This window comes from Xenopus laevis, chromosome 3S (genome assembly GCF_017654675.1).
Source record: "Xenopus laevis strain J_2021 chromosome 3S, Xenopus_laevis_v10.1, whole genome shotgun sequence".
In the NCBI taxonomy this organism is placed as follows: domain Eukaryota; kingdom Metazoa; phylum Chordata; class Amphibia; order Anura; family Pipidae; genus Xenopus; species Xenopus laevis.
This window is the reverse complement of record NC_054376.1, coordinates 52,192,400-52,328,202: the sequence shown is the minus strand read 5'-3', so window position 1 is coordinate 52,328,202 and position 135,803 is coordinate 52,192,400. Positions and strand designations below refer to the sequence as shown.

Genomic DNA, 135,803 nt, shown 5'->3' with positions numbered 1-135,803 from the left:
CTGGTGCATGCCAGAACATGGAAATCAATAGTACACTTGGGTCATTCTTGTAAACTATGGTCGCTATGACAATCAATAGGATAGATGCAGAGACTTGGCATCATGGCATGTCCTCTAAATATGGAATATCATTCCTTATATGTTCCTATCCACATTATTAGCATGCATCTTACTCCTGTATTTGATATGTTCAGTTTAACAACTGGTCCCATCTTTATGCACTTTGAAGCTACTGTGAAATGATGTAGTAATTACTAATGCTGCTAGACTCTAGAGCATACCTCCCAACTGTCCTGTTTTTTCACGGGACAGCCCCGATTTTGACAGCTCAGCCCTCAGTCCCAGGTTTGTTACTGAAATGTCCAGACTTTCTTTTTGATCTCCTGCTCTGAATAGCCTGAAATAGATACAATGTTTCTAACTTAATTGGCTTTTGGCAGAGAGCCCAGGACAGCACTTAGATACTTTTGTAACAATTTAAAATAAGCAAAGAAGCAAGAGTAGCAATTTAAGATAAGCAGGACTCCTGGGGAAACTGTGACTTGCAGCTTAAAGGGGTTGTTTACCTTCAATGTCCAAATCTTATGAAACCACTAAAAATGCTCTCATTGTGTTAGAAACCCCATTTTCCATCAAAAAAGTAAAAAGGTCATTGTAAAAGCTAGTTTATATACCATTTAAATCTGTCCTTCTCCTGTCTCTCTGATCAGTTTTCTGAAGGATGGGAGTGGCCTGTTTCTGCACTTCCTATATGATTACATCATCACTCCCAGGCTTTGCCCTTACTTGGTTCTTATTGGACATTGATACTGCCCTCCCCTTGTAATTCATTGGTTGCTTGTGCACTTGTAAGCAGTCACATAAATTCAAAGGCCATTGGTTAATTTCTCCTAAACAAACTACCCAGTTGGTTAATTTCTCCCTTGCGTTGGCTGCTATCTTGTGTGCATTACTTGAGAGTCTCACATAAGTAAAAAAGACCCAGCATATCCCAGATCTAACACATTTTTACAATGCAAATAAGCAAATACATTAATGGATATGTAAACTCTATAAACCCTTACCATGTCATTAAATTGGGCACATATTCCCCACACACAATGCATCATTGTCTGTATTTGTCCCCTCCGTTAGTCTGCACTGTAGTGTTTTCCTGAATGCAAGAACTGCTTCAACCAGGCGGACATTTTCTATCAGCTACATCATCATTTATTTTTGTATATCCAGCCACGCCTGATGACCTTGCTCCGAAATTTTGTTTTGTAATGTAACTTTATTAAGTATATGCATAATCCCACTCACTCATATGCATAATCTCACTCATATACATAATCTCACTCATATGCATAATCCCACACATACATGTATTCCCACTCACTCATATATGTAATCCCACTCACTCATATGCATACTCCCACTCATACATATGCATAATCCAACTCATTTATATGCATAATCCCACTCATGCATGGATTCCCACTCACTCATACATGTATTCCCACTCACTCATACATGTATTCCCACTGTCACGGTCGGCACTCAACACCAGAACAAATGCCAAGCACCCTGGTCTCGGCTCGTGCTTCATCTGTAGTGTGACCGCCGATGGCCTCGGGAGGAGCCCTCAGCTACTTGAATGCCACCAGCACCTTAAACGAGAGGTGCAAGGCTAGAGGTTCTGGATAGACAAAGGGGCACGACTGTTAGCTAGAATCTTTAGACCGAGGGTCACGGTACAAAACAGGAAACCGGGACGAGAACAGGCCGGGTCACGGTAGGCAGATGTAAAGCATAATCAGGCAGGCAAGGGTCAAAACCAGGAACAAGATCCTATCACGGGCAAGGTCCTGTGGCTATAATAAGCCTTTTATAGTTTCAAATATCGAGGAGGAGGCACGCGCACGCCCTTAGGGTTCAAAGATGGCACTTGACAAGTTACATTGAGAAGGAAAAACAGCAGCCTACCAAAAAGCATTTCTCTCCTAAAGTGCAGGCACAAGTCACATGACCAAGTCACAGCTGGGAAATTGAAAAAATGTCCAGCCCCATGTCAGATTTCAAAATTGAATATAAAAAAAATCTGTTTGCTCTTTTGAGAAATGGATTTCAGTGCAGAATTCTGCTGGAGTAGCACTATTAACTGTTGTGTTTTGAAAAAAACATGTTTTCCGATGACAGGATCCCTTTAAGGGAAATGAGACTGGACCTGAAAGACTGAGCTAAGGCTGGAAGGTCAATGTCATGTGTATCCCAAACTAAGACAGTGGGGGAAGAAGCAGGTGGGCACGGAGAATGAGAGATGGAAAATGTAACCAAATTGTGATCAGGAATGGTTCACTTTTAAAACCAGAGAGAGACTAGATCCAGAATAGGGAAAATCATATCATACTTACCGAGATTTTCCTTTCCTGGACTGTAACACGGCAGTGGGCAACAACGGGTTAATCCCCTCCAGCCTCGCGATGGGACAGGAAATACTAAATAAAAACAGCTCCCGCCCCCTGGCCGCCATCTTTGATTCTGGAGTCTCCCCCATGAGGGTGGGAAGCCATGCCCACTGCCGTGTTACAGTCCAGGAAAGGAAAATCTCGGTAAGTATGATATGATTTTCCCTATTCCTGTTCCTTAACACGGCAGTGGGCAACAACGGGATGTACCAAAGAATACACAACAATAAAGAGGGAGGGCGATTTCTAAATATTTAATGCTGAATTCAGTACTGAAGTTGCAAAAGAGGAAGGTTTTTTTGCAAACACATCAAATTTATAGTGATTAACAAATGTCTGGAAAGATGACCAGACGGCTGCTCTGCAGATTTCTTCTGAAGTGGTCCCTGCATGGAAGGCCCATGATGCCGCCATGCCTCTGGTTGAATGTGCCTTAATGGAAGAGGGTACTGAGTTGGAGTTTAAAGTATAGGCCATCTGGATACACTCCTTGATCCATCCTGCTATCGTGGATTTAGAAGGCTGAGCTCCTGCCTTTTTTCCCTGCGGGATCACCAAGAGGGAGTCTGAAGTTCTTATATTCTGTACTCTTTCTAGGTAAGTCTTCAGGCATCTCACCACATCCAGATTGTGCCATGTTTGTTCCGCCTCCGATTCAGGTTTAGGAAAGAAGGTAGGTAGTACAATGTCCTGGGAGGTATGGAATGGAGAGACCACCTTGGGGATAAATTTATCTGCAGTTTTTAGTACTACCTTATCCTGCAGAAAGGTAAGTTTTCCTTCCTTTATTGATAAGGCTTGCAGTTCTCCGACCCTCCTAGCGGAGGTGATTGCCAATAGAAAACATATTTTTAAGTTGAGCAACTTTAGCGATATATTCTGTAATGGTTCGAAGGGCTCAGAGGTAAGTGTCTTCAGAACCAGACTTAAATCCCAGGGAGGAACTTGAGGTCTAGTGACTGGTACCAGTCTTTTTACTCCCTGGAAGAATTTCTTAATCAGGGTATGCTGAGACCAGTTGATTTTCGAAAAGTGAGATATTGCAGTGACCTGGCCTCTGAGAGTAGCAAGGCTGAGCTTCAGTTCCAGTCCCTTCTGTAAAAATTCAACCACCTGAACTTCCGAGATGTCACTAGGATTGATTCCTGCTTTCTTGCACCAATCAATGAACTTTTCCCAGGTGGAGAAATATTTTTGCAGGGTGTTGGGTTTTCTGGCTGCTATCAAGGTAGTTATGGAGGCTTCAGAGAGCCCTGTAGATAAGAGGTTCAGCCTTTCAAGAGCCAAGCCGTTAAGTTCCACCTGTCTGGATGTGGGTGGACTATTTCCCCCTGTGTCATTAGATCCTCCCAGGGAGGGAGACTGAGTGGGGAGTCCCTGGATAGAATCCAGATTTGAGAGAACCAAGATCTCTTTGGCCACCAAGGTGCCACCAGGACTACTTCTGCATGATCCTCCTTTATCTTCCTCAGAACCCTTGGGATCAGAGAGAAAGGAGGGAAGATGTATGCTCTGCGAAACCTCCATATCATCGAAAATGCGTTCACTTTCCACGCATTCTGCTCCATTGTCCATGACACAAACTTTGGAAGTTTCGTGTTCACACTCGATGCCATCAGATCGAGACAAAATGGGCCCCATCTTGCAGATATCATGTTGAAGGCCGATTGGTGCAGTTCCCATTCTCCGGGTGTGGAAATTGTTCTGCTCAACCTGTCTGCTTGTACATTCTGCAGCCCCGGAATGTACTCTGCCTTCAAATCCTTCAAGTTCTTCTCTGCCCATGTGAATATAATCATGGTCAAGTCTAATAAGCTTTTTGATCTTGTCCCTCCTTGCTTGTTCAAGTATCTGACCGAGGTCATGTTGTCCGATTTTATCAGTATTGACTTGTTTCGACAATGTTTTCTGAAAGTTAGTAGTCCTAGCCATATTGCCTTGAGCTCCTTCCAATTGGAAGACCTTGCAACTTCCACTGGAGCCCATTTGCCCTGAGTTTCGACTCCTTGCATGTGGGCTCCCCATCCCCATTTGCTTGCATCTGTGGTTAACACTATCCAAGTCGGTTGGCTCAAAGATACTGGGTGTTCTAGATTCGTTGTTTTTGTCCACCATTTTAATGACTGGATCGTGGATGGTGATAAATGAATCTGTTGATGGGGCCGAAGGTGATTGTGATCCCATCTGGATAGGAAGTTGTTTTGTAGGATTCTGACATGATAGGGAGCCCACTTCACGCAGTCCACTGTGGAAATGATCTTCCCCAGTAATCTCTGGCAGTTTACTGCTGAATGTACTGGCCTGGCTCTGAAGGTCCTTATGGATGCTTGGATGTCCCGAATTCTCCTTACTGGAAGGGAGAGATTGAAGTTCCTTGTGTCTATTATTACTCCCAAGAATTCCATCTGCTGGGCAGGGGAAGAGATGCTTTTCTCCCAGTTCAATATCCACCCCAGACTTTGGAGAAGATCGGACACCCTTGTTCGATGGTCCTCTAGAATCTCCTTCGAAGCTGCTTTGATGAGGATGTCGTCCAAGTAAATAAACAACTGGATCCCTTGCAATCTTAGGTGAGCTATGATGGGTGCCATGACCTTTGTAAACAGCCTTGGGGCTGTTGCCAAACCAAAGGGAATTACGTTGTATTGGAAATGATCGTTTAAGACTTTGAAACGAAGGAATTTCCTGTGAGCTTCTTTTACTGAGATATGCCAATATGCATTCTTTATGTCTAGCTTTACCAGCCAGTCGTCTGGGTCCACACACTGGGTGATAGACCTCAGGGTTTCCATCTTGAAGGATGGGACATCCAACCGTTGGTTCAGCGTTTTGAGATTGAGGATTGCTCTAAACTCTCCGTTCTGCTTTTGTCTGAGGAAAAGGTGGGAGTAATTTCCTGAAAATCTTTGCTCTTGTGGCACCTTTGATATCACTTTTTCTTTCAGTAAGTTTTGGATGATGGACTTTAAAGTGAGGGACTTCTTTGCCGACCTTGGTTTGTCTGAAGAAACAAACTGATGGGGAAGATTCCCGTGCAGATTTATTCCATACCCTTCTGCTATCACGTCCATAATCCACTTGTTCGGACAAACTCGAGCCCACATTGCACTGTATGATGTTAATCTTCCTCCCACATGCAACGGGACTCCCACACCTTCATGCTCTGGGTTTCTCGGGCTTAGTGTTGGCCCCTTTGGACTGAAAGGACTGATTTCTATAGTTAGGCCCTTGTCTCCATGGCCTAGAGAACGGTTTGCCTGGCTTGTATTGTCTGACTTCTTTGAAATTTCCTCTGATGTTTCTAACTGGATTTCTTTTTTCCCTGCGATCCTGCGGGAGAAAAGAGGATTTTCCGGCAGACGCCTTGGAAATAATCTGGTCTAGCTCTGGACCAAACAACAAGTTCCCCTTGAAGGGAAGGCTGCATAAATTATGTTTTGATTGGGCATCCGCATGCCACTGTCTTAACCATAGCCCTCTCCTGGCCACCACAGACAGACTCATGGATTTAGCTGCCAATTTTATGGATTCTAGAGAGACTTCGGCCGCAAACTCGTTGGCCAGTTTTATATCTTGTAGCAACTCGACCAACTTTCCTCTATCTGTACCACTTTTAATGGCGTCTTCAAGTTCTTGAAGCCAAATTTTGTTAGCCCTTGTTACAGAAGTTGTTGCTATGGCCGACTTACAGGCTGCCCCATTGGCGACGTAAACCCTCTTAAGGGCTCCATCCTGTCGCCTCTCCATGGTGTCTCTAAGGGAAACACCCTCATCCACTGGTAGCGTGGTCCTCCTGGCCACTCTGGTGATTGCCGCATCCACCTTAGGAGGGTTCTCCCACACCTTAGCCACATCTGTTGCAAAGGGGAGTAGTTTCTTAATTTTCCTAGGAACAACTTGCTTCCGATCAGGGTTATCCCATTCGGATTGGATGGAAGTTTTGATTACCTCGTGCACTGGGAAGAGGTGGTTCTTTTTTGAGGATGATTTAAACATTTTATCTTGCTTTACCGGAGATTCCTGATCTTCCAGATCCAAGGTTTTCCTTACTGCTTTAATCAGTGGTTCAACCATGTCAGTATTGAAGGCTGACTCATCCTCCTGTACAGAGTCTCTGTCTGAAATTTCCCCTTCCGTATCGCTAGATATCTCTGAAGTAGCCACCCCCCCTATGTTCAAGGGGGTAATTACTCCTGAACTGCTTCTGCCTGCAATGGAAGCTGCTCTTTGATCTAAACCTTTCAGTACGTTCTCAGTGACTTGTGTCATCATAGAAGCTACAGATTGATTTATAGTCTCTTTCATCCAACCCATCATATCTGACATTTGCGGTGAGTCAACTCCAGAAGCTTCACGTAGACATTTTCCACACAATCTCTTATCTGGCAAAGCATTGCTTGAGCAGGATGCACACTCTGTTCTGGCCACCTTCCTTCTACTCCCTTCTCTGCTAGGAGGACTCCTAAATAAAAATAAAAATACATATCAGTAATGTTTACTGTGATCCAAATAGTGTTTGAGGGCCCCTCCCCCGATTATTGTTGTGTTCACCTCTCAACAAACATCACTCACCCCCTTGAGCCCGAGTGAGACCTTCGGCAGCTCATTGCAAAAATAAGGATCCTCCAGTAGCACCTGTAAAATTTCACTATTTAATTCTTGTCCCAGAAGGATCCCTATGGGCTTAAGCAATGGTCAGGGGAAAGGCATACTTACAACAGTACCCTCCTGACAGCACAATTGGCACCAGACACTCCTTACCAGTTCAGCAGCCATAGGGGAGAAAAAGCGCTTCCTTTAAACTTGAGCGCCAAGCCTCAGGCGTCTTCCGCGTCTACTTCCGGGTTCGCGTGTTCGCGCATGCGCAAAAGCGCCATCTTGGAGGCTGACGTCAGCGTCTTATCGCGCACATTGCCTGGGGAGGCGTTTGCGACTTACGGCGCTGTTGGCACACATGGCCCAGGCCTGCCAAGGCTTCTCTGGAGACACACAAGAGGTAACCAACCCCGGTCCCAGGACTTCAGAAAGGGGAGAGGTACCCAGTCTGGACTATTGGGGGTGACGACAGGAGAAAAAAAGATGGCGGCCAGGGGGCGGGAGCTGTTTTTATTTAGTATTTCCTGTCCCATCGCGAGGCTGGAGGGGATTAACCCGTTGTTGCCCACTGCCGTGTTAAGGAACAGGAAAGTGGCCATCCTTATGAGTAGGGGTGTTTGTCCACTGCTGGAGCTCAAAGGAGGAGGTTAGGCGGAGAAAACGAGAGGGCCAGGGTTGTGAAGCATCATCAATGTGGAAGTTAAAATCCCCAAGAACGATTGCAGGGATGTCAGTGCAGAGGAAGAAAGAAAGCAAAGTGTCAAAGTCAGAAAGGAAGGCAGCAGAGGAGGATGCTGATGGGAGTCTGTAAATGACAGCTACACACACAGAGAGAGGGTGGAAAATGTGAATGCCACGCACCTCAAAAGAGTTAAATGAGAAGGCTGGAGGAATAGGTTTGAACCAACAGCGAGAGGAGAATTCCAACTCCCCCACCACGTCCAATGGTTCGGGGGTGTGAGAGAAAGATAGACTGCTATGAGAGAGTGCAGCCTCAATGGCGGTATCATTCTGTGAGAGCCAGGTTTTTGTTAGTGCAAGAAGACTACGTGAATTAGAGCAAAAATGATCATGGATTAATGTGGATTTGTTAGTTAAAGAGCGGGTGTTAAGAAGCACACAAGAAAAGGGAAGACAGGAAGAAGGAAGAGTCGGAATCTGAATAAGGTTAGAGAAAGTAGAGGAACGAGAAGATTTACGCAAGTTGGAAGGAAAACGAGGTTGAATATATATTGGTATGGAGTAGGGTCCAGGGTTTGGACAGATATCCCCTGCAGCTAGCAAAAGTAGATAGAAGAGGGAAAAGATGTGGGAAGAGGATTTGAAGTGACGACATATCCGGGTCTTGTTAGTAACTGGAGGACAACGGTGTTGCAAGTAGTTGTAAAGTGTATAAGAGCTGGAGTATGTGGAAGGGAGTAGAGGAGAAGATATGTACAGGGCCGGCCTTAGGCCTATTGGACCAATTGGGCCCAATTGGGCCCCGCGCCTCTGGGGGCCCCGCACCAGAGGGCAGCACAGGTAATATTTCCCCCAGAACATGATGCTGCCTGGCCTGCCCCCAACTCCTCTCACTCTCTTACCTTGTCTGCCCCTTTCCTTTCTATTTTGTGCCTGTATGCCCTTATTTTCCTAAATACTTGGTGTGTCGGGAGCCAGCAAAACTTTGTCTAGGGGCCCCGCCAACATGGTCCCAATTGGGCCCCACATTTGATAGGACCAGCCCTGGATATGTAAATAGAATACTGACAGACAATAGGACGGTTAGAGGAAGTAACTACCCTAGGGAGCACAGTGCATGCAAACAGAGCAAAAATGATTAACTTTGCCATTGCAGTTTCTAGCAGGTAGCAGTGTTATGTCCTTAACGTAGTCCTCTGTGTTTTCTCTCCATGTAGCTCTCCAGATCACTTATAAATGAATCACTTCGAAATGATGCACCCTTGCAAATGCTCACCCCAGCAAATGCTCTCCCCTAAAGAGGTCTTAATAAATAGGGAGAGTAAAAGCTGGGAGCTGCTGCACACAGTTCTGGGGAATTACAACTGATTCTAATTGATCAAACACCAAACTGATCACCCAGCTGTGACAGAGTGAGAGCAGAACAAGGCTCAGGATGAATACAGAGATAACCTGACTTACAGTTTGTTTGGAGAGGAGTTTATAGGGGGTCGTAAAATGTAAAAGTTACAAGACTACAGGGTAGGGTTGCCACCTTTTTAAAAAAAAATTTACCGGCTGCTGGGGGGCGGGGACACAAAGGGGCGGGCCGTGACATCAAAGGGGGTGGGCAGTGATGTCAGAAGGGGGCGGGGCCACACCACGGACGCTTCAAGAAGTAAAGAAAAGGTAAGTTCCAGGGGATTGGGGGCAGGCCGAGGGCTCCTTTTAACTGTATTACAAATTTACCGGCAGCTACATTGCCGGTAAATTTGTAATACCGGCCCCGGCAGGTATTTTACCGGCTAGGCCCGGTAAAATACCTGCCGGGTGGCAACCCTACTACAGGGAGAACTTATAATCAATATTATGTGACTAGTGGCAAATGAACGATGCATACAATTTAATCTTTCGCTCTCAACTGGACTGTTTCCTTGATCCCTCCAATCTTGACAACCTCCGACCTATCTCTCTGCTACCTTTTATCTCTAAACTACTTGAGCGCCTAGTCTACAACCGACTAACCTCATTCCTCTCTGACAATAACCTGCTGGACCCCCTACAATCTGGTTTTAAGCCACAACACTCCACAGAAACTGCCCTGACTCGACTAACTAATGACCTTTTAACCGCTAAAGCCAACAATCATTTCTCACTACTAATACTGCTTGATCTCTCAGCCGCATTTGACACTGTAGATCACCCTCTCCTCCTCCAGTCCCTCCATTCGCTTGGCCTTCATGACACAGCCCTGTCCTGGTTCTCTTCTTACATCACCAATCGTTCCTTCAGTGTCGCCTACAATGGAGTAGCATCTTCTCCCCTACCTCTTTCTGTTGGAGTTCCTCAAGGCTCTGTCCTGGGACCATTACTATTTTCTCTCTATACTTCCTCCCTCGGCAAATTAATCAACTCGTATGGTTTCCACTATCACCTCTATGCTGACGATACTCAGATCTATCTCTCATCTCCTGATCTAAACCCAGAACTCCTAATTCGCGTCTCCTCCTGCCTGTCCGCTATCTCTACCTGGATGTCACAATGCTACCTTAAACTAAACCTCTCTAAAACTGAAATGGTTCTCTTTCCTCCAACTAACACCAGTAACATCCCAGAAGTATCCATTATAGTTAACAATTCCACTATTACCCCCTCTCCCCAGGCCCGGTGCCTTGGGGTTATCCTAGATTCTGCCCTGTCATTCACTCCTCATATCCAGTCACTTATTAAATCATGTCACTTCCACCTAAGGAACATATCCAAAATACGATCATTTATCACCCAAGATGCTGCCAAAATTCTTATTCACTCTCTCATCATATCGCGTCTAGACTACTGTAAATCTCTTTTAATTGGCCTTCCCCTCCAGAGACTGTCACCTCTCCAGTCCATAATGAACACTGCTGCGAGGCTCATACACCTCAGCAACCGCTCCTCCTCTGCCTTGCCATTCTGTCAATCCCTGCACTGGCTTCCGTTACCTTTCAGAATCAAATTCAAATTAATGACACTGACTTTCAAAGCACTTCATAACTCTGCCCCACCCTACATCTCTGAACTCGTCTCTATATACTAACCCAATAGCTTACTACACTCCTCTACTGACCTACTACTCAACTCTTCTCTCATTACCTCCTCACATGCTCGCATTCAAGACTTTGCAAGGGCTGCACCCCTCCTCTGGAACGCTCTCCCACGGTCTGTCCGACTTTCTCCCAACCTTTCTGTTTTCAAGAAATCTCTGAAAACGCACTTCTTTCGAGCAGCCTACCCTCACTCTGCTTAACTACCAAACGCAACACCACATGCAGTATCACATTTCTCACCCACTCCCACACATTGTGTATTACTCCCTTCCCTTAAGACTGTATGCCTATGCATAGGGCCTTCCTCACCTTCTTGTACGTGTATTGATTGTGATGTATGTAACTCCATATGTTCTATGTATATAATTCATGTGATTTAGTTGTATAATCACATTTACTCTACAGTGCTACGCAATATGTTGGCGCTATATAAGGCGCTATATAAATACATGTTAATAATAACTCATTAAACAGTGGTAGGTGTAATGCAGATGAAAATGCAACAGCAGTTTTAGCAGATTTACCAATAAAGGTGCAAAAATGCAGACAATAGGGCCACAGCAGAGATGGAAGGGAATGCAGTAGCAGTTTTAGCAGATTTACTCATAGTACCAGAGTTGCCAGGTTGGCGGTTTTCCAGCCAAATTGGGCTACTAATTTAAAGCCCAGGCGGGTTTTGAAAGTACAAACTATCGTAGGTACGGATTTGAGCTATTTTTTTGGGCCTTTTGCTGGTTTGTGCTTTGGAAACCAACCAAAGTTTTGTCTTGCCCTAATGTGCTGAGCCTGCGTCTCCCAATGCATGTTGGGTAATGTAGTTTTTGTTTGTTTGCCAACTGCCAAGTTCCATGTAAGACTACAATACCCAGCATGCAATGGGACTGACTTGTGTAGAAGTCGGGAGTTACCAGATTTTGGGCTCTGTACCCCAGTGTTCCGTCCCATTCTCGCATTTTCCAGTGACTTTCCTCAATTTCAGACAAAAAAATCTTCTGGCCACCCAAATATCTAGAGGTTGATCTGTTTCACCAATATTTATTGAAATTGTATATGTATTAGGCCTGATGGAGCGCCCCTATACCTCCTGGGTCCACTCTGTAGTTACAACTCTGTATTTCTGTCCCATTTTGCTTCATGGAAAAATTTGTGAAACTCTGCATAGTACTGACTTCAGGACAGGTGGTTGGCGGAGTTGTTCTGTAGCTAACACGACAGCATTACCCGCAGACATGTTAGACGGCTAGCAAACAGACACATGCGACAACTTCCCCACAATGCTTTGCGCCGCGTCTCCCTGAGGTCAGGGCACTGCTGCTGCCTGCTCCACGCGCGACTTGAGGATTCCCTGCGCGTCGTGTGACGTAGGGTAAAGCGTGAAAGTTACGCTGCGGTCTCTCCGCCATCTTTCGGTAGGAGGAGCTTACAGGGAGATCCGGGATAGACAGAGCTGAGAGGCAACGGCGATTCCTCCGCCATGTCTAGAGATAATCAGGAGATCAAGGCCCCGGAGGAAAGCTCTGCGGAAGAACAGAAGGTGCGTGACTTTACTGTTTGTGGATAAGAGGAAGGAATATGTGAGCGACTCAGAAGTTGAAGGCAACGTGCGAGCGCGTTCTCTTTGATTCGTCGGATGAATAACATGAGCCCACCCTGAGCTCTCGCCTGTACTGCGTTCCCTTCATATGAACTCATTTGTACTGCCGAGTTCGTAGCCCTGTCCGGCTTATGTCTCACTACTTCTGTACAGTGTTACCCGGCACTGCCTCGTATTCCACGGACCCCACCCTCATTTGTGAAAGGGATCACTGGAGTGTCTATTACTTCAAGTACCATCCCTTAAACTTCACTTAGGCCAAGTCACCAGCTCAAGCCTTCACTTATGCCAACGCCATTCCCCCAGAAACCCTCTGTCCTTATGCCAAGCCTTCCCCATCTCTTGTATCCGGATTCCCGGTCACATGTGCTACAGATTCCCTTTCCCCCATCTCTTCTATCCGGATTCCCTTTTCCCCCTGTCACATGTGCTACAGATTCCCTTTCCCCCCATCTCTTGTATCCGGATTCCCTTTCCCCCTGTCACATGTGCTACAGATTCCCTTTCCCCTATCTCTTGTATCCGGATTCCCTTTCCCCCCTGTCGCATGTGCTACAGATTCCCTTTCCCCCATCTCTTGTGTCCGGATTCCCTTTCCCCCTGTCACATGTGCTACAGATTCCCTTTCCCCTATCTCTTGTATCCGGATTCCCTTTCCCCCCTGTCGCATGTGCTACAGATTCCCTTTCCCCCCATCTCTTGTGTCCGGATTCCCTTTCCCCCTGTCACATGTGTTACAGATTCCCTTTCCGCTGTCTCTTGTGCCAAGGATCCACCCTTTCTTTTGTGCTAACATCCAGCCTCCTGCCTTCATCCATTGGTTAGCTACACTTGTGTTCAGGGCCCCACTGCTGCCTCTCACTCAGGTTCATTTCATAATTCTGGCCAGTAACTCATTACTACAACAACAAAAAATGAGTGATATTTTTTTCCAGACAGCTGAAGGAAGGACAATTAATATGCATATGTGATTGGTTGCCTTGGGTTATTAATTGGACAGATCTTTCCCAATTTGAGTAAGTGAGCCCCAGTTTCTGATGCACCTGCTGCTTGCCTGCAGTGTCTCCATCTCTCCAGTGTTCACGGATCCACATCACTTCTGTCTCCTGCAGTAATGACACATGCATGTTTCTTTTTAGGGCACCAAGTGTACCCCAGGATCACATACAGTGTGTCCTATTCTAAAAGTCTATTGCGAATCTTTTGCCACGGCTTCTTCTACCGTTTCTGTTTTCATCATGTCACACCTGCTCTCTATGTGTCATTATTGACATATCTTTCTAGCTTTGTATTGCAGCTCATTCTCCTCACATTATGTATTGAGGCACTATTTAACTTTCTCTGTGCATGTTATGTTCTAGGCCTCCAGTCTATCCAACCTTCAAGCCTGCACCTGGGATCCTCAGGTTATATGTACTTTCTATGCATATGGAACCAAAGGGCTCTTGCTCAAACTTACTCTTAGCATGTTTTGCTCTTGGCCCTCCAGATCACTTTCTGTATCGCTCTGCTAGTGACTTCCAGCCCACGTACTGTTTGATCTATGCCAGGAGATTACCTTCACTTTATGTATCTCCATTGCCATGGTTCTTCGGTTCACCTGCATGCTTTACTTCTTATATATTTACATCGGGTTGAAAAAAGACAGTCCATCAAGTTCAACCCCTCCAAATGAAAACCCAGCATCCATACACACCTCTCCATACTTTCACATAAATTCTATATACCCATATCTATACTAACTATAGAATTTAGTATCATAATAGCCTTTTGTATTATGTCTGTCCAATAAATCATCCAAGCCATTCTTAAAGGCATTAACAGAATCAGCCATCACAACATCATCGGTAAGTGCATTCCACAACCTCACTGTGAAGAACATTGCTTCAAATGAAAGTTCTTTTCTTCTAGTCTGAAGGGGTGGCCTCTGGTACGGTGATCCTTTTATGGGTAAAAAAAAGTCCCCTGCCATTTGTCTATAATGTCCTCTAATGTACTTGTAAAGTGTAAGCATGACACTCTCTCAAGAATCTTTTTTTTTTTTTTTTTTTTCCCCCAGAGAAAACAACCACAAACTTGACAGTCTAACCTCATAATTAAAGTCTTCCATCCCTCTTCTGCTACTAGAGTCACCAGCTCTTACTTCCATCTACCCTTAACTGTTAAAGGACCAGTAAGGGTCAGGCACACGCTCAGATTAGGGGAGATTAGTTGCCCAACGACATCTCCTCTTTTTCGGGGCGACTAATCTCCCCGAACTGCCTCCAGACGGCTAAAATGTAAATCGATGGTAGGATGGCACTCAATCGCTTCGTTTTCTGAAGTCGCCCGAAGTTTCCTCTTGAGGCCTCGACCCGAAGAAGAGAGATTTGTCACCGGGTGACTAATCTCTCCGAATTTGAGCGTGTTCTCTGACCCTAAGGCCATAGTGTTTTGGGTTTTTTTTTTGTATTTTTAATAATTTTTTTGGTAATGCATATACTATTAGAGAAAAGTTTTAATTTCTTTACTTCTGTAGCCAGCCATGGATATCATTTGACCTCTGTTTTCCCCCATTTTAAGTAACTGTTCTTAATACAACGGTTTTTTGTTATGTAAACATCAACCCTAAAGCAAATGGGCTTATTTTAATCACCAATGCCAGTAACTGTCCTGCACCGAAACATTTGGGTCCTTCTGCTACACGCGCATCAAACAGGGTGCTTTTTATTCAATATTATTAGAAGCTGTGACAGCTGTGAAATTTTTAACACCATAATATTCCAGCAGATTAAAGTGGAGGTCAGAAACAGCATGTGTGTCATTAGGCTTATTATACAAGTAGTGCTTTATACACCAGCAGAAATGCCCAGTTACCTTACACTCCCCATTCATCAAAATGGTAATGGCCAGATCAGTTGATGGTGACATGGGTTGCTGTTTGTGTTTGTGAAATCCCACGTTTGTAGAATTATTGGTTGCATGGGTCATAATATAATGGCACTGATACAAAAATCAGAAGTGTAAACTAAATGGAAGATTTGCCATCAGACACTAAACATCTGTTGGATACAAACACTGCATGCTGCGTTTCATCCGGTGAGAGAAAATCTGATGGTGTTGACTTTCTTTTTTTTTTTTTTTATTGAAATCCATTGGATGTTGGATTTAGATGCATGAACAAGCAACACCATCTGACTTTACATTAAAGCTATGGGAATCCAATTGTGTAGGATTCAACATAATCTTGCAGTGTTGCACGGCAAGATTATATAAAATCTGATCAAAATAACCAGTGTAGTTTATTTAGCCCTTAAACTTTGGAAGATTGAATGTGTACCCTAAGGATCCAGCTGGGCATAATTACATTAAAGGGGCTTTTCACCTTTGAAACACTTTTTTTCAGTTGTTATTTTCAGATTGTTCACCATAAACGAAGACTTGTTTTCAATTGCTTTCCATTTTTTATTTTTTTTTACCATTTTCCCAAAAGTTAAGTTTAATGTTCCTGACTCTAGTATTTCAGTCTGGGAGCTTAGTGATCCAGGAGAATTCTGAACGGTTAGAATTTGATACATTTAATTGATACAAGAAGTTGATACATTTCTCGGCAGTATCTGTGGCATATTAGCAACTATTGTATCAATTCTAACAGCTGTCTTTAATGAAATTCAGGGATTCTGTTCAGCAGGGACAAAGATAACAAATGTATTAACTAAATGTATCAATTTAAAACAGTTACAGCAGGAATGCCCATACTAATGTGAGGTCTACTTTTAGTCTCTTTATGATCTACATCCATATAATCATTGTTAGCATTCCGTTCCATAAAAAATATTACTTAAATATTATATTGATTTATGAGAGAATTTATATTGCTATATTTAACAAACAACTATTTCTTATGGAACCTTAATGTAATAAATATCTGAATGAAAAGCGTGAAACAGGAGGATGATTGACAAGCTGTTTGTTGACAATGTTGAGATCTACTGATCACCAGCTAAAGGTCTACTGGTAGATCCCGATCTACCTTTTGGGTGCCCCTGAGTTAGTGTCAGTGACCCCCCCCCCGAGCTGCTTCAGCAGGTGAAAAATGAAACTTTAACACTTACATTTTTGAAAAATGGTGATACATAGAAAATAGAAAGTTAAGTAAAGAAAACGTCTTTATTACAGGTGAACTATCTGAAACCAAGTAAACTGAAAAAAGTTTTTGAAGGTGAACAACCCCTTTATATGTATGTGTGTGTGTGTGTATATATATATATATATATATATATCTATATCTATATATATCTATATATATCTATATATATATATATATATATCTATATATATATATATATATATATATATATGTATGTGTGTATAGAGAGAGAGAGAGATACACACACACACACACACAGTTCAGGCTGTGGTGCACTCCAATCCAGCAGACTTTTATATATATATATATATATATATATACATGCATAGAATGGACCAGCACACCGTTTTCTTCAATCAAACGTGTTTATTCAATACACACTGTGCATCCAACGTTTCGGCCCGCATCCGGGCCTTTATCATCCTTGATAAAGGCCCGGATGCGGGCCGAAACGTTGGATGCACAGTGTGTATTGAATAAACACGTTTGATTGAAGAAAACGGTGTGCTGGTCCATTCTATGCATGTATAAAGACTTTGACCGAGCACCCGGCCTGGAGAAAAAAGTGGACAGAGTGCAGGTGTTTGTACTATAATATATATATATATATATATATATATATATATATATTATATATATATATTCACTTGAAACCAGTAAACTGGGATTGGAATTAGGCTGCTTTATTATTAGCAAAAACACACAGAGCTCCTCAATAAGTATTTCTTGTGTGTTTTTTTGCTGACAATAAGGCAGCCTAATTCCAATCCCAGTTTACTGGTTTCAAGTGAATTGTAAGCTCTTTTAACACACTATGTACCAGATAGGCAAAAATATAGCATTTAAATGAGCTTATCTATCATGACTGTATTTAAAATTACATCTTTGTTAGCTTAGAAATGTTGATAGCCCATCCACTAAACTTTGCGCTTGGATTGCAGTATGGTAAAATATGGTAGGGGAACACTAATTAGGAACATTAGTTTATTAGTACAGCGAAGCTGTTGGTCACAATTGATGAAAAATTCATTATTGTATTGACTAGATGGTTCACTTTGAAAATGCTAACACATGATGCTCAATTGACCCTAAAATATCTCATCAGTATATAATTAGTTATGGTTCTGATTTGCTTATTATTTCTTTACATAAAATATGGAAACCCAGTTGCCAGTTTGGTTGAATGAAATTCTTGATACATGTCCCAGTGTTACATGGACTATGAATAAATCCTGTCTCCGTTCCATATGGTTTTATCACTTCTAAAACGAATACAGTCATTCCCTGAGGTCCATTGTCTCAGCATCTTAATGGTATCAATATGCGAAGGGGTGTTTCATGCACTACAGGTCTTATCGTTCCTCCATTAAAGGAGACATAAAGGATACATGAAAAACTCCCCAATCTTGTAGACCATGATGAATAAAATGCCCCCTTTAATGAATCGTCCATTAGATCTGATACGGTCCCTGTTTCAAATGAGAGGTAGGCGTGTTCTATTGTTCCCTTCCAGCAGGAAGTGGAACAGATGGGCTGGGCTAGTAGGGTTTTGGGGTAAAATTTCAATAAACCAGACTGAAATACAACTTTTTAAAGTACATTCCTTCTATATTTAAAAGAGTACAATGAGCTGGCAGATTCATATTTTTTTGAGCAATATGTTCCCTTTAAGCATAAAACAAGCTATTCTATGTCTATCTTGACTTTCCCACGCACCTGTTCCTTGTGGTTTCTGCTATAGTGTCACCCAAAAGTATTATTTCTCATTAGTGAAGACATTAGCACTTTGGGAGTATTCTTTTATTACTGACCAGTGCAAATGCATCTGTTTAATTGTACCATTGTAAAATCCTGCCTTATATATTTTTAAATTCCACCTTTCTGGATTCTCTTGCCAGCCTGTCTGTGCTTGGCACTGCCCCTATAATTCAATCTGTATTTCCAGGGCTTTCATGGTGCCAATACTGGGTACTCTGAAACAGCTAATACTGTTAGTTACTTATTCTTAGAATAACAGTATTTTTTATGTTTAAAGGAAATGGATGACAAAGTAACCAGTCCGGAGAAGGCAGAAGAGATCAAGTTAAAATCAAGATATCCTAACATTGGTCCCAAACCTGGAGGCTCTGATTTCTTGAGAAAGCGACTTCAAAAAGGTGTAAGTAAAAGATAAAATTCCATCTTGCAACTCTCTGCAACACAGAACCTTCAGCAGACCAGACAGAGCTAAGCACACACTAGAAAAGGAGTTGTCTTCCCCTATAATGAATATAAATCACTCTCTTTGTACTGTTAAATGGATTTCAATTTCTCTATTTGTAGTGACGTAACTGAGCAAAGAAAATGGCATTGGAATCCTTTATTTGCTTTCCTGTGCTACAGTTCAGCTTCTGCTCAAGATACCATTATATGGAAAAAGTGCTAGGGTGGCACAATAACTGATTTCTGGTGCACTTTTCCAAAATTGCTATTTGCAAGAGTTCTGTGAAGTAGTCATCAGGCAAATTTAAGCTCCGGCTAAATTGAGAACGGTTTATCATACTATACATTTAAAACAAACTAATTTGTTATGCAGATGACAGATCTAAATGAGCCCTGTTTGCGTCTTTGCAGTTCCATTATGACCCTAGATTAAACAACATGAAGCCAAATATTTAAATACACAAGTGACAACTTCTATTAATTGAAAAACTCTGTGTAGTTTTAAATCTAGTTTTGTTGTTGCCACTTAAAGGCACTTATTGATTTTCTGCAGTGGATGTTGCAGTATACACAGTGTCGTTTGTGTGCTCTTGATTTGCAGCAAACAAAGCAACCATTTTCCTCCTTAACAGATGAGACACAACTCCAATAAAGCAGCTTTCATAAGTACTCCTTGCTAGCTGCTTGGCCTATGCTTAATCACGTGTTGACAGTTTGTTCATTTGCAACTGACAGTTTTTTTCACATGTCAGTTTTTTTTTTGGCTACTTCGACCTTCGAATCGAACGATTTGAACTAAAATAGTTCGACTATTCGACTATTCGACCATTCGATAGTAGAAGTACTGTCTCTTTAAGAAAAAACTTCAACCCCTAGTTCGCCACCTAAAAGCTACCGAAGTCAATGTTAGCCTATGGGGAAGGTCCCCATAGGCTTTGCTATCTTTTTTTGGTCGAAACAAAAATCGTTCGAACGATTCAAAGGATTTTTCGTTCAATCGAACGTATAGCGCTAAGCGATATTCGAAGTCGAAGGATTTAACTTCGACAGTCGAATATCGAGGGTTAATTAACCCTCGATATTCGACCTTAAGTAAATTTGCCCCTTAATAATCATTTATGAGAACTTTTCTCATGTAACCTTGATATCAATATCTGAAAACATGAAACAGGAGGGTGATATAGACAAGCTGTTTGTTGACATTGTCATGAAATCTACTGATCACCAGCTACAGTTCTACTGGTAGATCCCAATCAACCTTTTGGACACACCTGTTCTAAATAGACCAGGTTTTGAGGCAGATTTGGACAGTGTTTTATTAGATCCCAAAGGAGCTATTCTCAAAGTATTTATAATACCTGACGTCCGCAATATACATCATTTTGGTCATAGCAAATATTTGATGTGAAAAGTGAATTTCTCTGCAAATTTCTCTAAAGCTTTCAGTGATCATCGGCCAAGCTTACTTGCTTCCTTCTTACTGATTTCCTACTTAGATAATCCTCTGCTTTCTCGCCCACAAAATTGATTTCTGACTTGTATGAAAGGCAGCCTAACATTTAAGAGTGTAGATGCGTTGTGTTAGTAAGAATTCCTTAAAGGGCTACTGTCATGGGAAAACATGTTTTTTTTTCAAAACGCATCAGTTAATAGTGCTGCTCCAGCATAATTCTGAACTGAAATCCATTTTTCAAAATGGCAAACAGATTTTTTTATATTCAATTTTGAAATCTGACATGGGGCTAGACACATTGTCAGTTTCCCAGCTGCCCCCAGTCATGTGACTTGTGCTCTGATAAACTTCAGTCATTCTTTACTGCTGTACTGCAAGTTAGAGTGATATCGCCTCCCCCCCAGCAGCCTAACAAAAGAACAATGGGAAGATAACCAGATAGCAGCTCCCTAACACAAGATAACAGCTGCCTGGTAGATCTAGGAACAATACTTCATAGTAAAAGCCAAGTCCCACTGCGACTGATTCAGTTAAATTAAGTAGAAGAAATAACAGCCTGCCAGAAAGTAGTTCCATCCTAAGTGCAGGCACAAGTCACATGACTGGGGGCAGCTTGGAAACTCACAATATGTCTAGCTCCATTTCAGATTTCAAAATTGAAAAATAAAAAAATCTGTTTGCTCTTTTGAGAACTGAATTTCAGTGCAGAAGTCTGCTGGAGTAGCACTATTAGTGGTGATTCACCTTTAAGGTAACTTTTATTATGTTACAGAATGGTCAATTCTAAGCAATTTTTCATTTGGTTTTCATTGTTTATTTTTTTATAGTTATTTGCCTTTTTCTTCTGACTCTGCAGCTTTCAAATTGGCGTCGCTGACTCCCTTCTAAAAAAACAAATGTTCTGCAAGACTACAAATTTATTGTTACTTTTTATTACTGATCCTTCTATTCAGGCCTTTCATATTCATATTCCAGTCTCTTATTCAAATGAATGCATGGTTGCTGGGGTAATTTGGACCCTAGTTACCAGATTGTTTAAGATGCAAATTCAAGAGCTGCAGAATAAAAAGCTAAATAACTCAAAAAACACAAATAATAAAAAATGAAAACCAATTGCAAATTGTCTCAGAATATCACTCCCTATGTCATACTAAAAGTTAATTTAAAGATGAACAACCCCTTTAACTGATGCGTTTTTCTGTCCCTTTAATTTCTCCTACCCTAGGTAGAGTAATGCTAGCTATACAGAGGGCAACTATATGATTAGCAAATTACCATTATTAAAGGGGAACCATATTCGTAAATGAAAATTTAATAGAAGCTTCATCATACTGAAATATGAAAATTTCTGAATATAATCAATTAAATATTCTGCATTGTTTCGAGTCCATCTTCACTATCCTTTTCTTGGCATCTGTTTCTCTTCATTCTGTCTTCATGCAGCAGTTGGGTGTCAGATATTCATTGACCGTTTGATCCAATATATCTCCCTTTCCTAGCAGATGTATTAAAGCTCACTCAAATAACTGATTCCAGTACAAACAAAATCTAACAAAATAACTGCATTTTGCACAAAGTCCTCATGTAGAGCGACAGGATTTCTGGTGATTTTAAAAATGAGCTCTAATACATCTTCTAGGCAAAAGGAGTCCCCCTACAACATACATTGGATCATTCGACACCCAACTCCTACATGAAGAGAGAATGAGGAGAAACAGAGAGAAATGGTGAAAATTAACTTGATTATTTCAGAAAAGATACATAATATTTAATTTATTGTATTTAGAAAGTTTCTTATTTCAGTATGCTGAAGCTTATATTACATTTTCATTTTGGTAATAGTCCCTTTTAGGTGGTATTTTTAATGGACAGTTTAGTGGTATTGTTTCCTTTCAATTTCAGCACTAATGATACTACGTAGCCAACACCAGCACACAAAACTGGATGCTTAACAAGGACTAGTTTTGTGCACTGTAAACCCCAGTTAATCTAGAGCAAACTAAAATGTATTTTTTTCATTATGCTTTTAGCAAAAATATTTTGACTCTGGAGACTACAATATGGCTAAAGCAAAGATGAAGAACAAGCAACTGCCAACGGCTGCACCTGATAAAACAGAAGTTACGGGTGATCATATTCCTACGCCACAAGACCTCCCTCAAAGGAAACCGTCTCTCGTTGCAAGCAAACTGGCTGGCTGACCAACCTACCTGTTTCCATGAAAGCGTCTCATTCCCATTACTCCTTCTTTAGTCTCTCTATTTTTCTCTACTCCTCCTCCTGTTACACCATAGTCTGACAGCTTAGCAGGCAGTTGTAGAGCAAGCGGCTGTCTTTTAGGAAGAAACTGTTTAGTGTCAGATTAGTTATAAGTGAAGCACTGATAAATTGATGTTTTGGTTTAAGCAATGTAATCTACTTGAAAACAAAAAATGTACATAATTGCCTGTTTACTCTTTTTGTAGGACAGGTTTAAGCAATGGACACTTCTGTGGGTTTTACCATTTTAATGTCTGCTTTACTTTGATTTCTTACATACCGTAGTTTTGTTTTTGTATTTAATTTTGTTTTCCTTTGACTTCTATCTATCTAGACCACACATTCTGTTCTAAAGAAAGCAAAAGCATGCTGATCTGAAGATGGGTTCTGAAGGGTTCCTCTTATTGCTCTGCCCTTTTAACTTGAATGGCCTTAAACCTTTCTCAGCTTTAACAATACAATTTGAATTGGGCAATATTTGCTCACACTGCTGTAACTTTTAGTGAACTTAGTACACAATGAAAGTGACCTGTTGAAGCTGGTATTTTCCCAATTGGTGACATAGAACCTTCTGTGGAAGCTGTGGGTGAAGTATGCATGTGCATAGACTGTTGAATTCACTTTTGTGCCATTTTGTAAATACAATAGTTTTGCACAACCTTTTTGCAAAAGTGTACTAATTTTTACAGTTTACAAGATCTATATGTAAAGCTGTAGCACATTTTAGCTTCTACAGATCGAAGAGCCTTTATTTCAGATTCATAAATGACCCCAAATATTCTCGTGAAATATGAATAGGGTGAGGGCTTTGAAAGTTCTTCCAAGAAACCCATTGGTGAGCTAGGGAACGCCAATCCATGCTGCTGCAATGTCATCATCCAAGAGTTCTAATGATCCATGTCTCTGGATCACTTGCTTGTAGAGGAGCCACTGATCGTTATCTTGTATGCCAGTGTTGAGATGATTGCATGTGATTGTCCCTACTTCCATTTATTCTAATATTTGTGGACATGCATGGAGCTTTTAGCCAAAACAAGCATACATTTGTGGCCCACATTTTACAACTCTGCAGCACTAGCTAGCCATTCAGACTATTTCCAGATATCCACAGTATATAAAGATAAATGTTCGTAACCAGCGTATGGCCAGAAGAAGAAATGCTCTATGATTATTATATAGTGTTAGGACACATTTACCAAAAACATTAGAAGAGAATTATATGGTTTACTATACTGAACCCTGGAGGTGTATAATATTGCTGTGCTTATTGGTGTCCAACAGCAGATATCTGATTTAAAATGCTGGATATACTGAACATGGATGAATACTGATAATAAAGATTACAACTGTAATGTGTGTCTGTTTATTGAGAAGACTTCATGGTTGCTCATAATTTAGGATTTTTTACATGATCTGCATTAATTATAGAAGTCATTGAGGCATTCATAATGGGTAAATGATTCTACCAAACACTATTTGCATGCTTAGCTAATTGATCTACATCTTGGGGTGACAGAGTTCTGCATCTCAGTGCCCTTTGGCTTAAAGGAGAATTCAACCTGTAATAAAAAAAAACCTCCCTGGGTAGACCCCACTCCCTCCTCCCCACAGCCTACCTGCCCCCTCACCCCCCAATTTTTTTTACTCACCCCTCCGTGCAGATTCTGGCCTCGGAGTTCGCGGCAGCCATCTTCTGTCTTTTTTTGAAGTTTCGGCTCATGCACAGTAGGAGTAAATTTTTTGGAGATTTTTGTGAATTTCGGCGCATGCGCAGTTGTTCAGGACCAGAAACTTACTCCAACTGCGCGTGCGCCGAAAACTCCGTCAAGACACGAAGATTATCGGAGAAGAAAAGGATTGCTGCCGTGCGCTCCGAGGCCAAAATCTGCACGGAGGGGTGATTAAAAAATAAGGGGCATTTGCCCGGGGGGAGGAAGGAGGGGGGGTCTACCCAGCGTGGGGGTTATTATGGGTTGAATTCTCTTTTAAACATTTTCCAATCTACACTTAATTAGCTAGCTTTTGCTAATTTACATATGTATGCTACCGAGTACCTGGGTTATTGCAGTTAACAGTTATTTCTCCAGGCTAACCGGATACACCTCAGGTATGACACACTTGTGGGGTTAGCCCCAAATGTAGCTTATGAGGACACTTAAAGGGTTCAAAAACATTGTATGCTTTAAAAAAAAAAAGTGAATTCATATATGGGATCCGTTATCCAGAAAGCTCCAAATTACGTAAGGGCTGTCTCCGATAGACTCTATTTTATCCAAATAATCAGAATTTTTAAAAACAATTTCCTTTTTCTCTGTAATAATAACACAGGAGCTTGTACTTTATCTAAACTAAGATTTAATTAATCCTTATTGGAATCAAAATCAGCCTATTGGGTTTATTTAATGTTTACATTATTTTCTAGTATACTTAAGGTACGGAGATCCAAATTACAGAAAGATCCATTATCTGGAAAACCCCAGGTCCAAATCATTCTGGGTAACCGGCCCCATACCTGTATTAACAAATGTGACCTACACATTTTTATAAAATATTACCTTAGGGAGGAAGCTACTTTTATTAAAGCTAAATCAAATTGACTATATAATTCCCCCTACAGTGAAAATGTACAAAAAATACTGAGCATGCTCACGCCCAGGGCAAGGATGTTTAAGCTGAAAACAGGAAGTCTGATACAGAAGCCCTTGTGTACACAATAGAAGGAAAGAAATGCAGTTTCTTTTGACAGAGGACTCAGAGCAGCACTAATTTGAGGGTTTACTGGTATATTTAAGTGGACCTGATAAGGCTTACTTTGTTTTAACCTTTCCTTCTCTGTTAAGTGGTATATTAAAGAATCTTACCAAACTGAAATATATATTTAAGCAAATATTGCCCTTTTACATCTCTTGCCTTGAACCACCATTTCATGATGGTCTCTGTGCTGCCTCAGAGATCACCTGACCAGAAATACTACAACACTAACTGTAACAGGAAGAAGTGTGGAAGCAAAAAACAGAACTCTGTCTTTTAATCGGCTCATGAGACCTAACAATTTTGGTTTGTTTGTGTGCACCTTGAATCATAGGATCCCAGGGGGTCGGCCATTATTTTTTTTATCTATAATACTAAAAAAGTATATTATTATGAAAATGGTTTATTTACATGAAGCAGGGTTTAACACATGAGCTGTTTTATACAATATCTTTTTATAGAGACCTACATTGTTCAAGGGGGTATAGTTTTTTTTAACTTATAAACTCACCAATGGAAGGTATTTGAGTTTTTTTCCCACAGTTATATTCAATAGTTTTTTTTATATTTGCATGTTTTTTTTTCAAGTTGTGAGTATATTTGAAGTAGAAAAAAAACTCTAAAACCTCACAAATTCAACTTTTAATAAATAAGCCCAGAAGTGTTGAACTTACAATTTAATATATTGTTCATTGATATAAACCTGCTGTGCATTTCTGACATGAAAATATTGGTACAAGAGAATGGGGCAACGGGTCGGAAACCACAATACCGGAGGTTAGGTGATGGCAAAGGCTTCAAATATTTTTGATGGATGTCAATAAGAAATGGGATTGATTTGAGGAGATGCTCTCATTTACATTCATCATGTTTTATAAAGGAGGACATACTGTAATACTTTTAATTCAGCTGTCCCTTTCTTTTTTTTTTACTATCATCGAGAGTTCTAATTACCCCCCTTCTCTGTTACTCTTTTCTTTCGGAATGTCTATTTTTGTGTCTTTTCTTCCCTCTTGTGCTCTAAGTCTGCTGATTTCTAATCTGTTCTTCATTTTCAATTAGTTTAGGCATACGTTGCAAAGTGAGTGAGGCATAGCCATACTCACTTTCTGCTAATGATTTCATTATTTGCAAGGATCCATAAGGGAAGGAGCACACAGAGTGCACCATCTGCTTTTCTCTACCTGCATTTTGTATTCAGGCAGAGGAAAGCTGATCCACGGTTATGAGCTCCTTTGTGCTGCCCCATTAGTAGGCATGGTGTCAGTCTGAATGGAGCTACAGTAAGCTTATTTTTGCATGTAAATGCAAGCTTTTGTGCAAGCTTTGATGCATTTTACAATATTAGGAAAGCTTACATTTTAGGAAAGCTTTGCAGTTTGGTAGTGTTAGGTAGAGTAGACCTTTACACATTTTAAATTCAGCAGCATACATGCTTTCTAAAATAAAAATATTAAAACAGCACTTACTTAAAGATATTTGACTACTTATAAATGCAGGCAGTGTATATTCTGCTTGTTGTATCCAATACCAGCCATAAAAATATGTATGCACTTCTTTCATTTTCTTGTCTATAGTTCTTTTTTTCCTATGGTAATTTACCTTTGCAATTGTAGATTTTTCCAAGCCTAAACTGAAGACTCAGATAGGGATGGGCGAATTTTTTCACCTTGTTTCGCCGCAAAAATGATGCCTAAAGACTTGTATGGCGTCGTGCATCAAAAAAATGTCGCCGCGTGACAACATTTTTTTGATGCCCATAGACTTTAATGGGCGTCCGCGACATTTCGCCGAAACGGGTCAAATTCGCCCATCCCATCGCCATCCCAGATGCTTTAGTCTGTCTTTACAACTTTCTTTATATGCTTCATATGATAAACCTCTTCCCACAAGCGAGCTTTTGGGAGCTGGCCAGCAAAAAATATCAGTTGCTAATGGGAGTTATATACTGTATGACCCACAGGTTGCCAAAGTGTTGTGTGTTAATCTAACAATGATGTACATTAGGGTAGGACTCCTCGAGCGATTTTGTCGCGATCCGACGTGCTGCGAGAAAACGCATGCGAATTGCCGCATGCAACAAAAATAAGGTAAGTGATAGAATAGTCGCGTGGTGTCGCAACATTGATCCGACGCGATACGACTATCGCGTGCTGCGTCTGCATCCGACAGTCATGTTGCGTCGGATCAATGCTGCGAATCGCGACAAAATCGCTCGTGGAGTCCTACCCTTATACATGTGACTTTATGCCTCAGCCCAGAGAACTACTGAAACCAGCCACCTCACTTGCAGACTTTTTGAAAGAAAGTTTAAGTGGGTTGGGATTAGCTTGTTGACTCTTTTGCATAGGAAAATCATAATCTATGCTTATTTTATTTTTAAGCAAAATCTTTACATTTTTGCAGCAGTACAGGGCAGGAATTTTATTTTTACAATGGAAAATGCAGGTATATGTTTGTATAGCATGCAGCGCACACAGTTACACTAGATGGTGAATCTCATTCTCTCATTCTCTCTGGGAGGACAATGGATGTAAGTAAAAACCATTTGCTACAGTGAAGAGACAATTTTAAAAGTAAGTGAAAGTGATCAGTAACGTAATTACACCCTCCTCCAGAAGCTCAGCGGATTTCCATGTGCACAAACCACCGGCTGGCCCTGAGGGGCTGCAGGCCCTGGTGCAATTGGATCCCCAGTAGTTCTGCAGAATGGTATTATAGTCCTACTGTATGTTCCCCCGTTTCTCCCACTTCCCACAAGTGCACCAGTCCCACTTTTTGCAAATAGGTAGGGTCAAAATATGAGTCATTTCTCCCCATTTGATTTTATATAGTTCAGTGCCTCTGATTTTTTTTCTAGAGATCCCTCTTTTTGGAGTGTTTACCATTAAGTTAACATTAGTATTTTATAGAATTTCCTATTGTTAGCAACTTTTCAAATAGTCTTTTTAGAGGGGACCTGTCACCCTATGAAGTAATTCCAAAGTCTTATCTATTGTTATAATAAACTTTTCTAGCGTTATATAAATTATTTAAATCTTTGTTGCCAACTGCCTTGAAATTCCCAACCACAGGAAGCAGACAGCAGCCATTTTGTGGACACTGTTATTAAGAGAAGCTGTGTAACCTTTAAAATCTTGTTTATGTGCCAGAATGGGAGACTTGATGCCCATGTCTACTAACTACACAATTATAGACTGTGAGCAGGGAGGGGGAATGTGGAGGGCAATGACATGTAGGAAATGCAAAATGGAAAAAGTGAAAGTAATTACTTGGCCCCGCCACTATTCCTAAGGCATGGAGGAGGGTTAGGCAATATATGATTGACAGCTGAGATTTTTAAATGCATTTATAACAGGGATGGATGTTTTCATGAAAAAAATGATTTGGGTTTCATGTTTAATTTGTAAATGTCTTTTATAATGCAGCTTTCTTTGTCTGGGTGACAGGTCCACTTTAAACATTTTTTAATACTTTATAAATTATTTCCGCTTCTGCCTCTTTAAGCATTTAGATGGGGGGTCAACTCTGCTTCATACTGCAGATTGCAGTGGTTTGTATGCATCCATGTAGTGTAGATGTGAACTAATTACTAAAGGGACTGGTATTTGTATAAAGAGCAGTTAACTAATCCATGCAAGCAAAACGAAAAAGTCATGTGAAAAATGACACCCAGAACTACAATTAAGGTGACAAGTTACAGAAAATGTACATTTGTCTTCACTAAAAGGTATTCTCACTGCACTGTTATACATTGTCCATAGGGATCAAGTGCTAGAGGGACAAAATGCATGCTCCTCAGTGCTCGTTCAAAAAGCACTTGCACCCAGGCTCTGACTGCTCTCTATAAGTAGCAGTGGATTTAAAATCTAGTATCAGGTGCAGAGTGCAGCACTGGTGTGAGACAGGGGATGGGTAGAAGGCAGGAAGGGGTCACCTATATGCCTCTCCTGTTTACCTTCATGAATGCTGAACTGCTGAACACATGCAGCAGTCTATTATTGGAGCATACACAGGTCTCTGTGCTTCATTTTAGAGTGGAGATGTTGCTGTCAATTTAGAAAAGTGCAGGGCAGGAGGCAAATGTGCATTAAAACAAAAAGGTAATTGATGTATGGCCTCAATGTTGGATTGGAACCCATAAAGCCACCTTCAGTTTGTGCCAACACACATTTTGCTTTGTTCAAAGTGAAACCCGATCAAGGATTGCATTGCGTTCCTCCATAGAGGGTGCATGGATGAGTATGTCATCCAGATAAATTGTTACCCCAGGGATTCCTGCAAAAACAGTGACCATGATATTCTGGAAACAGCTTGGAGCAGAACACAGCCCAAATGGCAAGCGTTTGAAACAGTGAAGACCTAGATATATAATGAAAGCTATCAGGTTTCTGGACTACCAAGAGAGGGGTATTTGTAAATACCCTTTATGGAGGTCCAGCTTTGTGAAAAATTTTGACCCATGGCATTGGGAAATAAGGTCATCTGTAGTGGGCAGCAAGTAACAGTCCACTATTATTGCTTTGTTTACCTGACATAGGTCCACACATTCCAAATTTGCCCATCTTTTTTTTTTAACGATTACTAGTTTGGAAACCCATGGGGAATAGTCAATGGGTTCTATAATATCCTCCTGCAACAGCTTATTCAGTTGTGTTTCTACTGTAGCACAGATCGCTTGAGGCCTACACAGAGACTGCATTACTGGAGATACCTGGCTGTTCAGCATTGTGAGAAAGTTTGCATATACCACCCAGTCCATGAGGATATTTGTCTTTCCAGTTAGTGTCTATTATGTGTATTTCTGGATTTGCCTGGTTAAAAACTTTAAATCCCAGTGCATATCCTTACTTTTATGCCCCCACAGAGGGGCACAGGGGGTACAGTTGTACCGGGCCTAAATTTGGTTGCCACCTTTTCATAAATTCCTGTTCCTTACACATGGCAGTGGGCACTCAAAGGGTTAATCCCCCCTGCCGTGAGGAAGGCACAGGATATGACGAAATAAAAGGACTTCCCCCAAACATGGCGCCCATTCTTTTTCTTCCTGTCGTGAAATACCCCCCTTGTGTACCAGCAGAACTGCTCTCCTCTGTTGAAGCTCCTGAGCCGAGATCCTATCTTGTGTGTGCTGCAGGAGAAGCCGGCGGGCTTATGGCCATCCGTTGCCACCAGTGCGATAAGTCGCAATGCCGTCCATTCGCGGCGGCGCATGCGCGATAAGACGCTGAAGCGCCCTTTCGTAGCGCCGAAACCGGATGCGTGTTTTCGCGGCGAAAATTCGGGTAAGCGCATTTAAGCGCAGGCGAAAAAACTTAAAAGCTGATATTTTAAAGCTGTATGCAGCTTCTCTGCTGTGAGAAAGAAGCAGAATTGTGCGATCAGGTGCACAGCTTGGTCCCAGGTGTAAGTAGTTGCCTATGGGAATCCTTTATACGCTTGAGCCCAGGTTGTTAAAAAGATTAACCTGTTATGTGTATATGTCTTATAGGCTGTCTGTAATGAATCACAGACGATCACACTCAGGCTCCAGGGGGTAAGCATGGAAAAGAGAGCTGGGACTATCTGCATATTGGAAAAGAGAAAGTAAGTAAGTAACTACTTCTTCTTGTATCATAGGAGCTCTTCACATGAACATGGAGCAAGAGGAAGCTCCGAACTCAGAGCCCCTACAGAGAGTACCAAAAGCTGCAGGCATGAATGTGTAGCATGTGGAGAACCGGCCATAAAAGATAAGAGGCTGTGTAGAGATTGCCTAGCAGATGTGGGTAAACCGGCTGCTGATCAAATGACAAATATGATGGACTGGATGCAGTCAACTATCAAACAATCCATGGACTCCATGGTAAAAGAAGTTACTGGAAAAGTTATGCACAATTTGAAGGAGCATAGTCAAGCTCTCTCCTACCGAGCTAGCTCCAGTTCAAGCACACCAACTAGAGGATGTCAGAACTGGGTTTATTCTAGTAATTCAGAAGGAGAGATTCCAGATTCAGATTCAGAAGATATTGAAGATGCAGACACTTTATTTAATATCGAGTTTATTGAACCATTAATCAAACAAATGAGATCCACACTGGACTTAGACGAAGGCATACCTCATCCCAAGCAAGATAAAATGTTTAGGTCAAAAACTAAGAGAAACCAAGTGTTCCCAGTACACGAAGTGATCACAAATATGATCGAAACAGAATGGGGAACTCCAGATAAAAAAATAGGAGAATCCAAGCGATTTAACAGGATGTATCCATTCGATGATAAAGAGGTGGAAAATTGGATCTCCGTACCCAAGGTGGACGCCACCATTACTAGGGTAGCTAGGCGTACTACATTGCCAGTAGATGAAGGGGTATCCCTCAAGGACGCAATGGAGAGGAGACAGGATGCCAGTCTAAAGAAATTGTATTTGATAGGTGGAAAATCTTGCAAAATTTCAGTAGCCACCACTTCTCTAGCAAGAGCCAACAACATATGGATCTCTGATATAGAAAAAGCAGTAGAAGAAGGAGCTGACAAAGAAAAAATCTTGGAAATGATCCAAGACATGAAAACAGCCAATAATTTCACAGCAGAAGCTTCATTGGAAGGTGCCAGAATAGCAGCCAAATCCATGGGACTAGCGGTAACAGCCAGGAGGGCACTTTGGCTCAGACACTGGCATGCGGATGCACAGTCTAAACACAATTTATGTTCACTACCCTTCAAGGGAAAGTTCCTATTTGGCGAAAGATTAGACCAAATAATTTCAAAAGCATCAGCGGGGAAATCAGCATTTCTCCCTCAAGATAAAAAAGACAGAAGAACGGCAGTACAGCCTTTTAAAAACCAGAGGTCTTCCTTTCGAGACTCCAGACAATATAAACCAGGAAAACCGTTTGGTCGTCAACCTTGGAGATCTAGATTCCAAAACCGTCCAAAAAATGAACAAGCTGCAGGACAACAAAAGAAAACAGCATGAAGGTGCGCGAGCCCCGCTGGCCCAGGTAGGTGGGAGACTGAAGAACTTTCGGGCAGTGTGGGCTCAACACATTACAGACCTCTGGGTCATCAGATCAATATCGAGGGGTTACGCACTAGAACTAAGATCTACACCAAAAAGAAAATTCGTGTCTTCGGACAAGCAGAGATCAGGACAGAACTGGAAAATTCTTCATTCTATCCTCTCAGACCTCCTGAACAAGAAAGTAATAGAAGAAGTCCCAAAACGCGAGCGGTTTGCAGGCATTTACTCCCATTTATTTCTAAGAAGGAAACAAAACGGCACCCTTCGTGTAATCCTCAACTTGAAAAGTCTCAACCAGCACCTGCATATCCAAACCTTCAAGATGGAATCTATCAGAACAATCACTATGCACATTTGCCCTGGAGATTGGATGGCAAAAATAGATTTGTTCGATGCGTACCTCCATATCCCCATTTGGAAACAACACAAGAAGTTCCTCAGGTTTTTCATTTTAGGAAGACATTTCCAGTATCGGGCCATCCCCTTCGGTCTAGCCACGAAGATATTGGCACCACTATTAGCTCACCTAAGAGTTCAGGGGATCCAAATATTCGGTTATCTGGACGATCTTTTCATCAAAGCTCCCTCCAGTCAAATCCTCTCCAATCATATCCAAATAGTGGTGACCACGTTGGAAAAATGGGGATGGCTGATCAATTGGGACAAAACTCTCCTGATTCCAACGCAAGAGATTACCTTCCTAGGGACGATCATCAATACAAAAGAAAGTCATCTGAAGCTCCCTCAAGAGAAAATCCCAGATCTCCAGAAACAAGTGAGACAAATAATTTCAAAACCCATTACAACGGCAAAGAACTGCCAACGCATCCTGGGGAAACTCACTTCTACAATAGATGCAGTGAAATGGAGCAGAATTCACACAAGAATGCTCCAGATAGAATTCCTGAAACAGTGGGACAGAGATCATACGAACAACCTGCAGGTAATAAAAATTTCAGAACAGACCCTACTGTCTTTAGCATGGTGGCTGGAGGAGCAGAACTTGAAGAATCCAGTATCAATTTTGCCACAAGTGTGGGAGATTGTCACCACAGATGCCAGCAAACTGGGCTGGGGAGCACACTACAGAAACATGACATGCCAAGGCAAGTGGTCCAGAGAGGACAGCAGGAGGAGCTCCAACTGGAGGGAACTGAATGCAGTCTTACAGAGTCTAGTGAGATTTCAGCAGGCACTCAGAGGGAAACAAGTCCAGATAAAATCAGACAACAACACAGTGGTCAACTACATCAACAAGCAAGGGGGAACCAAGTCGAGAACTTTGTTAAACACGACCATAACTATATTTGCATGGGCAGAAAAGAACTTGGAAGACCTATCGGCTTGTTACATCCCGGGGGTTCAGAACACGCTAGCGGATCATTTAAGCAGGAAATTCCCAGCAGTGGGAGAATGGGAACTCGACCAAAAGACCTTCGAGTTGATTGCCAACAAATGGGGTCCCTTCTCCATAGATCTTATGGCGACATTCCAAAACAAAAAAGTACAGACATTCTGTTCTTGGGGGAAAGACAGAAGGACAACATTCTGGGATGCGTTCTCGTTCCCATGGAAATTCCAGATGGCATATATATTTCCTCCGGTGGCAGTAATACCCAAAGTGATCAAAAAGATCAGAGCAGACAAATCAAATGTGGTGATAGTCACTCCATGGTGGCCCAGAAGACCTTGGTTCCCTCTCCTGATGCAGATGAAACAGGAGGAGCCGTTTCATCTTCCGGTCTCTCAGACAATACTTCATCAGAGGGACAGACTACACCCAGACCCAGAAAATTGGTCTTTGGTGGCATGGAAAGTGAAAGGATCAGACTAGGTAAATTGGGATTGTCCAAATCTACTATCACCACAGTACTGGCCTCGAAAAAGATTTCGACCCATATCAAATACGAAAGAACTTGGGAAGTCTTTTCAAAATGGTGTAAGGAGAAACACCTGGATCCATGCAAAACTTCAGACATCTCAGTTATCGAATTCCTACAAACAGGAGCAGACCGAAAATTAAACATATCTACCTTAAAGGGGCAAGTGACGGCAATTTCGTCCCATACGGGTGTCCAATGGGCCACAAGTCATCTAATCAGGAAATTTTTCCAGGGGTTAAAAAAGTTAAACCCGATTGTAAGGTCTACAGTGCCACCTTGGGACTTATCTCTTGTTTTGAAAACCTTAATGGAGCCTCCCTTCGAGCCTCTGGAGGAAGCATCCTTAAAGCACTTATGTCTTAAGACTGTATTCCTACTAGCTATAACATCAGCTAGACGTGTAGGAGAGCTCCACGCTTTGTCCATTAAACCTTCTAAAATGTCATTTTTCACAGATAAAGTTATCCTCAGAACGGAGGATGGATTCCTTCCGAAAGCAACTTCCAGGTTTCATCAATGTCAAGAACTGATTCTTCCAACTTTTTATCCCGATCCAAAAGATAAAGAGGAAGAAAAACTTCATAGATTGGATGTTGTAAGATGTCTCCAATTTTATCTCAACAAAGTGGCTACCTTCAGAAAAACGGATTACCTTTTGGTAACAATAGGAAACAATGGTGGAAAAAGAGCATCAAAAAGCACTATCGCAAGATGGATAAAGCAATGTATACACACAGCTTACTCATTACAGTCAGCACCAGAGCCAACAATAAAAGCGCACTCCACCAGAGGGATTGCAGCATCCTGGGCATTCCGAGCCCAGGTGTCATCAGAAGAAATTTGCAGAGCGGCCACGTGGTCTTCTCTCTGCACTTTTTCCAAACATTACATGTTTGATACTTACTCCAATAGCTTGGCCAACTTTGGTCAATCAGTACTTACCGCAGCTACCAGTATTAAATAATTGCATTGAAATGTTGTATTGGTATTTATTCATATTGTCCCTCCCTTTGAAAGCTTGTTAAGTCCCTTTGAGTGCCCACTGCCATGTGTAAGGAACAGGAATAGGGAAAATCATATCATACTTACCGAGATTTTCCTTTCCTGGACTGGAACATGGCAGTGGGCAGGGGCTTCCCTCCCAGGGGTATTTTCACTCAGTCAGATAGAATGGGCGCCATGTTTGGGGGAAGTCCTTTTATTTCGTCATATCCTGTGCCTTCCTCACGGCAGGGGGGATTAACCCTTTGAGTGCCCACTGCCATGTTCCAGTCCAGGAAAGGAAAATCTCGGTAAGTATGATATGATTTTCCCTAATCTAAACCAGCCGGTGGTGGGGCGGGAACAAAAGGGGTGGTCTGTGACTTAAAGTGGCAGGTCATGATGTAAAAGGGGTGGAGCCACTGCACGCGATGGCCAGAAGATGGAGAAAAGGTAAGTTTTCAGCAGATTGGGGGCGGGCCACGGGCTTTTGTTAGGGGTATTACAAATTTACCGGCAGCTATTATTTTTAATAATGACCCCAGCCTTGGCAGGTGTTTTACCGACTAGGCTGGTAAAATACCGGCCAGGTGGTAACCCTAGGCCTAATAGGGGGCCTGGCTGTACTTTTCAAATTAGCCCCCTTTGACAGTGCCGAAGTGAACCGCCAAAGACCAGAAGCGCCGAAGACCGGAAGTTTGGGCTGGCCCCTGACCACCAATTGCTTTTATTAACCTGTAGGGGGGACCCTGGACACCAATGTTTTTTTGTGCCCATGTTTGTGTAGCTTTTTGGTGTGTGGGGTCTCTAGGATGGAGCCTGCAGTGGGCTGGCCCCAGGGGGCCCAGAAATTTTTGTTGTACTGGCCCTGGGGTTGCCACCTGTCCAGTAAAAATGATAGTTGATCCCAATGTTATTAATAGGGAAAAAAGATAAATAGGCCAGTATTTTTTTGCAGTAATGGTGGCAGCCTGTGTATGTACCTATACTGCAGCTCAGGTAACAGACAGCAGCCCAGAGCATGAGCTGTAAGGGTAAGGCCACACTGGGCGTTTTGGGGAGATTTGGTCACCTGGCGACTAATCGCCTCGTCTTTGCGGCGACCAATCTCCCCAAATGCCTTCTCTGACTCTGCGCCGGCTAAAATGAAAAAAAAAACCGCCGGCGCTAATCACAGGCGGCGATACGTTTTCCAAAGTTGCCCGAAGTTGCCTCACGAGGAAACTTTGGGCGACTATTGAAAACGCATCGCTGCGTGTGCATTAGCACAGGTGAGTTTTCATTGTAGCCTATGGGGAAAAAACGCTCAGGCAGTTTGGGGAGATAGTCGATCAAAAGACGAGGCGATTAGTCGCCAGGCGACAAAATCTCCCCAAATCTCCTCGTGCGGACTAGCCATTAGCCGGCGCAGAGTCAGGGAAGGCGTTTGGGGAGGTTGGTCGCTGCAACGAGGTGATTAGTCACCAGGCGACCAAAACTCCCCAAAACGCCCAGTGAGGCCTGACCCTAAATCAGCAGAAATGAAGATGGGGATCTACAGAGGGTATATTTGGATTTTGGATCTTTACTTAAAGCTAAAAGGCTGTGGTCAGCAAGACATAGTTACAAAAACACAAGATGTGGCATTTCTAGCGGATTTATTTGTTAAGAATTAGTGCCCCTGAAAATACAATCCCTGTAAACGTGATTAGAAAACGCTCTCTATCGCCCCTAGGCGGCCATGCTTTGCTCTCGTGTTGTTCCCTGTAACATCAGTGCACGAGGCAGCGCTCGCAGAGACAGGGGATGAGGCTCCAGCTGCAGCCGGTGGGAGGCAGAGTCAGCTCAGCAATCTCAGCTCAAGAGTGAAAGGCAACAATCGCAGCTTCTTCCCCTCCAGCTCTCGCTCATACCCACAATGCACAGAGTCTGACACCAAAATAGAAATCTGGGAGGCAGGTAACATGGCGATTGTCAGCGGCACCTCTGGCTGAACGCATCTCCCGGGAGCGCTGGGTATACTGACGGCTTCAGGCGACCGCCCTGTTCCTTGTACATTACCGGAGCGAAGGTGAAGCAGCATGGCAGCATCCGAGCTGTACACAAAGGTAGGCAGCTCACATCGTCTCCATTCTCCTGTATCACAGGTGCAATATACAGTGGAACAAGGGCTGGGCTGCAGGATGGAGAGAGGGCGTTATACTGAGTGTTGCTGCTGCTGCTGACACTAACAAAGCCACAGAAGCTGCAATGAATGAAGCCATTGCCTTTCATGTGCAGCAGCTGCTGCCTCTCCCAGACCCCCACCCAGCCCTGTGCACTGAATATAGGCCAAGCAGCATCCCTCCTATTGTATTCTCTTCTACCAGACCCCCTGCTTTGGAGCTTGATCTGCTGCTTTTGCATGGATTCCATGGCTAGCAGCTGTATGAGTGTGATTATCTCCTTTCTTTTAATACACTTGCACTATTGTCATTTTTACACCCAAACAGTCGATTATGTTCATGATATATTGCACATGCACTGACTAATCCATTGTTACCCTTTGATTGGAAGATTAGCATGTGTTCTGTCAATAAATAACGGTTCTGCTCCTGACCACTTGTCCTTGACAAATGCTGACAATCAGCACAATCTAGTAGATCACGGATTCCCAACCAGCTGTCATAGTAAAAGTTCAACTCCCAGCATCCACCAACAGCCAGATGCGGTCAGGGGCTTCTGGGAGTTGTACTATAATAACAAATGGAAGGCCAGAGGTGTAGAATCTAAACACTTGATGTTGTAGAACAAGATCAGTAACAGTTTTCTATTAATGCTGCCATAGGGTGTAATTAACTTTCTTCTCCCTTCCCCCTAGATTTAAATCTGATAGTTTAATGCTTGATAGTTCCATCCAGGCTGAGTGAATAGATTGCAGAAAGGGAAGCATGGCACAACAGACCTTGGGCATCTAATTATATAAATCACAGTCGTTCGAAAAGATTGCTTCCGGCACATGACACATAACAGCCCTGGGCTGCAAGAATACTCTCATTTAGTTCACATGAAAGCACATTTGTTCAGGATCTCACTGATTTTCTGCAGCCCTAAATGGGCCTTTATCAATTCCACATGTTTATTCTAGCCAGTAAATGTATCGTGAATTATTTTTTCTCATAAGAAAAATGCCTTTAGCAGGTGTTACCCGGGATGGCCATCTAAAATGGCATTTTTCTCATCTGTATCAGTTATACTTTAATTTATATCAATTATAGTTCCCCTTAAATCATAGGTTCCCTGACTGTGGTACTGCCTGCCCAAAAAAGGCCAAAGCAGTGGATTTAAGGGGTCTCCATGAAGTCCAGTCTCTGCAAGATTAGTGTTGAATGTTTTTATGCTGTCAGAAATACCCCTCGCAACCCAGTCTAAATGCCAGCTGGGGTAAACACTTATGTGCTTTCCTTGATACCCCTTAGAACCATGGCACATTTGCCCTCCCTCCACTTAAGGTGGCAAACATGATGTGCCTGGAACCCAATAATACCTCTGCTACCAGTGTTTGTGTTCTCTTCTTCTTCTGTATTCGATTTTAAATGACATTGGTTTGGTTTTTCCTTCTTTCCCTAAGGCTAGTGATCCCCAACCAGTGGCTCGTGAGCATCATGTTGCTCACCAAGTCCTCTGATGTTGCTCCCATTGGCCTCAAAGCTGGTGCTTCTTTTGAATTTATGACTTGGAGGCAAGTTTTGGAGGCATAAAGATGTGTACTTCCAGACTCACCTGTATGCTGCCAGTCCACTTAGGGGCTACCAAATAACCAATTACAGCCCTTATCGGGCACCCCCTAGGAACTTTCATGCTTGTGTTGCTCCCCAACCTTTTTTTAAATTTAAAAGCGGCCCACGGTTAAAAAAGGTTGGGGACCAGTGCATAGGCTATTCATAGAAGATATTATGTCAGTGTAACCTTTTTCCAGAAAAGTAGTGGCAACAAAATTGGTATTGATCTCTCAACCCCGATGGCACTGGGAACCATGGTGGGCACCGTGCACCCCTGCAAGTGTCACCTAAAGATGTAACCATAGTGTTTCAGACAGGTGTGCCATACGTCTGCCATTTCGCATTGTAAGATATTCATTTGACACATGTATATTTGCTGTTATTTTGTAACCATTTAGTGATGGGCAAAACCTGGTGGAAAATTTTGCTCATCACCAGTAACAGAAGGTTTTAAAGCAGAGGTTTGCAAAACTGTGGGGCTGATGTTCAACCCCCCCCCCCCCCAGCATTGGCTGAGGGATCAGCTTGCAGGCTACTTAAGGTGAGATTTGGGGTGATTGCTTATTGCCTCTGCTAGATAGTCATAGAAGCTAAGCTTGAAGGCCAGTTTGGATGGAAGTGCCTTTTGGTGGGCCTTTGCACGTGGTGGGCAACCACGTGCTAATATGGGGTGCAAGGCCACCAAAGCCTAATAAATATTGTTGAATTACTGCTACAGCAGCTCTAAGTAGTCTGATACATTTCCCTCTGCACCTGTCTATTGCTAATTTCTTTTACTAAGTATTTCCTTATTATTTCATATTTGTTTTCTTTGTTGTTGTTGTTTTTAACCCCTTGCTCTTTGATATTGCCGTGCAGGGGAATAGAACAGAGAGAAAAAAAATCTGTGGTGCTGGCAGTCAGGTACTTGGCAGGTGGTGTTAAATTGTATCATCTGTAGTAGACAAGAGGTTAAAGAGAGAATGAAAATGTGAATGTTCCCTCTTTGCTCTAGTCAGTGTTGCCTGCTTTGCCATATAATAAGGTCATGTCTCCATTTTTATCCATATTAATCCTCTGCAGAGTTTGATAACACAGAACATGTTCTTGATATTCAGTGTCCATGTCTTTTGTTTTCACTCTTCTCTATGTTATTGTCAGTAATGATTTCTTATTATTTTGGGCAGTCTGCTCTCATTTGTCACTTTCTCATAGGATCTATTGGCTTTAAGCCCCTCATGCTATATCATTGTCAACATTTAAAACCTGTTTGTGTTTTATACATAGCCTCTTTTGATAATAAAGCCATGGACTCTGTCAGTGGGCCCAGTACTAGCAAAGAATTGAGATTTCTCTTGATAAATGAGGACCTGAATGTTGGCTTAACCAGTGGCGTAGCATCCAGGGGTGCAGGGGATGTGAACTAGAACTCCTTGGGGCCTGCCAGAGCCACGACAATCATATCACGGTTGGTCAGGCAGGGGAATATTCTCCCCACCCTCATCTGGATAGCATCACTAGGTACTGTTAATTACTTTTCCCTGTTTTCGCACACGTACAGATCAAATTTTATTATGTGCATATATGTATACATATTAAAGGCTACAAAACGTGACAATAGCTTAAAAGAGATGCATCCATTGGTAGCCTGTACATTATATACAGAAACTAAATTCATACAAGACAATCCAACCTGCTGCCATCTTGCTCTTGCTGAACTGCGCTTGTCCACAGCCAATGGCGCTGGTGGATTATATATAGCAATAGCTGGAGGGCCACAGCCTCTTGGGAGCTGCTTTTAGTGAAGCTGAAGAAGATGGATGGTGTACGAGTGAGTAAGCTAGGCCGGAAGTCATAATCTGACTTCATTCAGGGAAATGAGTAATCGTGGCTTGCGTTGCCTCTGTTGCCTAGCAGCTCTATGAAGCAGAAGGTAATATGCTCTATTATCTTTCAGATCACTCATCTTGATCCTTGTATAATTAAACCAGTTGCTGCCATGGTGGCTGATAAGATCTCTGCACATGTGGCAGTGCAGCTTGTTGAATGTACCAGCTTTTGTAGTCTCTATAAATATCAGTGGTTTTTATGGAGCTGTTAGTATTGGGTCCTTAAGGCAAAATGTCTTCTTACTAGGCTGTGACATATAAGGGCTCATTAATCAAAAGTAGGTGAAAATTGGCACAGAATTGTACCCATTAAAATACAGTTCTTGTGCCCACTTAAGCTACATGTCCGGTAGCGCTTTCAGACTCTTGTTACACAGTGCTTTCTGTGCTTTTTCAGTCACTATGTAGCAGCATGGCTAGACTAAAGCTTAGTTGGGTGCGCTGGTTTATTTACTGTGAAATATTTAAAGGGAAACCCAGTGTCTCCAGAGAATTGATTAAGGGCCTTTCAATGTAAAATCATAAAGTCTTGGGAAACTGAAATTGTATTGTGTGCATTATTAATAACAGGATAGGGCATCACTCCAGGTTCAGGTCAGCTGCTTATACTTGTTAAATCTAAAGGATTGGTCTCTCCTGCTGGGAATTAAAGAGGCAGGCAGTTATCCAATTCTTCCCCATTCTTAGCCTTCAGGTTTATGGCCATTTTGACCAATACACACATTTTAAAGGGGGGGGGGTGTAGGTTGTGTGTATATTTGTCTTGATATAGCCACTTGCCTGTTTTTACGTTTTCCAGCTGGATAAGCAAGTGCAGAGCTTCTCAGCAGGGTTGGTGCCCACCATCTCTAGCTTCAAAACTTGTGGTCTGAGGTTCCATGGTGGCAATTGGCAACCAGGAACATACTCGCTAGAAGCCAAATTAGCACAGTTGTAGCACTAGTCCTAGCACAGTTCACATGCTTGTGGTCGCTGATTACTTCCAGGAAACTGGGACCAGAAACTCTGTGACACCAAATTTGCGGTGCAGCTTTGCACTTGTGAACCTAGTACGGGGGGGGGGGAATTGATAAGGTTGGTATTTTTGGTGAGATAGGGCAGGGGGGAAGTTTGCCCCAAATATAAAAGTTAAAAATATTTAAGAAGGGGTTACTTTTTAAAAAGTGACGTTTGTCATAAATTTATTTTCAATGTCCTAAATAAGGCGTCTCCCTTAATGGCAAAGTGACAGAGAGAGGCACAGAATTGTTTAGTCTCTGACTGCAAACACTTAGGACTGGCCAACTTTACATACTTCCACTGTTCGTGAAGTACAACTTAAATCATTCAAGGTGACAGCCAATATAAGTCCGTATGAAGAGTAAGATGCTTTGTTTGGCATTTCTGCCATTCATACTGCCTTCGGTACTCATTCTGAGGTTCCATTGTATCCAACTGTGAGCTTACTACCGTGCTGAGGAACTGATACTCTACTATAAAATAAAGGTTTCACTACCACTAACTGTGGTGGGCTTATTAATAAAGTTTCCACATTGCTGCTTCTTTCACAAGCTTCTGCAAACAGCTCACTAGTGTCTTGATCTGATGTAATTTCCTCCCAGGAACTCTAAAGACACACAGCCATTTATATGCAGCTGATCTTGGGAAAATCCACTGCTGCAATATAAACACAGCCACATTACACCAGTAAAGTACAGCACTCTGTTCTAATCTCTTTATATAATGCAAGTAAATAAAAAAGGAGGACGATGGCCATTGCACCTACAAGGTTATGTTGTGTAGCTTGGCTTCTGGCTCTTCCATAAATGGAATTTTTTGTCACCTGTGTCATACAGCTTTCTGCCTGGGCAACAATGTAGCTGAAAATATCTGCCATACCAGGCCATTGAGGTGCAAGCTGAGGTCATTTCAATGATATATTTATTTAATTTCTAAGGTCACTGAGCTAAGGCAGCAGTCATGTGTCTTTTTCTGTGTCGGTGGCTCAACACCTGTTTTCTATGAGCATTTTGTAAATACATTTTCTTTATCAATTATGTTTGTGTGTGTGGTTGTCTGAAAGCCCTTCTGCTTTCACAACATTACCCAGAGTTTTCATTTTGGAATCAGCCCATATCCTGGCATCCAGGAGGGCAATGCAGTGCAGAAGGGCATTGTTGCCTCACAGTGGGGGTCCATCAGGGTTGGGGGCCTTGCCAGTAGGGAACTTGTTAATTACATCTGTGCTTTCTCCCTTGGTGATCTTTTAGCTGAGGAACTAAGCTTGGAATAGCCTGGGGATGGCCACTTCATCAAGGTATTGACTGAAATCATCAGGATAGGTAGTGTTTTTGGAAATAAAGATTGGAATAAAAAACAACAGACTCTGATAGTATGTGGTCCTGTGCCCTAATGTCCTGCCCTGTTCTGGAGATTATCATGGGAATGGAGATTAATTGGTTTTGCCACCAAGTCAGAATAGCCACCATTTGTCCCCTTTGTCATATCAGGAGTTGGCTCTACGCTGTTCCAGTTGGGAATACTTCTGCACATATGTTAAGCTGACATTTCTCTGAGCAGTATTCCAACAGGCTATCCACATGCTGATTCCACCTCCTATAATGTGTTGCGGATGGTATTAGGTATCTGAGTGTATTAGCTTTCATGAGAGAACCCAAAGGCTGACACAATACAAATATATATATATATATATATATATATATATATATATATATATATATATATATATATATATATATATATATATATATATATATATATATATATATATATATATATATATAAAATCAGGAGATCCCATCCACAGAGAAAGTTACAGTTCTTAATGGTTATTGGATCTGCTGCTCTGTCATGGAAAGCACTGTGGGGTAGGCTGACCGTGTGGCAGGCTTATGCGAGTGGAAATACAGTCACTGTATTGCGTTGGCAGGGCGATCAAAGATGTGGATTTTATTGCCCTCTATGATCTGCAGCTTGGCTGGGAATAGTATGCAGTTATTAATCCTAAAGTGTCTTGGTTATTGTTTAAGGTATTATGTGCTGGCACCCTGGAAGGTGATGTTGCCTTTCTTCCTTGCTACCAGCAGTTCCGTGTTCTTTTCATGGTAATTAAGTAACTTAATGAGGAAGGGCAGTGAAGGTGTTTTAAGTGGAAGGGTCTGCTTGGGAACCCTGCCGGACTGGCCTACTAGAGTACCATTTGGCCTCCCCATGAGCCCCAATCAAAGGCTTTTCTCATCAGCCCTTTCCACATAGACTCATATGAAATCTATTTCATTTAGCATTGGCACAGTTCAGCATTGTTAATATGCTCCCTAGCCACTATTTGGTTGAAGGAATTGGAGAAGGAATAGTCTTTACAATAAATGTTCTATTTGCCTTATAATTAGCTGTCTGCTAAAGGGCTTATTACTTGTAAAATATATAAAGAATACCCGAGTTTAACATTGTAGCATTAATATAGTTTAGTCATCAGTTGACTAAATCTATTTTGGTATGCCCTAGGTCAGGGGTGCCCAAAAGGTAGGTCGGGATTTACCAGTAGACCTTTAGCTAGTGATCAGTAGATCTCAAGACAGTGTCAACAAACAGCTTGTCTAAATTACCCTCCTGTTTCATGCTTTTCATTCAGATATTTATTATGTTAAGGTTACATAAGAAATAGTTAAATATAGCAATTTAAAGTCTCTCATAAATCAAAATAATATTTAAGTAATATTTTCCATGGAACAGAATGCTAACAAAGCTTTTATGGATGTAGATCTTAATGGGACAACATCCCTAAAAGTAGACCTCACATTAGTAAAGTATGGGCACTCCTGCCCTAGGTATATAGCCTTTGGATGCTCTTTATTGGAGTAGCTTGCCTTTTGGGGATGATGAATTAGAAGGAATAGACTGAGGCCCAGGTCAGAGGTCAGTGTCTAAATGAATTGGTTTAATGTGTGAGAGTAATGGATTCAGTTTTATGTGAAATGGCCTATCACCTCAACACAAAGTGATATTATATCCTGAAACAAAAGAAACACGCAGAAATGTATTACATGTGATGGCAGTGACTGAATTCTATCTTATTCCTGATAACTTGGATGGCAATAACTGACTAAATTAATAATTATTTGTGAAAGTATGTTCCTGGAAAAACATAGCAGCCCTTCCCCCAGACTCCTAGGATTTGGTTAGAGTAATTTGAAATGTGATGGACATTCCCTAATGTCCTTATGCCAATGTTTCTCTAAAGCATAACACAATTCTCTGTGCTCCTGAGCTGTTCTAAGGGTAACATTTTAGAAAGTGTCTGAAAGGGTTTATGTCTACTGTCTGGTGATTGGTGAAGATGGATAATCTAGTGAAAATGTAGGTGGGGGGTGTAGTGGGAGAAATTGGAGAGAAGGCATTAGAATCATTATAGACATCATTCTAAAAGCCACAGAGCAGTTCCACCATGTCACAGGCCCTAAAATGTGATGTTCATGATTAGAGATATAATACACAAAAGCCATGAATATCTTGTAAATGATATGCTTATAAATGGTGACTAGTGATGTCATCAGTTATAAACGGTCATGTAATTTTTGTCACATCACTCACTAAAACTTGTTTATTATGATAAATAAAGTACCTCTTTTGCAAAAATATGAGGATATTCGAAGTCAGCTTGGAGTTCCATGACCTGTTTGGCCTCCTGATTTTATATGTTCATGAAACTCCTTGGTGACTTATAATATCCTTATGTTTTACAAAGGGGCTACTTAATTCCCTATATTATGGAAGTGAGAGGAGTTACAGTTAATTTTCAGTTCTGCTGGATTGGTCTATTAACCTGAACAGGTGGAAAAATGCTTTTGGGGAATTTTCAAATTGCTTCAAAACAGTTGTGTGCAATTTCACAAACCAGAGACCAGCGGTGAATTAAAAAGCAACTTTATTTCCCCCAACATTTCTCCTACTAGCGCGTTTCGTGTGTTAACAGGGGCGTAACTATAGAGGAAGCAGACCCTGCGCCTGCAGGAGGGCCCAGGAGGTATAGGGGCCCCACGAGGCCCTAATTCATATACAGTTTCAATAAATATTGGTAAAACAAGTCAACTGCTAAAAATTTTGGGGGCCTGAAAAATAATTTGCTGTGGGGCCCAGTAATATCTAGTTACGCCACTGTGTGTTAACACACGTACTCATAGGCAAATTGCACAATAATTGAGTGTCCCATGTACTGATTGCTTAAATATTTGTAAAATGACCCATCTATGGTCCCCTTTAAATGGCCACATTTTTATATGGTTTCCTACCAAACTATTATTGTGAGATCCCCTTTGACAGATCAGCCTCTATTACAGTCACACCAAAGTTAATCGGGCAAAAAAATGGCAAACTGAGGTGACCTATGACCAAATTCATTGGGTATTTTGCACTTTTGCTGAGTGATCTGACCAAACCTCTGATGGGCCAGTTGAATTTTTGCACTTTGAACATGTTCATGTGTAGCCAACATGCTCCAACATGTCCATCTGATCATCTCATGTCCTGCACCTAAAACATTGCATTACATTCTCTTGGTGACTAAGGAGCAGATTTATGAAGGGTCGAATGAACTCGAAATTAGAATAAAAAACAGCCTAAATAGTCTAAATATTTCAAGAAAGTAGAATTTTTTAAACTCGGGTTAATTGGATCAACCAGAAAACTTTATTTGAATTCGAATCGGATTTGTTTCGAGTTTTTTCTCCGGAAAAAAAACTTGATTTTTCAGGAAGGTAGCAAACAATCCAAATTGATCCCATGACATCCCCCATAGGCTAAAACAGCAATTCGGCAGGTTTAAGGTGGCACATAGTCGAATTCGAATTCTTATAGACAGTACATGATATATTTTGAAAATTGAATTTGAATTTTTTTAAAAACTCTAATTGAATTTTGACTATTCCCTACTCGAATTCCACTAAAAAAACCTCGTTGATTCAAATTTCAAAATTCAAATTTTCACGTAGACCCTTGATAAATCTACCCCTAAATGTATATGGTTGATGCATTGTCACTACCTTCTTCCCTCCGACTGTGTGCTGCTCTGAGGGTCTTTCTTAATGTGTCTGCTCCTTGATTTAATACTACATATGGGTTTGTTCATTTGCCTAGTTATCAGCCTACCAGTAAATGAAAAATCCCAACATACTCTACTTATTGGTTCAGTGGCCAAGGAAAACTGACCGTGTATATAATGCAAAGTAGCCTTGCTGTGAAAGCAAGCTTGTCAAAGAATCCAGTCAACCCAAAACAACTGTCCTTGTCTGTAATACATTACTTATTTGGTCTAATCTCCTGCCATGCCCTCTCTGTAAAGGTAGCTATAGACGCACAGATAATAACGTACAAAACAAAATTTCGTCCGATATTCGGTGCGTGTATGGTGGGAAAAGAGCCAACCGATATTGGCAGAAGACTTGGATATCGGTTGGCTCGTCGATCGGGCTGGACGGAAAATTTTTATCAGGTGCCTTTGAAGGGACCCAAAGCATTGATGGTGTGGTGATTAAATAAATAAAGTGAAGGGGTGACCCCCCACTGCAAAAGAAAGAAGTGTGTGCGGATCCTTTTATCAACATTCACGTTGCTAGGGGACCTTGCCGGGTCGACGGAAGAACGCACCACCTCTGCAGGATCAGTGAGATTGGGTGTGCGGTAAGAAAATCACATTGCTTTGAAGGGACCCAAACATCGGCCATTGTTAGTGCTGAATCGTCAGATACAGGTAGAATTCTATTGTTTCTTCCCGTATATCTACCTGTATATCTGACGATTCAGCTCTACACGTGTGTATTGAAACAAATGATCTTTCTTGGCAAGATCTTTTCCAAGAAAGATCATAATTGTTACATCTATGGCCACCTTAAGCGCAGATAAGTGAAAAGAGCAAAACTAAATGCTTAATCAGGGATGGACTTGAAGAATACCAGCAATGGGCAGTGCAGAGAATCTGGGACTTCACCTTAAATTATAAAAGTAAACCATATATCATTTAGCTGTTGTTACATTTCAGTTTATTTTATTACTTGAGAGTCCTGTGGAAGGCCCTCTCCCTTCTGCCTATGTCTAGTGGTTAACTTGAACCTGGATTAGGAAAGAACTTTCCATAATTTTGTACAATAGCCTCACAGTATTTACAAGGGGACATAATGCCATAATGGGAACAGTGATGCATACTTGGGCAGATATATTTTTGGTGTAAGTGCTTCATTTGTAAAAGAAGAAATTAGGGTAGGGATTTCAGTCTCAAAAGACATCACAGTTTAATGGTGAATTATAAGAAAGAGTATGTGTCCAGAGAGCCATCATTATAGATCTTAAGTGCGGAGGCCCATAGCAAAGAGTGCCAGTATAGCTAAAATGCATTGCTGAACATATCAACCATTATTGGTTGATACATCCCAAAAAATAATAAAATAAACTAGCTTGTTCCAATCCATTATAAAGGGGATGCTTACCTTCTAAACACTTGATGGCAAATTCCCTAACGCGCGGAAATTCACCAGCGACGGCTTCGCACACGTTGCTACACTTCACCAGGCGAAAATTCGCTCAGACAATGCTAATTTACTGAAATGCGAATTTGCACCCAGGGCGCCAAACTCTGGCGATTTTTTGCTATTGTTACATCTGCAATCAAAGTGAAGATGCGCTGGTGTTCAGTTATGCCTGGCGCAACTTCTTGTTCTGCTGTCGATGGAGTGGGCTAGAGGCAGCATCCTTTATGTTCAGTGCAAGTGATTGGGAGAACTGCTGAAATGATCATTGCAGCCCATTAGCAAAGTCCTAAATAACACAGGCCTTTAAAGGGGAGGTTGAACAGTTGAGGAAAACAAGTTGCAACAATTACACTTTATTACATACAATGTATCTGATATAGCAGAATGAAAGCTGACAAACCTGCAGTCTTGTATGTTTGGTTAGAAGACTGTATGGGAAAAGCTAGGCGAGCTAGTGCTAGTTATATTCATTGTTATGAAGAATTTATAAACTCTTTATATCACGCTCTGCCTGCTTTATATAGTAACCTATTGAATCTATCTCTGTAATTCATATTTGCTGTTGAAATGAAATGATACCTGGTAGTCTCCTTACAAAAATATCATTTTTGTACTGACACAAAACAGAAATGTCATGCTTTTATAGTTTTTCCTTTATAACAGAGGATTAAATGGTAGTGTTTGCATCTTTTTTTGTTCAGGAAAATCCAGGCAGCAGCAATAATGTAGATCCACTGAAGATGATGCCATTTCTTTTTTAGATCCATTGCAGATGCTGCAGATTTCCCCCATTTCCCTCTTAGGAATCTCTGATGTGAGAAAAAGAAGACAATAATTTGACCAGTGAATGCAAACTGTAACGCTCATTCATAATCCCTGTGAATAGACTTTGCTGGATATGTAGCATATATTAGCAGACCATTCTTGTCTCCTTCATATAACCCTGGCAATTGCTGCAAGTCATGTTCCTCAGTGACATCTCACATATCCACATGCATGCAGAGGGCATGAGGCAAATGCTCACACAGCACATAATAAGCTAAATATAACTGCTGTAGTATGGTCCCTGCAGTGTTTGGGCTGCTGACTGTTGATCAAGATTTGATCACATTTGAAAAGCTGTTGTGCAGACTGTGACGCTCTTCTTCTGGCTGTGCCTTTCAGGAATAAATGAATAATACTGAGTCATTCATTCTGCATTTGTGTGTGTCTGGCTGTCCCTCTGAAACTGCAAAGTGTGCCTGGAGAAGAGGTGCTTTAGAATAGATATGCTATCTATCTATCTATCTATCCTATCTATCCTATCTATCCTATCTATCTATCTATCTATCTATCTATCTATCTATCTATCTATCTATCTATCTATCATTAAACACTCTAATGCTTCATTTGCCTGTAGGTCCTTGTAGCAGACACAATGGCACCCATTCTGATTAGAAGGAAGTAGATTGCATCTTAATATTAGGAAAGGGCTTTTTACAGTGAAAGCTGTGAAGTTGTGGAATTCTCGCTGTTTATCAGTTGTTTAGATGAGGACTGCCCAACTGGTCGCCACAGGCTGCATTCGGCCCGCGGCCTCCCCTTTGTGTGGCCCCCCACATGAAAGTCTGCCCGCTGTGTCTGCTTACCATGTGTAAACTTTAAAAGGTAATTGAAATGGCCCCTGCATTGTTTAAAACTCAAATTCACACTGTAATCCTCTGTATTGTTCACACATGTAACACCTCTATTGTTCACACCCCTAAAGCCCTGTACTGTACACATCTGAGACACATATACAAAATGCTCATGTGGCACCAGCACTGCATCACTGTATGCAGTACATCTTAGAGTAGTCCTGATTGGCTTCCCTGTCTCCTGCAATGTTCCGGCTGCCCTTTGCTCCTTGGGTGTGCCATACTTTGCCTGCCCTATGCTCCCTGTGTGTGCCATACTTTGCCTGCCCTATGCTCCGTGTGTGTGCCATACTTTGCCTGCCCTATGCTCCCTGTGTTTGCCATACTCTGCCTACCCTGTGCTCCCTGTGTGTGCCATACTTTGCCTGCCCTATGCTCCCTGTGTGTGCCATACTTTGCCTGCCCTATGCTCCCTGTGTTTGCCATACTCTGTCTGCCCTATGCTCCTTGGGTGTGCCATAATCTGCCTGCCATAACATATGCTTCCTGTGTGTGCCATACTTTTGCCTGCCTTAAGCTCCCTGTGTGTGCCATACTCTGCCCGCCCTATGCTCCCTGTGTGTGACATACTCTGCCTGCCTTAAGCTTCCTGTGTGTGCTATACTCTGCCTGCCCTATGCTCCATGTGTGTGCCATACTCTGCCTGTCCTATATGTGTGCCATACTCTGCCTGTCCTATGCTCCATGTGTGTGTGCCATACTCTGCCTGTCCTATGCTCCATGTGTGTGTGCCATACTCTGCCTGCCCTATGCTTGCTGTGTGTGCACTTCTCTGGTACATTGCTTCATAGGTGGGCAACTATTTGCCCTAGTTTGGCAATTTTTATTTTCTTGGTCTCACCACCAAAGAAAATAAATGATATGGCATCAATAAAATTGATATGTTAGTACTGCACACACTTTATCACAAGACTGCTTGTTGCTCTTAGCTAAACACTATTAGCTTTTGTTGACCTTACAAAATGAGCTAATATCTCCCCCTCCATAGGGAAAGCCCCACAATGGTTTAATTCACAACCCAAGAATGGTGTGTCACATGTCCATTTTTATGATTTCCATGGGTGTTTGGTGCAATATTTCTAGGGCAGATGATCCAGATATGGTTATTCTCAGTCAGTAGGGGATATGGCTTGCTCATGTAAAGACCTTTCTGTGCGCATCTCCAGCTTGACTCTCATCCAAGGAAATACAAAACCGTATGATTAAACAAAATCTTCAATTTCCTGGGGGATATTTGCATGCACTGCCTGACGGCTGGAAAATGGAGAACGATTTAGATTTTGCTTATGTTACAGTGAGTACGCTATGAAAACCAGCTTTTGTATGTTTATGTGTATGCAAATTTGGCTGATAATAAATACTTTATTGACATTGTTTAGGTTCTCCATCTACAAATCTCATCATACATCTTTTTCTATCCAGATAAAAGGGGTCATTAACAAATGCAAGCTCAACTGCAAAGTGCTGAAATGGACAAAGAACAGAGTGCACATTAATGCTATTCACAAAGGCCCTTTCACATCCATACATGCTACAGAGCAACATGCCATGAGGGCCAATGCAAAGGGAACATGGTCTTACTGGCAGCCTGGGCATGCCAGCAATTTCAGCATACCCTTAGTTTCTGGCAGTGGTTACAAGCCACTGATTTTTATAAGTGAATCAAACACTAATGCCTTTATTGTTGTAGCGTGATGCAGTTAAAATGCAGTGACAAAAATGTGCCACATCTTGCACGCAATTAACCAATACAGATATTATGCCAGATACAGATGCCTTTTAATGTTGTGTTCTGGGGTAACATGTTGCATTATAGGTAAAAACAATTTGCAACTGCATTTTGATGTCTTATGAACTATTCATGCATCTCCAATGTTCCCAAGTTCCAAGATTGTGTCAGCCTTGGAGGACATTGAGTAAATAAGCAGATATGTAGGAACGTAGCATTCTGAGGAGTAGCCAGACTGTGCAGCCTTCGCAGTTTTGGAACAGTGTGTGTGTTGGCCCTCAGTGAATGCAAGACAAATATTTTCCATAGTGGTAAAGCTTGACCATGGTTTTGACTTGGCAAGAATAAGGCAAAGGAAGCTGAAGGGGAAGTTTCTGCATGCAAAGTAAACACACAACCACACTGAATCAAATATATGAGCATACTACTCCTAAAAATACAAATAAACAAAATACTGCACAGAATATTTTTTTGGATGTCATTGTCATTCTCTCTGTCTCTAAAAAGTATTTTCCTCTTGCCCTAGTTGAGCCACTCAAGAAATAAAATCAAATTGCATCAATTTTGTAGTTCATAGAAGCAGACAGTAACTGGAGAGCTTAAAGAATATGTGATGTTGTCAATCTTGAAGAATGAACACAGAGATGCCAGACTGCAGGATAGAAGTTGCTTTATTCCTGGCTGTTCTCTCCACACCCCTGCTCCTCCCCTTTCACTTCCCCTGAATTATCTGGTCCAGTTGCTGCTGGAGTTATTGTAGGTACTCCAGAAGACATATCCCCAGGTGTGTTTGGAGTTGGACTGATGTTCATTTCTTCATCATTGTCATCATAAGCCTCTTGGTCTTTTTCACCGGTTATGGCCTTGAAGTTTCTTGAAGTGTGATATATTTCTTGTTACTTGTTGGCAATTGCGCTGAGCAGTGACCATGGTACCCTTGACATGGGTAACTTTATAGGGTTCAGAATGACTTAATGAGGATAACTTGCTGCCAGGTCTCACACTCTTGACAAGAACCCAGTCACTAACCTTCAATTTTATCGTTTTTCCATGACGCCCATCCTGATAATCATATTGTTTAATTTTCTCTTTTGCGGCAGCATCATTACATGTAATGGGTGTACTGGCTGAAGTTACAGGGAGATTTAGGAGTTTGATACACAAAGGGAATTTGCATAATTCTTGTTGCAAACACTTATGTTCTATGGTAACAGTCCTGAGATTTTTGTTGATGGATTGCATAGACCATTCAACCTCACCATTGGCCTGAGGCCAGTAAGGAGTAATATTCCTGTGGGTAAAGCCTAGGTATGTGACAAGAGACTGAAAGGAGAGACATTGTCAGTCTTTGCAGTATCTGGTATGTCGTATTCAGAAAACAGCTTGTCTAATTTGGGTATGACAGCTCTTACAGAGGTTGCTGAGACAGTTTCAATGTCATACAATCTGTCATCCATGATGACTAGTAGGTATGAATGGTCAGAAATGGAGCAGAAGTCAACACTTGTTGAATTCCTACAGTTGTCATTGCTTTGGGCACAACATGCGCCACTACAAAATTCACATGTTCCTCCGCAAGAATGGTTGCTATAAGCTCTGTAGACCAAAATAAGATATAACTGGTCACTAGTCAGGTTACACTTAAGTGCATCAAAAGAATTTTGATGCTTCCTGGTCCATGACTATGGAAAATCTTGTTTTTTTTGTGAGCTGTCACAGGGATTCTGACACAGTAGCAAGATCAGGAATAAAACTGGCCACTATATGTAACAAGGCCAAGAAAACTCATTCAGTAATATCAAATGTTTGCAGTTGCTGTAAATCTTTCTCGACCAGCTTGCTAACATAAAAAGGGATGCATCTGTGAGTTTGAACTGAGGGTGGTATTGTCAGGGCCTGAAGGCTCTGCTTAGGAGTTGCAGACCAAGGAGGAAGCAGAAGGCACCAAACACAGTTCATGGTATCCAAGGGGGTTAAGAAGTGGCAAAGTCAATCCAGGCAGAGGTCAGTTCAGGCAGCAAGGTTCTTAGTCAATATAACAGGCCGAGGTCAAGATCAGGAATCAAGGTCAGAAGTAGTGATAACACACCCAGGAACACAATAAGTTGAACTTATAATTGGGCAAGGTTCGGGTGTCTTTTTTAAAGGCTGATTTTCGCGACAAAGGATCGTGTGTCGCCTGGGAACCGCCATCTTGCCGGTGGTGCTGAAGCAGGAAGGAGCGACGACGGGCACTCCTTATAGGTATTGACTGATTTATATGAAGTTTCACTTGCAGCCTCTTTAATTTGTCAATGTCTTTAAAAAGGCTTGGATGTTTATGGATAATGACGTTGCTTACTAGTGTAAAAAGACTTAGGGCCACTGCACTGTTGTAGCTAATGAGTGTATCAGCAAAACCATTACCAAGAGTCAGTTATTGAATTATCTATGAATGTCAGTTCTGACTGAAATTTCCCACATATAGGCAAGGCATGTGATGATCCATAAGAAAATATTTTCAGCTCGATATTTTGTAATGCAGGTTTGCTTGTAAAGTAAGTGGTTTGACTGATAACATTGACAGATACCCCTGTATCAATAAGATCCTCTACACATTGTTACCACCTATTCAAATTATCTGCTTTGGATTAGCAATTGCATGTACATGATTAGAATCCTTTTCAGTTATTGAAAATAGGTATGTGCTTCCTTTATCTTCAGCTAATACTGTGCTTACTCTCTTTCCTGATGCTTTTAACAGGTACAGGTAAATGTTTTTTGGAGCTGATCTGCATTCTTTGTTGGTGGGAATAAGGGCTACTGCAATAATAGCAGGTTGCAGCAGATCTATGCGCTTGACATGGTTTCAGTGTGATATTTGATCTGTGATATTGTCAGTTTGCTTAAAGGAACAGTAAGACCAAAAAGGAATGGGCAATGTAATGTAGTGTTGCCCTGCACTGGTATAACTGGTGTGTTTGCTTCAGAAACATTATTATAGTTTATAAAACAAACTGTTGTGTAGCCATGGGGGCAGCCATTCAAGTAAAGGATATGCAGTAGATAACAGAAATTCTGAAGAATCCCATTGTATACTGCAGAACTTATCTGTTATCTGCTGTGTATCCTGTGCCTTTTCTCCTTTTTCCATCTTGAATGACTGCCCCCATGGCTACACAACAACTTGTTTATATAAACTATAGTAGAGTTTCTGAAGCATCACATCCGTTTTACCAGTGCAGAACAAAAGTACATTATATTTTTATTAATTTAGAATACTTTCATTTTTTGTTGTTACCGTTCCTTTAATCATTTTTGCTGCATCATTCATATCTCTAGTCATTTAGCCAAGGTCATAGTGGGGTCTCTGAGTTCCTGTCGCCTCAGTTTAGCTGATTTGCACCCTTGTATGAGCTGCATGCGAATTTCCTTGCAAATTCACATGAGGAAGCAAGATGCCTTAGTCTCACATGATACTCGTTAGTGCTCTCACTTGGTGACTGTCTTGACTGTCTAAATTGAAAGTCTCAAAAACTGGATTTTTATGTGGAGAAAAGTAGTTTGTTATAAAGATATAATACACAAAAGCCATGAATATCCTGTAAACTATATTCTTATAAACGGCTTAGTGATGTCGTCCGTTATAAACATAACTCACTAAAACGTGTGTATTATAATAAATAAAGTACCCATTGTTGGTAATATGAGGATATTAGACGTAACCTCAGAGTTCCATGACCTGTATGAAAGCACTTGGCCTTTGGCCTCATTCTTTTATATGGTCATGTTACTCCTCGGTAACTTATAATGTCCTTATATTTTACAATATGGGGTATTTTTTTCTCTATATCATATTTCTGCTCCCCTGCATAATGTAATAAAATGGCTTTCTTTCTTGCATTGTCCGTAATGTTTATGGCCTGGAAAAATATTTAAAAGAACTTTCACCATTTATTCCATAATGTTCCTAGGTTTGTTTGGAGCTGGTGTACTTTAAAACTGGGGAAGTCAGGCAAGCTGGCCATGCTGTGTGCTGGACTGTGGATAGTAAACGAAGAATTGAGGAAACGGCACACAGAATTGAATGCAAAAGGGGATATACCCCTATAGATTTATTGTGTCAAACAGCACAACGTTTCGGGGGCAGGCCCCTTCGTCAGGTGATATCACCTGACGAAGGGGCCTGCCCCCGAAAAGTTGTGCTGTTTGACACAATAAATCTATAGGGGTATATCCCCTTTTGCATTCAATTCTGTGTGCCGTTTCCTCAATTCTTCGTTTCCTGTGAACCCAGGGGAGTGCCGTCTCCCTAGAGGACTGAGCACCAGATTATTGCATACGAGAAGGCCTGGGAGTGCATACTAATTCTACTTTGGACTGTGGATAGTACCATGGATTGTGTGTTGTATTGTTGTGATACCTGCAGATGGTATGAATCATCATCATCACCAGTTGTGATAACCCAGTGCAGGGTGTTGTGGATCTGGAAGAATGCGCATAGCGATGTCCGAGAGCCTCCAGTGCTAAGCTGCTTATATGTACAGAAATGGATGGAACAACATTACAGAATAGAATGCACATTTGCATTAAGTGCTCCCTTGTCATTAAATCACAAGAATGTAGGTTTAGATCTGCCATTGGGTGCTTCTTCTCATATCATTATCTATATCAGCTATATCTAATAGAGGAGAATATGTCTGTATGGAAGCAGTCAATGGAACACATCTGATGTTTTGTGTATAAGCCAATAAAAGTTAAAATGCCCAGTGCACCATTAGCCTAATGTTTCCTAGAAACCCAACAATGTCTGAATAGAAGGGCTTCTCTTGTTCCATTTTTACTCTTTTTAATTGGCCTGTTAACTTGTGCATTCCAATATCACTACTAAGCATTAAATTCCCTCAGGTCTTACTTCTACAAAATAAGTGAATTAGTGGGATTTGTACCATATATCATTTTATGGCTTGGTGATAAATGGCACTTAGATCAGTTGCAATAAAGAGATTTACTACATGACTGTGTTATCCTGTTTAAATGGGCAATGTCATACTTTTACTGCAAAGGGCAAAATGTGGAAAGATCCATCAAGTCAATACAGTTCTTTTCTAAAGGAACCTATAGATCCATGCACTACTTATCCTTTTCACTTAGATTCCAAGCTAACCCAAATTCTACATTCAAAAAAAATCACCCAGAAACATATACCCCCTTAAAAAGTAAAATGTCATAAATCTAGCAATTAACAGCACAATATATTTTATCCATATATACCCCATACCTATATCAAATTCTAGTAAATCATTACATTTCATCATTTAGCTGGCTAGGGTCCATCAAAATAGAGAACATGGAAAGAAATGTAATGAGGGATGGCAGAAACACTAAGCTTTTGTCTCTTCTTTATCAGAGTAACAACATTAATTAATAGAATAGATGGACCCACAGTACTTTCCTAGGGGACATGAATCCACCATTTTTTGTCTTCTTCTGCTCCTTTATGGTGACTTTATCTTCCCCTACCCTTTGATTAAAACTTAACTTAGGATCACTCTACGGTACAATTTCCTGAAATGGTGTAAGTTGTAAGACCATGCCTTTGAGTAAGTGCCCAGTTGGCAGGAAACGCGTAAGGCAACACATGCCCTAATAAACTATTTTTAAATGCTATAACTGCACTTATACTGCACTTATTGTTAGCTGGTTTTCTTATTTTAGTATTTTTCCAGTTTTGGTAACCTTTGTACTGGGGGTCTATGTAGTGAGACCATGCAATATTTTTTTCTGCACTTTTGTATTAACTGTTAATTTTTGAAGCAGATTTACACAACATTCCTCCTTGTTGATTTAAGTTGTAAGACCACCCAAGACCTAGGAACATAGTTTCATTCATAGCATCATACAAGCTTCTCTTGCTTGATATGCCTTATAAAGTATGTGATACTAATTTCTTTTAGAAAGGAGGAATCAGGACTATGTTTTTACTCTACTATAGCTTTGAGAAGGCAGTAGTTTTGACCAAACTAGGTTCCAGCCCCAGGATCTTGAGTCTTGTGGATGGCACTTCTACATTAAAATGCCACAAATAATAAAAATAGGCTGAAAATGTTCAATGTGACCTTCCCACAAAAAGTGCAATTAATAAGCTTTCTAGTCTACTCTTAATACCCTTTTGTAGTGAACCGTCCCAGTGAGCCAGCCAATAAGGACTAAAGTCATAAATGCCATTTTCTCTGGTGCTATCCCCCTTAATGATTTGTGCACGGAAGCCTCCAGTTCTGTTCTCTGGTTGTTTGAATCACACTAACACATTGAGTAAAAGGGCATACTTGTTAACTCAGCCAGCAGTTCCACCCAGACCAAACGGATTAGTAATGTGCTCATCCATTTTATGGCTATAACTTGACTGCACTTGAAAACATTCTTTTCTTTGAAATCACATGGAGCCAAGAGCATATGAACAAGGCTGGGTATAAAGGAAGGAATGTGTGCTGCCCTAGAACCTAGCCTTCAAGTATGTAATGCTTTAAATGATTTCCTTGTTTTAAAGAGTGCCTCCAGCTGAAATGATTGCTGCTAAATGTGCGAATGCAGCCCTCCTTCTACAACTCCCAGCAACCCTGCAGCTGTTTCATTTGCTGGTTGGAGGAGGGTAATTCTATCACAGGTAGTTCAGCAACAGCAGGAGACAGACACATTCTCTTGAACAGATTGCACATAATGGAAATTGTGCAGATTATGAGGGTAATACTGTTAGAGAGACAAGTGGAGACTCGGGGAGATTAGTCACCCAGCGACAAATCGCCTCTTCTTTGGGCGACTAATCTCCCCTTCCTCCCAGCTAGAATCTAAATCACAGGCAGAATGGCCTTCGGAGCGCTTCATTTTCCGAAGTCGCCCGAAGTTTCCTGGGCGACTTCGGAAAATGAAGTGCTCCGAGTGTCATCCTGCCGGTAGGAAGGCAGTTTGGGGGAGATTACTCGCCTGAAGAAGTGGTGATTTGTCTCCAGGTGACAAATCTTCCTAAATCTCCACGTGTGTCTCTGCCCTTGATTTAAAGTTTTATCAACTGCTTTGTGATAAGGGAGTATGTGATAAGGGAATAAGGGGCAGAACACATCTTATTAATTAACTGTGATATTATTAATTACAATCCCCTGCCTATGCACATATGTCTGAGCAACACCAGTAAAGAGAATCAAATTTGCCAAAAGAATATAGCAATAGCTCTGCATTTCTTTCCCTCCAGTCACATGAGTTGGACACATCTACTTATTATGCTTCTTCAGGTTAAAATGCTTCTAGTCAAGCCTCCCGCTCCCACAATGCTATGTCCACTGTAAATACATTTACAAATATCATTACAATTATTGAAAATGTGTACTTTATGAATAGTGGAAAGCTGCCTAGAATTATCTTTGCATCATTATTAAAAATGTTAAGTGCAAAAAAGTATACAAAAAAAGTGTACAAAAAAGTGCAAATTTCATGTTTACTTCCCATAGGCACAAGTCTAAAATGGAGTGCAAAGGCCTGTGATTTGACAGGGATGCAAGTAGTTTATAATTACTTGCCTGCCTTTATAACTGGGCAACAATAGTTTTTGTTATTTCTTGTACAAAAAGGCAAAATCTGAAACTGAAAGTAAAATCACATTTTACATCCTGGTCCCAACAAACACAATCAGAACAAATCAGAACTCTACAGAGATGCTCGCAGTGTAATGAGCTGCTTCTTTTCTAGTCTAACAGGCCCTATTCATTAGGCTTAAATGTTGAATCAAGGAATATAATTTCCCTTTCAACTCAGTGTTAGAGAGCTTTCATTTTATGGTTAAAATATACATTTAAAAGGATTGTCAACCCGAAAAAATATTTTTTTACCAAATAAAAGTGTAAGAACTATTGTTTTTTTTTTAAATAATTTGTACAAGTTCTATGGTCAACAAACACCACTCACCAAGGTGATATTTAAATATATTTAATGTGTAAAAATGTGTTACAGAAAATACATAAAAATTAACAGATACCTAGCCAGTCAAATACTCTATTGACAGCCTACCAAAATAATATGTATGTATCAATATGTTGTATAAAAGTTTTGTGTATGTCTGTATTGTGTGAGAGTTAGTGTGTGTCTGTGTGTGTGTCCAGTGAGAGAGAGAGCGAACTTCTCTTTGTCCAGGGATATATTCAAAACCTGTGGGATACACCTCCCCAGCCTACCCATAAGTAATTCCATATGTTAACTGTAACCTAATCCCTCCAGACTTGAGGAACAAATGGAGTATGGGAACCAGTGTGTGAAAGATGTGTGAATGACAAGTCATGAGTGCACAAATGAAACATATTCAAACTTAATCAATACTGGAATATAACCATTTTTCCAATACCCAATATTTAACAAAAAGAAAACATAATTATAAGCAATATACATCACAAATATTCTATGGTTTTTGTTTTTTTAAAGTCTTTATTTTTATTTTACAGGGGAAGGGGAAGGGGGTATACATACCAACACAAACCTGGTTCACAATTAAAATTGAGCAAAGAAATGTGTTGTCTCCATTGGCCCCTTACAGGAGGGGCCGCCAGGGGGGACCATATGTACAATACGTTATACAAAACCTCCTCAAGCTGAAGCATTGTTCGTGTATCTAGGAGTTTTCTATCAAGTTAACGTCCAGCCATGGGCTCCATATTCTCTCAAATTTTTCCGGACACCCTCTAGCCAAATAAGTGAGTTTAATGGAAGGAAGAGTTTTGTTGATTAGATTGACCCATTGGGTAACCGTGGGACTGTTTGTACCCATCCAGTTCATTATCACCAGTTTTTTTGCATAATACAGTATAACTCACATAAGTTTTCTGGTTTTATTCAGGGGTGCGAGGTCTTCCACCAATACCAGTAGGCAAATTTCTGGGGCGTGCACTTGGGGAAGCGCTAGATTGTCAGCCAAATAACGCATCACCTCCCTCCAGAATCTCTGTACTCTGGGGCAGTGCCACGCCAGGTGCAAAAAAGATTCCTCTGACTCCTGACTTGGACACCTGGATTGCAATTCTCTACCCATTTTCTGGAGCTTTATAGGGGTTATATATCACACAGAGAAATGAGGTCACAGTAAAGTGAGTCAGTGGCCTCATCCCACTGTTCCTCGCTGAGGACAGGAACTGCCTGCTGCTAGCATCTCTGGGCCCTGTTAAATGGTGGAGGGACTGTGCCTATAAGTTTCTGATAGAGCCTGGAGGTCAACTTGTCCCTTTTTGGGTCTCAGAGTATTAAATTTACTTGGGGAGTATTATATGCCACCTCTAAGGTGGAGAACTAAGCTTTAAAGGCATGGCGAAGTTGAAGGTATCTAAAAAACTGCAATTTTGGTTCTTTAAGTTGTACCTTCAATTGTTGAAAAGGGGGGAATATCTGGTTTGTCAGAATGTCTCCCAGAACTTTAAGACCCTTTGCTGGCCAATAGGTGAAGTCTTGGAGAGATCTGAGATGGGGTAGGTTGGTCCTCCACAGTGGCAAAAAGAGGGAAGCAATTTTTAAAATTTAATTTAAGCAATTTTTAAAATTTTAGGGTTGACTTACCCTTTAAAGGCAAGCACTTTCTAATGTATTCTTAAAGGAATTGTTCAGTATAAAAATTAAAAAAAAAAAAATCTGTGCAAAATAAAAATGTTTTCAATATAGTTATGAAGAAGAAATGTAATACAGGTATGGGACCTATTATCAAGAATGCTCGGGATCTGGGTTTTACATGATAACAGATCTTGGGTCTTCAAGTCTACTAGAAAATTATATAAACATTAAATGAACCCAATAGGCTGGTTTTGCTTTCAATAAGGATTAATCATATCTTCGTTTGGATCAAGAACAAGACACTGTTTTATTATTACAGAGATAAGGGAAATAATATTTAGAATTTTAGGTTATTTGAATAAAATGGAGTCTATGGGAGACAGCCATCCATAATTCTGAGCTTTCTGGATAACGGGTTTCCGGATAACGGATCCCATACCTGTACTGTCATCTCAAAAGCTTGCATTCTTTACTTACTCAGTTAGCCAATAAAAGGTATCTTCTAACCTCGCATGTCTGTCATTTTTCAATGGCTAACACGGTACAACACCTCACTACCATTAGATATAGTAAGCCAAAAATGTAATGTATAAAGGCTTGAGTGACTGGATGTCTAACAACATAAATAGGCAGTAGTAGATTTAGTAGAATCATCTCCAATATACCTTGTATGAAAGGAAGATTTCCCAATGCAGGTGCAATTAATGGCCATTCATATACTGAAGAAAACTTGAAGTACAGCACCGGTTTTTCGTTAAGATAAAAAACATTTATTCGGTACACATGGCAACGATCTGAATAAAAGTGATGTTTCAGGCCCTGCTTGGCCTTTTTTCAAGCTTGTTAACATAATAGCCAAACAATACTTGCCTTTGCACTACCTGCTTTGCAGCTCTCTCGGTTTCCACTGATTGGTTACCAGGCAGGATGGAATAATGTCATCACATAATAACCCCCTTTAATTCCAGTACTTTTTAGTAGTTGTCTAACTACATTGTAAATATTTCAGTTTTGCAATTGAAAGCAAATGCAATTATAAGCAATAATTCAAGTTTTCAATGCTTTTAAAGTTCAAGTGATGTCTACTGAATCAGTGGCTGCTTATCCTTTGCTGTTCACTGCACTGCTGGTCTTGACTACATGTTATGCTGAAACAATTCCATGTACATTCATGAGATTAGATTATGCCATGCATTATGGCTGAAAGTGAGCTAATTACTGCAGCATTTAGTCAGGACCAGCAGCGCACATAATAGCAACTTTAGACAAATGAAATGCATATGAGAAAGACCAAGAAAGTGATAATTGGACGGACTAGATGAGATAGTTGTTATTATTATTATGTTTTAAGTCTCACTGTAACCTCTTTTCTCCTTTCTAACTGTTTTAGAAGGAGCACTAACATTATTTTCTGTTAGTTGAACTTCTTCCTTCTTTAAATATTTTGGAGTTTGATAAAAAGTGGAGAGTTGCTTCAAAATTACATTTTGTTTTGGTATTCCCGGTACTTTCTACTTTGGGTCTCAACCAGTTAGATGGTTCTCATGCATTGTAGGGGCAGTCTGCTGGGTATTTATGAGAATGAGGAATGAGACGATAATGAGGCTTTTTTGTCTTCTCTCGAGTGTACAGATAAGTCTGCTGATGTTGGCATGTGATTAAGATTCACTGAGTTCCTCGCATGAAATGCCATTTGATAATATATATTTGTTAGGCTGCCTTGTCCTACCTCCTGAGTTTTCTTCAGGACCTCTCTGACATGCTGATGGTTAAGGATGGGTCATCCATTCTTTTTTATAATACAAATTTTATTAAAGTTCTGCAACAATGATCATGGGTAGGCTTTGTATCAGCACTTCATATAATAAAAGCATGAGTGAATGCAGTTAACTACTTCACTTATTTAGAGACTTAGAGATCTTATTTATCAAAATCCGAATATTTGAATAAAAAAAGTCCGAACAAACTAGAATCCATGATTGGACCTTATTTATTATTAAAAAAAGCACTATTTAATCGGATCGGGGACAAACTCATTAAAATTGAGCAAACATTCGAATCATACGATTTTTTCAGCTTTTTATTTCCAAAATTGCTAGATTTTTTTCAGTCTATTTCCCAAAAAGTCAGAATTTTTCAGATTTTTGCCCAAAAAAGTTGGATTTTCTGGCTAATTCCAGCGCAGACTACAGAAACTTCCAAATAGGATAGGGACGTCTCCCATTAACTTATATACAACCTTAGCAGGTCTAAGATGCCGGATTTTCGGATTCAGACTCCATTTTCCATCCTTTATAATAAATCTCAAAAAAAAAAAGTTTTTTTTCCACCAAAAATGTGGATATTAAACTAAAAAATCTCATTCGGACTTTAAAAGGGTTGTTCACCTCTGAGATAACTTTTAGTATGATGTAGAGAGTGATATTCTGAGACAATTTGCAATTTGTTTTCATTTTTTATTAATGTGGTTTTTGAGTTATTTAGCTTTTAATTCAGCAGCTCTTCAATTTGAATCTTAAGCAATCTGGTAACTAGGGTCCAAATTACCTATGAATACCTATATGAATAGGAGAGGGCTTGAATAGAAGGATCAGTAATAAAAAGTAACAATAACAATACATTTGTAGCCTTACAGAGCATTTGTTTTTTAGAAGGGAGTCGGGATGCCCATTTGAAAGCTGCAGAGTCAGAAGAAAAAGGCAAATAACTATAAAACTATAAAAATTGAATAATGAAAACCAATTGAAAAGTTGCTTAGAATTGGCCGTTATATAACATAATAAAAGTAACCTTAAAGGTGACCACCCCTTTAATAAATACCCCCCTTAGAGTGGTAGAATTATATTATAATTTGGTGGAGGGAGGAATATAAAAATTAACCATGAAAAAGAAAAAAAAAAGGTCAATGTGCTGTTTATATGTTGTTGATGTGTAGGTTATAATGTAACTGTGGGATAATTGTATGTCTTTCAGCAACAATATCACACAATAAAAAAGACACATTTATATGTAGTTATTTGTATGTATAAGTTTTACATTTGCTTATTTCTCATTTGCAGGGCAGCCATCAGGGGGGACAGGGGGGAGAGTTGTAGGGGGCCCTGAGGGTAAGGGGGGCCCGGCCACGCCGCACTTTCTTGATTAGCCGGGCCCCCCTGCTTTCTGAGAGCTGCTGACTTCGGGAAGGCAGGGTGTGAGCACAGGGGAGGTATCTTCTGTCCATTACTCCCCCTTATTGGTCACTAAGTTTAAGTCCCGGTTGAGCTGCTCAGGGATTGGATAGCTGAGGGTTGACCTTCTCCTCCAGCTCATCCAATCACCATGCAGCTTTACCAGGACTTGAAAATCTGTGACCAATAAGGGAAGAAAATGCTGTCACTGGAAGAAGATGCAGCCACCTGTGCTCCCCTCCTCCCTTCTGTAGTTGGCAGCTCACTGACAGCAGGTGGGCCACACTAATGAAGTAAGTGTAAGTTAACCCTTTGTGGTCCCTGTTGTGTGGGGGGACCATTGCATCGCTTTATTTCAAATACATTTCAAAAACCATTGCATCCTGACGCGTTTCGTATCTAAGCGATACGTAGCCTATGACTACGTATCGCTTAGATACGAAACGCGTCAGGATGCAATGGTTTTTGAAATGTATTTGAAATAAAGCGATAATTTTTACTTACCACAAGAGGCTTCCGGAGTGCTTGCTGACTTTTTCCTAAACTCCACAAGTGCATACACCCTTGGCTACGGGTTCGGGGCGATGCACCCGGACCACTTGAGACGTCGGGTGAGTGCTTTTCCCTTATCTACTAGAGACTCCACATCGTAATTGTTATTTATGTGATTGACCTGGGGTTTTTACACCCAGGTCACTGTTGTTACCGGGTGAGATATTTCCCATTACTCATCCAGCGAATATATCTATTAGCAATTTGCATTAGGACTGTGCAGCTGTTATCTTTCCACTTGTTGATATCATGATATGACATCATCCCTCTACTACAGGACCCAACATTCATTAAGGGGCACATTTACTATTGGTCGAATATCGAGGGTTAATTAACCCTCGATATTCGACTGTCGAAGAAAAATCCTTCGACTTCAAATATCGAAGTTGAAGGATTTACCGCATTTCCTTTGGTTGAACGATCGAAGGAAAAATCATTCGATCAAACGATGGGGACATTCCCCATAGGCTAAAATTGATGCTCGGTAGGTTTTAGGTGTCGAAGTAGGTGGTTTAAGTTTTTTTTAAAGAGACAGTACTTCGACTATCGAATGGTCGAATAGTCGAACGATTTTTAGTTCGAATTGTTCCAGTCGAAGTAGCCAAAAAAATACTTTGAAATTCGAAGTATTTTTTATTCTAATCCGTCACTCGAGCTAAGTAAATGTGCCCCCCAGTCTCTTTTTTTATGCTCCTGGATTCTTTGCATAAGCACATGGTCAAAAAATAAAAATACTTAACAAACACTACAGTATTAATAAAGGTATGAGCAACTCAATTTTTAAAGTTGTAAAAAAGATCACCCAGTCGTTCCAATTGGGTCCAGATTTTTTTACTTAAATATATAATATATTTCAATGTTGCAAATACAATTTTAATGACCCGGCCAGTCCCGCTGTTTTATTTTCCTCTGTGTCTTTAGTTGGTGCAAAAAAACAAGCTCAAGGTCAGGATTTTCAACCCATGGGCCCTCCATCTTTTCTTTCATCACTTGTTCATCTTGTTGACGTGCAGCTTGGTTAGCTGTGTATTGAACATATCGTGGACACATGAGATTTGATCATTAAAGCTACAGTATGAACCAGAACTTGAAGTGTCACAATTAATGCATGTTATGTCAGCCACCTTCCTATCATGTTGGCTTTTGCCTGTACACGGTCAGCATTTCATCTGTAATAAAATAAAATTATAGTATTCTCTGTATCTGATGTACATGTAACCTGGCATATCATGTAAAATAAAGGCAGTTTTATAACAGAACAGATGAGCGCTGAAGTTCTTGTGAATATTGAAGTAGAGGTGTGGAGGTGAACATGCTATTCTGCGTGCACCTGTTGAAGGCAAACTTCTAAATGAATAAGTGTGCTGGAAAATTGCTGTGATTGCACATGGAACCTGGGCCAAAATGCACCTGAGATCAAACTGATTATCCATCTGTATATTAAAAACAGTAAAAGAAAGAAAATGATACACAGTACGTGCATGTAAAAAGAATATTATATCCAGTTTGGGTTCATGTCTGTATCAAAGACTGATCATGCATTAGGACAATAGCAGAGCATTATAAATGTGTTTTTTCTATGGATACTTTTCTTCAGGCTTGAGGATCGTTCCTCTGACCTGACCCTATTTGAGGTGGAATATGTAAGCAGCTTCAGTGGAAGTCAGTGACCATAATTCCTACTGTCAAATCAAATTTATATTATTGAGGGAAGGGTCGGCATCAGTCGTACCAAATGAAGTGGTTTGTACAATGTCGGAAGCGTTGCACATGAAAGTGGGGATTGAGGGCAAATATTAGTTCAAATGCAAATGTTATTGCATCAATGCAAAAGTTATTCTAACCACAAAATATTTTTTAAATGCGTTTGTACAATTAGAGTGCGACAACATCATTTATGCAAACCGAAAATGAGATCCTCTGCACTTAACTATATGAATAATTTAAAGGCTACTGTATTAAGACATTTTTGTGTAAAAAGTTACTCAGAATATTCTCTCCCTTGTTATCAAAACTAGGGTGACTTCAGGCCCGGATATTAGGCTTGGACATCCATTGGCCACTGGGTCCTAGTGCCCGGCACTTGCACCGCCCCCACCCCGATGTACGAGTGTGCTCATGCATCCGATGAACTACTGGGGATTATTGCGAACTATAGACCTTGTGCCACTGCCACCTTCTTTACTGAAAAGTGTAAGGACCTAAGTTGATCATAAACAACAAAGGGCCTGAATAAAGTATAAACAATAAAAATAAGAATAACATGAATATTGAAGCGTCACAACCAGTCTCCCTTTTTTGTTTTTGGTTACCAAGGTGAGTGACCCCAACAATTAAATAATGATATAAATTCCAAAAAATGAAATAACCTTTTAAAAAGCTGCTTAGAATAGATCCATCTGTAACATACTTAAACGTTATGTAAAGGTGAACTTCAGCTTTAATACCAGTACAGTAAATTCTATGCTCAGTAGGGGCAGAGGGCTGATTAAACTGCTTTCATTTGTTGGCCAGCCCACCCTCCTTTTGTGACAGATTTATTTATCAAAGTACATTTAGTTTTTGCTCCAAATGGTAAAATATACCATGAAAATCAGTAAAAAAGAAAATCATTGCCAAAAAAGCATATTATGTTTTCTAGTCAAGGGAGCTGCTTCCTAATGCAAAACCTACTTACTAGATTCTGTTTCCTTAAAGCTGATAACACAGAAAGCTACTAGTTGCATGCTGCACCTTTAATTTCTTAGAGATATTGATTTCAGAGTATTGTTTTGTGTCGCAGCAACAGCCAAACCTAGGCCATGATTTTTTGCTCCTGAAGCACAGCTGTCAAACCTCTACCAGTTATAATGCACTGGTGCAGGGCTGGCTGCATGGTTGGAGTGTAAATGGGTTAGGTTATGGGCATGGCAGACTACTTCCTGGAATTTACCTCTGCAAAGTTACCTGAAGATCATTATATGTCATTAGGTTAATAAAGATGATCCTTTAGAAAGGGTCATTATCTTCAAGGTTCTAGAACAGTATGTAACATTGTGCAGCATTGATTACAGACTCCTGAAATCTGAGATCTCAGACGAATTGACTTCTGTTTGAAATGTACAAAAAGCAAGTTGTGCTGTGTGTTTTTATGGAAAGAACATTTTTTCCTGCTTATTGGTTTTCACATAAATTCATTTTTTTCTTTGCAAGAATAGATATATGTAGCTGGGCGCATGAGCTGTTATCAGTAATAGGAAATCTTATTATGGTGTGTAACCTTTTCACACCCACCTCCTATATTGTAAAAAAAAATGTTCATAGTTTAAATTGACTGACTCAAGTCCAGTTCTGTCTCATGTATGTGTGCCAGGGGGAATTTCAGAGTATGATTAATGAGTGAAAAAAGTGCACACAAGGACAAGCAGATACAGATAGCAGACATAATTTTCTGCAGGATCATCACTGGTCTTGGTGTAAAGCTCGTTCTTGAAATATAGGCCCTATAGGTACTTGACCCTAACTAAGGCAAAACAATAATATTACATAGTTACATAGTTACATAGTTAAATCGGGTTGGAAAAAGACAGTCCATCAAGTCCAACCCCTCCAAATGAAAACCCAGCATCCATACACACACCTACTTTCACACAAATTCTATATACCCATACCTATACTAACTATAGAGATTAGTATCACAATAGCCTTTGATATTCTGTCTGTCCAAAAAATCATCCAAGCCATTCTTCAAGGCATTAACTGAATCAGCCATCACAACATCACCCGGCAGTGCATTCCACAACCTCACTGTCCTGACTGTGAAGAACCCCCTACGTTGCTTCAAATGAAAGTTCTTTTCTTCTAGTCTAAAGGGGTGGCCTCTGGTACGGTGATCCACTTTATTAGGTTTAGTTAACTTTTCAATGATTTTTTTAGTCGAGGTAGAAGTATGGAGACCCAAATTATGGAAAAGATCCCTTATCCAGAAACCCCATGTTCCCTAACATTCTGGATAACAGGCCCCATAACTGCATTGCAGTAGTTGTACTCAATTAACTACAGATGGAGTAGGTTATTTGGTTCAGATGGCTCACTATGTCACCCTGTTATCACACATTTTACTATTGAAATGTATGCTTTAACATGTTTTGTGCCAAAGTGCAACATGTGATAAAAACAAAGTTTGCTCCATCTGGATATTGTCAGATACTTGGATACCTCACCACAGTTTACAGTTGTATTCAGAATAATAGCAGTCCGACATCACAAACCTGATAAATCACTGTTTTTGGAAACGATATGTCTACATTGCAAATAATTTACTAGTAATTGTAGTAGAGTAATAGAAACCCAACAGACCCATCAGTCATGACCTGCATGATGCTGATTCTGTGTAATTGAATCGTTAATTGAGGCTTGTTCAAAATAATATCAGTGTTCAAAATAATAATACATTGTTCCAAATAATAGCAGTGTGGAGTTCAATTAGTGAGGCCATTCATTCAGTGAAGAAAACAGGTGTCAATTACGGCCCTTATTTAAGGAAGGAAGGCAGCAAATTTTGTGCATGCTGGTTATAGTGTAGTTTTCTTTGATTAAAAAGTTGATTGGAGAAGTGAAAACATATGAAGAAGTGCAGAAAACGATAGGCTGCTCAGCTGAAAAGATCTCAGATGCTTTGAAATGGCAACCAAAACCTGAAAGAAGAGGAGGAAAATTGAAAACAATTATTTGAATAGATAGAAGAATAGCCAAAATGTACAAAGACTGTCAATGGTCAGCTACAGGAAGATCAAATAAGGTTAAGTTAACCTGTGATACTGTTACACTTAGAAGATGCCTATGTGAAGCCAAGCTATTGGCAAGAAGCCCCTGCAAAGTCCCATTGTTTAAAAAAAAAGACGTGCTCAAAAGGTTACAATATTCCAAACACCACATTGACTGGCCTAATGAGAAAAGGCACAACACTTTGTGGACTGATGAAAGCAAGATTGTTCTTTTTGGATCTTGGGGCCGCAGGCTTGTCAGATGACCCCCAAACACTAAATTCAAGCCGCAGTACACCGTGAAGACAGTGAAGCATGAAGGAGCAAGCATCATGATATGGGGATGTAAAGTAATAACATACTGCTATTATTCTGAACACAACTGTATTTATTACTACCTTATGCTGTATAATAGCAATAGATGGCTTGCACACTTGAACCCGGTGATGAAACATGCAATTATGCAGCCATATTTTCTTTTTATAGGTATTTTTAATTTTGTTTGTGTATAGCACTGGTATAACCTGCTGATATACCTGTATACTTGCGATACTTACAAATGGGTTATCTGCAATACTACTGTAACTCACCTTTTTGGTTTGTTTCCGCAGCATGCAAGGGTATGGATCCCTGACCCAGAGGAAGTATGGAAATCTGCAGAGATCCTCAAGGACTACAAGCCGGGAGACACCATTCTTCGGCTACGTCTGGAGGAAGGCACGGTAAGGGGAAAATGTTTATATTTTTTATTTCCTTCTTAGTTATACTGTCAATATTGATGTTTATAAACATGGGACATTTCAGTTATTCATCTCAGTCTCCAGATGTAGGCCTCTAAAATGCCCTAACTCTCCCCCTTTCCCAGGGGATATTTGTTTGGATTTTTTTTGTGATTATTAGGGCTTGGGAATGTGGGCCGAGTCGATATAGCGCTCTCTCCTGATTTTATTTTAACCTTGGTGATCTTTGGGCATATTTTTAATTAAAAATTATTAAAAGTGAAGTTTTAATTATGCTCATATGGTGGGAATCTCTAACACATATTGTGTTGTGGTGCAAATCTATGGGTCATTCTCTCTCTCCCCTTGGTCTTGATTTATCCAGAAATCAAGTATCCAGATTACAGGAAGGACATCTGTAGTAGAATCCATTTTAAACTAAAAATTCTAGTTTTATGACGATTTCATATTCTTTGTAATAATAATGCAATACATTGTACTTGATGGTAAACAAAGCAGCATAAATCCATATTGGTGGCAGTATGAAGATTGAAGGTATGTTGATCCAAATATCAGAAAGATCCCTTACCTGGAAACCCCTAGGTCCCAATAATTTCTGTTATCCTATCAGTACATTTATTAGCATATTAAACAAAACTCTGTCAATATTTAGACATAATGAACTACAAAAAGTTAACAGACATACATAAATGTTTGAATTATTTGTTTTTACACCAGACTAGAATTACATCATCAAAACAGATGGGGAAAATTCAGACAGCTATTTTCAGCAGGAAAAATGGCCAAAGTTTGCCTAACCATTATATGTATCCTCCGTGAATTCAGACTTATATCTCAATTCAAAAAGTGTATATTTTAATTTAAATAAAACGTCTTGCTTTTCCTGGTTATAATTGCAATTTTGTGACTCATATAACCAAGGTTGTCAACCCAAAGCATCACAACGGAGTTGGTCGGTTTTCTATTTTTGACTTAACGTAAGGTGGCCATAGATTTCTAAAAGATCTTTTCGTTATTCTAGGGCAAAGCTTATCCTGAAAGAATTGTTTAAATGAATGATTTGCCAATCAACTAAAAAGACCATTTCAAGCGTTATCAACCTACCATCCAATGCTTCACAGAGCTTGTGTTATGTTTGATTCACTGAAATACCCACTATGAAGCCCATGATGGGCTAACTGCACCTTCATTCAACTGGACCAGGTTTCAGACCTCTTAAATCCAGACAGGCTGGTTTGAATTGTACAGACTGTGCAAAAACCAGACTGTCGGGTTAAAAAGGATAGGTGGGAAGTGTGAATTTGTACTCATATTTGTACAAATTGCTTTGCTCTTTGTGACTTTCATTACATTTCCACACAAAATGTTAACTATTTCCATGATCTCATATTTAACAGCGGCTTAGAGACGTTATGCATTAAAAGAATAGGTTATAGTCTAAATTAAAGTATATGTTTCACCCTCTGAGAGTGTGCTCATTCCCACCTTCTGTCCCCAAGGATTTGGAATACCATCTTGATGCCAAGACAAAGGATCTCCCCCCTCTGAGAAACCCAGACATCCTTGTGGGAGAGAATGACCTCACTGCCCTGAGTTATCTCCATGAGCCAGCCATTCTACACAATTTGAAAGTACGGTTTATAGACTCCAAACTTATTTATACTTACTGTGGTAAGTGAACTGCTTTTGTTAATATAAACACAAGTGTTTTTCATTGAATCTTCCTTGTTTGGAATATAATGAATGCATGTCTGGTGTTACCAGGGTTTTGTTACCTAACGAATATATACTAAAATAAAAATTACACTAAGATAAACTAAAGTAAGTAATTGTTCATTTATACTCATTGGAGCTCATTTATAAACACTGGGCAAATTTGCACCTGGACATTAACCCAATCAGTGAGTGGTTTTTTTCAGCCAGCTACAGGTTGAGCAATGAAAGCAGGCCTCTGATTGGTTGCCATGGGTTACTGCCCAGATGCAAATTTGCCCAGTGATTATGAATGATCCCCATTGTGTTATAGCTCTGTAGGTTCTTTGCTGCCTTTATATAGAATATAAATTTGGTAAAGACTCCAAAAGCATGAGTTTACTGTATTTAAGCATTGGAATTTTGCTTGTCCTTGCTGAGGTGTTCTCCATAGATAAAATGGGCAGTATACCGTATATACTTGAGTATAAGCTGAGTTTTTCAGCACCCAAAATGTGCTGAAAAAGTATACCTCGGCTTATACTCGAGTCAGCTAAAAAAGTTACTGCTTACTCACTGATTGAAGCGTGCAGTGACTCCTCCGTGCTGCCCATACTTCTCCCCCCTCGTGGCTTGATTCTGCTTCCTTAGTCCCTCCCCTCTCAGCTTTTGTCACTCAGTACTCTCCCTCCTCAGCCCTTCCCCTTTTTTTTCCGCATAGTGCGCAGGAGATGTGGGGAAAATGTGTGCACATTATTTTTAATAGGAGCACGTGAGAGTTTGGAAGAGGAGCACTCGAGATGACAGTTGGACAAGGTGCGTGCTCACTCTGTGATATGAGGGCGCACCTGTACAGGGAGCGGAGGTGCGCGTCTTCTCCCTTTGTGACGTGCCCTGCTTCCTTCGTGACGCATAGTTGTGGGAGGGGCTGCAGCTTTGAAGTTATACTTTTTAAATATGGCACCTGTCAGAAAGAAGAGAGGCGAAGCATGGTTCAATCTGTGGAGAAAAGGTAGCGCCAGAAGAGGGAGGACTGAGTCACAAGAGCTGAGAGGGGAGGGACTGAGGGCTAAGGAAGCAGAATCAAGCGAGAAGGTGGGAGAAGTATGAGCAGCACGGAGGAGTCACTGCATGCTTCAGATCAGTGAGTAAGCAGCAACTTTAAAGCTTTAAATTGGCCATGTCCTAAATTTAATTTCTCACCCCTAGGCTTATACTCGAGTCAATAAATTTTTCCCAGTTTTCTTAGGTAAATTAGGTACCTCAGCTTATACTCGGGTCGGCTTATACTCGAGTTTATACGGTACTTGCTTGTTCAGCTTATAGGATTGTACTGAAAATACTTTTTAACCTATTGTTTTAATCATGAAATATCTATGGTTTTGTAATTTACTAAGATAAACAGGCCAAGTTACTAAAAGGACCACTGGTATGCCCTCAGAATACTAATACAAGGATCTTACAGTGGATCTTCAGTGAACTTTTGTTTCACCCTTTAATGAACACGTCCAACTGTTATGTTATTGGCATAGAAAATTATATTTTCTTGTGCCAACCAGTGGCTCATGAGTAACGTGTTGCTCTCCAACCCCTTGGATGTTCCTCTCAGTGGCCTCAAAGCAGGTGCTTATTTTTAAATCTTGAATTCATCTCATACTATGTTCCTCTGCGCTTCACTGTAAGTTTATTCCCAGGGAATCCGACATCTGGGTTCCCGGTGCAGGAGTGTACCAGTGGCCGCCTTCCCCATCCTTAGCGTTCCCACACATAACATTCCTCCAATGGTGTACTTTAGTTATAACAGGTAGTACCACTTATTTAATGACAGAAAGAGCAAGGAATTCTAGGCATTTCTGTACTTACAAGGGACCTTTAACTTTGCCTCTGTGTTGTATGTAATTTCTTGTTCAAAGCACAATTGCCACTATTCCTGGGAATATTTCATTCTGCTCAAGTGATAAACACTGAAGTGACTGATCTTGATACGTGTTTTTTTTTTTGTCTTTTCAGGCATTGTTCTCGTAGCTATAAACCCTTATGAACAGTTGCCCATCTATGGCACAGACATCATTAATGCGTACAGTGGGCAGAATATGGGGGACATGGATCCCCATATTTTTGCAGTGGCAGAAGAAGCATATAAACAAATGGCCAGGTTTGTAGAGTGTACCTTGAACCTACTTATCAGATGTGGACTTTTGTGTTGTACTCTTAATAGCCTGTGAGAAGAAATGCTATCTAGTTCTCCAATGTTGCTCCAATGTTATTGTGTTTTATTTTGTATTGCTTATATATTTCAAGCCCTCTACTATGCATCTTACATTCTTACTTACATACTACTGCCTACTACTACTCACTCTTGAGGTAATTAAGGCTATGGGCATACAGGCTGAAGGTTCCGGCAGATCTGTGTCCCTGCTCCATTGCTTTGAATCCAATCTGCCCGTGTGCACTCACACACTGCAGAGCTAAAGCTCAGGTCAGCCCTGGAGATGCCTCCTTTTTGTATATGGGCTGACAACCGGAGCATTTAGCCTGTGTGCTCATAGCCCAAGCCCTAGCAAACTGATAGCAATTTAAATTTTCAAGCCTGACATCTACACAACATAAATGTAAATAATGAATAAAATAAGGAGCACTTGCACTTTGCTTTAATCAAATTTAAATCCTGCAGCCTCTTTAACTGGAGCTCACAGTAGGGTCAATGGCTTGCTGAAGAATTTGCTAACTGCAGTTGTTTTATATCTGAGAGAATGTTGGTTATGCGCATATTAAAACATCCTTGCACCCAATGTAACAACTGAAGTAAAAGTACAAGCCCTCAAAGATCTCTAGAGACAGTGAGATTTATAAAGATATTTTAATGAACTGAAAAATGTTAATTCCCATGCAGATGAAGGTTTTCAATAATGTAGAGCAGTAGATAAACATTGTTCTATCTGTTACTATACTTCCCTCCACGACAAGCTAATTAACCAATCTGTCAGGTGCTTTCTGAATATTTTTTCTGGAAAATGTGCTTCCTTTTTGGTTGCTTTCCAAAAATCCTTTTTTCACAGTTAGTATATCTGCATTCATGTACAAGATGACTTGAAGTTGTATATAAGGATAACTATGCCCTTGCACATATAACGTGTATATTACTTAGGTTGTATTCACTGGGAAGCATCTTAAATGTTAGTGATTATTTAAGTGTCCTTAGTTTTAGGATGTTGTAAAACTTGAAAGCTGATTGAAATATAAATCGACTACAGTAATGTTTCTCTTTTCCGAATTGTTCTTAAGTGAAAAATCAATGCTGCAATAATGAACAGCAGTTAAAAAGCAGTGCCAAGTTTTTTTTAACCTTAAATGTATTCTCCCCTGAAGAGGGGCTTTTCTTGTAGAGATGGTATAATGGCCAACAGTACACAGCTATTTTGCTATTAATCCTTGTTCCTGTCATTTCAGGGATGAGCGCAATCAGTCTATTATTGTAAGTGGAGAATCTGGAGCTGGGAAAACTGTCTCTGCCAAGTATGCCATGAGATACTTTGCAACAGTCAGTGGTTCTGCCAGTGAAACAAATGTTGAAGAAAGAGTGTTGGCCTCCAATCCCATCATGGAGGTAAGAATGAGGCAAAGCGGTCTTAATATTTGATTGAAATCACTGCTGGTGGTTCACAAGGCAAAACCATTAACTATATAAACCTTGCTTAAACATTTCGCTGGTGTGTGAATTTGAGCTGTGGAGCTTATGACTGAAGTTATATGAGGCTTGCGTTTATTATGGTAATATTCCAAGCATTCTTTATTGCATATGCATAGAAATAAACCATATAAAATCAAGCCTGAAGCTGATCCTAGCATCCAGGTGGCATCTTATATTACTAGAAGGTAAATACAGCTATAGACGTTATTATTTAGAATAATTGGGAAGGCTCAGGTTCCTTTAAGAATAACATCCCAAACTGAAAGGAGCAAATGAATGAACTGTGAGTATGGGTGAAGATTAATCAGCTTTTTGACATTAATTAGAAACTCATGACTTTGAGTTCATGGGGAGAAACTAAGCACACTTGTGCTCAATGTCATGAGTTGGACAGAGAAGGAGAATGGGAATTTGGATTTTTGACTGGATATTTGTTGGTGCAATCCTTGTTAGTCTTTGTGATATACATGCTGACTTGGGAAGATTTCAGGTTACAATTGAACTGTCTTTGGTTCCTTTACTGAGGAGAGACCCAATAAGCCATTACTTAAAAGGATTGGTAAAGCAATTCATATTGTAAAACTCCTATGCTTAAAGGAGAAGGAAAGGTTAAAACTAAGTAAGCCTTATCAGAAAGGTCCATCTAAATATACCAGTAAAACCCCAAAGTAGTGCTGTTCTGAGTCCCCTGCCAAAAGAAAAACTGCATTTCTTTCTTTCTATTGTGTACACATGGGCTTCTGTATCAGACTTCCTGCCTTCAGCTTAAACCTCATTGCCCTGGGCAAGAGCATGCTCAGTTTGCTCCTCTTCCCCCGCCCGCTCCCTTCTCTGCTGTAATCTGAGCCCAGAGCAGGGAGAGACTCAGGCAGGAAGTGATGTCACACCATGTTAATACTGCAGCTCCTATTCTAAACAAACAGAGAGTATCTAGAGCTGTTTACTCAGGTATGGTAAAACATTCTACAGAATAAATATAGCATTCTAGCTTGCACTATTGCAGCTAATCTATTGGCAATAAAATGCCTCTGTAGCTTTCCTTCTCCTTTAAGAGATGCTTAGTTAAAACTGTCCATAAACCAACCAAGGATTCTTACATTTTGCAAGGAGACTTGCCTAAAATTGGGCAATGGTTAATTGGACACTGCGAAGGAGGAAAATTCAGTAGAGCAATAGTGTTTATTTTCTGCCAAAATAGCTAACTAAATGCAAATAATCAGATATAAAAATCACTCCCGTTTTTAAACATGTGGTCATGTTTTTCAAAGAATTAATAATAGAAATATGTTGGCAGCGGAACACTCAATATCACTTCTGTAAAGTCCAGGGGCCTTTGCCCTGCCATGTGTAATAACCCCACTATAGAATGGACTTACAGACTTGGCCTAGTATATCCATCTTCTATGGAGTGGTTTTTCCTGATGTTATAACTTTAGTGTATTGTGTATATCCAGTCTGACTTATCCTATCTGCTAACCTTTACTTTGTAACTTGATTCTGAAGAGTTAGACCGCTTAAAGGACATGTCAACCCTTAAAACAAGATTTTATTCAGTAAAAAGCCTAATTGAATTTGTCACATACCTAGCATTCCAGTCCTTTTTACGTTAACAACAAAGGAGCTTTGTTGATTTAAGTGTCCTGTAGGTTTCCTCCACGATCTGCCACTCTCCCCCCTCCCTTCAGAATCAGCGCTGTTGCTTGGCGTTCTGAACATGCGCAGTTCCTCATTCACAATTTAGCACTTGCGCAGTGCAGGGGAATCGGCGTCGGAAAAAAAACTTTGTGCTGGAGCAACACTGACCTCTGATGACACGCCTATCCATGCTATCCACCAATCTCGCCATAGCATTGGTGGTTGCTATGGCGACTTTAGAATTGTCAGCGTTAACTCTCTGCTCCCCCAGCTCCTTGCTCATATTTCTGCTGCTGACTGCAGGGAGCTTGGAAGAGAGCCAAAGTCTTTAACTACTTCACTGCTTCAGAGGGATAAAAGATCACTGATCTTCAGAGGGATAAAACATCTATTGGTGTACAGAAACTCTAACCAGCGTTCGTTTCAGAGGATTGTAATTTTTTTTAAATAAAGTTTAAATAAATCAAGGAAGTGAATAGCATGGACAAAATGGCCGCAGGGTAAAAGCTTAGATCTATGAAGATAGAACGCGATGGTGCAGGGAACAGGAGCGGAATTTCCGTGCGCTAACAATGCGGTTCGGGTTGGGCAGAGGTAACATTTGCATTCATACAAAAAGTATAAAAATGGTTGACATGTCCTTTAAGATAAACTTAAATTCAGCTAAAATTACCTTGGTCATTTCTATGTGGCCAACAGTCCAACCTCTTAAAATAGGGCCTCCTGTTCAACCCCCAGATATTCCTAGTGTGGCTGTCCTTCTTCAACGTCACAAGTATTTCAAATACTCTGGACCATAAGGCAGCTCACTTCTCGATATTTGCCACAGGAAAGTAGGGATGACTTTTGCCACACCTCCAGCCAACCACGGTCACGTTCAGTTATACAAAGCCCTATTCCTGATTTGTTCAAAACACTATCCACCATCTAGATCAGGGGTAGGCAACCCGCGGCTCCGGAGCCTCATGCGGCTCTTCATCCTACTTGCTGCGGCACAGTCTTGCAGCTTTGCGTCACGTTGTCTATACAGCTCTCGCACCTGCTGGCGGCTTCTTGAGTGTGTGACCGCGGTAAGCTAATGGTTAGCTTACCACGTTCGCACACACTCAGGAAGCCGCCAGCAGGTGCAAGGGCTGTATAGACATCCCAGGAGTGACAGGCAAGACCGAGCTGCAGCAAGATGATTCATCATGGTCCTTACTGCGGTCACACACTCAAGACAAGAGAGAGACGATAGCATGGAGCTTCAGAAACAGAAGTCACATTACACTGATGAGAACACTAGCATTTAATAGGGCTATTCAGTGTTTAATTTATTTCAGAATAGTCCTACACATACACACTTCTATTTGTTGTATTCTGTTGTTGTAACAGCTGAAATTAAAAAAGGTTAAAACTTTTAAACGTTTATAAGCTGTGTTATGTTTTGCGGCTCCAGACTATTTTTCTTTAGTGGAAGAGGGGGCAAAATGGCTCTTTTGATAATAAAGGTTGCTGACCCCTGATCTAAATTGTCTATCTTCTTTTCAATCCGTAATTCTGGAGTATTCCACCTAAAAGGGACAACTGGAAAATACAGGAAACTTGAAGTTAGATGTTTTGTTCTGGAGGGCTGTAATATAGAAGGCCTTCCTCTGGTTAGTAGCAATAAGATTAAACAATGTTGTCTGTAGGTTTAATTTCTTTAAACATTTGAAGCCTCATGGGCTAACATGGCTTTTTTCCATGGCATAATCAATAAAACCTGCTCACAAAAAAACAACTACAACTAGTAGCTACTAATCTCCATGTGTAGTAGGAAACTTTTTTTTTTCTTGAAAGAAACTGTTATTGAAATATTTATTTTGTTTCTGACACAAAGTAGTCTCAGATTTTAGCTGATGTTAAATAGAAATGTTTAACCTTCGAGTTTGAAAAAAATGCTAACTTAACAGAACAGGTCTGACGTGCTCGGCCCTTATTAACAGATATCCTTTGTGTTGGCAGTTCAAACATTTTTACATAAAAAATATCTTCAATCACATGTCTATGGGAAAAAGTCATGCTCTATGTCTGTCTGATGTGCAACTTGACATACTGGTCTGTATTTTAATGGCAATAAATGCACCTATTGAACACAAGGCAGAAGACCACCTTTGAATAAGCAGCTGTCTGTGTAGCAATGGGAAAGTGAGTTCTTCACTATTGTATTGAGATGGGCAGATTTCTTGAGAAAACAAGCATATTATGATATTTTGTGTTGCTGTTCTTATAAATTCAATGCTGTTAGTTTACAAAAGGCTGAAAGAAAGGTATTTTGTGAGTGCAATGTGTGCTCACAGCAGTCTTCTGCACATATTTCTACAGTCTGCAGTCTTCTGCACATATTTCTCTGAACATTCTCATGTTCAGAGATTCCAGTATGAGGATTATATCTGTTGTATTGTCTGCCATAAAATTGCAAATTTCAGCTGCATTCAGTTTTTTATATATCCACTATCTTTGGAGAACCATAAAGTTGGTCTATAAGGTATGAAATTGATCAACCCCCTCACTGAACCACGGGAAACCTTATGAAGTGCCGTATGCATAACTGCCTTCTTACTATTGTTCTGTTGAATTGGACCAACAGTAAAACGCTCAGAACTTGCTCTGGCCCCTCTTAAATTCCTCATCTACCAATGCACCATAAGCTGGCTGACATGTTTCCTTTGCCTTTATCTAAGAAATGGATTCATAATAGATAGATATCAGCTGAGCTTACATAGAGTATTATTTATACATTTATAGGTGCTTTAGGGTGATCACATAAGTGCTCTTTGGTACGTCTGGGTGTCATAGGGTGCAAAAACACCATTTGATTTGCTTCATGCAAATATACCTTCAAAGACAGTGTCATGCATTTCATATGTTTTTTTTACCTGTGGCAGTTCTTCTTCACTGCCATAAAAAGGTCATTTAAGGTACTTTGTCTCCTGCCCGAAACTCATCTTGCCATGAGTGCCCCATGTGCCATCACCCTTAGGCAGTCATTTTACAAGATCAGCTGGGATGATCTTGAAGTCTAATGTGCATGTTATGAAGTTTAAATCCATGTAAGCAATGTTGCAGAACTAAATGTGTTCTCCTTGATTGGAGAAATAGAATTTTATGGTAATTACCCATGAGGTCATGTTAATTAATGAGAGGTGAAATATCTGGGATACTTTTAAACGAAATCTCTGAAACGAAGATATGTGTGGCATGAAAACCATTCTTTTGTAATTAAGCGCACCTCTGAATATTGAAGCTCTAAAAGTACATTCTTGTCGCCATATAACTTAAGAAGTGGTTGATGATGCTTAACACCTGCCTGTTTCAATTAATATCGATCTTAGTGTTCGTAATCTTGTGTTAAATGTGATGGGAATTAAAGTACATTATGTTGGCTTTGACTACTTTGCAGCTGTGGGGCATGGAAATGCTTTCATTCGGTTCCTATTTCAATAAGTTAGCATAATGTATACTTACAAGATGTGCAGATAGGCGTGCTTTCACTTAGAGGAGCCAGGAAGGCTGTTTTTTTTTTCTTCTCTTTCTTTTAGGATTATGTTTTTCTTTGTGCTATATTTCATATGATGCATGATGGCATGTGATCAGGTGATAGACAAATCTATATCTGACTATGGAGTTTATTTATCCTTGGCCAGGCTTGTACAAATAGCAACTCTCGCCATACCTACTACCAATAACATATGGGGGTATATTTATCAAAAAGTGAAGTTAGAGATAGACACAGTCTTCTAGAATGAAATTCCGCCACTCTCCACGATGTGCCATGGGCTCCGGCGAGATTGGTCAGGACAAAATTAAACCTGACCGATCGACCAAACGACCGATCTCCGCCGGACGAAAGATGTCGGCACAGCCACACGCGATCCGAAAATCGTACGAATCCTCGATTCGTACGATCGGATCTGTGTGTCTATGGCCACCTTTAGATTTGATTTGTGTTGGACTGATTGATGGTTATAGACTTGAGCTTTTTAACCAACTCTAGAGGGGACTACGTTTTTTAAATCATCCCAAAAAGGATCCTTTTGTGAAGATCTACATATCTTTCTTAAAATATTCCTTTACTGACATTCATTATTGATGGGATCTGATGGAGGTGGTTACTATTAGATATGTGGTGTAAATGTTACTTGGAATTAGGTGTGGTCAACACTGTACTTACATAGATTCAGCAATTGATCATCTGATGAACATCCTTTGAAACATAGATTAATCTGGTCATAAAAATACCTTTGTTTGAGCTTGTTCAATTTGACAATTTCCATAATGCAATATGCAAACTTTTAGATGCAATGCAAGGCACCTGACCTGCAATGGCTAATCCATGTGTTACAATATAGAAGGTGTAATTAATATGCATACCATCACCTTCTTTAGACCAAAACATATTTTCACAATGTATACCATGTGAAAAGGCAAACGTCCTTATTTAAAGTACTGAATTGTGACCCTGGGGCTGATGTAACTCTAGTTTTAACACCTTAGATATAGGGATAAATGTTCATAATCCCCATACAGGTATGGGATCCCTTATCCAGAAAGCTTCAAATAAAAGGAAGGACACCTCCCATTGACTCAATCTTAAGCAAAATTAAAGGGATACCGTCATGGGGAAAAAAAAAAATTTTCAAAATGAATCGGTTAATAGTGCTGCTCCAGCAGAATTTTGCGCTGAAATACATTTCTCAAAAGAGCAAACAGATTTTTTTATATTCAATTTTGAAATCTGACATGTGGCTAGACATATTGTCAATTTCCCAGCTGCCCCAAGTCATGTGACTTGTGCTCTGATAAACTTCAATCACTCTTTACTGCTGAACTGCAAGTTGGAGTGATATCACCCCCTCCCTTTCCCCCCCCAAAAAATCTGTTTGCTCCTTTGATAAATGGATTTCAGCGCAAAATTCTGATGGAGCAGCACTATTAACCGATTCATTTTGAAAAAAATGTTTTTTCCCATGACAGTATCCCTTTAAGCAAAAAAATAAATATTTTTTCAATGATTTCCCTTTTCTCTGTAATAATAAAACAATAACTTGTAATTGATGCTTACTAAGTTGCATGGATCCATATCCGTGGCAAAACAATCCTATTGGGCTTATTTTTTAAATTATGGTGATCCGAATTACAGAATAATCTCTTATCCAGAAAATCTCAGGTCCCGATAATAGGTCTTATACTTTATACTCTTATACTTATAATTGTAAAACAGAAAATTAAGTGTTTTAACACTATTTCCATAATGCCAGAGCAGACACAGCAGAACCATAGTTAATGCAACAGATATTACATATAAGTGGATGGTTTCACAAAGTGGGTTTTCTAAATCCCAACAAGTAATGCTTTGGCTGCCATATTTAAAATTCTGCCAAATAAGTAAACTCATTATTTTATGTCTTTCTAGTCTATAGGTAATGCTAAAACCACAAGGAATGATAACAGCAGTCGCTTTGGCAAATACATTGAAATTGGCTTTGACAAACGCTACAGGATTCTTGGTGCCCACATGAGAACCTATTTGCTGGAGAAATCTAGAGTGGTGTTTCAGGTATGTGGCAAAACTTTATTCATCTTTTCAACAGGGCTGCCTATGTATTCACTGTTTGTTATAGTGTGAATGGAGTATTTGCTGGTAAATAAAGCATAACTCAAACTTTTAAAGGATATTTATTGTATGTAGAAATATTTTGTCCTTTTCTATAAATGCATGCAGCAAATTGTTTTACAGCAATATTTGTAAAATATGTGGAGCGAATAGTGTCCTGTGATATATATGCACGTTGAAGGTGCAAATAAATGTTCGTAATACTTTGCTGTTCCTTGCCTGTGAAGGTATGTCCTGTGTTCCATTTAGGTTCCTTATTCCTCATATACACCTTAACGAACATAGAACAGACATAGTCAACTGGCAATACAGCATCCAAATCCATAAGTATTGGATCTGGCTGAATGTTAAATGCGCCACAAAATATTCAAATAAAAACCAAAACAAAACTGTATAATCTGTAAAAAAATGTTTTGTCTTCCTGTGGTTATTGGGACAATCTAATATGACATTAGGAGGTTATTTATTAAAGTCAGATTTTTTTCTGATCGGAGAAAAAAAAACTTGATTTTGTGATTTATTAAACCCCATTGCTGCTAAAAGTCCAAATATAAAAGTACTCCATCTCAAACCTGCCACGGTCATGTAGAAGTCAATGGCAGATATCATGAGTTTGTTCTGGGTTTCTTACAATAATCCGAATAATTTGTGGTTTTCTGGCGATAATCCGAAAAGATCTGAGTTTTCGGGTGTCAAATCCAAAAAATCTGACAATTTGAATTTTTTCACGATTTTATTGAGTTTTTTCCCACACCAGATTGAGTTTATTTATTGATATATACGGTAAAAATTTGGATGGAAGTTTGTTATAAGTGGTTTTAAGAAATTAGTGAGTTTGTATTGTGTTTGGCTGCATTTTAAAGATTCTGCCTAATTCAAATGTTGCAAAAGGTGCAATAAGGTACTGTCCAAGTCTTGAACCATATACCAGAGTAATTCTGATCTAGGTTACTGTACTCTATATATGTCTTATTACTTGCCAGCAAGCTAATGCAAGCTAATATGCAAGTATTTCTCATACTTTCTCAGGCACATTTATCAAGGGTTGAATTTCAAATTTTTTTTTTTAAACACCCTTGTATTCGAAATTGGACTTGGGGAGATTTATTTAAAAAATCTAATTTGTAAAAGTTGGAAGAAGTTAAAGGACCCGAAAACTCGAATCAGATTCTAAACTCAAGATCAAACTCAATTCGAGTTTATTCTCCAAAAAAAATGGAATGTCAGGAAGGCTACAAACAACTCCAAATTGACCCCTGGACCCCATGACTTAAACAGTAATTTGTCAGGTTTTAGGTGGCGAATAGTCGAATTCGAATTCTTAAAGGGCCAGAGTATGATAAATCTCGAAAAACGAATTTGAATTTTTTAATAAAACTCTAATCGAGTTTGGATAATTCCCTTGTTGAATTTGACAGTTTTGACCATAAAAATTCTAATTTTCAATTCGACCCATAATAATCTGCCCCTCTGTGTATGTATTTCGGATATTTTTTAATGTTGACTAGCAAAAATAAAGAGAGGATCTTGTAAAATCTGCAAAATAGTCACTGCTGGAATTCAATAACTGTTTCCTTGGTGTTCTGTACTGAGAGCAAGTGCTGACTCACTGTATTTCATGCTTGCTTGTAGCTCTGCTGTTACCAACTGAATAAGACCTGCTCTCAGAGCGAGATAGTTCTGCAGTGAGAAGCCTATTTGTTTGGAAGGCATCCACACGCAGCAACCGATTGTTGTGTAATTCTCCTTTTCATCATTTCCTAGGCTGAAGAAGAGAGGAATTATCACATCTTTTATCAGCTGTGTGCATCTGCTGCTTTGCCTGAGTTCAAGATGCTTCGACTTGGTATTTATTGAAACTGTAAAAACTTTGTACCAGACATGTAAATTCAAAATATCTTTAATCTGGAAAATTGTGTGTTTGTGTGTTGTCAGAACTAAGTTCACCAAACACTATGTCACACTGAATAAGTAGATGGTGGGTCCCTGGGGCTTTCATGGTTTACTATCCATGACCACACCAACCACACAACTCATAGTACCCTCCCAGATATTCTAGCAAGACTGACCAAATTTAACCATTATTACATTATCAATTGGGTTTATGTCCCATGGGTTAAGCTGAAGATTTTGTTTCCTCTGGTGTAAAATATACTCTTTCCAACCACATGCGGTGCCACTATGAAATGCATATAAGGTATTTCTGTTTCATTTTAAGCTTGCACATTTATTAAAAATTTAATTAAATTAATTTGACTTAATCCATAAATTATCATTATGAAATTCATAATATATTCAGCTGGGTGTATTCATTGATTACAATAGCACAAAGCATGTCACTGTCTGGTCAAATAGGCAGTCATTTGATTCACATATGATTTTGCTATAATTTGGTCACAAGGGACAATAATGCCGTTATCAACACATTAAGTTAGGCACTTACTCTGATTATCGGCCTGTGTAGAGTTAGAAATTAATTTGCCAATTTTATGCTGTAGTTGGAAGCAATCACAAAAGTATTATTATGTATTCTTATGTTATTTATATTTAAATCCACTCTTGGCTCATGTAAAATAATTTTTTATTCACATATTTTATCTGTTGCTAGAGCTCATATGCTCCTGTATTAATATAGTGCTGCACAGAAAGTATCTAATACTCTCTTCAATCCCTATGCTATTAGTTCCCGATTACATTTATCAACACACACACACATAATTTTTATCAGGAGCCCACTAAGCTGTCTGTATATTTTTGGAGTGCGGGAAGCAACATATGCATCAACCCATGCAGACACAAGAAGAACAAATAGTCCAGCAACAATGTGATAGTGGGAGCACTTACCGGTACACAGCCAGGCTTCTGCGTGCTGCAACGTCCAACCGCTATCCCAAACGGCAATCCAATCTATGTAGAGGAACGGAGCACCGCAGAGCCAGAATTATAGATTAAAAAGATTGAAAATTTATTGTAGATCCATTAAAAATTACAGCAGCATATCTCATGTAGGGACTGGCCGCTTAATGCGTTTCATGGCTCTCTGCCACTTCACAAGAAGAACGTATAAATGCATGCAGAGAGATGCCTTGTCCAATTCAATCTACTCTATGCTGCAAGGCAAACCACTGAGCCACATTGCTATCTCTGAGGTGGTTTCTGTTCCTGCTCATTTGTAGACACAGACACATCTGAAGCCACAACGTTTTGAAAACAGAGAAGTCTTTGCTGTATTTACCATTCATGTGTATTTCTGCATTTCCATATGTATAAGGGATCCCTAATGTGTTGCACTACTGTCCAAATGACTAATATCTGGATTATCCATTATAATATGTAGTGTAACGAGAGTATAGTAGACTAAATAATTTAATAGAGAAATCAATAGATCAACCATGTATTTACTTTACCTAAGAAAGTGACATGGCTGCCAGGATTACCATTTCTTTTGCTTAAAGTAGTGAATACAGAGGCTAGAAATACTTGGACCATCACAATTTTCAGTTCATTAGCTGCAGCCATTAAGTCAACCGTATGCTTTCTTCAATCTAAACTAACATGTTGAGAGTCTGGTTCCATTGCTGCGTCCCTGCTGATAACATAAACCTTCTCCTTTCTTTCCAATAGGCACTGCCAATGATTTCCACTATACAAAGCAAGGAGGCAGTCCTGTGATTGATGGCGTTGATGACCAGAAGGAAATGAGAAACACAAGGCAAGCTTGCACCTTACTAGGTAATATTCATTTATCCTTCCTCAAAGTCTGTGTGACATTGCAAAAATAAAGATCCATAAAATGTGTGTGCACTGTTGCTTATTAATAATAATGCTAGATAAGAAAAATGATCATTATAATCATATCAAGGCTGAGAACAATGTCATATAATGTTAGTCACTCTTCCATAGATTGGTGTATTACCCACTGCCATTTCTATTTCTGTTCTTGTTTTTTGGCTGGTATTCTAGACACAGTCATGCATGAAACTTTGTGAAAGTATATGAATGTGACCTAAAATAACATCTTATATTCAAAAAAAATCCTAAAAGTAGCTAACTAGTAAAACCTAGTTAAACAAGTGACACAAAAAATATTATGTTTGGTCATATATTTATTGAAAAAATGTTGTTTTCAGTCAATGTGTTGACAATCAGGTGTGAGACCCTGTTTTGTTTAAAGAACAGTGGTCCAGCAAAGCCTGATCACACATACGACACATTTGCGGATGTTTGTTGTGGCTCGAACAAAGGAGGTGTCCAAGGACCTCCGAAAAAGAGTTGTTGATTCCCATAAGCCTGGTTAAGGTTCAAGACTATCTCTAAAGTTTTTGGACTCCACCAATCAAAAGTCAGACAGATTGTGTACAAATGGAGGAAATTCAAGATTGTTGTTATCCTACCCAGAAGCGGTTGACCATCAATGATAACCCCAACTGCAAGGTGTCTAATAGTTCGAGAGGTTACAAAGGAACTCAAACTGAAGCCCCTCACATTGGCGAATGTTGAAGTTGTTGAATTAACCATCAGGAATAGCAAGTGTGAATGTCAGGGCAACAAGGAGTAGGCCACTTTTCTCCCCCAAAAATATTGCTGACCGTCTACAGTTTGTTAAAAATCATGATGACAAACCAGAAGGATACTGAAAATAGAAGAAAACCTAGTTAAACAAATTAAACAAAAATTATTATATTTGGTCATGTATTTATCGAAAAAAAAATATTTCGATAAATACGTGACCAAATATAATAATTTTTGTTTAATTTGTTTAACTAGGTTTTCTTCTACTTTTAGGACTTGTTTGAAAATCAGATGATGTTTTAGATCTCATTCATATAAAAATATAGAAATCGGTTCACAAACTTTCACACATGACTATAGATACTTAAGATACTAAATACATACTCAAGACTGAATCAGTTTTCTCATAATACAAGAAGAATTACTATTTACCTTTCGTAATAAAAACTAAGCTGTTTCCTGTAAGGACCGGATCCAGTTTAGTTATATAAGTCCAAGAGAGTGAAGTTTGGACATATAAAGCCATTGCACTTTTAGAATAAATACTGAGCATCCAATGTGATCAAATTATTAGGCCCTTGAGTGAACTATGAATGAATAATTAAGTAGACATTTTTTGACAAGGCTGACCCGTCGGTGTAGTCTTTTGTGTTGAGCTATAGTATTTGTAGAGCACCAACATATTGCACAGCGCTGAATATTATAATGAAGGAATAAAGTAAATTCATTGTTGGTATCTTTTATATAGACTGACAATAAGTTTGCCAAAAGATTGTTGTGATTGTTGACACCTTGGTAATTTTTTTGAAATTGTGCTTATTAATCACCTGGTTGCATGGATATGTTAAAGGGAATTGCTCTGTTTTAACTCATGAAATAGCTAAACCTTAGACAAAAAGTATGTCCATGACAAGCTCTGTTCATTGAACTGCTGTTGAAAAGAGGGTATACTGCCACTTTAACAGGTGAGCTTCCAGCTGGTTAAATAGTAAGTTACAAGGTTCTAAAACTGAATAAAAAAAATATAATATCATTATAATAATAATAATAATATATAATAATATAGAGAATCAAATAAGTACCTGAAATCATCATAGTATTTACTGCTGCTTTTCAGATCTTAACCAGCAGCTGTCAGTTGTTTATTGAAACTGGTATTTAAAGAAAAATGAATATCACTGAGCTTTATAGTTATTGAATCACCAGTTCATTTCAGTTATTTGTCATTATTGCGCAAGCCTTGTATGCACAAAGATACAAACTTATGCCTGCTTCACTTGTACAACAAGTTGTTTTAGTACTCTTATCATGCTGGTAGCTGACCTGGAATATTATTGCTTATCACCAACATTTACTTTTGGACAGTTTTTATTTTGGATAACAATGCCTTTTCTTTCCTCAGGAATTGGAGAATCATCTCAAATGGGAATTTTTAGGATTTTAGCTGCTATACTTCACCTGGGGAATGTGGAAATTAAATCTCGGGATTCAGATAGCTGCTTAATTCCAGTAAGTAAGAAACACACTGTAGAATTATAATTGAAAAAGGAAGTCCCAAAGTTTACACCAAGTCTAGTAATTCATAACAATCAATCAGATTTTCAGAACAGAACACTGCAGTAAATGTAAATAGTATCCCCTTATTTAACCTTATGTAATCTGGAGAAACAAGATTGTTAAAACAATGCATTTTACTATTGACCTCTAAGTTGTGCTTTTTTTAATTGCAGCCAAAACACTTACCCCTTAATATATTTTGTGATCTTATGGGTGTGGATTACGAAGAGATGTCTCATTGGCTGTGCCACAGGAAGCTGGTTACTGCTGCTGAGACCTACATCAAGCCTATTTCCAGGTTACAAGCCACAAATGCCAGAGATGCCCTGGCTAAGCACATCTATGCTTTCTTATTTAACTGGATTGTGTGTCATGTCAACAAAGCTCTTCTTTCCTCAACTAAGCAGAATTCGTTTATTGGCGTCCTTGATATATACGGGTATATAAAGCTTCTTATTCCGTTCTAGCTAAAAATGCATTGCTTGTGATGGTCTCTTTTATCCAAATGTAAATTGTCCTTATAGTTGCAATTTTTATTAAGGAAGGTTATGTAAAATTAATAGTCACTTGAGACTGAGGATGACATAGTAATAATATAGTGACAGTAAAATTAATTGTAAGCTCTGTGGAACACAGTAAGTCTCATTTACAGGGAGCAACTTGTGCTTTTCTCAGAAGTGAGTTGCACCTAAAACCACTTTCATTAAAGGAATTGTGGGGGGAATTAATACATAGCAAAATTGCTCACAATTGGGCATTGTTCATTGCATCTTGGTAAGTGAATGCGGACTGATGGTTTTAGTTCTTACTCGGGAATCTACAGAAATCTATACCCATTGCATTTCACATAGCTTATTTGTTCATCTGCTATGTAACCTGTGCCTTTTTTATTTTTCAGCTCAAATGTCTGCCTCCATGACTACACAGCAGCATATTATATAAACTATAGTAGTATTTCTGAAGCAGACACACCGGTTTTACCAGTTCAGGGCAACACTGCATTATTTCATTTAATGTTTTGTGTTACTTTTCCCTTTTAATGTTATAGGCTGCAGAAGCCAAATGTTCTGTTCTATGCATAAGGATGCATGTAACAGGGACTGCAAGACATAACTTTGTTTACTTATTCCCTATACAATTACTAGGGATGCACCGAATCCAGGATTCAGCCTTTTTCAGCAGGATTTGGCCGAATCCTTCTGCCCGGCTGAACCGTATCCCGATTTGCAAATACAAATTAGGTGCAGGGAGGGATATTGCGTGACTTTTTGCCACAAAACAAGGAAATAAAAAATGTTTTCCTCTTTCCACCCCTAATTTGCATATGCAAAATAGGATTCGGTATTTGGCCAAATCTTTTGCGAAGGATTCGGGGGTTCGGCCAAATCCAAAATAGTGGGTTCGGTGCACCCCTAACAATTACTAATAATTCAGTTAGTAAATAGGCATCTGCATATCTGAAACTAAGAAAAATAAAAGACATTTTATTTGGTTGCTTTATAAACTATAGTTGGCCCAGCATTGTTGTACACAGACGTTAATGCATGATAATCAGATCACCCAGCTTAAACCTGTTCATCATTATTTAGGTTTGAAACATTTGAAATCAACAGCTTTGAACAGTTTTGTATCAACTATGCTAATGAAAAACTCCAGCAACAGTTTAATTTGGTGAGTGTGTGGTATGTTTTGCACCATCTTTATCTACTTCTTCGATGTGCTCATTTATGAATTACAGGTATGGGGTCTGTTATCCAGAAACCCATTATCATAAAAAGATCAGAATTACAGAAAGGCTGTCTTCCATAGGCTCCATTTTATCCATTTAATTCAAGTTTTTAAAAATGATTTAATTTTTCTCAGTAATAATAAAATAGTACCTTGTACTTGATCTATATTAAGATATAATTAATCCTTATTGGAGGCCACCAGCCTATTGGGTTTATTTAATGTTTACATGATTTTATAGTAGACCTAAGGTATGAAGATCCAAATTATGTAAAGATCCGTTATCCAGAAAGCCCCAGGTATCAAGCATTCTGGACAACGGGTCCCATACCTGTATTTTAGAATTTAGCTTATGGGTTTTAAAGACTTGAGATCTTCGTGAGACTTTTTTTCCTATTTAACATGGAATTTATTTCCAGGCACAAATCTACAGTAAATTATATAAATGCTCAACTTCTACCTGTCTTAAGGTGGCCATAGACGCACAGATAATATTGTACAAAAACATTTTCATACGATATTCAGTGCGTGTATGGTGGGAAAAGAGCCGACCAATATCGACAGAAGACTTGATTATCAGTCGGCTCGTCGATAGGGCTGGACGGAAAATTTTGATCAGGTGCCTTTGAAGGGACCCAAACATCGGCCATTGTTAGTGCTGAATCGTCCGATACAGGTAGAATTCTGTTGTTTCTACCCGAATATCTACCTGTATATCTGACGATTCAGCTCTACACGTGTGTATTGAAACGAATGATGATTCTTGGAAAGATCTTTTCCAATAAAGATCATAATTGTTACGTCTATGGCCACCTTTACTTAAATGATCTGATCAATCGGACATGTAAACTTCTAGACAAGAATGTTCTGTTAGACAGTTGGGTTGAACATGATAGAATTAGCTGATTTGATCCTTATAGTACAAATTCAATAATTCAACCCAAGGCTGATCCAATATCTTACGAAAACTATCTGATTCTATAGCTTCCATATTTTAGCAAAACAAAAAGGGGACTATGGGAGGGACATATTTGTTGCTCAAAGGAGACCATCAATGTTTTCACAAGTCATGCAACATTTAAAGGCATAACCAGAAATAATCAATAAGCTTAGAATTTTAAGATGTTTACATATTACTAAAGTAAACCTTGACATTTTAAGCAAAACCAGAACACCAAGATGTAGTCTCAAAAAGCTGGTCTATCCAAAAAAGTTGGACATGTAAAAATCATAGAGATCCACTTTCTGATTAGCCAATGAACCTCACCTCCTGCAGACATCATTTTACTTTTTTTCCCAGATATAGGTAAAACATTTTTATTTTGGCAAGCGGATCGCTTTTAAGCCCCCACTATAGATGTATAGTACTGCCAGAAGAAAACCAGAACATGAGCTATACGTTTATATTGTTATTTATGGGCGATGCCACAGAAGAGAAAACAGAAACAGGTTTTCAAAAAAAAATTTCCTTTCATCACATTCTTTTTGTCTGGCTACCGTCTGATCATTAGGAACGTGTAAGATGTTGCCTTAGGCAGTGAGAGGAATTTGACATGAAACCACACGTGTTAGAATGTAAAATATCCAAAGTGACATGAAATCTACAACAATGTTTCCATTTAAGATTAAATATAATTTTATCAAATATGTTGAACATAAATTTACTACAGGATCTATTCTCTGGAATGCATCACCAGACCTTAAGTCTGCTAAAAATCATTTAAACGTTAAATAAACCCAATGGGAATGTTTTGCCATTAAGTACCAGTTACTGTTTTATTAATACAGAGACAAAGGAAATGATTTTTAAAAAATTAGGATTATTTGTTTAAAATGAAGTCTGTGGGGCAAATTCACTAAGCTTCGTAGTTGCGCCAGTGTCCGCTTCGCCGCACTTCGCTAGGCGTATTTTCGCCAGTGATATGCAAATTCACTAAAATCCGAAGTTGCGCTCAGGGGAAGCATAAGGTCGGCGAAGTTGCGCTAGCGTTAATTCGCCAAGCAAAGCGAATATGGAGGAATATGTAGCATCACTACACAAGCCTGGGAAACCTTCAAAACAGCAAATAAAATTTTTATTTTGCCCTACACATCTGCCCACTGTATAGTTAAGGTACCATGAGTTAGGAAATGTAGGGGGGAAGGAGGGGAGCCCCAAAAAGAATTTCGATCTTTTTCAGCCTATCACCCATAAAAAATGAAAAAACACCAGTGTTTTTTGAGACTTAGAAAATTTTTTAACTTTTTTTGGAACAATCCCTATCTACTCTGTTGCACTTCGCCTGGTCTGAGGTGGCGAAGGAAGTCTAGCGTAAAAGGTAGCGTTCTGAAAAATCCGCACGTTAGTGAATTTGCATAGTTTCGTCCGTTGCGCAAATTCGCCAGGCGTAAGGGTGCGAAGTAACACTAGCAAATTTAAGCCAGTGTCCGTTAGTGAATCGGCGAATTAACGAAAATGATATACGCTGGCGAATTAACGCTAGCGTTAGGCACTTCGTCGTTTAGTGAATTTGCCCCTATGTGAGATAGCCTTCCTATAATTTGGAACTTTCTGGACAACAGGATCCCATACCTTTACCCTATTTTAATTGTCATATTTTCGGTTAAATGTATAACTTGGTGACTCATCCTGTAGCAACTGGCAAGGGGAGAATACACTCATAGTTAAAAGACAATTATAACCTGATTATAAATACTGTTTGTGTTCAATCATTGCTCTAAAACTTCCCATTAAAAATGTTGGCATTAGCTGTACTGCTCTGGCAGTTTAAGATTATGGAATGGCCATGAGTAGCATGTCCTCATTCATGCCTTTACAGCGGTGGTTCACCTTTAAACTATATTATTTTATAGAACGGCCAATTCTAAGCAACTTTTTAATTGATTTTCATTATTTATTTTTTATAGTTTTAAAGATATGTGTTTTTATTCTGACTCTTTGCAGCTTTCAAATGGGCTGCAAAGAGTCATGAAAGGGGCCATGCAGAACCATTATCAGCTGACAAAATTGATGGCCCATTTGCTAATTAGCTAATGGAATTTTCTATTCCACTGGCCAATATCTGTATGGAGGCTGATTAGATATCTCCTGGGAAGGTGATCATTTTTGGCTGATACAGGACAGTCAGTAAATGATAGCTTGTGTATGGCTACCTGAACCTAGAGTTCTCAGTCTGCAAGAAGAACTAAGCATCTCTCAAAGGGCTAAGGAGAGCATGGTTACAAGATTTTATAAGTGGAGTCCAGAGACACCTATAAAGTCCTGTATAAACTGAGTGCATTCCCTTATGGTCACAGCCTCGAAATTCCATTAAATAAACACAAAACAAGCATGTTAGTATCAACCCCCTACAGCTGAATACTTGTGTGTGTGTGTGTGTGTGTGTGTGTGTGTGTGTGTGTGTGTGTGTGTGAACCAAAAAAACGGGGCATTCTTGGGCCAATTGCTTCAAGTAGGGTCTCTGCATGGGGCCACTACCATGGTCTTGAAATGCAGATTGATGGGAGCCCTAAAGAAGAGAACGGATCATTTTTTTTTTATCTTTGCAGAATGACCTTTCCTGTATAATTTGTTGAGGAAGCTTTTTGCCCCCTTTATCCCCAACTTTATAGTAGCTTAAAGAGTGTATCTGTTTTAAGTAAACTGCAAAAGTAATAAACTTCATTTTTTTTGGACGCTGGCGCATTTTCGCCAGCGAATGTGCCCGGCATCCAAATAATGGAAAAAACGAGCATAAAAAACGAGACGCTGGCGCCAGATCTGCCAGAGAATTAATAAACTCACCATTGTGGAACATTTTATTGTTTAAGCCTGCACTTGCATCTAGTGCCTTTTACTACATAATTGTGCATCCATAGCTACTTAATGGTACTAACCACTGCCCCCATCTATGAGGGCGCCTATATATGATTGTGACAATATCATTTTACTAGGGCACCATTGAGCATTCCAGGTTCATTTGTTTCTTTCTAGCAGAGTGGCAATTCTATGGCAGCATTTGTAGGCTGTTTTATCAGTTAACCTTTTGTATGTTATAGAATGACCAATTCTAAGCAACATTTCATTTGGTCTTCACAATTTTTTTTCTATAGTTTTTTTTAATGATTTTCCTTCTTCTGATTCTTTCTAGTTTTCAAAATGGGGATCAATGACCCCATATAAAAAACAAATGCCCTGTAAGGCTACAAATGTATTGTTGTTGCTACTTTTTATTACTTATCTTTCTATTTAGGGCCTCTTTTATTTCATATTCCATATTCAATATTCATATTCAAATCAGTGTATGGTTGCTAGGGCAATTTAGACCCTAGCAACCAGATTGCTGAATTTGGAAACAGAATGTCTCAGAATATCAGTCTCTACATCATACTAAAAGTGAACTCAAAGGTGAACAACCCCTTTAAGGGAACATTGTGTCACACTGTTACAATAATAAGGATAGATTTTGTTAATATCTATTTGTTTTCTATCATAATGGGCTTTCTAGGTTAACATGCAGGAAATAAACTGCATCTTTACCTGATTTTCATTGAATGTTTTGAATCATTTAGCATTGGTCTTTGTTTTATTATGGATGGCAATGAACCTTTGACTAAAGACTGCCAACTGTATAGTGTATTTTATTGAATGTTCTCCTTGCATATACAATATACACAATAAAAGAATACATATTTTTCCCTCCTTCTAGCATGTTTTTAAGTTGGAACAAGAAGAATATATGAAGGAGCAAATTCCATGGACGTTAATTGATTTTTATGATAACCAACCTTGTATCAATCTCATTGAAGCTAAAATGGGTGTTCTGGATCTTCTTGATGAAGAATGCAAGGTTGGTGATCTAGATAGCGCAACTAAAATATATATTTGTGTTTTTTGCTTATGAAGTGAAATTTAAATTTTAGAATCTTAGCTATGTATGTGAATTTATAAAGCATGGAAAAAGAAGAGGAGGAGAAAGCTTTACACCCAATTCTGGAGTAAAAAGATCTGCAGGGGCAGGAGGCAATGTGAAGAAAATATGGCAGCTTGTGCCTATTTCTTTTTATATTTTAAGCTGAAATGGTAAAAAGTCTTTGCTTGATTTTCTTTCTAATTCTACTTGTGAAATGTTGCTACTCATTTCTTTGAACTTCGACTAACTGTATTTAAAACCTTTTCTTTTGCAGATGCCCAAAGGGTCAGACAGCACATGGGCACAGAAGTTATACAATACTCATCTTAAGAAATGTGCATTATTTGAAAAGCCACGTCTGTCTAATGTGGCTTTTATTATCAAACACTTTGCAGACAAGGTAAGTCTTCTGCATGATATAAGAGTTCAGTAAAGTTAAATAATAGTTATTCTATAGATACATAGAATATATGCTATATACTACAAGCTAATAGGCAAATGTTTTGCTAAATACATGTTGAATAAGCTGCTTCCAGGCATAGGCGAGAGGGGTGGGGTGGAAAGGGTTTAGATCCTTGTAATAAAAAGGATTTTTTTTTGTGTTTTGGTTGGGCAGTTTTTCACTTCCCACTGTTCCAGTGAATCAGGCAGTATTTATTCATTTAGCCCACCAGCTATTTGGTCAACATACTTTAGGGCTCTGCCAGTGTATGGCCACATTAAGGCTAACCTGACAATTAATGGAAAGCAAGATTGAACAAATAAAAACCATATTAGACTAACCCAAATGTGCCCTTGTTGTAGAATTAGAAATATCATTCTCAGCCAACTTCTCCGTAATGAACATGGAGAGATGAGAAGAACCAAATGGTTATTACCAGCTATCATGTGCAGTGACTTTATCAATGGAGTAAACTGACTAACAATGGCAGGCATCTCTACCAACCCCTCATTGACTATGATGTCTTTTTTTTTTTTTCTTCTTTTTTTTTACAATAAACGTTACAGTAGGGACCACTTCTATTACATGTTGATTTTTTAACATAGTATTGGACAGAGTCAGCATAATGGAAATGTCACAGATGAAATGTAATCATTGCATTTCATTTTTTGTTGGTTTTTTTAGGTAGAGTATCAGTGTGAAGGTTTTCTGGAAAAGAACAAAGATACAGTATTTGAAGAACAAATTAGAGTGCTGAAAGCAAGTAAGGTGAGTTGTAAGGAATGTTTTTTGAGGAGTATCTTTATGGTCAAGGCTCACATTCAGTTTTTATATAATCCTTTAGGAATGGCCTGTTTTTTGTATGTTGGTGAAGGTAGAATCAGCAGCATAAAATGACAGTATAATTATATTCTTTGTCATGGACAATTCTGTTTATCTCCTCCCTTGAACCATTGGTCCCCAGCATTTCATGCAGTTCATGAGACAGTGTGGCCCTTAACCAGTTCATAACACTGTTACCCACAAGCATTTCAAGACACAGTGTCAACCCCAAGCTCAACGATCCCCAAGATGTCTACAGATGGTTTGTGGGGGTAATTTATATAACGTGGCATTTCACAGTCTCATTTCTCAAGACTGTGATAAGGGTGGCAAGTGATTATAGAAGGTATGCCAGTACACATGGGCACATGGCCTAAATGGATCCGATATATTCAGCTGGCCTATAATCAGCCCTGACTGAACTCTGTACTTTTTCTTTCTGTCTTAAAATGTAGTAGAATGGTTAGCGAAATATGGCAGCGGGGCTGCCATCAGGGAGGACAGGGGGGAGCATTGTCCCGGGCCTGGAGGATTTTAGTTCTTAAGGGGGGACCCGGCTGTGCTGTACTTCTTTAGCCGGACCCCCCCCCGCGCTGTCTGTGACCTGCCGAGTTTGTATTTGAGGGTTCAGAATGTGCTCCCTGGCCTTTTTGGTTCCTGTTTTTGTATGGGCGAGGGACCCTGGCCACCATTTTTTTAACTTTTGGGGAGGGCCTGGCCACAATTTTATATTTTACGTGAATGTTTGAGGGTGCCCTGGCCACCAATATATTTTTTTATGGAGGCCCTTACCACCAATATTACTTTTATGGGGGCCCTGGCCACCAATGTTTTTTTTTTTTTTTTAATCATGTGTGGCCCTAGCCACCATTTTTTTATGGGGGCCCTGACCACTTGTGTGGGGGGCACTGGCCACCAATGGTTAAGTTTTTAACAAATGATTTTTATTCTGTACATGTAAATGTACATGCTAAAGGTAAGTGCAATTTAAATAAGTGTAGATACCTACTTAAAGAGTCTACCTTGAAGTGGTGGTTAATAATCCTTTGGCCAAAACTATTTGTGGTTTTTGTGCTCATGTCTTTGTTGCCTTTTTACTGTGGTGTGGGTGGAGCTTGTAGTGCAGTGGGCGGGGCCCAGACTTTTTTTTTTCGTACGGGCCCCGTGATTTCTGATGGCAGCTCTGAATGGCAGAATGTATCTAAGTTCTTTTGGAGTGTCACACTTTGTCAACAACTGATCCAGATGTGTTTTATAGAAAAAATTACTAATGCTTGCACAGTATAAAGTTAGTTTTAATAATGCTAATAGTAGTTTTCAAAAATTGTAGCTGGTATGTCTTATTCTTTTTTCTCTCTCCCCATATCCCCTTCGACACATGGTCATCAGAAGGTAAAAACTTTTAAGCAAGCTTCCCTAATAAATTGCTGCTTTCCTGTAGCAGGTCAACATTAATTTGCTTCTAACTGCATGTGGTTTGGAACCATCAACAGCATGGTATATGCCACTTAAATAAATCAAATTCTGCAGTGTCCTAGCAGTATAGGCCATAAAGCCTGGGCTTAAAATGTAGTAGAATATTTAGTTGGATGTGGCAGAATATATCTAGGTTGGATGAAGAATACAAGAGTTTTGGAGTGTTACAATTTGTCAATAAATGATGTAGATTTGGTTTTGGGCAAAAATATTACCGGTATGTAATTCTGGCACATTATAGTTCTTATTTTTACTAACCTAATAGTATTTTTAAGTATGTTTAAGTAATGTGTTTTTCTCTCCTCCATATTCCATTCAACTCATGTTCATCAGAAGGTAAAAACTCTAAGTAAGCTTCCCTAATAAATGGCTGCTTCCCTGTAGCAGGCCCATAGTGCCTTGCTTCTTACTGCATGGCGTGGGGAGGTTGGGAGGGTTGGAACCATCAAAAGCATGGTACATGCTACTGGAAAAGATTAGATGCTGCAGTGTCCTCTGGATTTTCAGTAAAGGAGCAATGTTAACTACTTAAATGCTGCTATGTGTTTGTACCAACAAACTAGGTACTTGGCTGTCTAAAGTCAATCCTAGGAACTAGGTGTGCTTCATGTTATTTTAACATGAAGTCCAAAAGCTGTTTCTTTCCCTGCTATTATATCTTTTGTGCCAGCAGGGCATGTTGTTTGTATGTTGTTGCTTTTGTATGGTAGTGTGCAAAAGAGAGCCATTTTGTGGTTTTACTAAATGCATTGTACAGGGGTACGACTACTGTGTATAAAGTTGGCCATATAACAGACTCATTGTTTGTATTGCCATGATTTTGTTATGTGTGCATCTATGTTTTTATTTATATAACGCTACTTATGTATGCAGCACTATACAGCCAAACAATAAATTAATAGAAGAGGTAGTCATTACAATAATAGCTACAAATAAATACAAAGTTCAGTTGCATTAAAGATTTAGCGGTAAGTGTCAGCGACAAGAGGAAGGAGGTCCTGTGCTGTAATGTTTACTATTTACGTGTAGTTAATACACTTATGCACACGTTATCTCTTGGGTTTCCATGTTTGTTAAACCAGATGGGACTAAAAAGTGTCATACAGGAAAAAGACAGCATTCAAAAATAACCCAACAAGAAATAATCAGACCAGCTGAAAAGTGACCTTTTCAATAACTGAGCAATGGAGGGTGTTTGGGGTGGAATGGGGTCATAATATGGATTGACAGTTAGTGTGATGAACTGCCAGCTTACTCTTTAATGAACCTTGCTTTCCAGCTTGTGTTCCATTGCAGTTGTACGTTTCTTCTTGTTCTCTAAATAAGCATAAGAGGCAGAGCAGTGCATCTTGTAGGCAGAAATGGTGCTATTGAGAAGATGCCACTGATATGAAATAATAAGAAATGTTCTTGCCACACTTTTTAATGTCCTAAAACTATATTGTCTATACAGTATATGGCCCCAACAGAATTCATATTCCAGCATATTTATTGTTAATGAAATGTGTTATTCCCTCCTAGTTTACACTGCTAACAGAACTGTTCCAAGAAGAGGAGCAGAACTTGAGCCCTACTTCTTCTGCGCCACCCTCAGGCAGAACTTTGCTATCCCGCACTGGGTTGCGCTCCCTGAAGCCCAAGCCTGACCAGACAAGCAAGGAGCATAAAAAAACTGTCGGCCATCAGGTAACATGACAAAACAAATGTTGCATTCCCCACAATTTGATATATAAATAGATAATTACTTTGCTAACATTGTTTTTCATTCCTGTTGCAGTTCAGAAATTCCCTTCACCTTCTAATGGAGACTCTCAATGCCACAACCCCACATTATGTGCGTTGCATTAAGCCAAATGACTTCAAGTACCCCTTCACGTATGTCTAAGTAAACTCTTTACATCTAATTCTGCAAACTGAATGTGATGTATGAAAAATAAACATGTACAAGTATGAATATTGGGGAATAGTCCATGATTTAAAACAAGTGCTTATAATCGATCGACAAACCGACTGATATCCAAGTCTTCTGCCGATATCGGCTCGTTTTCCACCATAGACGCACCGAATATCGTACCAAAATTTGTTTTGTACGATATTATCTGGGCGTCTATGGCGACCTTAGTCAGAGCGGACAAATTACTATAAAATGTTGTCCTAATGTGGCTTCTATATAGGTGACAACTGGAGGATATGACCTAATTATGCTCCCTATTTGTTTTGATCATTTACCCAAAGCAAGTGCTGACTTCAGTGCACATTCTGTGCCATGATTTGTAGCACTTTACAGAGTACCAGCAATAAATAACCTGGATATTATTACAAAATATGTACTTGTTTACTATTTTAATCTAATACAGTAATTGTTTTGAATCCCTGTTGTAGATTTGACTCTAAACGAGCAGTGCAGCAGCTTAGGGCTTGCGGTGTACTGGAAACCATCCGAATCAGCGCTGCTGGATTTCCTTCTAGGTAGGCACCCCATTTTCAATTTTCACATTCTAATGGCTTCTGGTTCATTGAATAGATATGTGTTCTACACTGAGCAGAGGTGTTCTGGCCACTGATAAGTGCCTTATTTTTCTTGCCATAGGTGGACATATCAGGAATTTTTTAGCAGATACCGTGTTTTAATGAAGCAAAAAGATGTTCTCAGTGATTGGAAGCAAACCTGCAAAAATGTTCTGGAGAAGCTTATTTTGGTACGGCACACTTGTTTAAAAATATATTTTTTTAAATGGATCTTGTACTTTTATTCCTGGGTCTTCAGCACAGATGATATGCTGTATTGTAATGTACACATACTATCATGCTACAGGGTAAATAACCACTACTTTCAGTTATGAATATACATACAACTGAAACAATGTAGCATCAGCTTTCCTCCAACCAAGACTCTGCTTTGCATAATGTCCTGGAAAACTATTTAGAATGATATTGTAAAATGCATTCTGAAAACGGCATTTATCACAGGCTGGGAATTAATTCAAAACTATTGCTTACAAAGTCTTCTTCAAGGTGTAGTGTTTTTTCTTAGCATCTCAGTGATACCGCAAGGATTAATTTGCATTATTCTGATGTTGGCTCTGTGCTTTCGACTGCAAAAAACACTGGAATCATTATCAGAGGTGCAAGTGTATTATTCTGTACATACACACCTAAACTACAACAGCCATGAATAATAGGTTTCATATAATTCACTGAAACCTGGGGGGTGTTAGAAATGGAGCATTTGTAGAGCACTTAAATATATGTATTATAAATCACTTAAATATTGAACTCCTTGTTGACTACTAACTTAACAAAAAGATGTTCATTAGTGCATTTTACAACCCAGGCAGGTTTGGTTTTAGTATGATATAGAGATTGATATTTTGAGACAATTTTCAACTAGATTTCATGTTGTATCATGTGTGGTTTTGAGTTTCCTAGCTTTTTATTCAACAATTCTCCAGTTTGTATTTTCACCAATCTAGTTGCTAGAGTTCATATTCCTCTAGCAACTATGCACTAAATAAAAGTCGCAAATGCAATAAACTCATAGCCGTATAGAGCATTTGTTAGATGAGGTCGGCTGGAAAGAATCAGAAGAAAAGGGCAAAACATGCTTTAAATTAGCCATTCTATAATGTCCTAACGTTACCTTAAAGGGATTCTGTCATGATTTTTATGATGTCGTTTTTATTTCTAAATTACACTGTTTACACTGCAAATAATTCACGCTACCATATAAAATTTCATTCCTGAACCAGCTAGTGTATTTTTTTAGTTGTAATATTGATGTGTAGGCAGCCATCTCAGGTCATATTTGCCTGGTCATGTGCTTTCAGAAAGAGCCAGCACTCTAGGATGGAACTGCTTTCTGGCAGGCTGTTGTTTCTCCTACTCAATGTAACTGAATGTATCACAGTGGGACCTGGATTTTAATATTGAGTGTTGTTCTTAGATCTAAGAGGGAGCTGTTAACTTGTGTTGGGGGCTGCTATCTGGTTACCTTCTCATTGTCGTTAGAACTGCAAAACATACTGTACACGGATTCTCACATTTAAGTTTCTGTTTTCTCTCAACCAATTTTTTTCTTGGGTTTCCATTGGTAACAGGACAAGGATAAATACCAGTTTGGTAAGACAAAGATTTTCTTCCGTGCTGGTCAAGTGGCCTATCTGGAAAAGATCAGAGCAGACAAGCTGAGAATGGCCTGTATCCGAATCCAGAAGACAATCCGATCATGGCTTTTGAGGAAGAAATATTTGCGCATGAAGAAAGCAGCCATAACAATCCAGAGATATGTTAGGGGATACCAGGCACGATGGTAAGTTAGACCCCTGAAGCTGCTGTCACCATGGTTAATTAATTCTGTTTTTGCATAATGTGCAATTTTGGTGTTGCAGCCCAAAATGCTCCTTGCTTTTCATGGGAACTAAAATGACCCACTCACAGCAGTGTATTTTTGGAAATCTGTAAAAAGTGTCGGGCTAGCCTGTATGAATATTAAGTTTTGTGGTAGTTTAGGAGGTACTTTAGCTGAATTAGGAAATATAGAACTGCGTCTGCTATTTCCAACACTAGTAAGTTGCAAAAGATCACCAACACTGTTTGAACTGAACAAGCGGACAATTGTTGGCCTTGGCTAGCAACAGCAGCTCTGAAGTATGAGTCTTTTTGAACTGTCATTTTTTGATTATTATACTTCAGCTTATTACTTTCTTACTTTATATATTCAGTTATGCACAGTTTCTGCGTAGAACACGGGCTGCAATTATTATCCAAAAATTCCAAAGGATGTACGTTGTTCGGCAGAAGTACCAGCATATACAGTCGTTTACTCTTGCTCTCCAGTCATATCTGCGTGGTTATGCAGCAAGGAAGAGATATCAAGAGGTAAGACGTTAATTTAAGACTTCCATGAGATCCATCATAAACTCATACATTAGGATTTTATGTTTGTTATGTTTTGCTACTCTAAAAAGAACAATGTAGATTTCCCAACTATCCCATTCTGGTTTAAATCAACATCTAGTGGACATTGGGACAGAACAAGGGCCAGTGCTCTGTTTGTGAATATGAAGCACTCATAAAGTGCAGAATGAGTCAGAGCAGCCATGTTTTATATAGTTGTACTAACACTTTACTATTAAAATAAACACAGGAAGCCTCAATATTATTTTGTTTTTATCTCTTACAGCTTAATTCCCTTTACACCTGCAGTTAAAGCGAGTTGCCATATTTTGTTTTTGTTTTTTTGTTTTTTTACTACAAGACTGAAAACCTACCATAACAAATAGTAGTTGCGCTGCTATAGCATTTCTGCTGCAACTGCACTTGCTAACAGAATCAGCACACTTTATATTTGCCTTTTTTGCTGTTTGCTACTGTATAAGAGCAGTTATATATTTTTTTTAATAACTTAGTGTATTATTTTCCCATCTTTGTCTCTTTTTAATGCCTATAAGGACACTTTAAAGATATATTGTATGATTAGTAATAGGAATATCTATTATTGGGGTCAGTGTGATTAAATAAAGCATCCTTACAGTACTGTATTAAAAACACCAACACCTTTTATTGTGGTGTCCATCAATTACAAATGATACACATTATTATCATTCAAACATTAATCAAAGGTTTTTGTCTCCAATGGAGTTTTGCACTTTGGCCTTTCCAAATACTAAGTAAAAACTAAGAGAAACCCACACTAAGGGGCAGATTTACATAGGGTCGAATATCAAGGGTTCATTAACCCTCGATATTCAACTGCCGAATGTAAATCCTTCGACTTCGAATACCGAAGTCGAAGGATTTAGCGCTATTCCTACAATCGAACGATCGAAGGAATAATCGTTTGATGGAACGATTAGATCCTTCAAATCGAACGATTCGAAGGATTTTAATCCATCGATCGAAGGATTTTCAGAAAATTGTTAGGAAGCCTATGGGGACCTTCCATTGGCCTCGGTATGTTTTAGGTGGCGAACTAGGGGGTCAAAGTATTTTTTAAAGAGACAGTACTTCGACTATCGAATGATTTTTAGTTCGAATCGTTCAAAGTCGTAGTCGAAGTAGCCAATTCGATGGTTGAAGTAGTCATATTCGACCATTCGAAATTCAAAGTTTTTTTTCTTCTATTCCTTCACTCGAGCTAAGTAAATGGGCCCCTAAGTGGTTATAATGTATTTGAACTATTTCCACAAGATGCAGTTGGCCATATTTTGGGGACAATATGCTTTCAGTACAGATATATGTACTTTCATATAAGTGCTAAATGGCACATCACATTTTTGTTCAGTATATTGAATGCAAATTGCCATTAGTTAATAAAGCCTTTAATTATTTTATTAATTATTTTATTTTTTCCCTTTGCAGATTCTTCGAGCTCACAAAGCTACCGTCATTCAGAAGCATGTGCGTGGCTGGTTAGCCCGTGTCACATATAAGAGAAGTTTAAGTGCTATTCTGTACCTGCAGTGTTGTTACCGCAGGATGATGGCCAAAAGGGAACTGAAGAAACTAAAGATAGAGGCACGCTCCGTGGAACACTACAAGAAACTCAACTATGGGATGGAGAACAAAATCATGCAGTTGCAGCGTAAAGTTGATGAGCAGGTACTGTGCAGTTGATCTGTTCCTGAGTTCATCTTAGTATGGTACTGAACTATTCTATACAGGATTGGGAATGATCTATACTGAGTAGTGTCCATTCAGTAGCATAGTACCTGTATTTTAAGCAACAGAATGTGAAAATAGCTGATGTACAATTTCAGCATGAGTCCTCTGTATGTTCACAGAATAAAGACAACAAATCCTTGCTGGAGAGGCTAACACACCTGGAGGTCACATACAATGCAGACAAAGATAAGCTAAGAAATGATGTTGACAGACTGCTCCATGTTGAAGAGGAGGCCAAAAATGCAGCAAACAGAATGGTCAGCTTGCAGGATGAGCTTGCCAGGCTTAGGAAAGAGCTGCAGCAAACACAGACTGAAAAGAACCGCATTGAAGAGCGGGCAGAGAAATACCAGACAGAGACTGAACGGGTAGGAACTGATATGTCTAATCTAATGTAATTTGAATCTTTTGCTCACTGCATGAAATAAAAATTAAATGACTCCTTAAAGGATTGTGCCACTACAACCCACTTAAAAGTATAAAATGATGACATGCAACAGTACAGTTCCCTTCAATTCATTGCCAAAAGCTAGGTACATCATGTTTATTTTGAATAAAATTACCTTTCAGAGTAAGATGCATGTCAAATAAATTTGGCTGCAAAATTTTTTAAAAGAATGTGAATTAAAAATACTTTCCAAATGGTAACTTGCTTTCTCGTGATGGAGACCTTATTTAATTGGGGCAAAACATGCACTACCTGTGGGAGAATCAATTATGTGTTCCCTAGCAATTCTTTTCAAAGTCTACTGCTTTCAGTAGATCCAACAATCTACATTGAGCAGTGGCAACCGAATCTAAAGGGCACATTTTTAATTTCTGAACTCTATTATTCGCTGAAACAGCCTGACATTTACTATTGCCCCATAGCTTGTTGCTGAGCTGAGAGAACAGAATGCTTTGCTGAAGACTGAAAAAGAGAAACTGAATCTTTTAATCCAGGAGCAGGCAAAAAAAATGACAGGTATGGTGTCTGAGAGTATTATTTTGATGAAGTACGATCTCTTTTCAGTATATTTTGTAGGGATGCACCGAATCCAGGATTCGGTTCGGGATTCGGCCAGGATTCTACCTTTTTTAGCAGGATTCGGCCAAATCCTTGTGCCCAGCTGAACCAAATCCTAATTTGCATATGCAAATTAGGGGTGGGGAGGGGAAATCACATGACTTTTTGTCTCAAAACAAGGAAGTAAAAAATGGTTTCCCCTTCCCATCCCTAATTTGCATATGCAAATTAGGATTCGGATTCAGTTTGGTATTCAGCCTAATCTTTCGTGAAGGATTCTGGGGTTTAAGTCGAATCCAATATAGTGGATTCGGTGCATTCCTAATATTTTGTATATACAACATCATTAAAAGTGCATTTTTAGGATTAGAGTTGATAAGTAGATATGTCTAGTGTGGTGAAGACTGGAGGCAGTCTCTATAAGCACTGTGTTTGCCTTATTATAGAGGATATGGAGAAGAAAATTATAGAAGAAACAAAGCAGTTGGAGCTTGAACTGAATGATGAACGACTACGGTACCAGAATCTCCTCAATGAGTACAGCCGCCTGGAGGAGCGATACGATGACCTGAAGGATGAAATGAATACCATGGTGCGTTTATTTGTGGGGCTTTTTGCTCTGTGTAATGGACAATGGTAAAACCACTTGCTGAGATCAAACCATTTATCTTGTCACGGGTTTCTTGTTACAGAGTCCTCCAAAGCCAGGACACAAGCGCAGAGACTCTACTCATAGCAGCAATGAATCAGAATACACTTTTAGCTCTGAGATCACAGAGTCGGAAGATTTCCCATACCGATATGAGGTGAGACTATGGCCAAATCACGTTTCTAAGTAAAGGTTTTTGGTGCAAAGACAATTTGGTGATTATAAAGCCATTTATCTCATAAATCTATTTGACAGAACTGATAGCTAAAATATACCTACTGTACCGATACATAACATGATGTTTCTCATAACTGAAACATGGCAACAGTTCCTTTGCAAAAAGATGTAAATAAGCAGTTTGAATGAAACATATACATTTTATCTGATTATTTCCTGTAATTAAATGTTGTTCTCTATTAAACAGGCCATAGAAAGTGTAACTACTGATCTGATTGCACCGATAGCTTATATATTAAAAGCTCTCTGAATATTTTCACATGACAATACAATGTGTTCCAGGAGCCTGCTGATAGAAAAACACCACTGGACATGTCTCTGTTCCTTAAGCTTCAGAAACGGGTAAAGGAACTTGAGCAGGAAAAGCAAGTAATGCAAGATGATTTGGATAAGAAGGAGGAACAGATAATACGAGCCAAAATGATGGTATGATGTAAAGTGTTAAAAATGAATTACATTGCATGAGGATAATATACTGTTGATGTTACTTTTTTAAATGTATTATGTCAACTCGGCATCTACTTTTGTATTGTCACTGCAGTTGGCCACTTTGAATACAGCTGGCAGTTCTGTATTAATGTTAATCCCCTATGTATTGTAAAGTGTTTATGTACCCAAAGTTTCTTATTTTTTGCCTTTAATTAGGAGGAGGCAAAGACACCAACCAGAGGTACAGAACTGGAGTATGAATCACTCAAGGTAAATCAAATCAATAAAAATGGCCTCTTTTGAATACAGATAGAAATTTGACAATTTCCAGAAAAAAGTATGTCTGTGAATGGTTACTAGTCTTCTTGTGTGTCCACAAGAATGTATGTGCTCTCCCAGTAATTTAAGTATTCCCCCAGTAAACTTTGATATTGCAGTGTGGAATTGTCAAACGTCAGGAGCCTCTAACATCCAGGGAACCAGGGCAGATATATTGAAAGCATTGGGAGACAACACAGCAGCTTAATGAAGTACACCATTAAACAACATATTTTTTTCTTTCAGTCCTATCCATCCACAGACTCACTGTGTTTCAGGAATTGCCAAGGGCAGACAGTTACTAACCATACCGAGCCAGTGGAAAAACACTGATAGCTCTGGGAAATCACATGTGCAGTATTATTAGTATTTTAGTAGCGAACATCAAATATGACTTAAAGGCTGTACTTTCTGAACTCTTGGTAACCTTGAAAATATCAGTCAGGCCCAGATAAGCTTAAACTTTTAATTCATTCTGTAAGTGCATTGCCTTTAGATGTTTAAAAACCTAATTCAGATGGTGTTCAATTCACCCTTTCCTGTCATTAACAATCCCGATAAAATCTAATGTTCAAAATTGCATCAAAAAAGCAGCTATTGTTGATAGATAAGAGTTTTTATATGCTCATTTGCTAATATTTAAAATGCTCATTTGCTAATATGTAGAGCAAATAATCTGGACAGATATTGTGCCATGGATGTCTGTCATTTCAGGGATCAGGCATTTTGGAACATTTCAGTTGTGCCCCTTTTGTTCTTTGTACAACACACACACTTACACACACGTGCCCGTTTGCTCTTTGTACTACACACAACCACACACATACACACTTACACTTTTCCAGGAAGCAGTGTAGTAAATGTAAGAAAACATTTCTGGTAAAGTGTAACTGTAATTATAGTCCTTACAAACTCTTTTGCACCAGCATTCACAAATTGCATGTGCTTGTATAAATATTGGACGAAAGCAGCCAACAAAAGTTCGACAGCATATTTAAGGCCACTTAAAGGAGAAGGAAATCTACAGAGGCATTTTATTGCCAAGAGATTAGCTGCAATAGTGCAAGCTAGAATGCTTTATTTATTCTGTAGAATGCTTTACCATACCTGAGTAAAACACTCTAGAAACTCTCTTTGTTTAGGATAGCAGCTGCAGGATTAGCTTGTTATGACATCACTTCCTGCCTGAGTCTCTCCCTGCTCTCTTATAGCTCTGGGCTCAGATTACAGCAGAGAAGGGGGGGGGGAAGAGGAGCAAACTGAGCATGCTCACGCCCAGGGCAAAAAGGTTTATGCTGAAAACAGGAAGTCTGATACAGAAGCCCATGAGTACACAATAGAAGGAAAGAAATGCAGTGTTTCTTTTGACAGAGGACTCAAGGCAGCATTTCTTTGAGGGTTTACTGGTATATTTAGGTGGACCTTTCTGATAAGGCTTACTTAGTATTAACCTTTCCTTCTCCTTTAAACCCACAATATATTATTTCCCTTTAAACAGAGATTCATTTACTATGCTGTCATGCTGTGTTATGTATTGTTGTTTGTGACCTATGTGCTAGTTGACTAAATGTGTGATAGCTTTATTACAATAGTAGAAACCTGTTGTTTCTTTTTGGTTTTCATTCATAAATATGCTCTTTTTCAGCGTCAGGAACTAGAATCTGAGAACAAAAAGCTGAAGAATGATTTGAATGAGCTGCGGAAGGCAATCACTGAGAAAGCTTCCCCAGATGCTAAAGGCCGTGGTGGAACTGTGTATCAAGTTCTCTTGGAGCAGATGACATCAGTAAGTGAGGAACTTGAAGTGCGTAAGGAAGAAGTCCTTATACTGAGGTCCCAGCTGGTGAGCCAAATGGAAGCCATTCCACACAAGGTGAGGCACAACATTGCATAACATTTAGTTAATGAGCTATCTGTTATCAAGGCATAATCATAAGAACTGCCATTTATAGCAATTCATCCAGTACAGGAAATACTCAACCATGCCTTATTGAAATTCAATAATTGGTTTGTCTTTGCTAGTCCAATGTGTTTAGTAAAGGCTGCACCCACCATTTTGGTTTGTCTCACTTCTTGCCCACCAATGAATATATGAGTGTAGAAACACATGGGAAAACTTGACTATGTTTCCTCCAAATTACATCATTTTGGCCAACATTAAAATTCCTGCTTCACAGATCTCAGGTTTATCCATTTCAGGTTTGTTTTTCCACAACAATAAACCGCCAATTGCAGTCTCGTATTTTGCAGCATATTTATCAGAGGGTGATTTCACGCCTTTCAACTCATATCTTTGGGATTTTGAGGAGCATATTTATCAATGGAAAAGGGAAAGTTCACCCTTTTTGCAACATATGTGAAACAGCCCAAAGTAGAAGACACATATTTTTCAGACCTGAACGATGTTTTAATCTCAGTCGTATAATTGATTGTTGGTGTGCAGTGCTTGCTCTGACAAATGTTTTTCCTTTTTCATTGGCTTCCCCATTGATTATGTAGGATGACAAGGTAAGCATTTGTATTGTCACTGCATGATGAGCAATAGATTTGTTCTAGCTACCCATGGCAAATCTACCCTGCATCAGCAGAACCTGGAGAAACACTGATATCTGAATTGCATGCACATATTTTAACAATATATGCATACCCACATGCTGACATCATGACAACTGCTTTCTGTCCCTTAACACTAAAAAGTTCTCATGCCGGCCGTTTGTGTTGTCTTGTCATCACACTCTAATCTTATGTAGATCATGTCTGCTGAAATTATTGAGCTATTCCTTTGACTGTGCAAGCTGTTAGTAATTAATTGTAGGCCGCATGTAAATGCAAAGATGTAACATAACCGAGGGGTGGGGAATTCTGTGCATCACCTTTATTTTTGAATTACCGCAAATGGTGATGACTTTCATCTTTTATTGCTTCCTTTAATATTAAAATTTGACCCTTCTTGAGGATTACTGTTTAGACTATATCTAATTGTTGATTGGGTGAGAACACAGAGACGTTAATGTGTACCCCCCATCACAGGGATTTTGTTTTTGAGTTCTAGGAACAGCTGAGGTTTGCTGGCTTGGATACATTCCACCTCTGATACTATAGTTTTAAAGGGGCAGTTCATCTTTACAAAACCAATTTGGGGTCATTAATTGCCTTCTGGGTAGTGTGTAAAGTGCAAATAAGTGCAATGTCCCAATTTTTTACACTTTGAATACTGCCTTTTGCTAATGCAAAATTGTCACAGTCCTCTGCACTCTGTTTTCTGTGCCCCCTGATACTGTGCTATGCACCTTGATTTGTTTTATCTTGTGTGGGAGCAAAACATAACCATTCAACCAGGCAAATGTGCTGCCTAATTAAACCGTCCTGCATGTGCTACTCTTTGAGCTCTTGTACTTGTAAAGATGGATAAAGTTTCTGACAACATTTTGTCAAAATCACACTGAACAATTCATGAGCCAAAATAATTAGAATTTAGTAGACTTTTTTAAAACTAGAAATCTTTGCCATATGTCATTCTTTCCTCTTCATGTGTCTGTAATGAATGGTTCCTTCATAGTCAGCGCTGCACAATATGGTGGTGCTCTAAAAATACATTTCAATAATAATAATAATAGTAGTGCAAATAAAAATAAGGGCCTTATGGGGGAATGTAATAAAAGTCGCAAAGAGCAAAACAATAAATAAAAAGTCTAATTTTGCAATGTAATACTCTTCCTTAAACTGTTATAACATTGCAAATTTTAATTGCGCATTGTCCACTTTTAAGAAGTGCTTGATCTTTTGGAGCAAACAACAACGTTTTCACTGCGCGCTGGCGCCAACTATAAAATTCGCAAACCTTCTTCAGCTGTCGGAAGTGGTCCCTAAACAGTTTCCGGGTTCGCAAAAGCTAAATTAAATTCACACATAGGCAAATTTGTTCGCACAGAGGCATAACTTTTTGCATTGCGAATATTTTTCCGTTACCGACTTTTATTTAATTCTCCAATTAGTATTTTATATTCATAAACAGTGTCCTGAGCTTCAAAGCCAGTGACGGAACTAGGTGGAGGCGGGCCCTGGTGCGGGCCGTGTAGCCGGGCCCCGCCCCCCACCCTCGTCCGTGTGGCGATGCAGCCGACTCCAGCCAGCGTGACTGCCGGGGGACCCTGCGGGGGTGCGGGCCCTGGCCCAATTGCACCCCTGCTTCCCCGGTAGTTACACCACTGTTCAAAGCAGACAGAAGTCTGCACTCTGACCTTGTTGGTTTAATGAGTATTACGGCTTTTGTATTAAGTGAACATGTTTTTCACTGCTGGAAAAGCCTCATACTACACTTATTCTATATGGTGCCAGCTAAAGTATAAATAATAGTTTGATGTTCTCTTTCTTGCAGGACACAATGACTGAATCTATGGTTCTTTCCGAGGATGTACAGAAGATGAAGGATAAGAGGGAAATTGCCCAGGCATATACTGGCATGAAGGAGACAAATAGGTATGTCAAACTCTTTAACACAAACAGTACAATACTTGATGGTATGTTTTTTTTTTTTTTAAATAAATCTTCTAAGGATTTTAAAGGAATCCTATCAACTTCTTGGTCTGTACTAAACACTATTGCTGTGCTACCATTGTTGTTATACTGAATAAAAGAGAGAGCATCTTGTTGCAGTAATAGTAACTGGAAGAGCGTGCAACTGCCTTACAACTAAATGAGTACAAAACTGATTTGTCACAGCTTCAGGTATAAATTCTTAGATCACTTCTGAACAACCTATTAACCAGCAAGGCCAATTTGGTCACTGGTAGAGGCCTTGTCAGTGATGTCTGATAACATCTATTCATAATTCAAATATGAAGAGACTATTTAAATGTATAAAATCCAAACTTCTAAAAGAATCTATCAGAACCCCATTAAATAAAGTGTGAAAAATAAAGGGATTTTAGGTACTTTCATGTGTGAGTGATAAGAATGCTATGGGCTGGATTCTGATTTATCTTGAGCTCCACCTAGTGACTAATTTTATTTGTTGAAATGTTTATGTTTATAAAAAGTATTTGTTCCCCACACATAATATTCGTTTATCAAGGACCTTTTGCAGCAATAACCAGCTTTGCAGACTGCTCAAAAGTGATTCTCAGATTTACCCCCTGGTTGTGAAACTCAAGTGATCCTTTCTTGAACCACACCAGCATTACTTTAGCCGTGTGTTTGGATCATTGTCCTGCTGAAGTTATTTAATAAACTGATTCAGGTTCTCTAGCAGTGCATTTAACAAGATATACAGTAATCTCCAAGAAACCACTGATCTTTAAAAATAAACATGTATGAAAATCAGTAATAAATTCCTATAAGAAGAAATGCATAAGAAGTCCCCCAGAAACATTTTTGAACCTTGAATTTCTATTCTTTTAAGGAATTCAAGGAGTGACCCATTAAACATGTTACAGTTTGGTGAAATTTAGGGATTTAGAGATTATGTATCTGATCAGTCAAAATACATGTGGAATGTGCTGTTTCAGGTTTACATTATATCATTTGTGACATCCCATATCGTACCACTGATTTCTTTAGTCTCACTTTCATGCAACTGGAAAATAATGTGCTTGTGTATATGCAGTATGTGTGTATTTATATACTACACATATAAATATATTTTTGGCTGTGACCTTTTGCTCATATGTCAGTTGTGATCTTTTTTATCAATAATTTCATTTTGCCATTTTTCAAAATCCCATTTGTGTTTTGCTTTTTCCTTTCCCTTTGTAACTTTTGAAACTATTAAAAGAAACCTGCCTCCAGACTACCAAGAGCTGAATGAGGACGGAGAGCTATGGCTGGTTTATGATGGGTTAAAACAGACCAACAGGTTACCATACTCAAAATGGGGATTTTTGTATCTGCATTTTGCACAATACTAACAATGCTGCTTCAGTGTTCTACTAACATGCCCTTTTTCTTGCAGTCTGCAACAGCCATAGCTTTTTTAGAGAAATTCCGATATATATATATATATATATATATATATATATATAATATATATATATATATATTATCAAAACAGGGGGGTTGTGGGAGCACTCTAAAGGCTTTAAAGTATATATATATATAAGTATAATAAATATAATATTGCATATGTACCCAAATAGGGGTTATTTTGTTACAAAGTTATGATCATAAAATTGATAAGCCACCATACCACGTCAAGGTAAACCCCGAATGGCGGTCCCTAACTTGTTTTATTTTTTATGTGCATTTTAGCATTACCTGTAATCAATGTCCGTTGAACACTGTTTTTTCACTGAGGGCTAAATCCTCCCCAGCCAGCAATCAGGCTTTTAAAGGAGAGATATTCCCAAAACAAACGCCCAATTTTAAAAGCATAGGATCACCACTAGTTTAAAGGGGGGGGGTATGGGGTGCTACAACCACTGAAGCTATGCCACAGCTTCCGGCTAAATAGTGCTCCCACAACCCTCCTGTTTTGATATTGTATATATATATGTTTATATATATGTGTGTGTATATATATATATATATATATATATATATATATATATATATATATATATATATATATATATATATATATATATATAAAAATAAACAAAGCAGTTAAAATGACAAAATGACTTAAAACGTTGACAAATACATTTTGATTTTTTTCACTTTATTTCGAAGTCCCAGTGTAATGCTGTTACATGAATTAGTAGATAGCACCTGGGCATTTGCCTACCATTTTTGAGTGCACCACTCTCTTGGAGTTTTGTTTACCATTGGCTGAGCTTTCAAAGTAGCAACTTCCTTTTAATGTATAACATGCCTTATGGAAACAGTAGTATTTCAGCAGTGACATAAACTTTATTGGATTAACAGAAAATATGCAATATGCATCATAACAAAATGAGACAGGTGCTTAAATGTGGGCACCCCAACAGAGATATTACATCAATACTTAGTTGAGCCTCCTTTTGCAAATGTAACAGCCTCTAGATGCCTCCTATAGCCTTTGATGAGTGTCTGGATTCTGGATGGCGGTATTTTTGACCATTCGTCCGTACAAATCTCTCCAGTTCAGTTAAATTTGATGGCTGCCGAGCATGGACAGCCTGCTTCAAATCATCCCATAGATTTTCCATGATATTTAAGTCGGGGGACTGTGACGGCCATTCCATAATATTGTGCTTCTCCCTCTGCATAAATGCCTTTATAGATTTCCAAGTGTGTTTAGGGTCATTGTCTGAAAAAATGTGTTGCTACTGGGTTGAATTCATCCGACCTTCGAGTTTAACAAGGGCCCCTGTCCCTGAACTAGTCACACAGCCCCACAGCATGATGTATCCTCCACCGAATTTGACAGTAGGTAGCAGGTGTTTTTCTTGGAATGCGGTGTTATTCCTCTGCCCTGCAAAGCGCTTTTTGTTATGATCAAAAAATAAAATTTTTGTCACATCAGTCCAAAACACTTTGTTTCAAAATGACTGTAGCTTGTCTAAATGAGCTTTTGCATACAACAAGTGACTCTGTATGTGGCGTGAGTGCAGAAAGGGCTTCTTTCTCATCACCCTGCCATACAGATGTTCTTTGTGCAAATTGCGCTGAATTGTACAGATCTGAAGCTCTTTGGAGGTGATCTTAGGGTTGTCTGTAACCATTCTCACAATCCTCCGCATATTCCTTTTCTTGCATGTGTGTCATTATGAATTGGAAGTTAAAGGTATCTCGTGAAATCAAAGCAAAAAACAAAACAAAAAACATCTCTAATAAAAGTAGTCATAGACTGTTATGTAACTCCAAAATCACTGCAATAATACTGAAAGAATATGTAAACCTTAAAAAAGGGGGCACCTTTATTAACATTGGAGACAAACCTCACCGGTTATGTTGCATCATTGCAACATTTATAAATATGCCGCTAAATATGAAATTGTTCAAGCTGTTTTTCTTAGCACTGGTCAGTTCTTCTAATTGACAAACACTGCACAGAACTGACCAGCAGGTGATGGTTTTACAAATGTCATATTGGCAGTTAACAGAAACTTAAATGGCTCTGAAACGGGGGAAAAAAGTATTCATGTAAATTACAGTGCTTAGAGAAGTACCCTGAGTACATCCATTTTTTGAACGTCCAGGAAGAGCTGGAACATTAGGGATGTTAGTATTTACTGGCATGGTGCTATTCTACATGTTATTCTTTATATTTTCTTAGTCTATTAAATTCTGCAAGCACGTAGCATTTGTTTTCGCTGCAGAGGTTGAATTCTTCTCACTTCAACAAAATCGGCAACGCCTGTTATTAGACCAGAGGTGCCCAAACTATTGAACACGCCCATATGTGATGCAAGTGCTGCTGTTTGCTAATAATGATCAAATGCCTTTGGGTTATGCTGTTCATCATGCTGCTCCATATTACTAATATATGTACTGTATGTAGATGACTGACTATTGTGCAAACCTAACACTAGGGAAAAAAAGAGATGACTGTTTTTAAACTGTTCAGGTGCCTGTTCATCAATATGTTTCTTCGTTTAAGAAAATGCAAACCCCTAGGTTGTTCCCTAGGCCTCCCGCCTCTTAACACAGTAGCTATTTACTCCATATAAATAGTTGCTATATGGCACTTCTACTCTACCCAAAAAGGTTTCCGTTCCTTGTGTCCAGCTGCATGCCACTTTTTCCATCAGCCTGCTTGCCAAGCTTCATTACTTTGTCCATGTTAGAATTTCTGATTTGCTCACTAAAATACAGTTCAAGTGTGTACCTTTGTGTTTATGTAGATGGAAATAAGAGGCAGAAATTCTAAATATATATTTGACTTTTTTTTTAGTTTGCAGCCATCTGTTTTCAGACTCCTGTGGGTCTTGGGTAAATTGGTGTTCATGGAATTAACTAAAAAATATATTTTTGAAGGTAAATTACTACTAGCCCATTAAATAAGCTCTAAATATTTGAGCATTAACAAAGCTAACTAAAAATGCTGTTTGATAAATTACTAAAGGGGAAGCCTGCCTTATGCGGTGGATAATAGACTGGGCTTTGCTATTGCTTGCATTGCTGGGCATGCTTTCAGTGTGAGTGACAGGTGCCTGCTTCCTTGCTGCTGCTTTGCAGGGTTTTGGAGTCCCAGCTGCAATCGCAGAAAAAGGCCTTTGAAAATGAAGTGGAAGCTCTCAGAGGTGAGATCCAGGCTCTAAAAGAGGAGAACAACCGGCAGCAGCAACTTTTAGCTCAGAACCTCCAACTGCCACCTGAAGCACGGATTGAAGCCAGCTTGCAGCATGAAATCACCAGGCTTACCAACGAGAACTTGGTATGTAGACCAGTAAGCAATATCTTTCAGCCATTGTGTTTTCTTCGTGTTATCATTTCTGCACAATGATTTTACCCAAAATAGAATTCTAAGCGTGCAGTACCAACCTGTCCAGTTGTTGATTGTACGTTTACTATAAAGAATGCAGATAATATTGCTGTGCAAAATCAACGGAAATTCAAAAGTTGATTATGGGTTTGTTGACATTGCATAGAGGGCTTTTGGTGTCATGATAATGGAAATAATGTGTAGTGTTCACTCTAGTCTAGTGGTCTGGGTTCCTCTCATATCTTGGAACATCAAGACTCAAATAATGCATTTACCTTTCCCACCTGAAAAGGCATTTGTAATAAAATAAGTACTTTATCCTTAGAGATGTTGGGGGGCATTGGTGATTCCCTGTAATGATGCCAGTTTAGGAATACTTACATGAATAAAAGCAAGAAAATCCAGTCGATGACACCCATTTGTATACTTTCCCTTAGTGTTGTTGGGGTATACTAATGAAGCCATACATAGGAAAATACTGACAGTTTCAAATCTTCATATTACTGATAAAGATTAAGGTGGGTCCAAGCGCAGCGCTGTATACACCAGTTACACCTGTTGATAAACAATGAATAAATCCTGTGGGCTATAAACCAATAAATATCTGCCTCGATGAGGGAAGTGTGCCTGAGCCTGGCACCCCTGACTTTCTAAATAAAAATTCATGACCCTGTTCAATGAACTACCCAGTGAGGGAGGAACTCCCACTGTGCCTATTTTTTCAGTTTTTTGAGGAGTTATATGCAGATGAACCCATGAAGTATCAATCGTACCGGATCTCCCTGTACAGACGGATCATTGTATGTAAATCAAATGCCCTGTGTTTTCTGTTGTCCCGTCTTATTTTTGTAGTTGAGAACTAATAACGAATCAGATTGCCTGGCTGCCTATCTCTAAAATAGGTCAAGAAGCAAAGCTTCCATTACCCCACTGCTTTTGTGGAACCCAGTCATGTCTCCCTCTTATGATAAGGCCTGTGCCTGAGCACTTTTTCCTACTAATGCAAACTGCACTGTAACAGATCTTACTAACAGAAGAACTGATGTATATAAACCCAATGTACAGCTGACCCCCCCTGAACATAATAAAGACATTAAATGCTTTCTATGAAAACTGGCCTATATACACTGCAGTAGATGAAAGGTCCACTGTGTCTGTTGTATCTATAAAGTAACAGTTATCAATGTCTTTCTTTGCAACCAGAATCTTAATTATTTTTAAAAAATTGTGTAAGCGAATAAAGGAGTGCAATAAATTTCTTGTACAAGCTGTAGATCGTGACCCAGCAGGTAAGTAAAGAGGCCAAGCACTTCTGCACACCATTCTCCCTGGAAGACTAAGGTAAAGGCCTGGTTTACTATGTTCTAAAACAGCAGAACTTCTAGGGCTTTCCACTCAGTATCAGGTTTACCATGCTTATGATTTTCATGGTATGCGTAGTCAAGTTAGACTAAATAAGTCAGCCAAGCGTTCCTATGGATCTCATTGTGTTCTTTCCATTTCATTACATTAGATTGCCCTGCTATTTCATTTTCAACTGTTCCTCTCACTTGCTTATGGATCCAGGCAAAAAGCACTCCCAACGCATCTACATAATCATAAATCAAGCTTATAAAACATAACCCTTGCAAATCAAGCTTAAAGGGGACCCGTCACCCAAACAAAATTATCCAAATCCTATTTTATCATGTTAGTCAAGCAAAATGAACTTTAATTACACTGTATAAATTATTTGAATATTGTTTCCATCAGTCTGGGAACTCATAATTATAGCAACCAGGAGGAGCCATTTTGTGGACACTGTTATTAAGGCAAGCATTGTATCATCTCAGAATCTTGTTTGTGCACCAGGGGACAGGGACCCAATGTCCATCCCCATGCACTGGTTACACAATTAAATGGTGAAGAGAACTGGGGGAATGTAGGGAGAGCGGTGACATCTAGGAAGTGCTGAATGGAAAGTGAAAGTAATTGCTTGCCCCGCCTCTATGCCTAGGCATAGAGGCGGGGTAGGCAATACTTGATTGACAGCTTGATTGACATTTATTTTTAAATGAGTTTACAACAGCTATGAATGCTTTAATAAAAAAAAGAAATTGGATTTCATATTTAATTTAAGAAGGACTTTTATTATACAGATTTTTATGTCTGGGTGACGGGTCCACTTTAATTATTTTAAAAATTGTCACAGCCACCCAGCATCCTATTATTTTGTTAAAACAATTATAGCTTTAAAATGTTGAACTGTGTTAACTATTGAAAAAACTTTGAAAATGTAAAGTTTGGTGATGCCTTTTATTGTCTAACTGAAAAATTGCAAGCTTTCGGAGCACCCAGGCCCCTTCGTCAGGCAAAATGCAAATGAAAGCTGGAAAGGCACATTATATATACTGTTAGATCACTGATAAAGGGTTTGTGGGCAATATATTGGAAAGTTGCAGATAGAGAGAACTTGTAGAAATAATAAAAATAATTAGAGTGGGTTGTAAATAGTCCAGGGGTCTGGATTCAGTCAGGTCACATAGTGTGACATAGACCAAGACAGAGTAGAGTAAGATTAACAAAACAGTGCACAATTAGGAATTGGACTAGAAAAAAGTGAAGATACAGGTAAGGGTCCACTGGGTGGGATAACATATGGATTTAGAACTTATCCGCTTGATGCGTCCATACCAGACTCTAACAAATAAACCACAAATAGGGATTGTGAACTGTAAAGAAAAGACAATATTTCAGCCGAGATATTAATAAGCCCCCCCCCCCAGGGTGAGTTTTTAGCTTTAGCCAAGAAAGCAGACACTAGTACAGTCAGCACCTTGTTGTGAGGTGAAGTCTACCTAAGGAAAGTGTTTTTTGAGATGTAGATTGTACTTAGCTGTGTGTTTTATCCTTATTTCTAGGTGTCATATCCCTTAGTTCAAGTCATATCTGGACATAAAACTCCTGTCTCTGTTGAGGCCACATTCTAGAGTGTTAAACTTTAAAACCATCAAACAGCCATGTTTTCTTAAAACAACCTTTTTTTCATTTGGGCCAAATTTGTGAGGTGATATTTAACACAGAAAAACATTTATTTGTAACCAAGTACTTGTAAAAAAGAAGAAACTACAAACCAAACAACCTCTAAGCTTTACAGATCTGAAGACATAAGCATTTTAGATAATGGAATTGCTTAGTTTCAATATTTTTTTTATTTTTCTTTATATATTATTTTTTTGAAGAGACTAGTCTTTCCATAAAGTTCTATTTACACTTTGAATATAAACATTTCACCTTAATAAATTTTCCCCCGACTTAGCTTTCATGGACTTTAATCCACAAGCAGTTAACAGCCACATGATGGCGATATTTCTCATCTTTCAAGCTCATATTCTGAACTAACTCACTGCTTTCAGCATGTTCCTTAACTTCACCTTTATTTTGTAGGCATGCAATTATATAGGCCCAGTATGCTGGGGATGGACCACCTATTTATGAAAAATGCATTATTACTTGCAGGATCTGATGGAGCAACTTGAAAAGCAAGATAAGACTGTCCGCAAACTGAAAAAGCAGTTGAAAGTCTTTGCCAAGAAAATTGGGGAGCTGGAAGGTAATAAAACTAGTGACCTCAGGTTAAATTGTTGGTGGAAATTAGTAATATATAGTGATGGGCAACTTTGTCCCGAACGGGCGTAAAATTAGTGAAACGCGAATTTTGCCGCCGGCGACAATGTACGCCCATTACAATCAATGAGCATCCGTTAATTGGCGTTGGAATTGTCGCCGGCGTCAAAAAAAAATTTTTGGACGCCGGTGTCGGAACCATCACTGGCGTCAAAATTTTCGCAGGCAAATATTTCCGGTAAATTCGCAAATTTATTCGCTGGCGGTGAAACGAGCAGATTCGGCATGAATTTGCGCCTGGCGAATAAATTTGCCCATCACTAGTAATATACTTAGTGGCCTAACTCTGTCTAGTAAAACTGTTACAGTTAGAATTAAACATGCAATGTCCTTATTATGTGAACTAAATTTTTTTTATTACGCCACACACATTTAGTGGGACAGTGTAATATGTTTATGGATAACGGTTCTTTAAAAAAAATGCAAATAGACTGGTTTTGCTTCCAATAAGTATTAATTATATCTTAGTTATATATATTAATTATATCTTAGTTTGGGTCATGTATCAGGCACTGATTTATTATTACACAGAAAAAGGAAATCGTTTTTAAAAATTTGAATAAAATGGAGTCAATGGGAGATGGCCATTCTGTAATTCAGAGCTTACTGGATAATAGGTTACCGGATAACAGATCCCATACATGTACTACTAATAATAATATATGCCAACATATACCATATCACTTTACAGATATTATTATACCATTTATTATCATTATATTTTAATATATATCATTTGCATCAGACACTGTCCAATTGGAGCTCACAATATAATGTCTCAGACACACACACGCACGCACACCTCTCTCTCTCACTCATTTGTGCTTGGACACCATTGCTGGAAGTGCTAACCATTGCTCCTGTAGTTTTGCATTAATGGATACATGGGGGCTGCCATATTAATTGTAAGCTGTACCGAGCAGGGGCCTTTTTAACTCTTGTAGTCAGTATTTCAATTTAATTTAAATTATGTTAAATATACACCCTCTGTTGTACAGCAGTTAAGAAAGTGTTGGAGAGAAACAGGAGCAATATTACTCTGATGTCTCTTTAATTGGTTGGCTTTATTTATTGCAGTGGGTCAAATGGAAAATGTTTCTCCTGGTCAGACAGTGGATGAACCCATTCGTCCTGTTAATATTCCACGCAAAGAGAAGGACTTCCAAGGAATGCTGGAATATAAGAAAGAGGATGAAGCAAAGCTCGTCAAGAACCTCATTTTAGGTAGACCTTTTGGGTCAAGAAACAAATAGCTATACATGTATTATAGTCACCTGATTATTAGCTCAGAAGGTTTTTTTACTGCATGTAAGAAAGAGAATTGTTCCAGCATGGAATAGCGAATGAGTAGTTAAAACTGCAGCTATCTGTTGTTTTAGTTGGTTTTGATAAATCATGTATTTAGCACTCTTTTTGTAAAGTATTAGTTGCTAATAGAATAAGTTCAAGTTTTAAATGCAATTAATAAAACGACATTAATAAAACCTTTTCTCTGCAGAACTGAAGCCTCGTGGTGTAGCAGTCAACCTTATTCCAGGTCTGCCAGCATATGTTTTGTTCATGTGTTTGCGTCATGCCGATTACCTCAACGATGATCAGAAAGTTCGCTCCTTGCTTACTTCAACTATTAATGGTATCAAGAAAATCTTAAAGGTGGGTTCCTTATTGGGCCACAATTTGTTCTGTGGGCTGGCCTCAAAATTTGTGTGCCCTTGCATGAGCTTAGAGAAAACATTGTATGTGTATATATCAACGGATATTTCAAATGCCAGACTTAGATAAATAATAAAACAGAATATGAACTCTGAATACAAGGTAGTGTTAGAAGCCAGAAGACTTGAATATGGTGGGTAGCTGAAAGCCAGGTTGACTTGTATGAGGAGCTAGCCTTCATGCATCATAGGTTCTTTCGCTGCTGAACAATAGATATTGTTAGAGTACACTTGTACACTTGTACACTTGTTAGAAGCTTAGCCACAGATGAAATATATGTAACCCTTGCAGTGTTGGCTTGATAAAATCACATGTCTTTAAACCATTGCTCTGTGCCTAAAATTTTTAATATTATAATTTTAATTTGCAGTGCTAGCCTTGGATTGTAGTGTGAGCTGTGTTCTAATAATAAGGCATGCACGGTAGTATAGCTCACATTGTTACCAATTCTAATGGTGGTTCACCTCTTTTAGTGTGTTATAGAATGGCTAATTCTAAGCAACTTTTCAATTGGCCTTCATTTTTTCTTCTATATACTTTTTTTAATTATTTGCCTTCATCTTCTGACTTTGCAATTTCCAGATGGGGTCAAATCAATGCATGGTTGCTAGGGTAATTTGAGCGCTAGCAACCAGATTGCTGAACTTTCAACTGGAAAGCTGCAAGATAAATAGCTTGAAAAGCTGCAAATAATAAATAAAAAGAAACAATTGCAGATTGTCTCAGAATATCACTCTCCACATCATACTCAAAGTTCATTTGAAGGTGAACAACCGCTTTAATTGACATAGAAGGAAAATATAAATTTACACTATGTATTCCGTTAATTTATGTATATATGCCTTACGCTTTTGTGATTCATGTTTTCCATTATCTCAAGTTTCCCTTTCAATCATAATAATGCTTTAATGTTTACTATTTACCCCACAGAAACGAGGAGATGATTTTGAAACTGTGTCCTTCTGGCTGTCCAATACGTGCCGGTTCCTCCATTGCTTGAAGCAATACAGTGGAGAAGAGGTATATACAGGATTATTAACATTGTTGTGATGTGTGGGTTGTAATTATTGCTGCTATCTTGCAGATTTTTCTTAGGCTATTAAGCAACACAACATCGGTGTTACAAACAAGCTACAAGGGAGCAAATTCTATCATGTGTTTTGTGTTGAAAATGTAGAAGGGATGAGGAGACCCTACACTCTATCCTCCCCTCAACCACATCATTTATTTCTTCTAAAAATAACAATGTACTCTGTTTCCCAAACTATTGTGTGTGTCACCCCATTCACTACACTTTAATCCTACCCTTGCATTTCTCCACCACATTGCTTCTTCTATCACTTTATCTCTGCCATCCTTCTCCTCATTGCTTGTTCAGCCAAAAACATAAAAACATGTCCGCAAAGTTATTTGAACTGAGACTAGTAGATCTTTCCTCTGTTTTTCAGGGATTTATGAAGCACAACTCCTCACGGCAGAATGAGCACTGTCTGTCCAACTTTGACCTCGCTGAATACAGACAAGTCTTGAGTGACCTGGCCATTCAGATTTACCAGCAGTTGGTCAGAGTGTTGGAAAACATCTTACAGCCAATGATTGGTAAGAAACGCACACAGCACAGGTATGGGACCTGTTATTCAGAATGCTCGGACCCTGGGGTTATCCAAATGAGGGGTTTTTCCGTAATTTGATCTCCATGCCTTAAAAATCATTTAAAAATGAATTAAACCTAGTATGAGTGTTTGGCCTCTAATAACAATTAATTATATCTTAATTAAGATCAAATACAACAAACTATTTTATTATTACAAAGAAAAAGTAAATCATTTTAATCATTTATCAGGAGCTGGCCTTCCTGTAATTCTGAGCTTTCTGAATAACAGATTTTTGGATAAGAGACTCCATACCTGTATTATAAAATACCTGTATTATAAAAGCTGAAAGGAACAAGGTTGGATCTTCATTAAATAAATTCAAAGAATATCTTGCAGTTCTTACTGGTAGTTCTTGCATTCTTGCAACTGGTAACTATAAAAATGATAATTTGGAACAATATCACATTTTGCAAACTGTATTATTTATAAGGTAAGTCTTGAAACTATCCCTTTGCGTTGTGCACTTAAATTCCATGTTCTGCTTCAGTTTCAGGAATGCTGGAGCACGAGACTATTCAGGGTATGTCTGGAATCAAGCCTACCGGGCTGCGGAAGAGAACTTCCAGTATAGCAGATGAGGGAACCTACACATTAGACTCCATTGTCAGACAGCTTAATACCTTCCATTCCATAATGTGTCAGCATGGGATGGATCCTGAACTTATCAAGCAGGTGGTCAAACAGATGTTCTACATCATTGGTGCCGTCACACTCAACAACTTGCTCTTGCGAAAGGATATGTGCTCTTGGAGCAAAGGCATGCAGATAAGGTGAGAGTATCATACTGGTTCCCTGAATACCTGCAGGGGAACATTAAGAGTTATTTTTAGGAAGTAAATAAGGTTATTTTATTTATATATCCAAGTTTTTTATTGCAAAAAAAAAAAAACTAAGGGTGCAAAAAAATGGAGTATTATGTTAAGAAATGCAGCTTACCTTGTATTTTGGTTTAGTATAGTAGTATATAAGCATGTAATCAATGAGCTTCAGAGTTTTCAGCAGGCTGGAGGCATCAAAGGAAAGAGCTGCTTAATTCTGTAACACACTGGTAACACTGATGTACTCTGTAATAATTTACTGTCCCAAGGTACAATGTGAGCCAGTTGGAAGAATGGCTGCGTGACAAGAACCTGATAAATAGCAGCGCTAAAGAAACACTGGAGCCATTAATTCAAGCTGCTCAGTTACTGCAGGTGAAAAAGAAAACCGATGAAGATGCAGAAGCCATTTGCTCCATGTGCAATGCTCTGTCTACTGCCCAGGTAACCCAATATGCTGCTTATGTGTGCACTGGCTGCTCTTGAATAGTCATCTCATGATATTTTTGTTTTGTCTGAGCTTCACCTCACTCTGCTGTCCATTGACCTTGAGGGTCATTGACCCAAGCAAACAAAAATAATTCCCTGAGAGGCTACATTTTTGTTGTTATTGTTCCTTTTTATTGCTTAGCCCTTCTGCAAAGGCCATATCGGATTCATGTTCCATTCTGACCCTCATACCTGTGCCTGGTTCCTAGGGGATATGGGACTCCCGCAAACCCAAATAGCCTTTGAAATTCCAAACTGGAGAGCAGCATAACAGAAAGCTGAATAAATAAAATCCCACAAAAGATTAAAAAATGAGAACTAAGATAAATTAAAAAAAATACATGCTAAGCAACTTTCAATCAAAATTGCAGTAAAAAAGCAGAGGCTTAAAAACACGTCTCTTTCTCTGACAGATTGTCAAGGTGTTGAACCTCTACACTCCAGTCAATGAGTTTGAAGAGAGGGTGTTGGTATCATTTATAAGGAATATACAGGTATGTACAGGTTGTATTTTCATACTTTGGAATGAAGTAGTCATGATATTGTTTTTCTCCTGTTGATGCTGTATAAATAGAAACAGAGTTAATTCAAAGATAGAGATAAAAGCACCCTCTGTACTAGTGTATCCCTTATTGTGGGGCTGGGCCACCTAGAGGCCCCGCTGCAGAGGCAAGAGCCTATGTACTCACCTATATACTCATGGAATTTCAGCCTTAGGGCCCTTACACAGCAGTGGTTGTTCCTGCGTCCCTTGCACTGGAGCTTTTTTGTGTTCCATCGAAGGGGTGCACAGGAATAAACCCACTTGCTTTGTACTTACAGTGCCGCAGGGAAGTGCTCAACGCACGTGGAATGCAACTTTATTTATTATTTTTTTATTCTCTTTACAGATACGTTTAAGGGATAGGAAGGAATCCCCTCAGCTGCTAATGGATGCTAAGCATATCTTCCCCGTCACGTTCCCTTTCAACCCTTCCTCGCTTGCCCTAGAAACAATTCAGATTCCTGGCAGCCTTGGCCTTGGCTTCCTCACACGTGTCTAAGATATATATAGATATGCACTGCTTGCTACCGAAGTATCATTCATCTGAACCCCACTTGGATGCAGCTGTATATTTGCAACCTATGACCGTGGAGAAACTGGAGGAAATATCTCACCTTGCACCACTCATTAAGATTGTCTATACACTTACAGAGTCATGGTTTTAAATTGTCTTTAACCTCAAAGTCCCTTTTTGCGTTATTAGTCCTGTTGTTATTTAAGGTCTGTTAGACATTCCTTTACTGGCAGGACCCAAAACAATAATACTGGAGCATGGGAGACAGATATTTCTGCATGGACCATATAAATAAGGAGGGAGAACATGGTGTATTTTTTTTTTTAAGTTTGGTAGAGTATTTAGCCCACTGTTCAGTGGATCAGTATGGGCTCAGGTGTATAATATGCAAACAGTCACCAATAGTCAAACTACATTATTATTTATGTCTGTTGGAAAACTATAAAAAGACAAGTATTAAGGACAGTTGTGTAATGTAGATGTTCATTTGTTAGCACTGTGGTTTATTCTGCATATTCAATTGCTGCTGTGTAATGTGTTCTTCTCTTGTGAACATATCTGTGTTAGGCACTACAAGCATAGTCATCTCTGTTCCCCCCAGTTTACAGTCCCATGTCATCTGTTTTATAGTGCAAGTCATCTATATATATACTACAGAATATTTTTCCTTTAAGATAAAAGAGGCACTTTAAGCACATACATCTCAGTGATAAACAAACGTCTTATGAGTAAAATAAAGAGAGCCTTAAAGAACAAATACTTGGAGATTTATTTTTGGAGGCAATGTTGCCTTAGTTTGTGTTTTCCATTCTTGGATATTTTGTTTGAACACAGTATATTGTAGCTGATGGTTTTAATGATATTTGCTGTGTTTCTGGTGCAGCGCGGATTTTACACGTTCATTATGTTTAGCTACAGAATGTTTGTTTGTTTTAATAAGGTTATATTTATTTAGAGATAGCATCTTTGGGGAGGATAAATAAAGGGTAATTATAATAAGGAATATGCGTTGTATCTGTTGTGGGACAATACTGCTTGTTATGATGGAAGTCATGGCTGCCCAGCTGGTGTCCATCCGTACAGCTGTTGTTGGACTACAACTTCAATAAACTCCCTAGTTTTAGTTCAACTAGATCTGATGTTGGCACGGTTAGTACCTTTTTGTACTATCTCAGATGCTATTCTTTTCACTGCTGCCTGCACAGTCTAAGAGATATGAGGCCTCATTTACGTTCGCAGATGCAGTTGTCAAGTTGCGCCTTTTCCCACATGAGTTGTGTCTAAAACCACTTTCATTAAAAGTACTTGATTATTGAGCTCAGCAGTGATCAGTCCTTCCTGCCTTCTGTTCCATTCCAAATGTATCGCTGCTGCGCCTTTTGAAGCATGATGCTTTGCTAACCCCAAAGTTACCATCGCCTCCTGACCAGGCAGTGGCTCCAGGGTTCCTTCAGAGCCCCGGGTCAATATATGCAGCATGACATTCATACTCTACTGCGTTTAAATTCAAGGCCTGTATTGGGCTGAAAATTTAGCATTTTGGAAAAAATGGTAAATCGTGAGAAAAAACATGGCAATTGCGCCCGAAATTGCACTTTGCTCTCTGCATCAGGGTAAGTGAATGGGTCCTATGGTTGTTGCACAGGGGATCCTATTATACACAGGCAACAGGCATTTGAACAGCTGATACATCTATGTTACTCATGGTTGTTCAACCTTAGGTAGGTATCTGTTGCAGAACTGCAATTCCCAGTTGCCTCAATACCAATGGGATACCAGACCACTGGGAATGTGCATTTTATTCCTGCTCTAGTTTTTGTTCCAAGAAGTATTTGACATTTCCAAGTAGTATATTACGTGTTAGAAAGTCATTTGTTTAATACTTTTAGTTGTGGCGTAACCACGGCCAAGTCACCTTTAGACAGAATGTTGTCCATCAATATATTTATGTAACAACTGACCTACTGTATTGTTCTAGAATGAGAAATACTAGTTAAATGGCAAAAAAAGGATGCAGGGAATGCCCCCAAGCATTTTGAACGATCATTACAAGCATCTGTACCGTCTTAAAAATAATTCCAGGACCCCTTTATTTAAAACATAACACTCTGGCAACAAAGTGTATATTTTGTACCTCCTCTTATTATAACTATTATTACACAGCACCTTATGAAAAGGCTCCCACCTTCACTGCCTGGGCATCACTTTGCCTTTTTCCTGCTATAAAAAATCATGGGGACTTCTATACTTATTAATGTTCCTTCTTGCACAGCAAACACTTTGTACTGAATGTGCCACCAGGGCTCAGAGATAGCTTTGGCTGCCTGGGAGCAGCATGGATTGATATTGGTGCATGGCTTCATATCCACAGCCCCATGCACTGGGGTAAATATATAAGGTGTTATTAAGTCTCCCCACATTCTTCCTACCTACAGCTTCTGCTCAGAGGGACAATTATTTTGGAACTCTGGAAAGTCCACTGCTTGGCCCTCTAAACTGGAAGGACACACGTTCAACAAGCCTACCCAAACTCCAGTAATAGTTTAATATCATGCTTAATCCATACCTCCCAGTAGAAAACCCTGTACCCCCCAGAGATTCTGGGCTTCATTGGAAAATGGTTGTGATCAGGTCAGATTATATCAGATTAGGCGAGTGGTCTAATTTGTCCCTCATTTGTTGGGGTGCATATCATGATTTATGTGAAATTGAGTAGCATTCCTCGTTATAGAACCAATCACTTGAGAACTATTTCTTCTCTTCCAGCTTGTCCTGACCATCAAGTAATTGAGTTAGGAGTCTAAATAAATATGATTTGATTTTTTCACCTTAAAAGACCTGGAGTGAGGTTTCTTTGCTATTCTTTAGCTGATGTCAGTATAAGCACTGGTATACAGTTCATCAGTAACACTAACACTGTATCTATCACTGCACAATGTTTCAATAAAATGTATAAAATACAAGAAGTTATTGCTTTGTTATTTACACATAGGTAATGTGAATTATCTCTGTAAAGGGCATGGTTAATGCAACATTGGAAGAGTGCAAAGGTCATCATTGTTGCTATAAAGGTTTAAAAAATGTAAAATAGCTGTACTGTTTGCATGCAGATAACCCATCAGTATGTGGGGTTTATAAAGGGGTTGAGCTAGAGACATTCAGTAATCTGTATCAGTGCGCACAGAAGAGTCAGTACAGTAGGTTTATGGCACTTTTAATGCTCACTGCTGACTTCTCAGCACAATGTATAGGTTGCTCTTATGTATTTGTATATCTCTATTTGTAAAGCACTTCTAACTACTGTATATAGTAATAGAGACTGGGACAAACATTGCATTCCACCATTGCTACATAGCGTAGAGCAAAGAGATGATGTGGTAGATATTATGGGGCAAATTCACTAAGATTTGAAGTTGCGCCAGGCGCGCCGCAATTCGCCGCACTTCGCAAGGCGTAGTTTCGCCAGCGTTCCGCAAATTCACTAAAATCCGAAGTTGCGCTCAGGGGTAGCGTAAGGTTGCGAAGTTGCGCTATCGTTGATTCGCTATATAAAGCGAAGTTACGCTAGCGAAGGCTAATTTGCATACGGCGCCAAATTCAAATTTCAATGGAGGAATACGTATCAGCACTACAAATGCCTAGAAAACCTTCAAATCATCAAATAAAAATTTTATTTTGTGCCCACTGTCTAGGTAAGTTGCCATGAGTCAGGAAATGTAGGGGGGAAGGAGGGGAGCCCCAAAAAATTTTTCGATCTTTTTCAGCCTATCACCCATAATGTAGAAAAGATGCCAGCGTTTTTTGGGACTTATAAAATTTTTTGACTTTTTTTGAAACAATCCCTATCTACTCTATTGCGCTTCGCCAGGTCTGAGGTGCCGAAGGAAGTCTAGCGTAAAAGGTAGCGTTCAGTACACTGCGCAAGTTAGTGAATTTGCGTAGTTACGTCGCTAGCGAAAATTCGCCAGGCGTAAGGGTGCGAAGTAACACTAGCGAAACTACGCCAGCGTTCGTTACTGAATTTGCGCAGTAACGAAAATGCCAAACGCTAGCGAATTAACGCTAGCGTTCGGCGCTTCAGCGCTTAGTGAATTTGCCCCCTAGGGCTCATATAATGATGCAGTACTAGTAGTACAATAGTGTAATTTTGGATGCAATTCATTGTGTTTCTTAACCCAAAATTGGGGCACAAAAGAGATGTAATTTGCAGCAGTGTCAGGGTTTCATCACTTCTGGTTCTTGCTAGGAAAATGAAATTATCACATAATTCTTCTGGCACAAGTCGGCTGAGCTTATTGACACAACCTGCTTTAGGGGCCCTGGAATTAGCTATGTATTTAGGGTGGCATTAGCTCTAGGGTTCCACTACATGAATGGGACACTTTCACATGATTCAGCAGAATGGGCAGGACAGATGCAATGGTGCTTGGTGCAGCAATACAGTAAGAGGAGCATATTTGGTGCAAGTAAATTGATTGAATGGTGTCGAAAATGTTTACATCCATTTTAGCACACCTTCACTTGCGGCTGCAGTCAAAAATGACCCTAATTGTAGAAATGTACACTGCTGTGTGAATAAAAAGCTAAATAACTCAAAAACCACAAATGATTAAACATGAATGCCAATTGTAAATTGTCTCTCAGAATATCACTCTCTCCATAATACTAAAAATTAACTCAAAGGTGAACAAGCCATTTAATCCATTTAAAATGTTATCTAATTGTTTGAGACGTCACTGACTACAGCACTCAAAAACCTATTGTTCTGTAAGGCTGGTGGCACACGGGTAGATTAATCGCCAAGCGATAAATCTTTTTTCTGCTGCGGGCGACTAATCTCCCTGAAATGCCTTCCCACGTGAATCTCTGATTTTTCGATATTGCCACACAAGAAAACTTAAGGCGAGTTAGGGAAAATGAAGCGACGCAAATGACATCCCACCGGCGATTTTTGTTTCTTGGTAGGTGGAAGGCCACCGGCCTAAGGCAACAATTTTATTATCTTTCTATGCACGTGCTCTTCTATTCAACTTCTTGTCTGTCACTTAAACAACTGCCTGGTTGCTTAGATAAATTGGACCCAAGCAACCAGATAGCTGCTTAAATTCCAAACTGGGAAACAAAAGTTAAACAATGAAAAAAAAAACACAAATACACAAAACATTTAACATGGAGACCAACTGCAAGCTGTCCAAGTGAACTAATCCTTTAAGAAGTTATATAGGAGTGAACTGTTAATCAGAACACAAAAACGCTTGAGGAGGAAGAGGGTTTGGAGGAAAAAGGTACTTTATACAGGTGCCCAGATAAATCCAGTTATTACTGTGGGGACAACTCCGTGCCGGGGACAGGCTATGCACGTTCAAGGCACTGCAGACGAGGCATGCCCAGAGTCACCAATTTCCAGGAGAGGGGAGATTTTGAGCTGGTGAGGGGACGCACCCCGGGACAAGGAACCGGGGTCAACACAGTGCGGCTGCTTGAAGGAACCCGAACTCCCGGCACTTTGGTTGGATTCACCAGTCCACAGGTAAGGTTGCCACCTGGCCGGTATTTTGATAGTTGATCCCAATGTTATTAATGGGGAAAAAAGATAAATATATAGGAAGGCCGGTATTTTTTTCCAGAAAAGGTGGCAAACCTACCCACAGGTCACCATGGCGCTATTAGCTGAGCTTTACACTTGGATGAGCCCTGCCTCCCAGTCTGCATCACCCCCTTCCAGCCTTTCCTCAGTGTCCTGCACTACTGACCGCACCAAAACTACAGAGATTCAGTCACTGTATAGCACAACGCTAATATTGTTATGATCAATTTCGCCTGTGTATTAAACAGTTTAATTTCTGAAGCAGTATACAGTATGTATATATATATATATATATATATATATATAATCAGTTTTCTGGAGGTAACGCAGCCCATGGCACAAGCACAACTTTGGCAGTTTATTGTCACTTTCAGCAGAATAAACAAAATAAACAATTCAAAAATAAAACCCTTGCCACTTACTAATACAGGTCAGTTTTCCTAACTAACCAGAGAACATACAGGAATATACAAAATCCCAAGCCTTATGGTGATTTCAATCCCTCACAGTCAGCTCACACAGACAGCTTTCCTGTGTCTTTTTCCAGACTGGAGTTTTTTCCACTCTGGCTTGAGCTGCCTTTTTAATTAACCACCTGAGATGCCTCAGGACATCTCAAAACACCGGGGCTGGACTAGCAGGAAGGGGATGCTCTTGGCTTGTATTCCATCAGCTGCTGCAAACAGTCCCGGCTATGACTGGAATCACTGGCCTGTCGTGCTCTGATCCAATGAGGTGAGCAAATAGCTGTGCCTTAGCTAAGAAAGTAGTGCTCCAGTCTACAGCTGTCTAAGCATATGAGTGGACAGAGCCTACTGTGTCTGACAGTGTGGCCTATACAACTGCTAGTAAGGTAATCCCAAACTGCCAGTGTGTGAGGCCACTTATATATACCACATATATGCCACATGCACCACTGTCTGGCATATGCACACATTCCCTATTATATTTATGCTAAAGCAGTTACTAGTTAGCTATACTTACACAGTACATATATTAGTAAGGTTAGCGTTGCATTATTGCACCTCACCTGTTTATCCCTTTTCTGGGACGGGGATGCAAATGTAAAAGGCAACATGGTGGTTGTAACATCTTATATCAGGGTTGTCCAACCTGCAAGGCCCAGCTTTTGTGAAATTACAGCTCCCAGAATTCACAGGCAGCAGAAGAGGCTATGAACATGAAAACTGAACTATAAATAGTAGGCCCCCATAACTATAGAGAAAGCTGGCCATGTGGCCACTAGAGGGGCCAGTGGTTTACTGTCTGATGTAAGTAGTTTCAATATATGTTTATGATATATGCCTTATTCCCAAATTTAGGGGAACCCAAACTACATTTTTGTGTGGGACACAGTAACTTCTAGTTATCTCACTGGACCCTACAGAGGGTGTTTTCCCTGGACCACTATAAGGCTGTGGCCAGACGTGGCCAAAACCAGCCCCTTGCCGCTAGCAGCATTCTCTTCTTGTTTCGCTTACAGAAGCCTTATGTTGGATCTGGCACATGCAAACTTTGCATTTGGCGCCAAAATCCACCATGTGTATTCATGCCGGAGCCGACACAAGGCTTCCAGACGCAAACAGTAGAAGGGGATACTTCTAGCAGTGATGGGCTAAAATCAGCCTTTGGATTTCATTAGGCTGATTTTGGCCCCCTTTGTCACTAGCCTTAAGGTGGCCATACAAAGGGAGAGCCGCTTGCTTGGTCGATGTTGCCAAATGAGCGGATCTCTCCTCGATATGCCCACATTGAGGTGGGCAATATCGGGCTGATCCGATTGTGGGCCCAACGATCGGTTCATAATGCTGCCAATAGGGGACCACATCTACAAACAGATGTGGCCGTGATCTGATGGGATTTTTAACCCTGCCCAATTGACAACTTGCTGACTTTTGGCCAGATATTGATCAAGGAAGTCCGTTGGAGGGACCCGGTATGTCTGCAGCTTTTATCGGCCCGTGTATGGCCAACTTTAGGGGTGTTTATTAAACCCTACTGATTACTGGCAACATCAAATTGGTTGGATTAGCTCATTAAGGCTTGAACTTCATAGGCAGGTGTGTCCAATTATGAGAAAATGTATTTAAGGTGGCCAATTGCAAGTTGAGCTTCTGTTTGACTCCTCTGAAGAGTGACAGCATGGGATCCTCAAAGCAACTCTCAAAAGATCTGAAAACAAAGTATGTTCAGTATCATGGTTTAGGGGAAGGCTACAAAAAGCTATCTCAGAGGTTTAAACTGTCAGTTTCATCTGTAAGGAATGTAATCAGGAAATAGAAGGCCACAGGCACAGTTGCTGTGAAATCCAGGTCTGGCAGGCCAAGAAAAATACAGGAGCGGCATATGCGGAGGATTGTGAGAATGGTTACAGACAACCCAAAGATTACCTCCAAAGACCTGCAAGATGGTGTATCTGTACATCGTACACTCATCAAAGGCTATAGGCGTTTCGATTCGCCAAAAATTCACTGCCCATTAAAGTCTACTTAGTGCAACTAAGTATTGATGTAATATCTCTGTTGGGGTACCTAAATTTAAGCACCTGTCTAATTTTGTTATGATGCATATTCCACATTTTCTGTTAATCTAATCTCAGCCAATGATAAACAAAACTCCAAAGAATTAAGAGGGGTTCCCAAACTTTTTCATATAACTGTATGTACCACTGGTTATAAGCTGTATTTTTGTAAGTATGTATGTTCAGTATGCACATCCATTTATTATACAGCGCTGCTGAATATCTTTTACCTTCATAATTATTATTACCTCATAATAATAACCATGGCTTAATTAAAGTAGGTCAAAGGTCAAGTCCAAAAAAATATATTCCAAAACATTCTTTCAAAGTTAAAAAATTACTCTTTATTCAGCATAAATAATAGAAAGTAGGCATACAGAGCAATTGATGCTCCGCCTTATGCGTTTCTTGCCCACCGGCACTTATATGAATAAGTGCCGGTGGGCACGAAACGCGTAAGGGGGAGCATCAATTGCTCTGTATGCCTACTTTCTATTATTTATGCTGAATAAAGAGTAATTTTTTAACTTTGAAAGAATGTTTTGGAATATATTTTTTTGGAATATATTTTTTTGGACTTGATGTATGTGCTGGGCTGAGCTGGGGGCTATATTCCAGCATTTTTGGCCCTTTTTTGACAGGCCTCTATAGACTGCAGCAGTTGGCTAGTAATTTTGGGTTAATTAAAGTAGGAGCCACACTGTAACATACCCTGTGGCCTAGTGGGGACTAGGGCCCGGCGGGGACGCCCGTTGCAGGGATGCCCAGAGTCCTAGTGCTCTCCGTTCAAGTGATGGTTCCTCTATGGCGCGCACAACAGCTCGCTTCCGGGTTTATGCCGCCGGCACATGATGTCATCACGCTATGGTGCGAAATTCAGATTTATTTAAAGGGCTTTTGGGATTTGTAGCATTTCCCGTTGTTAGGTATAACTTGTTTAGTATCTGGGTGCGATTCCTGTCTGTTTTGACTCCAGTTTTGACCCTTGCCGTCTGACTATTCTGAACTCTGCTAACTCTGACCCTTGCCTGCCTGATGATTCTGAATTCTTCCGGTATTGACCCTTGCCTGCCTGACTATTCTCTGAACGCTGCCTGTACCGACCCCCACATGATTGTCCTTGCTTGAACTATGAATGAACTGACAATTGCCTGTCTGACCCTGCTTGAACTCTGCCCGTACCGACCACGGCCTGATGACTACACTTTCTGTCTACTCCTT

The 135,803-nt window shown here is 39.5% G+C and overlaps 2 protein-coding genes across 5 annotated transcripts; both read left to right on the top strand.

Annotated features, from left to right (window-relative positions):
• The first annotated feature begins 12,204 nt into the window (after nucleotides 1-12,204).
• Nucleotides 12,205-23,778, top strand: arpp19.S (cAMP regulated phosphoprotein 19kDa S homeolog). The gene is given in 3 exon segments (NM_001090287.1): nucleotides 12,205-12,323; nucleotides 18,548-18,670; nucleotides 22,198-23,778. Coding segments are annotated over 3 exon segments (354 nt in total). The 5' UTR covers nucleotides 12,205-12,263; the 3' UTR covers nucleotides 22,369-23,778.
• A 12,973-nt stretch (nucleotides 23,779-36,751) lies between these two features.
• Nucleotides 36,752-127,227, top strand: myo5a.S (myosin VA S homeolog). 4 transcript variants are annotated; one of them, XM_041588303.1, is made up of 41 exons: nucleotides 36,752-37,131; nucleotides 70,217-70,327; nucleotides 71,845-72,016; nucleotides 74,048-74,192; nucleotides 75,488-75,644; nucleotides 82,801-82,944; nucleotides 84,766-84,847; nucleotides 86,626-86,733; nucleotides 88,916-89,022; nucleotides 89,244-89,509; nucleotides 90,660-90,741; nucleotides 95,487-95,627; nucleotides 95,965-96,090; nucleotides 96,817-96,900; nucleotides 99,952-100,116; nucleotides 100,208-100,305; nucleotides 100,813-100,899; nucleotides 101,021-101,129; nucleotides 102,528-102,739; nucleotides 103,152-103,308; nucleotides 104,791-105,030; nucleotides 105,213-105,461; nucleotides 105,964-106,057; nucleotides 106,546-106,691; nucleotides 106,792-106,905; nucleotides 107,268-107,411; nucleotides 107,631-107,684; nucleotides 109,378-109,605; nucleotides 110,232-110,240; nucleotides 112,111-112,211; nucleotides 116,829-117,027; nucleotides 117,801-117,875; nucleotides 120,574-120,667; nucleotides 121,819-121,965; nucleotides 122,240-122,394; nucleotides 123,385-123,474; nucleotides 123,903-124,053; nucleotides 124,597-124,879; nucleotides 125,197-125,371; nucleotides 125,830-125,910; nucleotides 126,307-127,227. In XM_041588303.1, the coding sequence occupies exons 1-41, from the start codon at nucleotides 37,105-37,107 to the stop codon at nucleotides 126,457-126,459; spliced, it is 5,562 nt and encodes a 1,853-aa protein (XP_041444237.1). In that variant the 5' UTR covers nucleotides 36,752-37,104; the 3' UTR covers nucleotides 126,460-127,227. The 4 variants fall into 4 exon arrangements, with proteins under 4 accessions (XP_041444237.1, XP_041444238.1, XP_041444239.1 ...); XM_041588304.1 differs by lacking the exon at nucleotides 110,232-110,240 and having other exon boundaries at nucleotides 36,753-37,131; XM_041588305.1 differs by lacking the exon at nucleotides 117,801-117,875 and having other exon boundaries at nucleotides 36,754-37,131.
• Nucleotides 127,228-135,803: the final 8,576 nt, after the last annotated feature.

Coding starts and splice junctions, on each gene's coding strand:
- myo5a.S (XM_041588303.1), top strand. CDS start 37,105: ATGGCAGCATCCGAGCTGTACACAAAG. Junction 106,692..106,791: donor AGGATGAAATGAATACCATG/GTGCGTTTATTT, acceptor TTCTTGTTACAG/AGTCCTCCAAAGCCAGGACA. Junction 124,880..125,196: donor AGCAAAGGCATGCAGATAAG/GTGAGAGTATCA, acceptor TACTGTCCCAAG/GTACAATGTGAGCCAGTTGG.